This window comes from Acartia tonsa, chromosome 3, assembly GCF_053477335.1.
Source record: "Acartia tonsa isolate MP-2025a chromosome 3, ASM5347733v1, whole genome shotgun sequence".
Lineage (NCBI taxonomy): Eukaryota > Metazoa > Arthropoda > Copepoda > Calanoida > Acartiidae > Acartia > Acartia tonsa.
The window spans coordinates 42,802,253-42,946,431 of record NC_137262.1 but is presented as its reverse complement, the minus strand read 5'-3'; the positions used below and the strand labels follow the sequence as shown (position 1 = coordinate 42,946,431).

At 31.3% G+C, this 144,179-nt stretch overlaps 5 protein-coding genes and 1 long non-coding RNA gene across 7 annotated transcripts; 1 reads left to right on the top strand and 5 right to left on the bottom strand.

The window, feature by feature from the left end:
- The first annotated feature begins 76,514 nt into the window (after window positions 1-76,514).
- Window positions 76,515-78,448, top strand: LOC145314897 (gamma-aminobutyric acid receptor subunit beta-like). Its single transcript, XM_080154974.1, has one exon. It carries the CDS (start codon window positions 76,661-76,663, stop codon window positions 78,446-78,448), a length of 1,788 nt encoding a protein of 595 aa, XP_080011100.1. The 5' UTR covers window positions 76,515-76,660.
- An 88-nt stretch (window positions 78,449-78,536) lies between these two features.
- LOC145314896 (calcium-activated potassium channel slowpoke-like) lies at window positions 78,537-107,396 on the bottom strand. The gene is made up of 34 exons (XM_080154973.1): window positions 107,325-107,396; window positions 106,864-106,966; window positions 106,387-106,458; window positions 105,772-105,894; window positions 105,367-105,533; window positions 105,101-105,181; window positions 104,399-104,507; window positions 103,944-104,032; window positions 89,102-89,237; window positions 88,936-89,000; window positions 88,671-88,757; window positions 88,396-88,450; window positions 87,969-88,021; window positions 87,562-87,607; window positions 87,178-87,288; window positions 86,882-86,934; window positions 86,595-86,676; window positions 86,256-86,345; window positions 85,041-85,141; window positions 84,095-84,149; window positions 83,779-83,866; window positions 83,512-83,614; window positions 83,284-83,362; window positions 83,031-83,071; window positions 81,581-81,659; window positions 81,108-81,216; window positions 80,714-80,805; window positions 80,472-80,569; window positions 80,009-80,048; window positions 79,768-79,821; window positions 79,474-79,579; window positions 79,264-79,386; window positions 78,902-79,001; window positions 78,537-78,712 (listed from the first exon to the last, which is right to left on the bottom strand). The coding sequence occupies exons 1-34, from the start codon at window positions 107,393-107,395 to the stop codon at window positions 78,592-78,594; spliced, it is 2,982 nt and encodes a 993-aa protein (XP_080011099.1). The 5' UTR covers window position 107,396; the 3' UTR covers window positions 78,537-78,591.
- On the bottom strand, window positions 82,030-82,969 carry LOC145314263 (uncharacterized). Its single transcript, XR_013877717.1, has 3 exons — window positions 82,866-82,969; window positions 82,561-82,650; window positions 82,030-82,123 (listed from the first exon to the last, which is right to left on the bottom strand). It is a non-coding gene; the product is annotated as an uncharacterized LOC145314263 (long non-coding RNA).
- An 11,058-nt stretch (window positions 107,397-118,454) lies between the features above and the next one.
- Window positions 118,455-123,560, bottom strand: LOC145314262 (uncharacterized). Its single transcript, XM_080154111.1, has 6 exons — window positions 123,400-123,560; window positions 122,869-123,187; window positions 122,603-122,742; window positions 122,256-122,484; window positions 121,472-122,023; window positions 118,455-121,375 (listed from the first exon to the last, which is right to left on the bottom strand). The coding sequence occupies exons 1-6, from the start codon at window positions 123,523-123,525 to the stop codon at window positions 120,753-120,755; spliced, it is 1,989 nt and encodes a 662-aa protein (XP_080010237.1). The 5' UTR covers window positions 123,526-123,560; the 3' UTR covers window positions 118,455-120,752.
- A 399-nt stretch (window positions 123,561-123,959) lies between these two features.
- LOC145314260 (uncharacterized) lies at window positions 123,960-126,562 on the bottom strand. Of its 2 annotated transcripts, none has more exons than XM_080154109.1 (6): window positions 126,499-126,562; window positions 125,857-126,251; window positions 125,550-125,635; window positions 125,174-125,379; window positions 124,420-124,630; window positions 123,960-124,234 (listed from the first exon to the last, which is right to left on the bottom strand). In XM_080154109.1, exons 2-6 carry the CDS (start codon window positions 126,194-126,196, stop codon window positions 124,055-124,057), a joined length of 1,023 nt encoding a protein of 340 aa, XP_080010235.1. In that variant the 5' UTR covers window positions 126,197-126,251; window positions 126,499-126,562; the 3' UTR covers window positions 123,960-124,054. The 2 variants fall into 2 exon arrangements, with proteins under 2 accessions (XP_080010235.1, XP_080010234.1); XM_080154108.1 differs by lacking the exon at window positions 126,499-126,562 and adding an exon at window positions 126,333-126,488.
- A 281-nt stretch (window positions 126,563-126,843) lies between these two features.
- Window positions 126,844-128,896, bottom strand: LOC145314261 (uncharacterized). The gene is made up of 3 exons (XM_080154110.1): window positions 128,132-128,896; window positions 127,785-127,868; window positions 126,844-127,278 (listed from the first exon to the last, which is right to left on the bottom strand). Exons 1-3 carry the CDS (start codon window positions 128,356-128,358, stop codon window positions 127,161-127,163), a joined length of 429 nt encoding a protein of 142 aa, XP_080010236.1. The 5' UTR covers window positions 128,359-128,896; the 3' UTR covers window positions 126,844-127,160.
- Between the last annotated feature and the right edge of the window lie 15,283 nt (window positions 128,897-144,179).

The window sequence follows — 144,179 nt, the reverse complement described above, 5'->3', positions numbered from 1 at the left end:
AATTTGCCATCTGTTTTGTATGACAATCCAATTGTGTGAAGACTTTTGTCACCTGTCGTCTTCGTGACCTCACCTCATTATTTTTTCTTCTCCTTTTTTTTCTTTTTCTCCTTTTTTTGACCCTCTCCTTAACTCTCTCTCTCTCTCTCTCTCTTTCTTCTTCTATTTACTATATTTTTTTTTAAGCGAAGCTTTTCTATAATTAGGGTCGGTCCGTACGTCCGTCCGCCGTCCGTCCGTCCGAGATAGATAGCTTTTATTTGTTAATTTAGGCATGTTAGAATTGTCCTATCGATTTCAAACTTTGCATGATAATTCCTGTAGTAGTTGGGTACGATTTAGAAAGCATAGCAACTCAATAATCATTACCAGAATGTCCGTACGTCCATTTTAAACATGTTGATTTTTCTACTTTTTTATCAACAAATTTTCAAGTGTTCTAATTATCCGTTTGATCTGATTTTTGGTATATTGATTCCTGGGACACCAAAGAACATTATATGCGAATCAACTCTATAATCAAGTCCAAAAATGTAATTATTTCCATAAACATTATCCTGCTTCAAGCAGTTTTTCAACAAATTTACTTACAATTTTGCTTCGACTCTTATACTTTTAAATCCGATTATTCAGTTCAGATACTATACAAGTGTTAATGTCCGTTTGTCCTACCGTTTCAGTGCTTCGCTTTTTTGGATGTTATCATCCATGCTTTTTTAAAAACTGTGTTGCTACTACAAAATTAGCTTATTATAGTCACCATTCAATAATCCATGTAAGCCTTTAAAAAAAGAAAATAGTTCTCTACTTAGATATAAAAAAAGATATAATAGTTATGTTCCTTGTGCTGCGATTAATGGCAGTAATTCTTTAAATTAGAAACCCTTGACATTGAATAAAAAACATTTGAAAGAGTTGTTCCAATAAAAGAATGGTAACGGGATTATGTAACAACACGATAGAGAGGCTACTTATACTAAGAAAATAATGTAATATCATGTTTTTGAAAATATTTACAACTCAGATTGAATAGAACCGAAGAATAGTTGATAAAAACCGAAGCAGATGTTAAATTTATATGAATTAAAACTAAATATAAAACATTTAACACATTGATTAACGACTAAAATTCTTGGTTAATAGCTTGTTAATGGTTACAAGGTGATATAAAATTTTGAAATAGAACATTCACTAGTTCTAAAAATATGCTTATATAAAAGGAAAAGAATGTCCTTTTGTGTGTGTGTGTCTGTCTGTACCGAAGGATATCCCTAACCGCTGAACCGATATGGTTCTTCTTTACAATGTAGCTTTTCAAAGATCCTGGGAAGGTTTATAAATATTTTGGGGGAGGTTACCACCGATCTCTGGAGAGAAATCGCTCCTTGAAAAAAAAACCCACCCCCCGTTTTATTTTTCAAAAGGGCAGGAGAGATGTTTAAAAATTTGCTGCTCACCCTTCTCTTTGAAACACAGTCCTTAGAAGCTCAGGGCGAAGCCACTATAGTTTATTAAACGGAAGTCCTGTAAGAAAATAACTTTAAACCTCAAAATAGATTTACAAGATTTTATCCTATTGTAAACTGTTTGAGATTTTGATCATAAGATCCTTTTTAAAAATACTATCTTTAGATCATAAAACATACCGACTTTGTTTGCTTTTTAATAAGATTAAAGAAATATTTTTCTTGATTTTGAAATGAAGGGTGCTTTCCCTCAAAATGTTTATTAAGCACCATAATCTTCCCCTTATCTTTAAAATAATTTGGAAATAATGGGAGGAGTTTTTTTCTGTTTCTAACCTATCAATATGCTTTACTTTAAGGATAGCTTTGTTGTTAACAAGGATGGCAATGACTATAAGAGCTAATGATAAAGACATTTGCATGTTTAAAGGACCCTTTGAAAATATCTGTAGCGTTGTTGCAAAATCCACAACTAAAACTATTTATGCGGACAGACGCAGTATTAAAAAAGAAAAGTAATTCTTAAAAAAAAAAAAAAAAATATTATTTTGAATCAAGCATGTATTTCCTATCATAAACAACTATCAATATTCTAATTTTAATTCAACACAACCCTTCAATTCCTAAATTTAAAATTCTTCTATTCATTATAATTTCTATAATACAATACAATATAACCCCTTTACTATTACCCTTATGTCTAACCCTTCCCCCCACTAATACAGGATTGCTAGAAAGCACCTTCCCTTTTGAACGCTTATATATACACCTAACCTCCTAGAGGCTTGGTTAGCCCAAAACAGCTAAACGATTAAAATAGCAAAATAATACGATTTTGAAATAAATTAGATAGTTTCCTTTTCATTTAATTGGTGCAATAATGATTAATAGGACGAATAAGTGAGGCTACTTTTATAATAAATTCTAAAAAAGTAAGTATCTCAGTATCTAGCCATTTACGCCACAATTATACAGAATTTATATTTGACTTCAAAATTATATTGTTTTGTTCAGCTTCGCTTATAGATATTGTCATTCTTGTTTTGAATCTGTAATGCTTGGTAACTGTAACTTTTATCGTAAAATCATAAGACTATTAAGGTTTTTAAATATTTTAGAACTTGAAATTAGATTTATTGAAGAAACACCTTTTCAGCAAAAGGTATTCTTATTCCATCCTTCATATTATTATTATTATTGTCCAGTTTGAAACCTTGTTCCCTTTTATCCTACCATCAATATTAATGACAATAGGACAAAGGTTCGCGCTCCGCAACTCTCCAAAACTTGTTAAAAATTTGTTAGAGTTTTGAAAACATTTTATACACAGGGATTATACAAATTTACCATGAAATTTTTACATGCTTTTCATACTAGCATTATTATTATTATTATTATGTGACTAATTATGAAGAGAAAAATATTTTAAATTGTTTTAAAATCATAAAGAAATAATGGGTTAACAATGTGAAACTAAAGCAACGCTTTGATCTTTAAAAAATATTTTGCCTGTAGAAAGGTGAAACAATAGAAATAGATTAAAATTAGTCTTTACAAACTTTGTTAAAAAGATAATATATTCTAAAAATCTAACGTTTTGTTTTATAAGCATTTAAAACATTAATGCATAGAAAGGCAAAATAGTCATGTGTTAAAAAAGGTCAATATTTAGCGAATTTGTATGATAAGAATGTCCTTAAAATGTCATTCTTTTTCTTGTCTGATAGAATTGGTAATGCCAGACTCCAGTTGTGTCTCTAAGAAGCCGTTAAAATTTTTTTGTTATTCTATCGCATGGACTTATTATTAGGTATTCTTATTAAGTATTTGCGCTACTAATAATCAGTTATATTTTCAGATTGTATCTGGATGCACTGCTGTGCTAATTATAAACATTGTTTATGCTTATAAGCTTATTGATTTTATTTTGTTTTTCAACAGATTAATTATTATCTTATTTTAATTATGTATTATTTTGATCTAACCATCTGGTTTAACATATGTATGTAACTTAGTTTAATTAGTGTGGATTACATATGGTCTAACTTATAATAGTAATAATAATAATAATACAATTAACAATAAAGACAATGTTTTCCAACAGCAACCAACAGAATAATGTTTTAGAATAGATAAATTCTTAATCATAGTCATATATGCATCGTATTATAGACAGCTAACTGCGGATATTAAAATTAAAAGGGTATATGATTAAACCAGTTTTTTTTATGATTTTAAAAAAAATTCATGGGAAATTGTCTTTTATACGATGCTATGTATGATTTTTCAGTATAACTGAGAACCTGTTTTAATCCAGCGGATATTGATTAGTTTCAAAGTCATACTGGAAAACTGCTTTCTTGAGAGAAAAAAAAATTTATTTAATATATTTTGAGTTAAGACTTGTAAGTAAGATCCTTAATCCTAATTGCTACCTTAAGAAAGTTGATAAAATCGCTTATATGCCCATAAGATCACCGAAAATACCCCTCCTTTTTTAAAAGCACAATCAATGGCTACCCGAAAATAATTTAACAGAGAATAATGAGGAAATGGGAAATTGCTGTAATGAAAGTGAACTTATCAAAAAAGGAATTTTGCATAATAGTATAATAATTTCAGAAATATTGTGATTTTATTAAAAACTAACAAGACATTAGTTTCTTCATTTGTAGAAGAAGCATCTCACAATCTTTTGCTAATGTTCCAATGTAACAACGGCAATAAAAGGTATTTTGATGGAAAGTAACCAATAACCCGTTTACTGTCCAAGTAATTTCATGCACATCACTCACTTAACTAAGATTTAGTATTACATAAAAACATAAACAATATCCTTTTAGGTTGGGGTTTAGTGATTTTTTATAAACCCCTCTCTCTCTCCTTTTAATAAGATAAATAAAAAATATATAAATAATATTTATGTGAATACATATTTTAAATGTTTGTTGTAAAATATTAACTACAGACAAATAAAGGGCTCGGCAAAGGGACAAAAAAAGATTACAGAAGCCTCAAAATCAACCATTTAATAAGCTTCAGTCGCGCGGCTGTAAGAAATAATATGCCACTCGAAACCTCACTTTCCTCAGACAAATATTCAATAAAACAGCTTAGATAAACCTAAACTAGTAGCATGAAGCAAATAAATGCGCAGATATTTGGTAAAGCATGGCAGTTTTAAGGAATAAGCAGCCACCTTCAAGCACTCTCAGCCTCTGCCATAAAATTTAAATTCAGCCACTTCCAACTGCACCCAACAAAAGTAACCCTCAACCGCACCCACACAAAGCCACACTCATCATAATCCACCCTGAGTAATAAAAGGGATACAACTCAACAAAAAAGATATTATTCTTCAAAAACATGAAATGTCTAAGTTTTCCTTAAAAATGTAAAATATTCCAAAGTTGACCACTTTCTGCATATTGCACTTTCTTTTGCATATTCTTATTCTTTTTGTAAATTATACTTCATATGTATGAATTTAAGAAAAACAAGGATGACAACATCCATAAAAGCGAAGCACTGAAACGGTAGGACAAACGGACATTAACACTTGTATAGTGTTAGAACTTAATTATCATAATATAAATTTATAAGAGTCAAAACAAAATTGTAAGTAAATTTGTTGTAAAACTGCTTGATACAGGATAATTTTATTTTTAGGACTTGATTATAGAGTTGCTTCGCTTATTACATTATACTTTGTTGTCCCAGGAATCAATATACAAAAAATCAGATCAATCCGATGATTTGATCACATAAAAATTTGTTGTTAAAAAAGTAAAAAAATCAACATGTTTAAAATGGAAGTACGGACATTTTGGTAATGATTATATAGTTGCTTTCTAAATCGTACCTAACTACTAAAGGAATCACCATGCAAAATTTGAAATCGATAGGACAATTCTAACATGCCTAAATTAACGGAAAAAGCTATCCGTTACGGACGTACGGACGGACGGACGGACGTACAGACGGACAGACCCTAATTATAGAAAAGCTTCGCTTTTAAAAACTACATAAACAAATTATAAAAGTTTACTGTTTTCTGTAATGTAGAATTGTCTCCACCGATAGTTTTTATATTTCTATATTAGAGTAAAACTAAATAGGGATAGGGTTAAATAACATTATATCCCCATTTCGTGTACCCTGTGCCGACTATGAATTAGGTCTTTGAATATCACCCAATAACATTGTAAATATTAAATCAGCCAAGTCGCTACAAAAGAGCAGAAAGCAGAAAAAAAGGTCCCCAAGACAGGGGCGTGTTATTTGTCTGGGTTATACATACATATTATATTTTTTCTTTTATTCTTTCTTTTCTATATTTATGTGTTCTTATCTATCTAGCTCTGTTTGCCCTTCTCCTTTTTCTAAAGGGATAAAATCTTCTGCTTATCTGCTTATACTTGCAAAATGGATAACAAAATAGAAACACACTTAGATTTAGTTTAAAACTACTATTTTTCTTCTTTTAGAAAACTTTTCGGATCATATGAAGGAAATGAAGTCATTCCTTAAAAGGACAGAAATTTCATTGCAAAAAGGACAGAAATCATCTTCCTTTTTCTCAGATAAGTGAAATATGGACAAAAATCACTCTCCTTTTTCTCACATATCTGAAAAAGAGAATAAAAATCACCTTCCTAAATCTCACTTAATCTTCCTAATCCTAAGAAAATTAACCTAGTTCCTCCAAATTCTACCTTTTCAAAACAAAGTCTACCTTTTCCTTACACATTCTCACTTATTCTCAGATAACCTACCTTATTCTAAGAAATTCTTCCTAAATCTAAGAAAATCTACCTTACACCCCAAATTCGTCCTTGGTTTCCCAAATTCTTCCTTATTCTAGGAAATTCTACCTTATTCTAAGAAATTCTTTCTTATTCCAAGAAAATCTACCGTATTCCCCCAAATTCTTCCTTATTCTTGGAAATTCTATGTTATTCTAAGAAATTCTTCCTTATTCTAAGAAAATCTTCCTAATTCTCCCAAATTCTTCCTTATTCTAAGAAAATCTACCTTATTCTAACAAATTCTTCCTTATTCTAAGAAAATCTACCTTATTCTTCCTAATTCTTTCTTATTCCCCCAAATTCTACCTTATTCTAAGAAAATCTTACTTGTTCTAAGAAAATCTACCTTATTCTAAGAAATTCTTCCTTATTCTAAGAAAGTCTACCTTATTCTAAGAAATTCTTCCTTATTCTAAGAAATTCTTCCTTATTCTAAGAAATTCTTCCTTATTCTAAGAAATTCTACCTTATTCTAAGAAAATCTACCTTATTCTAAGAAATTCTTCCTTATTCTAAGAAAATCTACCTTATTCTAAAAAATTCTTCCTTATTCTAAGAAATTCTACCTTTTTCTAAGAAAATCTACCTTATTCTAAGAAATTCTTCCTTATTCTAAGAAAATCTACCTTATTCTGAGAAATTCTTCCTTATTCTAAGAAAATCTACCTAATTCTCCCAAATTCTTCCTTTTTCTAAGAAAATCTACCTTATTCTAAGAAATTCTTCCTTATTCTAAGAAATTCTACCTTATTCTAAGAAAATCTACCTTATTCTAAGAAATTCTTCCTTATTCTAAGAAAATCTACCTTATTCTAAGAAATTCTTCCTTATTCTAAGAAATTCTTCCTTATTCTAAAAAATTCTTCCTTATTCTAAAAAATTCTTCCTTATTCAAAGAAAATCTACCTTATTCTAAGAAATTCTTCCTTATTCTAAGAAAATCTACGTTATTCTAAGAAATTCTTCCTTAATCTTAGAAAATCTACCTTATTCTAAGAAATTCTTCCTTATTCTAAGAAAATCTACCTAATTCTCCCAAATTCTTTCTATATATAGGGGTCCCAAACGAAGTTTCAGCGCAATCCGACCACCCATTCTCGAGATACAGTGACCTGGTGTCCTTGGCACTGAGGTTGAGATTTGGGAAATGGTTCGAATCCTCAATAAAATATTTTGGCACTTAGTCAAAATTTTGAAGAAAAAATACCCTGGTGAACAAATAATTTTGATCAAATATTTGAAAATTATTTTAAGTGTCAAAATATTTTTGGACTTAAACCAAATTTACTAAGGATTCGAACCATTTCCCAAATCTTACTGTAGGTACCAAGGACACCAGGTCACCGTATCTCAAGAACAGGTGGTCGGATCGCGCTGAAACTTTGTTTTTGACTTTGGGACCCCTGTATATTGCAAGAATTTGGGAAAATTAGGTAGATTTTCTTAGAATAAGGAAGAATTTGGGGAAATAAGGTAGATTTTCTTAGAATAAGGAAGAATTTCTTAGAATAAGTTAGATTTTCTGAAAATAAGGTAGAATTTCTTAGAATAAGGAAGAATTTCTTAGAATAAGGTAGATTTTCTTAGAATAAGGAAGAATTTCTTAGAATAAGGTAGATTTTCTTAGAATAAGGAAGAATTTCTTAGAATAAGGTAGATTTTCTTAGAATAAGGAAGAATTTGGGAGAATTAGGTATTTTTAGAATAAGGAAGAATTTCTTAGAATAAGGTAGATTTTCTTAGAATAAGGTAGAATTTCTAAGAATAAGGAAGAATTTCTTAGAATAAGGTAGATTTTCTTAGAATAAGGTAGAATTTCTTAGAATAAGGAAGAATTTCTTAGAATAAGGTAGATTTTCTTAGAATAAGGAAGAATTTCTTAGAATAAGGTAGATTTTCTTAGAATAAGGAAGAATTTGGGAGAATTAGGTAGATTTTCTTAGAATAAGGAAGAATTTCTTCGATTTAAGGTAGATTTTCTTCGAATAAGGTAGAATTTCTTAGAATAAGGAAGAATTTCCTAGAATAAGGTAGATTTTCTTAGAATAAGGAAGAATTTCTTAGAATTAGGTAGATTTTCTTAGAACAAGGAAGAATTTGGGAGAATTAGGTAGATTTTCTTAGAATAAGGAAGAATTTCCCAGAATAAGGTAGATTTTCTTAGAACAAGTAAGATTTTTTTAGAATAAGGTAGAATTTGGGGGAATAAGAAAGAATTAAGAAGAATAAGGTAGATTTTCTTAGAATAAGGAAGAATTTGGGAGAATTAGGTAGATTTTCTTAGAATAAGGAAGAATTTCTTGGAATAAAGTAGATTTTCTTAGAACAAGTAAGAATTTCTTAGAATAAGGTAGATTTTCTGAGAATAAGGTAGAATTTCTTAGAACAAGGAAGAATTTGGGGGAATAAGGAATAATTAGGGAAAATAAGGTTGATTTTCTTAGAATAAGGAAGAATTTCTTAGAAGAAGGTAGATTTTCTTAGAACAAGGAAGAATTTCTTAGAATAAGGTAGATTTTCTTAGAATAAGGTAGAATTTCTTAGAACAAGGAAGAATTTGAGAGAATAAGGTAGATTTTCTTAGAATATGGAAGAATTTGGGGGAATAAGGTAGGTTTTCTTGGAATAAGGAAGAATTTCTTAGAATTAGGTAAGTTATCTGAGAATAAGGGAGAATTTGTGTAATTAAGGTAGAATTTCTGAGAATAAGGAAGAATTTGGTAAAATAAGGTAGATTGATTAAACATGGTTGTAATAGTGAGGAAAAGGAAGAATTTCTAAGAACTAGGAAGAATTTGTAAGATGGTGGACAGAGGTCACCTTCCTTTGGTGAGAATTTGTAAGATAGTGGACAGAAATCACCTTCCTTACTGAGAATTTGTAAGAAAAAGGAAAGGAAATAGCCTTCCTATACCAAAGGAAGGGAATTTCTGTCCTTTTTAGGAATGACTTCATTTCCTTCATATGATCCTTCTAAATATTTTCTGCATAAACATCTTTGAAAATTATACGAAGACAAAGGGACAAAGGTTAAAGTCATAAAAGAATTAGGTTTTATAATTACCCCTGCTGATGCATTATAAAAAATATAAAAACTCTACTTTTCTTGGGTTATTACTAAAACAAGGATAAAACGTTTTAGTATCAAATTATTTTAACTTGAATAGAAGCAAAACTACCCTATAATTAATTTGATTGACCGTCCGTCAGTCCTTAAAGTCATGAGGATGGCTGATTTTTATATAAAGCATCCAGTATGTTACGTATTGTATCCTTCGTTCTTTCAGTCATACTATAAAATAATAGAATTTATAAATATATGAATGCGTGTGAAAGGTTTCGTAATTTTCCTCCAATAAATAAATTCTTGATATAAACCTTTTCTATTTAAATCCACTTAAATGTCCTTATTCCATCCATTATTTTTTTTTTCTACTTTGCTACTGTGTTTTTGTAACACAAGTTAGTTTCACTACTGTATTTCAAATCAATTATTTTTGTTCTGCTTTATGGACAAAATATTATTTGCCAAAGCAGTTTAAAGAGTAGCTAAAATTTAAATCTCTCTCTTGCTCTCTAAACTCTTTCTCTCCTAACCTCCCCCCCCCCTACATCTCTCTCTCTCTCTCTCTCTCTCTTTATCTCTCTCTAACTTTTTTATATTTCTGTTTACAGCAAAATGTTTGTGCATGCCTCATTTTCAGAAAGAGGGTAAAATGAACGGTTGGGGAGTAAGGAGGAAAATATATAAGAAAATATTGCATCTGTAAGTAGCCTACATGTAAAAACTGTAATGTAGAAGCAAGGGCCCTTAATTTTCCCTACTCCAAATTGATTACTTCATCCTTACAGGCAAACCAATCTATTATTATTTTCAATTTTCAAGGTAAAAAGATTTTTTTTTTTGGAGAAGATGCAATTATTTCATTGCTATATATGTGAGTAAGCACAATTTTGTGGGGGGACAAAAGATGGATAATCACTCATTTTATGACGTCACATGCTGATTTTTGAGCGACTTTGTCCCCTCACCCAATTTTTCTCATGAAGGAACTAAATTCATAACTCTACCCCCCTCCCCTAAATAATTCAACAACAAGCAAAAGCTATAATTCAAACAATACTCTTATTTGTATAATACATAATTATACTTCTACTTTCCCTTATTCTATGATAATTTGAAATCTAGTATGTATGACTGTAAGTAGCTAAGTTTATAAAAACTTGATGCATCCCGAATTTTCAACTATTTTTTTTATAAAAATTTTCTGCATACTGAATGTGGGATTCAAACAGGCCGCCTTTACACTCATATCTTTATTCAATCTTAAGCTTATTTTTATATTGCACTCATTACTACAAAGGCTGTAGAAGAAAGGCAGTCGGTAAAAATATTTTTCTGTATCAGAGCTACTCTTTAACTAGACAGGCACGTCAACACCATCCAATCTGACAATCTGCCCACTTGTAAAGTACAAGTATGCTAGTGAAAAAGGCAATTGTTTATCTGTCATGGAAGGTGTCTTAATTTTTTTTTATATATAACTAGCGGTTTCTCCCCTACCATCTCGGGGCTATGCTCCAAGAGGTAATTTTAAAAAAATCAAACATTTCTGTTGCAGCCATTTATTTTAAAATAACAGCCTAAAAAAATGGTGGGGGGATTTTATTGTTTTTGGGGGGGTTGTGGGACGGTGTCCCACACCCCAAAAAAATAGCCTAAAACCACAACAGGAACAGTAGGTATATTCCCTGAAATGTAGAATCCAATCGGTCAAATGGTTACCGAGATCTTAAGGAACGGACGGACAGACATCATTCTACTTTGTATTAAAGATAAAATGACAACAATAAAAAACTATCTCTTACATTTTTTACAAAGAGAGGTTAAAAAGAGATGCTTTGATAAAGTAAAGTAATTTAACTCTTAAATAGTGAATAAATTAATCTCCTTTCGAAATTCTCTTTGATTAATTACCTTTTGCAACTATTTTTGAGACAAGAGCAACTTTTTTTCTGCATTTAGCATATTCAAAAGGCGGCACTAATATTTTTTTTCCTCGCAGATCTTGTCTATGTTAATTACAAAATTAAAGGTCACATCTATAAAACAAGGATTGAATTAACCAAAATAACAGACTTCAGAGCGACTAATACTAATAATATGTCTAATCGCTATAATCAAGAATTATTCAGTCTAATTCAATCCTGAAATCAATGCAATGAGTATATTAAGGAAAAAGTGTCAATAATCATCAAAAAAGATATATTTTTTTTTAAAAACGAAAATTTCAGATTTAAAATCTGAGAATTTTAGAATTAAAAGACCTAAAATTGTAACCCAGACACCTTGATTATAAAAACCTAGTTTGATTAACATCATTATTTCAACAAAATTTTAAAACAGTGTGTTCAGCAGATACAAAAATTAAATGAGATAATGAATTTAGATAAATCTTATAACTGTCTAATAAGAAAGGATATTTCTTTTATTTTATCCTTTTATGAAAGTAACAGGATCTCTGTTAGTCAGTCTGTCTGTACCGATGGATCTCGCTAACCGCTGACCCGATATGACTCTCCTTTACAAGGTAGTATAAATATAAGAAGGGATTGAAATATTTATTTGAAAACAGTCCTTATTTAATTTTTTGTGCTACAGAACAAACATAATAATCAAACATAATATATAATAAATACATTCTAATAACTTTTATCAAAATAAAATTAAAAGTTTCCATGACCAAATGTACTTTTTAAACATTATTTTTTGCTAAAGGCAGCCCAAAGCTCTCACGACGCGTCAATCAGAATTTTAATTCGGACTTTTTAGTATCCAAACTATTCTTTAGACTAGACATATACGTATTCCTTGTTTAAGAAAATGCATTTTTGTCAAAAATGCATATTTCTATATTTGGACCATTTGTACTTCCTAAACTTGGAGATACAAAATTGATGTAATGCTTTTTGATAGTAGTGGAAATATTAACGTTTTTGCGGGCATCAGTAGGTTTTGGCGATTCCCACGAAGATTAGGTTTTCAAAGTTTCAAGATTTTAATTTTTTTCTTAAATGTTTAAAAAGACAGTAGTATTCAGTGTAAAAATTCTAGTTGAGTCTATCATTAAAACATTTAGAATTAGATTAATTTTTCTTCTATTTTACACCAATATATATATATTTAGAAAATCTTCTCAACAATTGAGCATGATCGTACTTGTTTGATCATTTCATCTTAACTCAAAAATTCATATCAAATATTGGTGAAAGGCAACGAATATGTTTTAATCAGGTTTTTTAACCTGTAGCGAAGATACTTTATGATTAAAATGTCCATACGTCGGTAAATGGCGTCAGTAAAATGAAAGCAATTATATAAAATTTTAAACTTTTAGAATTAAAGATTATAATTATCTATTATTGACAATTTTGCATTACACCTTAACTTTGGTGCATTGAATAGTCGAAAAATATTTTCTCTCAAATATCTGTATTGTAGTTTTATACTTTTATAGCATACTTTTTATAAAACTTACAAGAAAATGATTTTGTAAGGAGTTTTGTGTTTATTCTATAACATGTGGTTTTTTTATTTATCCGGAGCATAAACGCTACTACTTAACTATGATCACATTTGACATTGTTTGAATTTAAACATCTTTTTTTTTCGGGTTGAAACTTTCAAATTAAATTCAAAGTGTCGAAAAAATATTTGATTTGTTGCTTTTGATATCTTTCCAAATTTAAAAATCAGTGATAATCTTTCGTTTTCTTTGAATTTAAATTAGGAAGAAAAATTTAAAGAAATCGTATAACTTTAAAATTAACTGGATTATGTCTGTTTGTCCATTACAATCTCTAAAATGGCTTTACCAATTGTTCCACATTTCAGAGCAAATTAGTGATAATCAAGGGCTGGTTTTAGTCTCTAGATAGGCAGTTTTACCCCCCCCCCCCCCACCCCCTAACAATTATCTAAGAGAATTGTTTAAAATAATAATTCAAATTCAAAGTGAACTTCAAAATAACTCAACTAGCCTACAACATAAACGCGTGCGTTAAAATAAGCAGAAAATTTGAGTATTTTACTTGTTTTAAAGCTGTAAAGTTGTTTGGAAAAGTGACAAAGACTGGGAAAAACTATTGTTAGAAATATCATTAAATACTTCAAGTAAGAATTTTGAAAATTTGAGTACAACCCCCCCCCCCCCCCCCCCGACAGCGAACTATGAACTCTGACCGCAGCGCTCGGCTCCCTAGCCTGCCTAGCCGCAGCAATCGGCCCTCTTGTCTGCCTAGCCGCAGCGCTCGGCCCCCTTGCCTGCCTAGCCGCAGCGCTCGGCTCCCTAGAGAACCAGTTCTAATTTAGCGGATATTAATCAGTATCGTAGAAACATGTAAATTATTCTAAATAGTGTAAATTCTCTCAAACTTTGATTTGTGTGGCAGTCCTTCTGTCTGCAAAAAGGATTTAAGAAAAATGAGGACTCAATAAGGTTCACAAATTAGCTATATCTCAAACTCAGACATTCATACATACATTATTATGTTTAAGCTAAACTACCTATGAGACTAATAGTCCTCGTTCAAAGGAAAATTAAAGTTGAAGAATAAGGAAAATAAATTTAAGAATAATATTTCGTTTCTTTTATATTTTTAGTGTTTTTGCAGCTAACTGCCCGGGGATAGAATCAAAACATTTTGGGAAAGTGTTTGTAGAATATTTTGTTAAATTACAATTTTCTCGGCCATAATTCAATATAATTTAGTTTTAGAATTGAATAAAAAGGTGCCTGGTAAGGTGCCTTGTATGACGCCTCGTCTTGTTAGCACTATGTTAAATCATGGTTCTCCAAGAGGTACTACCTAAAGTGATGCTTTTACTAGTAATACAACGAAAGATCAATCCTATCCTTAAATACAATTTAGTTATTTTTTTTGTCTGAAGCTAAGTATCTCGGAAATTGCTTGTCCTAATTGGTTGTACTTACAAGCTTTAAAAATGTCATAAGAAATATTGGCTATCCTCATAACCTTCCATCGAGGCAAGGGGCGATGCAACTATTTGTTGTATAAGGTAATTAGTTGTGTCTGTGTGTCCTGAATGATCTTGTAAATGGCAGGTGACCAATACTCATGGAATTTTTGTGATAGCAGATCGTGTTTTATAATCTTATTCAAACTTACAAACCTTTTATAGAACCTTGAAAATAGGAATAGACACTTATGGCAAAGAAAATATATGAATACACATACATTATATTGTGTCGCTTTCTTTACACCTTTATATAAAATATCATAAATAATAAAGAAATTCTAAAATATTTTCAAAATTAGGTTAACATCATTCAAAAGTAGCCCAGAGCTTTTTGATAAACATATTCATCTAAAAAACATTCATTTTTAAAGGATAAATATGAAAACTAAATAATCAATAGATTTGTATGACTGATTATTTTGTGTACATTCCCCATACCCTGGAACATTTCTCGTAAAATGGGAGTAGAGACAAACAAATGACATTATATAATTTTTTTTATTAAAGTTAAAGGGTAACTGGACAAAATGTCTCAAAAATCAGCCATGTGACGTCTTAAAAATGAGTAGTTATCCATCTCTTTTTAAGGGGTTTTCTTTCCTACTACTCCTCTCATTTCCCTCTTTTTTATGACGTCAAATGGCTGATTTTCGAGACACTTTGTCCAGTTACAATTATAAGCAAGCCTACATTTATGATATTTAGAGATTTTTAGAAATTATGAAAGCGCGAGATAGAGGAAGGGTTGAAAGTGAGAAAACTGGAGATAATAGATAGATGGATAGATAATAACATATTTCAAGTTCAGTCCAAAACCTGAAAATTTGTAACAAGTGTTTGAAACGTTAAAGCCTTATGTTCCTCATTTTAGATAGGTAGGATGTCTATATGTGTTTGTGTCAGCAAACTTAGTTATGTTATTACTTTAAAATATACATCACTTTCTCACCAAATGACCACGAAAAAAATTAAAGCTACTTTTAGGTTTTTAATTTTAAAATTTGTTGGGCGAGGATTCTATGGTTTCAAGGGACTTTGAAAAATTGGTATAAAAAGTTTAATGTCCGTTCTGCAATTTTTTGTAAAGTTGTAAAGTTGACCCTTGAATTCACTTGAAAAGAAAATTGTGTGTGCAAAGGAAGGGAAAAATCAGATTCTTAGAAACTTCGGGTTTGGGTGTTTATTCAAATAAGCAAGTTTAAATATACTTTAAATTTGATTTTTATTTAGTGGTTTCATAGATATTAAGAAGAGACTTAATTTTTTCTGTAAGGGCTAATAGATTATTGGAAAACAGATACCCTATCATATCCAACTCAAAATAAATTGAAAAATTATTGGTTATAAAATAATTTTTAGTAAATAAATGTTTTTTTTTTGCAAAAACCTCCGAACACTTTTTAAGCATGAACTTTGGGCGGGAGAAAAAAAATTGTAAGAATTTCCTGTCCCCTTATCATAGCTAAAATGTTCATACTAAACAAAATAAGTTTTTATTCAAATGTAGTTTCAATCTTTGAAACTCAGCTGAGAAAAAAAGAGGTTTGTATAATGTTTTAGGCTACTCATAATATAATTTTGATAAAATAGTTCTTAAATAAACATAATGTAATGTTTCAAAAATTCATTTCACAAACATAGTATTTACTTCAATGCAAAAACTCTTATGATCATAGGCTCACACCTTAGCTAGTGCAAAAAAATAATTTTGGTAGTTCTTAGTATTATTGAAATTATTGTCATTCATAAAAGAATACTAGATAGAATATAAAATTGTTTCATATTGCCTTTTTATTCCTGCATTAAAATATTACATTTAAAAAAAAATACAGTATTTTTTTCTTTTTTTATAAAAAAAAACTTAAATATGCGGCCCTAATCATTTATATTAATTGTAAATCTACAGTGTTCAAAAGTTAGTACTTATAAGGGAATTTAAACTAGACAATTGCCTTAATTAGATACGAAAAACCCAAGACTAGTGTAAAGCATTGATTAAAAGGAAAATCATAATGCTTTATTCATTTTTGAGATTCTAAAACATAAAAACTACAGATAATTCTTTACTAACAGTTAACTAGTTGTAATAACTAACATTTTCATCAACTTTAATTTCCTCGACAATTACATTTTTGTTCTGATTAGCTGTGTAGTTTGAAGGTTGTATTTGCTTTTATACAGGGTCTTTCTTAAAATCACAACTGGTTAGTCAGACTTGGACAATTATAGCTTTAAATCAGGATATAGGAACAAAAAATATTTTTTACTCGAGAAAACCCTGTAGAATGTAAAGTAATGATTAAATCAACTAGACTTTTTATCCTCTTACATTAAATTTTATTTAAAGCTATGCAAGATTTTGAAGTATATAAGGATTATATAAATTAGTTTTTTTTGTTAATTATAAAAAAGTTCTGTTGGATATCATGGTTTTTATTGAATATACAAATAAAACTAAGAAGTATATTTGAAGAAAGACCCTGTAGATAAAGAAACCCCCAGAAAAACTTGAAACATATTTTTATCAGTTGTAAAAATAAATCAGTTAAATTATTGAATGGTGTTTTCAAAATACCTATAAATGTTAGTTTCCCTCATATTGCATCTGGACCACAATGCAACTTTTTGAAGAAAAAAACTAATGTTTTGATACTTGTTTTATGAATGGGTGTTTTAAAAAAAAATTAAGGAAATATATAATAATTTACAAAAAAAGTCCCTGTAAATTATGAAGTAACAAGTAGAATTACATGAACTATTATTTTTCTATGCACTTGTAATTAAAAGATTAATTACATCCTTGTGTTATACTCCAATTTACAAGGTTATAAACAGATGGAGACCATCATTTTAAAATAAAAGAGAGTGGAATGACTGACAATATAATAATCTAAACAAGAGAAGCTCAACAAATAACGAATAAAATGAATAAAATCGCTAACTTAAAAAAAAGTGTAAAACTTAAAATTAATGTAATCATTTTGAGTCAAAAAAAAACTAAGGAATCATAATAAGTCAGGTTTTTCAAAAAAAAATCTTCAACTGTTGTTTTACTTTCATTATACCCCATTCTTACAGAGATCATCATGCAAGATTTTTAATCGACAATTTACGATAAAAATAATCTGTAAAAGATCTACAAATGGTCGGGCAATACCTAGATGTCCTAAAGCTTAAAAGCCTATTTACACAAACTTCTTCTAAAATGCAATATGAGTTTGATAATCTTATAATTTGTATACTCCATTACACAACCATGATAATTGGTATTTAATCCTGTAATGTGATTGTATTCTTGGAAAATGAGATCATCATCAAACATTTTTAAAAGATTAAATCCGGATCCTTAAAAAATATGAATATTGAAATGTAAAAATTTAAAATCTCTTTATTTCTTATCATTGATTAGCCTACCACAAACTTACTATAAGCCTCAATGAAGATTACTCATTTAGGAATTTAAGAATTGGGCTCATATGTGTAAGGAGCATGCAATATTAAGCTTGTTGCAATTCTTTCATAGCTTAATGAATAAAATAGAGTGGAAAATAGTTATTTTAAAGAATAAATCTAAACTATGGTTGATTCCAATTCTATGATATTAGCTAATTCAGGCATTGTTTTAGACAGCTTCACGCGGATAGTAAAATGAAAAATTTAAAACTGATTTAGATCTTATGGTTATCATATTATTATTTGGGGAAAATCGTCTTTAATACGATACGTTACATGCTTTTTCAATACCATAACCAGTTCTAATTCTGATTTTAATGTTAATTATTATTTATTGAATTTTTCTATTTTAAAATTTGAAACATGGCCGAGCTATATGTACTACTATCTTAGGAAGTTGTAATTGAAGATGTGAGATACCCAGAGATACTTACCAAGTTGAACTAAAATATTAAACAAAAACATTAAACAGAAATGCATTTATTAATCCGTATTTCAAAAGAACTATTTCCTGGTTGAGAAAAAGGAATCTTTTATACATGTGGTTTTTTTTTGTATATATGGACCATAGGAAATTGTATTTTTTGACAGCAATTTAAGCACTATTGTATTGTATTTAAAGAATGCAGGTGACCTGGAGTACCATACCTAGAAACTGAAATGAAACTTGAACATCTCTCTCATAGACGTCTAAGGGGGGGGGTAATGGGGCGATTACCCCCCCCCCCCCATTTAAAACTTACCCCTACCCTGGAGGTGCCGTAGGCACCCCCAACCATTTAGGAGGGGGTATTTACCCCCCCAAACAATTTGGGGGGGTAAATACCCCCCCCAAACAATTTTGGGGGGGTAAATACCCCCCCCAAAATAAAAAATCTCTAATAAAAAAAAATTTTGCGCGCTTCGCGCTCATTTTTAATACTATATATTTAATAAAATTTAAATTACCCCCCCCAAAAATTTTACCCCGGGGGTAAATTTTGGGGGGGGTAAACTAAATTTACCCCTGCCAACAAATTTCAGGGGGGGTAATTACCCCCCCCCCCAAGCAAATTTTACCCCCGGGGTAATAATTTTGGGGGAGGTAAATAAATTTTTACCCCCCCCAAAATAAAAAGCTTGGACGCCCCTGATCTCTCTATATTTATTTTCTTATTGTACTTCTATAGCATATTTTAGTATTTTGGTCAAATAAAATACTTTGTCAGAATATTTTTTTGGCTCCTTACCTGGCCGGTTAACCCTGCCAGGTTTGCTGGCATCCTAAACCCGCTATGATAAGGATATTTTTTTAAATTAAACTCTTATGTATGTACAATTACCGTATTTAAAAAGTCAGTTAGTTACAGCCAGCTATCTTTCACTCTGATATATAGAAAAACAGGAGGAGAGGAGCACCCCTCTCCTCTCTTTTAAAGGCTAAGTAAAACTCTTTTCAATATGAATTCAATCAAGGTAACAATGAGAGAAGTTATGTGTATATATGGATTGTTCAAATATATTAAAATTTGTTATTATCATAAGAAATTCCACTATACATATTTAGATAAAAATAATCAGGGGAAAGGGAACGTTAATATGTTAATCTGTGAGTTTGTTTGATTTTTGAAAGAAATGTGTACATTTATCCAAGGAAAAAGAGAATAATCAATAATTCACAAAATTTTTGAATGTTTGGGTAAGATTATGATTCCGATTCAAAGCCTGTAACAAAATCGTCATACTAAAGATTTTAAATACGTAATATTATAAAAGTTAGGAAAATGCCTTGACGATAAATGAATGCAAAATGAAGATATACAAATTTCATGTAATCAAATTGTTACTTATAGTAAATAGTATGGCTTTATTTATTTACTTCCTAGTAAAACATATACATAATCATTACCTATTAAAAGATTTAAATAGATTAAAATCGCCAAATATCCATCCCTATATTTCTGATTATAATACATACATAATTGTTATATGAAAATTGACTCTCTTTGACAACTAAATGGTCTAAGAGTTAAGTTGGTCGTATCAAAGTTGTTTATAACCAAGTACATCAATTTGAATTGCATCAAAATGAAAGGTGAAATCCTTATGCATAAAGTAGAAAGTTTTTGTTTGTTTGTAAATAAAAGTAGTAGGATGTTTGTATCTTAGTCTGTCTGTACAAAAAATTCTCTTAATAACTGCTGAACCTATATGGTTTCATGGTTTCATTTATTTCTAGGGACTGCAGATCAATCCTTCTAGAGAAATGGGGGGGGGGGGGTAGAAATTAAATGAAATCTATAGTCAACTTACTGTTCCTACGCTTACAATTTAATAACTTTCTTACAAAAACATTGAAAATTTGGCCATTAGAAATTGAATTTTGTCTGAAGTGTCCGCCCGACCGAATCAAGTCACATTGTTCAATATCTTAGGCTCTTTCTATGTTTATTAAGAACATTGAAATAACAATAAGGTTATGCATACAAAATCCTACTTTTGTGATGTTACAGCTGTAAATTTGTGACAATGGGAACAGCATTTATCCATTTACATTCACAGATCTATATCTGATAATTTCAGGAAAAACAGAATAAGTAGTACTTCTTAAAAAATGTACTTGATTTAAAAAAAATAGTCTATTTTTACAATTAAGGCTCCTCAAACTAATTTTGTACTAATTCTATAAACACATTCTATAATAAAGGGTTCATCATTAAACCTTTTAAATGTTTAAATATATATTTTTCTTAATTAAAAAAATAAAAATATTACAAGCTTTATCTTTTGTATTGTTATTTAAACTTATCTAAAATTTAAGCTAAAACTTTATGAACATTCATTACCAGTAAATTCATTATTTAATCTAATTTTTCTTATCCATTTGTCCCTGCATAATTTCTCTCCATTCTATTTCCCTCAACTACTTTCATAAAGAAGGGTTGTTTAAAGATACTTCTTGGTTATTCTTTGGATATCGGTGGAAGAGGGAGTTTAACCAATTACAAAACAAACTCTTCTAAAAATGAATCACTAGAGGCTTTAGCTAAACTAATATTATTCTATATATTCTAAAATTGCAGTATTCTTAAATTTAGATTTTTATTTAACTCAACGGGTTTGTATTATCACACCACCGTCTTCTAAATCTAAAATATCTTTATTCTGGTCGTCTCGGTAATATCAAATTTACACCAAACCATTGACTTAAAGGATATATTGACGACAAATACGTAGCAATAGTAAAGTTTTTAAAATAGATGCAAAATTACTATGTAACAGTGGCTTTTAGGCCAGTTCGTTCTTTAGAAGAACTAATAATATGCATTGAATTTGTTTACAGATTTAAAGTCAAAGAATAAATTAACAAGTAGTTATTGTACACGTTATTTTTTTTTGTTTATTTTGAAAATCATCAATCAATTCTTTAATCAATCACAAACTTGTTACGGCTGAGCTATCGATCAGCAAAACCACTCTACAATCTACAAACAGCAATGCCAATATCCAACAATATCCCTGAATTTTATATATATCGTAAGAGTATAATGAATTCTATACATATACGTGATAATATTTTCATTGCCAAAGAGTAACTATTCTTCCAACATTTTTAGTTATAGTTAAATCAAGGAGACCAAGGCAGTTATTTGTTACAAATGATTCAAGGATGACAACATTCATAAGTAGCCAAGCACAAAAAAATCATGGATGGGCGGACAAAAAGTAAGTTTTAGATCAAATGTTCAGTACATGTTTTCTTTTGTAGTATGACCGACACACTGACGGACCAAGATGGTTGGTTGGTTAGCCTCCAGAGGACGGTCACATGCATCTGCTAACATGTCACATGTATCATCTTCATATATTCCATTGCCAATTTAATCAGGCCAGGTAGAACCCTCGTCAAGTTTACGAAAATCTGCTGCCAATCTTGGCTTTGTCCAAGGACACAAATGATAAGAATAAGATAATGGACAAGCAGACCTTATTGATACAATTAGATACAGAGTATCAAACAGTTCAGTTTAAGCCAGATGCTTTGAGTAAAAGTAATGCCCTGAAAAAAATCAATTGATAAGTTAATGAGCTCGGATGTATAGATAAACGGACTAAGTAAGTTGTAATAGATATTTTATCAAATACAGATGGCCGGACAGACATACATAGTGAATTATAGGCAAGATTCGCTACTAACAATATTAAATTATTTTATCCATTCTTAGAATTACCAATCTATGTATCTACTCTGTTGTGTAATATAGAAGCCATGTTAGAGTTTTTCAGGGTGATTTCTCAAGTCCAACAATTAAAATAATACCACACAAAAATATAACTGGTTTCTTTCAGATAAAAAGCTACTATATAGGTACACTGTTGTTTCATAAGTGCATTGAAAGACTTTTCCATGTAGTTAAATCAATCCTTTAGCTAACATAACACAACTACTGATACCAAAGTTTACATACACGCTTTCTTATTCGTTGACTTCAAAACTTTGGTTACTTGTGTTAAATCTTGGCATAAACTTCATGTAACCAAACTTTTCTATCAAATATTTTCTCACAATGAAAAGTGTACTTTAATTTATCGTTCATTGTCTTGTCCCTTAAGATCTCTGGATAATTGTAACTGTAACACTATGAATAAAAGTAACTATGGGAACGGCTGTAAAAGTCTAAATTTAATTGCAACAGCGGGATATTAAATACTATTACATATTAATATTACATCTTACTTGGGACAGGGTTGGGTAGTCTATGATTTAAGGGGGGTGGGGATTTCAAAGTGCTTTTATTCAACATTTTGATTTTTTTTCTGGGGTAGATAAAATTTGTTTAACAATGTGAGAATCAAATTCAAAGGTTAGTACAGACTACAGATATTCCTATTTCATCTTCTAAAATAATAATCTAATTGTTTAAATGATAATTATCCCTTCCCAAGCAAATATATGAAAGTGTTAAGTTGAGGTATCTTAATATAAAGTAACTTTCACCACCTATATGAAAACCAAACAACTTCAAAATTAATTGAATTTAGCTTATCTAAAACTTTCAACATATATATCTAGGATAATTTTAAGGCTCTTTAATGTTATTTTTAAAAAATCGCAGATAAATTTTGAATTGCCTTTTCAATTAATTTACAATATTTTTCACTATTGTGGAATGATCTAGATGTAATGAAATCCTTGATAAAACTGACAAAACAAAATATCAAAAAATGATTTTTGCAGTGTTTAAAGACACCTTTGTCCTATTATATTCATTTTAATATTAGTGGAAAATTGACATGATTATTCAGTGTGACTGAGAACCGGTTCTAATCCAGTTGATATTAATCGGTTTCAAAGCCATACAAGATTCTGGGAAAGACTTACACTTGAACGCATATTGTTAAGTACTTTTGCCTCTGCAGACTAGCAAAAAATAAACAATCTTAAAAAGAAAAGAAACGGTAAGGAAGGTAATAAAAGTAGGTTAAGGATCAGTATTTAGAGAGCTCGGTAGTTGAAGCCAAACTCAGCTTTGTAAAGGAATCCACATCGGCCAAATTTTAATTCCACGAAGTTCTAGTAGACGGCTAGTTTAAAGGCAACTTGATTTTTTAAAAGAGAGTCAGACAATAAAAGCATTATTTTCTGCTAAAAGAGGATAAGATTTTAAGAAAGGTGAAAATGTGAATTTAAAAAAAAAAACATTTTGGTCCTACATCATACAGGCCTATACTATACTTTAAAAACTTATAAATACACATTGTAAATACAGGAATAAATTAATAATCAAATGTTTTTAAAAAGATCTTTTTCGGTTATTTTTCAAAAGCTGACTTAAAAAAGAAATAATCTTACATTTTCTAGCCGGTTTTAGAAATTAAGCAACAAATAATAAAGGGCAAGAACATCTAATATGGGAAAAACAATTTTTATTGCTTCTTTGATTAAATCTTTACCCCATATTTTTACACACATACAGTCCATTTATCTATCTATTGACAGGGTGAAGGGTCAACTACTTTAATTTTCTTATATAGAATATAGTATACAACCTACAAATTCCAAGGACAGGGACACAATTATGCAGTTTTTCATCCATTTTAATCATTTTGTTTGATTGTTTAATTTTGATATAAAAATGATGTTAATTTTAACTCACTTTGTGTTGGGGGAGGGGGGGGGGATTGCAAAATAAGTCGTACTCTAACTTAACATGAGTAAAATTATTTGAATTCATAAAATTTTCTTTCCCTGGATTTATTAGAAACATTTTTTTTTTATAAATTTCTCACTCTAAACTCAAGGATTGGTTACAACAAGATGTAGAATATGTGTGGATATTATGACAGGGGTAAATTTGTCGTCAATTTTGTTTGTTATTTCCCCTGTCATTTTGTTTGCTGTTTCCCCTGTCATTTATTAGTGGGGCTATTCTTCAGTAGGAGGGCAGGTAATGGGGTAAGGAGGAAGATGGAGGTTATCGTTAATCAAAGCCCGCTATAAGGTTCACCTTGTTAAAGAACATGAAAATCTGGTGTAAGATCCAGTAAATAATAATCCGTCCAAGATGTCAAGGAAAACTAAATATAAAAAAATAGACAGACACAATGGTTTGTACAGTCGCTTAATTTCTTTAAATTATGGTAGTTACGTGTAGTTTCGCACTTAATGGACAATTTCGCCCATGTTTTATCATTCAACAAAACAAACTTAAAGTAAAATTTCCTTGATTACGGACCTTCAATATATGTGTCAAATTTTAGGTGAGAAAAGAACAAGAAAATTAGGATCAAAATTGTTATTTTTTATAATTTTGCAAGACTTGTAAAGGATATAATTATACAGGTCATTTTTTAAGCAAAGCTTTTTCATCTACTGTGAATTATTTTTTTGTGTATGATATCTGTATCCGATAGCATTCTTTTTTCATTCTTTTTATGCTCATAATACATGCCAATAGATATATATTGAGATTGCTAACTAAGATCGATAGCCAAGAAACAAGAAAATGAGTAAGTTTTTTTTAACAAGAAATAACTAGGTATGACGAATAAAGCTAAATGGATGGATAAAAAATGTCCCTACTTTCCAAGAAGATAATTATCCAAAAGAAGACAATTAAAGTCGGTGGCTATTATGATTTCTCTCTGGTGCTTATAGCTACTTTACACGTCCATTACAAAACTCATTTATCTGTCCCTCTAGCAGTAGCTAACGCACCAATTTTTAGTAGCCAAGCTTCTCTGTAACTAGAGTATATCCGTATGTATGTATTTCTATATAATATTTTCGACACAAAACTCAGTTATCAGTACTTCTAGCAATGCATTATTTTTAATAGCGCGTCTGTTCTACAGACTATATCCGTCCGTCAGCACATTCAAGCTTGTTCAATAGCAAAAATAAGGCAAGTAGACTGTTTTTTATGTTGAATTTTGAAAGACAAATATTACTTTTTATTCAAGCCTTACCTATTTTAAACAGTATTGTCCTTGTTTATAGTCCAAAACATTTCATATTTTATCATTAAAAAGTAGTGAAATTTTTTGAGTCATTGAAAGATTCATGTATGGTTAGCCTGGTTCAAAATATGAAAAAATATTTGAGCTAGATAGGATACTGAGTTGAATTTTTACGAATTAATCTGCATCACAATCTCCCTTCTAATCTTCCACCCCTACTCGATATACTGAATTCAGAATAGAGTTAAGGGATCAACAATGGACAATAAAAATATATACATCTCGAATAACGATAAACAAAAATATCCCCTTCTTAGTTTAAATTATTTTAAACCTAACTAATAAAGATTTTTGTAGAACCCAAAGATTTTAGGCTAGAAACTTTTAAATGAAACATAGGTTACCACTATAATTTTTAGTAAAATGTCTTTGTTATAATTATAGCAAGTGTTGTTTAATACAGCTAAAGCCAAGCCACATTTTGTTTTATATTTGATCAGATTTTCAAGTAAATTTTTTTTTTTTATACAAAGGTCACTTTAACCGAAGCAGTCTTCTAAAATTTGCCACAGCCTTCAAATTTGACTTTAGCCGCAACCAAGATAGTTTTCTTTATAAATAGCAAAGCTTCAAATTAATATCATAGTATACAACTGATCATTTGTTTTTGTTCTAGGAAAATTCAATTTTCAGCCAGGCTATAATGATTTTTGTAGGGTATATATTAAACTCTGGGTGTTGAATGGTCAGATTTATTAAATGATGTGCTAACTTTTTATTTCTCATAACAGGAGTTAATTGACACTGTTCTCACAGGACAGTGTAGGTAGAGCTAAAGGTTTGGGTAAACTAAAATACGTAATACCCCTATACAATTTTTTCAGTGATGTCATATTCTACTCTTTGAGTAAAACTACAAATACGAAATAGGTACAGAGTAAACCCCTTCCCTTTCCCCCTTTTAAAATTTCTTTTCTTTAAGCTTTGTCTAGGTGTAATTATATATGTCTTTACTTTTATGTAATTTAGAAAGGTTTGGTGATTTTCATTTAGAACTATTTTATGATAATAGTAATCTAATGGATTTGTCTGACCGTTATGATTTAGCTAACCATTGCATTGTGCCAATTAAAGTCTCAATTTAAAAGAAGCTTTATATTGGTCCTGGTCAGGTTTTTTTGTGTGTTTTCAAATCAAAATATGTCACTAAACAACCTAACCTTAACAAAACAATTATGGAAAACAAAAATGTAATTTTTCATTTAAAGAAATTAATATCAGTGGGTAGGAAACATAATCCTTTAAGCTACGCTGCTATATCAAAGTTTACCACAAGTATATTTTTCTATTTATTAATAATTTTACGCAGTATAAATATTCGTATATTAATATGAATATATGTATACATTTATATTGTATACATAAATTTAGGAATTTTAAGAATTGGTTTGAAGGTTGATAGTGTTGTTGTATACCATAGTATAGATAGTGTTCATTCTATATTGCTAAATAGTAACTTATTGTATTAGTTTTAGCCAACAAAAATAGTGTCGTGCTTAGGGTTTCGAAAGTGAGGTCTAAACCTTGAGGAGGTCAAACAGAAATGCAGGCTTTCCCAATTTCAATCTGAAAGGGAGTATTGAAAACCCCATAAATTCCTAATGATCTTGCATAAAATGAGTGCCACAACTTACAAGAACAATAAAAATACATGGAATACGGCGTTGCTACAAAAGACCAACTCTACAAAAGACCAACGCCTACAAAAGACCAACTAGTCGGTTCTACAAAAGACCAACGCCTACAAAAGACCAACCCTACAAAAGGCCAACGCCTACAAAAGACCAACGACTACAAAAAATCGTAGAGCTGGAAGGTCTATAGCTGCAACTGGTGTAGCATCATATTTGTATTTATCAAATTAATAAATATAATGAATATAATATATGCTTTAAATAGATTTTAAGCGACACAATTACAAGAAAAAAATTGTAATTATTTTTTTGTATCAATGTAATCAAATAATGGCTTGAAAATCTTCTAAATTTTAAAGAAAAAATCTTCCAATTTTAATGATATCCAATATGGCGATTAAAACACAAGGACAAAATTCAAAACCAAAAATTTCTTTCTTTAATAACTTTGTCCACAGGCTGAATTTTAAAATTCCGTCCGACAGTTTGTCCAAAGTCTGTGTTTGCTACGTAACGGAATAGTTTCGAACCCGATACAACCTTGCTTTTAAAAAATTGACCCTTTTGTAGTTGTTGGTCTTATGTAGGTGTTGGTCTTTTGTAGGCGTTGTTCTACTGCATTTTTTTTGCTTTTGAATTTTAGGTCTAAATATCGTAACCTTAATGTCTCAATTTAAAAAGTTAAAGTTTTTGATTGGTTACATTGTGTGTACGCTATATTACAGATCCTAGCAGTTCGAGTGTCAATCAAAAATATGCATGCTTCAATTGTCAACACATATAAGTCAACTATTCTGAAAACAAAATCACATCTGAGTTATTCCAACCTATGCATGCTCCAATTGTTGTCACTTTTGTTAGGTTTTCTTGAAAATGAAAGGCAAAATTGGCATTCAAAGATATTAACAGTTTTGATGTCAAAAAAAATCAAGCTTTTAAAAAGCCATAGCATGTTGATAAAAGAAAATAGGATACACTAGCATATGTTTATTATAAGAATAAAAAACTTAAAACTAAAAATAAACGACGATTAAATTCATTACCAAAATTTATTTTTAAAATTTTATTTTTTGTTGCTCCTTTATCAAGAAGACTAGTAGAACTATATTTCTAGTATAAAAGCTAAAAATATTTTATGTCCGTCATACCTTAACTAGAGGAACTGCACACAAAGAATTATGGAATTGATGCCCATTTGTTAGAGGAATCAACACAAAAAGGATTGCCCCAATAATGCTTTTAGAAGACAAATGTTGACAAGAAGTTTTAGCGGTTTGTCTTGAGTAGGAACCGAAAAATAACCTCTTCTTACGGATAATCGGACATTTCGAATTATAGAGTTCCTTCCCTACTAAAAAGAAAACATACACTATTTTTCTATTTCTCCATTTCTCTTTTCTTTTTGTAAATGCGAAGCTATTTTACAAATATTTTGTCTGTATAGTGCTTCAAGTTGGTTTGGTTTCCATTTTTATTGTACTTTAAAGTTAGCTTCTTGGGTAAAGGGATATGACCATGAACGTTAAATGATCAACAATAAAGCTGACGAATAATGGGGGGGGGGGGGGGGGGAAGTAGGTTCCCTATCCCCAAAGAATTAATAACTTACATATGTTTCCATAAAATATTAAATATATTTTTTTAAAAATGTAATTTGCTAAAAATGGCTTCAAATATCTATATATTTTTTTTTCAAAATAAAGAGGAATTATAGCCATTTATTTCCTAAAGTAATCGTCCTTGTTTTTCCATGTCTTGCATTTAGATTAAAAAATGCTAGTCCGTCTGTCAAAATAGGCATAGAGTAATATTATGAAGAACTTTATAACTTAATTAATAATTACGTATAAGGGTAGAGGCACGAGGTGTTTTTCTCACTCCCCTCCCTCCTAAATTACCTCCCTTTTCTAAAAATTTATTCCTCAACCCCCCCCCCCAAAAAAAAAACAGCTTATAACCAATTTAATAAATCCTTCGAATAGCCTAAAACCTTCTTGGGACCAATATAAAGTAGTTGGATGTTTGTGTGTTTCAGCATCTCAAAAAATGTGTACAGGTTTTTAAAAATGCTTTGCATTAGCTATGTGCAAGTTTTAAGCTATTTAACAGTAAAGTAGTATACACATTTTTTTCATGGTTTTCATTTAAAAACATAAACAACTATTCTTCGACAAATGACTCCAAAAAGCTGCATATAGAAATTCCCTAGAGGTCATATATGTCAGAAATACATCTTGTAACATTCAAAATGGAACATCTTCAAAAATGTAATACACAAGTTTTAGCTCATTGTTTTAAATAGACGGATTTATAAGTTTCATTTTCAAATATTATTATTTTCATATATATAGTAGCACTGAATTGATGATTTTACATACTTTTACAGATAAAAAATAGCTTTCCAAAATGGCTTCGTAACCGATCAATATGAAGTAGATTAGAACCGGTTTTCAGCCGTACTGAAAAAATATGTATAGCATCGCATTTTAGACAATTTTCCACGAATATTAAGATAAAATCATCAATCAATACCAGTTTTGTTAGCCCGGGAATGTGGCACCTCAGTGCTTACAAAACTGGTTTCAATCTTATATTTATTTTATCTAAAAACCGCGCAAAGCTGTCTATAATACGGAGCGATAAATAACTATAAGAAACAGTAAACTATAATACAAAAATAACATAAAAAAAGAGTTCAGTTTGAACAATTGAAAATACTTAATGTGTAGGTGACTAAGCAAGGAATGTGGCGAAGCAGCACATCCGCTCGTTGTCAGGAATGGCGCAGGTTCGAATCTAGCCTCAACACCGCGTCATAACTAAAAACTAAAAAAATGTTGTATGGAGTAATAAAGTAAATAAAAGAAATTTTAATTTTACCAATAAAGGCTAATTTACAAGTGAATAAAGACCTTTCATACTCATTTTCATGTTTTAAAACTGGACTAACAAAACTGTTATTATTTTTAGGATTTGTATATTGATATTCTTTGAAAATTGTTTGTAACAGTTTTTAGTTTTAATGGTTTTTAGTATTGGTGAGCACCGGTTCTAATACAGCGGATATTAATCGGTTTCGAGACCATAATGAAAATTAGTTTCTTTATTGCAATGAGGAAAATTTGATTAAAAATATACAATAAAAAATGCTTATTAATTCAATCATTTATATTGTATTTACCTAATTTATAGTTGTTTGGAATTTCCCTTAAAGGGCATTGTCGAACCCCCTCCCCACCATCCCTTTATTTTGAAATAGATTATAAATAAGGAGGGGGAGCGGGGGGAGTAGTTTTTTGATTCTTTTTTTATTACTTATTACAGGTTAGGTTAGGTTATACTTGGTATGGGAAGACCAATACTGTTTGGGCCCACTGCTGGGGATTTGAAAGAAAATTATTCCTTCCCATTATTTCTAATTTATTCAAAACATGGGGGGGGGGCCCGGGGGGGGGGGGGGGTTGGTGCTCGATATGCATTTCGAGGGAAAGCATTTTTGTTTGTATAAATAAACAATTTGTAAATTATAGAGGTTTCAAATTAAGTAAGCGTTTGTTTTGTGTAAATCGTCAAATTTATATTAATTATTTACGCATAAAATTATATTTTATTTAAAATAAATAAACTTTACCTTTTTCCACATTCCAAATCTTAACACAGGTTTCTCACACGAAGGTTATTTTTTTAAGTAACAAGGATGAAAACAACAATAAAAGCGAGGCTTAAAAAAACTAGAATAGAGTGTCAGAAGCAAAATATTAATTTTAAGTCTACTTAAACAAAATTGTTTTATATAGGATACATGTTTGAAAATATACTTATATTTTTAGGACATGATTATAGTGATGCTTCGCCTTTATTCCCAGCCGTATATCTTGAAAAGCAGTGGAAGAGTTCACGTTTTCCTCTTACGGTTTCTTACAAACGTATAGACGGACGGACAGATATTTTCTATTATTAAGTAGCTTTGCTCCTAATAATTTGTTTTCGTGTATTCTGTGGACTATTTTACAAGGCCAATCAATTTTAATTACATTAAATAATAGTACTATTACTGATTAAATAGCTTAATAATTCCTATTTACATTACGACACGAAAACATAATGGAACAAAAAGTACTTTATTAAATAAAAAGTAAATGCGTATATGACCTAACTATACCCATCTGATTTTAATAAGGTGTTTTTCCATTATGTTCCATTTCCATTAAAATTTACAGTTCAATTAAACAAAAATCCTTTTTTCCTCATTTGATCAGAAAGTCATGTCACAAGCAACGCCGTTATATACCTTTCTCCTTCGTATCGCCGTTATACGCCACCGACGGCGTGATTTTGGTGATTTTCACCGTTCTTGGGGCTTGATCATTTAGAGGTGGAAGGAATCGTTCAGGAAAAAAGATGTAGAATTACTTTTATTTTGGTAATTCATTAAGCTAAATTTCATATGAAGCATTCTTCTAAAAAGTTAGATTGGGATTTTATTTTAGGTGTGAGTGAAATTACTTCTTCACCTTGATTAATTGAAATCTCAATCCCAGGGATCGAAAGGGATAAGACAATGGCCGATAAAATAATGTACATCCCGAATAATGATACACAAAATTCCCCTTATGTAGATTACAATTATTGGTTGAAACGTTTGGACACTCAACTTAATGAATCAACCAATCAAAATACATTAAAAGTTCCCAAAGTTGTTAAGTCAACGAATAAGAAAACTTTATTAAAAACTTTAGGGACACTTCCTTCTTGGCTCAATCTTCATTTCTTTAATTAAAATGAAGACAACTTCTCTAATTTTCAAATAAGAATGTGTTATAATAAGGAAAATGGTTGGACACTTTCGACTAACCAATCAACAAAACAAACTTGTAAAGTTGCTTCGCTACAGAAAAACCTAATATACTTGTGTGTGGTCAGAGAGATTTGGAGGGATTAGTGGTTTTATATTACTCGTTGTGGTTAAGATTTTATATTATTTAGGTTTTTTAAAATTATTTCCCACAGTTTGAAAATAACTTGAAAGGTGATTTTTATGTTTTTTCTTCTTTCTGTCACAGCTGCGTTCTATATTATATTAAATTTTTAAAAGCGAAGCTTTTCTATAATTAGGGTCGGTCCGTCCGTACGTCCGTCCATCCGTCACGGATAGCTTTTTTCGTTAATTTAGACATGTTAGAATTGGCCTGTCGATTTCAAATTTTGCATGGTGATTCCTTTAGTAGTTAGGTACGATTTAGAAAGCGTAGCAACTCTATAATCATTACTCTTATACATTCGCATTCTGATTATTCAGTTCTGACATTATACAAGTGTTAATGTCCGTTTGTCCTACCGTTTCAGAGCTTCACTTTTATGGATGTTGTCATCCTTGTTTTAACATAAATAAACTATCTGAAGTGGGGGACCTCCACCCCTTCTTTGAAAAAGCCATATACACTAGGTACGAAGCCAATAGTCTATTTAATATCTGTATCTGTAAATATTATTTATCTGCATTTTATCAAATATATCTGTCTTTATGAACTATCTATCGTATTTAAAGGAGGAGACAATGGACTGACCCCAATTTTTTTTTTTTGTTGGCTTATGAACTTTGGGGACTTTTGGTGAGTTTTGATTGGTTGATTCTTTAAGTTGATATTCAAAATGTTTCAACTACTAATTGTTATCTACAAAAGGGGAAATTTGGTGTATCGTTATTGGGGATGTACATCAATCTAATGGCCATTGTCTTATCCCTTTAGATCCCTGCTAGAATGACACTGTGGAATGTTAATAAGAGTCACAATAAAATTACATTCCAACAAAAGGATAATCAGAAATGACATTAAATAACCACCAGATATTGCATCATATTGTACTGTAACATGCATCACAGTAACAATAGAAACCACCCTGGGTTATGACCCTTTGTTGTTCCTTGGGAAAAAACTGCAAACAATTTTTGCATTTCACTACTTGAAAACATTTCAGAAAAAAAATATGAGAAATTTTACTAATTTGTGATGATCAGAGTTATTAAGACAATTGAGATAAATAGATATACATTCCAAAATAATGCTATTCAAAATTATCCTTTTTGTAGATATAAATATTTTGTTGAAAAGTTTGGACATTTTTAGTATAACTTTGTGTATCAGTGCGATTTACTTTACAATGTTCCTTCCCACCCTTGTTATGCTACAATAGGATTGTTTTGGCATATTATGACATACCCTCCAAATCTAATGGAAGATATGATAAATAAAAGACAAGTTTTGAGCGGACAAACAGACAGCCAAGTAACTAATGATCAGTTGAATATTCACAAAGATTTCACCATTTTACATATATAAGAGCACCGTACATTACTGATGGACGAAGGGCAGACATTTTAATTTATATAGGGTAGTTTTACTACCAAATACTTATACTTTAAAACACGAGCTTAATCATAAATTGCTGCTTAATAATACGAAATTAACTAAAATTAACATCCATTAATTACCTACTTCTTTAAGCATTAAGTATTAAAAGTATACTCTTTCAATAGTTAAGATTATGATCAATTCAAGTTCAATAAGGACTAAGAATTAAAAAAAAATAAGTATGAAGCAGTTAATCTACAACAAAGGCCTGTTCATTGTTCTTCCAAATATTTCGATGGGTTTTATTGACTTTCAAACATAGGTTACTTAAATTTGTTGAGCTATACAACGAACATATCGAATGACATATAATCCATTTAAAAAAAGGTTTAGAAAAATCATGATTTCAAATATTTTTTTTTCCAAAGAATTCTAATACCTTTATTTCTGAAGTTAATATTACAATGTATAAGGTATAAAATTAGAGCTGCTTTACATTAATAAAGTATGCAAAAATTTATACTAATTTTAAAATAAAAAAAGTGGGTTTTTGTAGTAATTTCTTGACTAAATACTAAATCTTCTGCGAAGCTTTTCTATAATTAGGGTCGGTCCGTCCGTTAAAGTTAGCTTTTTGTGTTAATTTAAAAAGGTTAGAATTGTTCTTGTCCTCTCGATTTCAAACTTTGCATGCAGATTCCTATAGCAATTAAAGGATATAATAAGCTGATTTCTTTTTACTTTTTTGACAACAATTTTTTTTATGTAACAATTCATCTGATTTTTGAACACTGATTCCTATTAAAACAAGGTACAGTGTTATAAGCGAAGCATCTCTATAATCAAGTCGTAAAAGCGTCAGTATGTCATTAAACAATATTTAATCAGTTTTGCAACAAATTTACTTAAAATTTTGTATAGATATGCGCATTAATATTCAGTTTTGACACTCTACAAGTGTTGATGTTCGTGTGTCCTTCCATTTCAGAGCTTTGCTTTTATAAATGTTGTCATCTTTGTTTTGGGATTTTTTTTTTATTTGATTTGAAAAACTTCAAACATTTGAAAAACCATGTTTACTTGGCAGCACTGGTAGTGGCGACGGTTACGGCTACGCCCATGACTACGGTTACAACTACGGCCACGACTACGGCTACGGCAACGGCTACACATTTAAAAATCCAGCTCTTACTTTGTCTTAACTGAAGAGCAATAAGGTTTTTATTGTATGAATATGATGTGATTTTAGTTTAATTTTAGTAAAGATACTCTTTATGTTGATTTTTTGTGACTTTTAGTCTTATATTATATGGAGATGTGGATGAAAAAAAAACTTTAGTCAAGAAGTAGCAACCCTACTGAAATGTACTGAAAAATATTTTAAATATTCGTGTGTTTACCTAATCCATAAAAACTTTAATGTTTTATATTGTTTTACAAGCTAGAGTGTAAAACATTTCATATCGTATGGATTCTAAAATTGAAAACTAGCGTAGTGTCATTATTTAACATTTATTTAAGTTCAAAAATTGTTAATACTTACAGGTGGCTCTGCCTTATGCAATTGATGTTTTCTAGAAAAATAAACCTTAACTATTTCGTGGTATACTATACTTTTTTCTGACTAATACAAGTTATTTGATCAACCATTTTTGTGAGTGTTGGAACTTTTAAAATCGTAATTTAGGGTACTATAATTAAAATAACATTAAAAAATGGTAAAAATTATTTAACCATCCCTTTTGTTATAAAGAGGTAGAGAATTAGGCGAGATGGGTTGTAGCTCAGAGCATAATAAGCTTATAACAGATTTTCTATAATTAGGGTCGTCACGTCTGTCTAACTGTAGGTACTTAAAGTTAGAAAATACCCGGTAAAACAAAACAAAAAAAATAATATGTAACAGTTGAAAACATAGTTGCTTAACAATCAAGGAAAAAAATATAGGTATGCTGTGTTTGAGTAGTTTTAAAGACTACTGCATTTTTATATTTTATGTATAAAGATTTTGTATAAAGATTTAAACTTTAACCCTTAGATAACTTTATTTAGAATCATAAATTAATCTAAGTATTTACAATCATATATTCAATTCTTTTGATTTAAATATCCATTCATATTTTCATATGGATTTTATAACGGTATAATTCAGAATTATGATGCAGAATTAGGTATCTACCCCTTCTTATATAGTTTTTAAAGACTTTACTTATTAACTGCAATAAGTATGTATGAATTTTATGTTTTGGTTAGGGTTCCTTTGTAAATAGTTTTCTAATAATTTAATCTAAATAAAAAGAACACTTACTTCAATAAGTGATCTGTTTAATAAGAAAATGCATAGGCTATCCAAGGCAAAAGTGTCTACTAGTCTCTGGATCTCAAGTTGTCTATGGTTTGACCTAAAAGTAACTCTTTCTTTAATTAGTAATGATAATCAAGGGTAGCATGCAAGCTTAGGCCCTAGGTCGATTTTTAAAAATTCAATCAATAATTTGATTAAAATATTTCTAAATGTAATATGACAAATATAAAAATAAACTTATTGAAAAAAGGGAAATATTTTTTTTAACATATTAAAACCCTGCATTTAATTTGTTCAGTAATTTCTAATGCCTAACTAACATTGAAATTTTGAAATTCTTGCTATAAAATAGCAGCGACACACACGAAACATGACTCTACAATTTTGTACTTTATTTTTTGTTGTTTCTATTACTTATTTATTGATTATATGTTTAAAAACTGAGCAGCACAGTAGCTTGAAGCTATGGGCATACTTACTCTTACTCCAACTTTCTTTCCTTCTTACTTTAATACACTTATAAGATATAGAGGATAGTTTGTTGTTTAAAAATTGTGAAATATAATTGAATAGATGTCTTAATTAGGCTAGGGGTATTCTTACTCTTATTGTAATTTTCTTTGTAATTGTTTTGTAACTGTCTTTCTGGATAATATTCACTTTAAAATGTAAGCTCTCCCTTTGAAAACCTGTAAAATTAGTTTAGTTAAGATTATTAGTTTTTCGCGTACTATTATTTACTATACTTTATTTTATTCACTTTTCGTTGTAGGTGATGCTTCTATATAAAAAAAGACAGACAATTTTCAAAATAATTAAGAGACATTGTTTTAAGCATGGCTTAGCTGCTGCGCGTCAGCCATCTATAAGCCTCAGGAAAGTCAATCTATTTTATTTTAAAAATCAGCTGGAAGTATTAAATTGCCTCAAATATGGCAATCCCTCTTTTCAAAAAATTTGCAAAGCATCTAAACGAGTTTAAAGTTGAGGCTTCGAGTCTTAGCTTTAAGTCAACCAGTATATTTTTTAGTTTTCAGCTTACTAAGGTTTAAAAATTCTAAATAAAAAAATACATTTTCACAAGATAACACTTTTTACAGCTATTTGCAATAATTTTATACCTACCAATATATAAGACAATGGCTTACCCCTCTATTTTCTAGTAACTTTATCATTTCAACTAGAAGTAAATAAATGAGCACAAGAAATACTCTTTTAACTTCTAATTTCAATTACTGAAAGTTTTTAAGGAATGTTTTTGTTACATACTTTTGATAATTAGTTTTCACAACAAAATAATTTAATATATTGACTAAAAAACATTATATTTCCCAATGTATATATACAGGTGAAAGGGAAATAGAATTACGCAAACCATATTAGATCATAATTTGCAAAGATTAGATACAAATTCATTTTTGCAAGAATATAAGCCTTTAAAGTTCACCAAAACTATAATTTATTTTTACAAGCATGTTTATAATTCCAAAAGTTTTAAAAAATAATTATCAATATTAAAATAACCTTCATGTATAGGCCGTGGAAAACCTGTAATCTTATTGTGATATAAAATAACTAACATGTTTCATGTCTTACAATTTGGCTTATTTTATTTACAATAATTTCAAGTCTTTCATAAATTGTTCAAATTAAAAGAATGGATTAAATATTTTTGACTATTGCACCATTAATAACTTTAACCTATACAATAGATAAATAATATAGAGAACTATAATAGTAGCTTTGACCCCTTAGCATTGTACGTACAACAAGTGGTTGGGAGGAAAGTTATTCATCACTTAACTATTTGCAGTGTGTATATGCAGGGCACTTTCTTTGGTGATCCAAATCTTAAAATTATTTGTCTATTCTTGCAACTCGACTAACTAGATTAGCCCCTATATTAAATTGGGTTCTCTTTATTTCTAGCCCCTTAAAGTTCTAAAAACAGCAAAATTATATTTTTCAAAAAAGCCTGTTTTGAATATTAAATAGATACACCGAAGTTTAAAATTGTTTCAGAAGTTTAGCTTTGAATGCTTTTAAGACTTTTCTCGATATTGATTTTGGCTACCCAAAGATTGCTATTTTAAATTTTGGTCGTTTTGTCGTAGCATTATCAAATTGACCTTAATGTTATATGATTTCTAGACTTTAATGAAAATATTGGTACAAGTTACCAAACCTAAGTTCATAGTAATTGTTTTTTGTTTTATTCTGTAATATACATTGTAAAAGCATGGACTAGTTTTATATTGTGATCAGAAAATGGGTTTTAATCAAAGACACAAGAGTATTTTCAATCTATAAAAATGATTTTTCGCAGCTTAAAATATTTATAATCTTCAAAAGTTTATAATCCACTAGTTTTTTGGGGGAAGTTTAGTTTATTTGTTTGTCCTCTTAAAACCAATATGGAGATTCTCTATAAAGAAGAAATAGATATAGGTCTTTTATTTTTTTGTAAAAAATTAAAAATATATAATATTTGGAAACATAAAATTGATTTGGCAACCTGTTTATGGTATACCCCTAAACTTTATAGCTCACACTTATTCGGGGCTGATCAATTTAATTTGATTTGGCTCATCATTCATTCCATAATTACTTTTGATCCAGAATCTAAGGATAAACTATAAAAAAATGCATTTCCCACCAATTTTACCCCATATAAAATGAGATAGAAATACTTCAGATACATAAAGACTTAATAATAATATTAATATTAGTCCAATCATTACTAAGTCAATACTTTAACTTTAAATTTTCGAATTTGGCCACTAAAATTGTTTAAATTCTACTATAATAATGGATTCTTTTTGGACAAGAAACTCTGTGATAGGTTTATTTTAGCGGCAAATAATAAATTTGACAATAAAATCCAATAAGCAATTTAATACAAGTTTACAAGATCATATTTTTAATTTTTATGTACAATGTGTCTAAAAATGTATTTTTTTTAATAATACATCTATTTTATCCCTGCTTTAATCTTAAACTAAATTTAAAGGTTAATTTATTTCCTAAAACATGATAACATTTATATAGAAAGAAAACTTTTTCTATATTTATTCTACTTCACAAGAACCATTAGCAGCTTCTCGGTAAAGAAGAACCTAATGGGTCCATTGGTGTATTATTTAACGAAATACAAACATTCTACATTTTAAAGAATTATTGTAGCTGTCTATAGTGCCCTAGCAAAATGGGGATATATTAGATATCACTGCTTTTGGCCTACCCATTCTATTGACGTCAGGTAATACCCTATACAACATCTCTTTTCTAGGGGGTTTATTTCTCCATTCTCTTTCTCTTTCCCTTTACTATGACGTCAATAGAATACTTAGGCCAAAATCGGTGACATTTATCCCCATTTTCCTAGGACACTAAACACAGCTACGAATTATTCTTACATAAAACATTCAAACCAATAAATTGACAAACAAATGTGTTGTAAAACAGGCATTGTAGCTTTGCTTGTGAATTTGATCATTTTAAGTTCATCAATTTAATTATATACATTGTTTTGAATTACTCAGGGAGGAAGGGACAATGGACTGCTCATCAAAATGTTCAAAGATTTATAAATTCGTTAGCTTAAAAACTTTAGGGAGTTCTAAACCTTAATAAGGCTGTACAAGTCTTTATAAAAACAATAATTTTCTTTCTCGTATTCATTCGAATCCGGTGGATAGGAACCGGTTCTCATCCATACGAAAAAACTATGTCTAGCATCGTATTATATCAAACTTTCTACGAATATAAAAATGTACAATTATAAGATTAAAACAAAGTTTTTTTAACCGGTGCCTCCGGCACCTCGGGGCTAAAAAATTGGTTTTAATCTTATAATTGTACACTCTTTATCCGCGGAAAGCTGTTTATAATACGATGCGAGAAATAACTATTATTATACTCAGGAGGAGAGGGGCATTAAATATTTCTTCCATTGTCCCTCCCTTAAGATCCCTGAAATAACAAATTTTTTCCCTATATTAATATACATATACTTTGAAGTGTTTTTTTAGGCTTTATTCAAAAACAATTATCAAATTATATACACGGACAACTGCTGCATATACCCTGTCACAACTATAAACAGGCCGTCATAATATTGGCATTCAATTATCAATTTGTTTCAGAGATTTTTTGTCGACTTTATATATTGCAAAAATATCTACAATTTAATATAATTATAACTACCTACTTAAAGTTGACAAAATAACGGCATAAGTATGAGTTATTTAGCCAAAACAAACTGTTTACCCATAAGGTAAAAGAATAAGAGGATGAATACTCACCCCTTTTTCATTGTAAAATACTACTTCCCCCCTACTAAAATAATTCGTCTGCTATTTATGTAAACCGCCCACGGCTTTTTGCATCGTAATCATAACCTATTCTATATATAGAAAAAAAAATACAAAAATTTTTTTTTTCTTATTATTATCATTATTCTGGCAAGTTCCCAGTTGAGGAGTGAGATTCTACCCCATCTGAAAAAATAAACCCCCCCCCCCCGCCATCTATCAAATTAAACCCCCCCCCCCCCCGGCATCATGAAATTTTTACCCCATCTTATGATTTTGTCCCCATCATGTTAATTTATCCCCATCTTCATATTTTGTACCTCTCCAAGAGAAACAAAATAATGTCAGAGAAGGGATAAATTATTGAACAGGGGACAAAAATGAAGGATGGGGTCTAAATTGGAACATGGGGCCAGGATTGTAAGGTGGGGTCTGATTGGCAGAAGGGGAAATAAAATCTGGGTAGGGGGGAGGGGAGAGTCTGGAGGGGTTTGCGAGGTGAGCCTCGCGCGAAAGAATTTATATTAGGGTAGCATAAGCTACCATACTCCACTGTAGTGAAGCTATGCCTTTCACTCTTCTATATTTTCCTATATTTTGAATAAAATTTGAAAATGCCTCTATTTATTTTTTTTATTTCTCTTTTAAGACTTTTTTTATACTAAATCACCAACATATTCTAATACTTTACTTTACCTAATATTTTAAGATAAAAATTTGGCTCCATTGAAGAAAAAAAACAATAGCTTGTTTGAAATAGGAACATCTAGTGGCAGATTATTGAACTACATAATATACATTTTTCTGGATGTCAACAAACATGATGATTGGTTGAAAAATACAGATGGGGTAGCAACCAATGCTATGATATTAAAATTGAAGCAAGGGGTTAAAACTCACACATGGTGATCAAAAAATTAATATGGGGTCATTTTTTCATGATGGGGGTAGTTTCAAGTGCTTATATCTGGAGAACCGTAAGAGATAGAGGCCTAGTTGCTTGACTGTGGTAACTCAGATTTACATAAGGAAGCCATTTATGCACATGGGGGACCAAAACATGATATGGGGTATTTTTTTCATGATGGGGGTAGTTTCAAGTGTTTATATCTGGAGAACCGTAAGAGATAGAGGCCTAGTTGCTTGACTGTGGTAACTCAGATTTACATAAGGAAGCCATTTATGCACATGGGGGACCAAAAAATGATATGGGGTATTTTTTTTCATGATGGGGGTAGTTTCAAGTGCTTATATCTGGAGAACCGTAAGAGATAGAGGCCTAGTTGCTTGACTGTGGTAACTCAGATTTACATAAGGAAGCCATTTATGCACATGGGGGACCAAAATATGATATGGGGTATTTTTTTCATGATGGGGGTAGTTTCAAGTGCTTATATCTGGAGAACCGTAAGAGATAGAGGCCTAGTTGCTTGACTGTGGTAACTCAGATTTACATAAGGAAACCATTTGTGCACATGGGGGACCAAAATATGATATGGGGTATTTTTTTCATGATGGGGGTAGTTTCAAGTGCTTATATCTTGAGAACCGTAAGAGATAGAGGCCTAGTTGCTTGACTGTGGTAACTCAGATTTACATAAGGAAGCCATTTATGAACATGGGGGACCAAAATATCATATGGGGTATTTTTTTCATGATGGGGGTAATTTCAAGTGCTTATATCTGGAGAACCGTAAGAGATAGAGGCCTAGTTGCTTGACTGCGGTAACTCAGATTTACATAAGGAAGCCATTTATGTACATGGGGGACCAAAATTTGATATGGGGTATTTTTTCATGATGGGTGTAGTTTCAAGTGCTTATATCTGGAGAACGGTAAGAGATAGAGGCCTAGTTGCTTGACTGTGGTAACTCAGATTTACATAAGGAAGCCATTTATGAACATGGGGGACCAAAATATCATATGGGGTATTTTTTTCATGATGGGGGTAATTTCAAGTGCTTATATCTGGAGAACCGTAAGAGATAGAGGCCTAGTTGCTTGACTGTGGTAACTCAGATTTACATAAGGAAGCCATTTATGTACATGGGGGACCAAAATTTGATATGGGGTATTTTTTCATGATGGGTGTAGTTTCAAGTGCTTATATCTGGAGAACGGTAAGAGATAGAGGCCTAGTTGCTTGACTGTGGTAACTCAGATTTACATAAGGAAGCCATTAATGAACATAGGGTACTAAAATTTGTTGGGGGTTTCTTTTTTCATGATGGTGGGTAAAAATTGAAAATAGGGGCCATTTGTTATGGTGGAGAGGGAATTAGGTTAAGTTAGGTTAGGTAATATTGAGGAGCCCTGCAAGGTTAGGGCCCCCTGGGGGCCCTAACCTTGCAGGGCTCCTCAATATTACCTAACCTGTGCAGGAGACCCTAACTCTGCAAGGCTACTCAATATTTCCTAATCCCTTCATGAACATAGGGTACCAAAATTTGATAGGGTTGTTTTTTTTCATGATGGTGGGTAAAAATTGAATATAGGGGCCATTTGTTATGGTGGAGAGGGAATTAGGTTAAGTTAGGTTAGGTAATATTGAGGAGCCCTGCAAGGTTAGGCCCCCCCGGGGGCCCTAACCTTGCAGGGCTCCTCAATATTACCTAACCTGTGCAGGAGACCCTAACCCTGCAGGGCTACTCAATCTTAAACTAACCTAACTTAACCAATTTTAAACTAACATGAACCAACTAAACCTAATCTAACCCATTTTAATCTAACCTAACCCATCTTAACCTAACCTAACAAACTTAACCTAACCTAACCAATTTTAACCTAACCTAACCCATCTTAACCTAACCTAACCCATATTAACCTAACCTAACCCATTTTAACCTAACCTAACCTAACCTAACTTCACCTAACCTAACCTAATTTCAACCCCCAACCCCATCATAAAAAATTGGCCCCTATATTCAATTTTTACCCACCATCATAGAAAAATGACCCCCATATTAATTTATGTACCCCCATGTGCATAAATGGCTTCCTTACTTTAATCTGAGTTACCACAGTCAAGCAACTAGGCCTCTATCTCTTACGGTTCTCCAGATATAAGCAATTGTAAGTACCCCCATCATGAAAAAAATACCCCATATCAAATTTTGGTCACCCATGTGCATAAATGGCTTCCTTATGTAAATCTGAGTTACCACAGTCAAGCAACTAGGCCTCTATCTCTTACGGTTCTCAAGATATAAGCACTTGAAACTACCCCCATCATGAAAAAAATACCCCATATCATATTTTGGTCCCCCATGTGAATAAATGGCTTCCTTATGTAAATCTGAGTTACCACAGTCAAGCAACTAGGCCTCTATCTCTTACAGTTCTCCAGATATAAGCACTTGAAACTACCCCCATCATGAAAAAAATACCCCATATCATATTTTGGTCCCCCATGTGCATAAATGGCTTTTTTATGTAAATCTGAGTTACCACAGTCAAGCAACTAGGCCTCTATCTCTTACGGTTCTCCAGATATAAGCACTTGAAACTACCCCCATCATGAAAAAAATACCCCATATCATGTTTTGGTCCCCCATGTGCACAAATGGCTTCCTTATGTAAATCTGAGTTACCACAGTCAAGCAACTAGGCCTCTATCTCTTACGGTTCTCAAGATATAAGCACTTGAAACTACCCCCATCATGAAAAAAATACCCCATATCATGTTTTGGTCCCCCATGTGCATAAATGGCTTCCTTGTGTAAATCTGAGTTACCACAGTCAAGCAACTAGGCCTCTATCTCTTACGGTTCTCAAGATATAAGCACTTGAAACTACCCCCATCATGAAAAAAATACCCCATATCATATTTTGGTCCCCCATGTGCATAAATGGCTTCCTTATTTAAATCTGAGTTACCACAGTCAAGCAACTAGGCCTCTATCTCTTACGGTTCACCAGATATAAGCACTCAAACCTACCCCATCATGAAAAAAATACCCCATATCAAATTTTGACACCCCATCATGAAAAAAATACCCCATCTCAAATTTTGACACCCCATGTGCATAAATGGCTTTCTTATGTAAATCTGAGTTACCACAGTCAAGCAACTAGGCCTCTATCTCTTACGGTTCTCAAGATACAAGCACTTGAAGCTACCCCATCATGAAAAAATGACCCCATATTAATTTTTGGACCTCCATGTGTGATTTTTGTTCCCCATATTTTATAAACTTACCCCATATGTAATATTTTACCCCTATAACTCATAGTTTATTACCACCAAGCTTTGTTTTAAACATTGAAAATTACAGGGACCAAAATTTAAGATGGGGTACAAAATCAAATGATGCCGGGGGGGGGGGGTTTATTTTGACAGATGGCGGGGGGGGGGGGTTTATTTTTTCGTATGGGGTAGAATCTCACTCCTCAACTGGGATGGTGCCCATTATTCTATAACTTATTAGGTTTTTAAAAAAAATTTAAGAAAATATTTAAAATATAATTTGATTTAGGATCTTAAATAACAAACAGCCAGGGACGGCTTTGGTCTGGTAGAAAAGTTTGTTACGCCTAGTTTAAAAATTGGAGGATTTACCTTTCATGATCAAAAATTCTTTTTTTTTCAAATTAGCTTAAATGTAATATTTAAATCTAATTAACATGATAAAACTTTTAAATGTTTACTAATAAAAAAATTAATAGTTCAGCTGTAAGCTACCAGGATCGCTAGTTGTCTACTTCAAATTCTTACTTGAAAACTAAGGATAAATATTAAATAAAATATTTCAAAACTGTGTAATAAAAATTAGTGAATAATCTGTAATGCTATCTACGTTTTTTCTAGGATAATACTCGTTTTTAGAATATTTTTAACATTTTCAAGTGATGTTATTTAGCCCTCAGGGTTTGGCCCTTTAGTGACGAAAATCCAAAACAAGAAAAATACAGACAAAATAAAATTAGATGAACTCTTTGATATTCTAGTTCTACATTCAAAGCTAGATGGCACTGAAAAACTGATTATTATAATTTACAATCAAGTTCTTATATAAACTTGTAAAAACGTTTATTTATTAAGTAATAAAAGTTAGATAGACTGCAATATGAATCTTATAAACTAATAATGTGTGTAATAATTAAAGTCAGTAGCAAAGTTAAGAGAAATTAATAATGATAATTTTATATTCTTTTATCAGGTGTTATCAGAATTGGTAATATTTCTAAATATTTCTATATCATCCTATAAAAATCAGATGTATGCTTCAAACGACAACTATAATTGTCTGGAAATTACATGTAATTTTAAAATATTCCCATTTTGAAAAGTGGTGGAATAACACTAAAAATTTAGCGCGGCAATTGCTCAATATAGGCCTCTAGGCCCACTGCCTATTTTATTCCTCCAAATACCTTGATTTCTCTCTTTTATTATTTTCTCTATGTAAAATAATAATAATTTTAAGTAAAGTATCGTTCTTGTTTAGTAATTGAATAAAGAAAACTATAATTTATATTGTTCCAATCAAATTTAATATTTGTAATCCAATATAGTTTCTAATAAACGAATTTATTTTGTGGTTAATATCATGCCAACCTGTAAAAAACAAAGATCAGGAATAAGGTATAGCTTACAAGCGAAATAAATCTAAAATTTTTTTTTTTTTTTGGGGGGGGCAGATGAAAAGGTCATCAATTCTACTATGTGTTTTCCCCCAACAACAGTTGAAAATCACGTATAGGTATCGTGATTTTTTTCGAATTAATTTCGTTGTTTGTATAAACTTAGCTAAAATCATTATTTTCCATGTGCAAATTTAAATAAAAGATAAAAGAATTTTAGAAGGACAGGGTTGACCTAAGCTATTTAGAACACATGTTATGCGGTAAAATAGGGTTTATTAATGAATACGTGGATGTATTGACAGAAGAACATTCATCGTCAATTAAGGTTGCTAATTTGGACCTTATTTATTGGTTAGTTCGTTCATCCAGTAGTAGTAACATCCAAGCAATAATATATTGTCTGGTTTATACAAGATTCTACATGTTCACAGTAAAGGAATTTACCCTTAGTTTTCCTTCATTATTTTTCAATTAATTTGATCACACAATTTTTGATTGGTTTTAAATAACCCAGTATAGGAAAAACTTTCATATAAACAACTTTAAAGTATGCTCCAAAAGAATTGAATAATATAAGGTGCATGTGTGTGTGTTCAATATGATCTCGTAATCTACTAGGCGGATTAATTTTTTCATTGGGCTCAGGGGAAAGTTAAGGTCAGGAAGCTTTTTATAGTGCCTAATGAAATTAATGTCATCTTGGCCTACCATTATTCAATTAAAACGTATACTGGCTTGCCATTGGTAATTCAGTCTGTGTATTGGCCTATCATTGGTCATTTGTATTATATGACATTTTTTATGACCTTCTGATGGAGAGAAAAAAGTTTACTTTGCCCAAAACAAAAGAATACAGTGAGCTTGATCAATTTAAACAATTTGCCATTTCAAACATGCATGTTGGGAAAAAAGAATGCTTCGGGCTACATATTTTAGCTCAAACTCAAAGCAAGGAAAAATAATCTATATCAATGAAAGTTAGAAATAATTACAATAGGTTAAGTAAGAAATTTAGGTTAATATTTCTGGTTTATATTTACTAGACTTGCTAGTGATTGACTTAATTTTCCATATTTTGTTACTTAGAATAAAATATTTTAAAATGAAGATTTTGACAGTTATAAAAGTGGTGTTACAAGTTGTGTCTGTTTGTATCTTTTTCTATCAAACTACGATGGCATTGATCAAATATTTTGAATCACCTACAGTTGTTTTAAATAAAGAAATTTCATTGCTAGAAAATTTACATTTTTATCCAAGGTAATTATTTATCTGTTTATTAGGGCTCGGCAGCCGACAATAAGCCTCAGGGAAAACAACCTTTAACAATTTCAAAAGTTAGCTGGAAATCTTAAAATAATCCAAATATGGCTCTTTACTGAAAAAATAAACCGCCCAAACGGGTTTTAATTTGAAGTTAATTCAAGGCTTTTGATAATAAAATTTTATAAACAACTTTTAGAAGTACTCATGTTGTGTGGTTATGTCTGTACTTATCTTCCATTCTTAAGGCTTTTCTATAATTAGGTTATGTCCTTCTATCCGTCCGTATTAAATAGTCCTTATAGTTATAGCATTTTTGAATTGTCCTATTGATTTTAAACTAGGCATTGTAATTCCTGAAATGGTTAAGTCCTTTTTTGACAAAACTTTTTATTCCTGTATTTAAGCAGTTTTTCTACAAATTTACTTACAATTTTGTTTTGCTTATACAAATTCTGCTACAAGTGTTATTGTTAATTTGTCCCACCGTTTTATAGCTCCACTTTTATGGATGTTGTCACCTTGTTTTTTAAGTCACATCTTGTTGATGATACATGAAGTAACTCTCTTTGTGGCCAAACTTGCTTTTGTTTTATACTATACCAGAATAACTGTTTTGATCAGCTGTTGTTTTATGTGTCCCACCCCCCAAGAAAATAGCCTAAAACCACCAGTAGGTTTATTCTCTGAAGAGTAGAATCCGATCGGTCCATTGGTTACCGAGAACTTAAGGGACAGACAGACAGAAGGACGGACGGACAAACATCATTCTACTTTGTATTATAGATAACACTTAAGAAGCTTAAGATTGTATTTGATTATCAGTGTTTGATTCTTTATTACTTATCTTTACCTGTGTAGAATATTAGCATGTCCCAAAAACCGTGATTTCAACTACACCAAAGCAAATCAGATGGACTACCTCTGGATGTTTGACGTATTTTCTGGCAACAACTCGCTTAATCCAGACGCATTTATCTGGAATGGCAATAATGAAAGCCTGACCTGGGAGGAGATGACTGATCACTTGTACGAAAACAGACAAGATTTTGGTCGAGATTTCCAATTTTGGTTGGCAGATGAAGTAAAAGAAATACGGCAGCATATGTGGCCTTATTCAACATGCGTTGAAATAGATAATTATCCAACTGCCTTTGGTACAGGCTCAGGCAAGGATGAAGTAAGGTTATGCATCTTAGTAATTGATATTTTTTAGGAAAACTTTAAGACATGAAGACAATTGTTGCGCAGTAGAAAGATTAATTTGTAGGCTTTTGTCTTCTATAAATGTTTATTTAGACGATAATTCATATCTGTATTAGTAAACCCGTCTCATGGATCATGATTCTGGCAGATAATATTTCTTGTTCTTAAATAACCTCTACAACATCCTTTCATTCAGATGAACCATTAAATTTTATACTGATGGATCCTAATAGGTTTGTGAGTCATAGAGTACTGAAGAATGCAATGGTAGCCCAGGATATCTCTGTTGATAGTGGCCCTGACAACCACTATGATTCTTATTATACAATAAGGTTAATTGTTAAAAAACTACGTGAGGATGAAGGTACATGTGTTCAATATGAAAAACCTGAAGATTTTGGTATTTGTGTACAGGTAGGTTTCTTATTTAAAACCTATATTGGTGAAACTGTGTATAAAGGAGCAATTCTATCCAGGATTTACTTTGCTATATTGACCGAATCTAAATCCAATAAAAGGTGTTAATCTTAATATCTTTCAAACAAAACCTAAATCTATACAATTCATATGAAAAACTAATCAAAATCATAGAAGGGTTATTAACATAAGAATTTATTAAATTTTTGTAGATTTTTTATGTGATTTTTGAGAATTTTTCATGAAAACAATTTTGATGAGGCAGTGACCCTTATTTTTTTTTTATAGATTGTGAGTAATCTTACACACACAAAATAAGAATTTACACACATAGCTTTATTTACAAAAAACTTATTATAGGAAAAGATGGTTGAGAAGTTGATACAGTTGATTGGGTGTGTCCCCCCATGGATCCCAGTGTTAGATGAAAATGAAGATAAAAAGTGTCCTCTTTTCTATGCATTAGAAGATAAAGAAAAGGTTAAAATTCTATGATTTGCATTATGAATTCTTTAAAATAGATCATATTAGAATAGTAATTGTACAGAATAGGAGTTAAAACCAGTTTCAAAAAATTTATTACATGTCTACAATTCATACATTCTTTTTAACAAATCTTTTTTTTCTTTGTAAAATCTCATTCCATTTCTTCTATTTCTCCTCTAATAAAAATATAATTCTGTTTACTTTTAACCTGCTCCCTGTCACATATGGGGAAAAAAGGGTAATGAAGCAATTAAAATTATTCTGAAGAAAAGTTGCAACAAGTGTAAAATAAATGATAGAAAGAAAATACAAAAAAACAATAAGAGGGAAGTCATTTTCTAGTAAATCCCGTAAAGGTGTGTGTTATAAGGCCTAAAAATAGTAGTAGAACGATAAGGTGCTCTATATATTTGTATTCCCTATTGAATAGAACAATAGGGAAATTTTTTTTTTTTTTTTTTTTGATAACCGTACCTGGAATATCTTTAAAAAATAAGAAATTTCTATCAAACGCTTTGTTTGGCTCAAACTGACAAAAATTAAAAAAAAATATAATTATAATAATAATGTTTTCTATAGGTACAAGGTAAAGGTTAAGAACAATCTATAACATTAAACAAAGGAAATGTACCTATAGAAAACATTATTATTATAATTATATTTTTTTTTTAATTTTTGTCAGTTTGAGCCAAGCAAAGCGTTTGATAGAAATTTCTTATTTTTTTAAGATATTCCAGGTACGGTTATCAAAAAAAAAAAAAAAATTCCCTATTGTTCTATTCAATAGGGAATACAAATATATAGAGCACCTTATCGTTCTACTACTATTTTTAGGCCTTATAACACACACCTTTACGGGATTTACTAGAAAATGACTTCCCTCTTTTTAGACAAAGAAAGCTAAGTCACTAATTCAAGAATTTGTGACCCAAATATTGTTCATGGATGTAGCAGATCTGGATCATGCTGGTTGTCCACGTCCTTGTACTGTTGTTGATTATGAGGCACAGTTGGTAACTAAAGCAAAGTAAGTAATTTTAGTTAATTACATCCATAATCCCAAAAAATAGACATTGTCTTTTCTGTATTTGCTAAAATTAAATTTAATTTATCATATGACCAGAGGGCATAGGGACACATTCAGTTATTTCAGTCTGACCATGAATAATGGAATAAGCTATGATTTCCCTAAATATTGCTAATCATTGTCTATGCATACAGGCTTAAAAAGATATGCTGTTCTTTATTAGTTATAGTTATCATTATTTTCACAAAAATATTAACACTTAATAATAACTTTTAAAAAATTGGGTGGGTTTCCTAACATAACTTGGATAAGATATTTTGCCTCGTGGGCTTGAGAGTACAAGAGGTAAAATTAGTATCATAAAAACAATATTTATCCCTAGGATATTTCAGGATCTAACTTATAAGAAATTATATATCATTATTTAACCTTAGTCTAGAGATCCTTTGTTTCCAATCTATACTTTAAAAAAAATATTGATTGAAGTCAAAAGATCACATGACATTCAGTTAAAGATAGGTACAGAATTTCCCATTATAAAATCTGACAAATAGATAGAATATACTATAGTTTCTGTAAAATAGCAAGATTTTTGTTTGAGGTTTGTGATTTTTGTGTGGTTTTTAAAAAAAATATACCAATTTTATAAATGAAGAAGCATTCAGAAGCTGTGAACTAGACTCTATCTTTTAAGTACTCAATTACTAATGAAAATACTTATCACATTACTTTAGTTATCCTTCTACAGAATCTTGGATTAATCTTCAGTTCTTAGACATTGTTGAAGTTCATGACTATTCCCCCAGGTGATATTTGTTACTAACATAGCTGTTCAAGAAGATTAAGTATTCATAGATGTAGAATATATTTGTATATTGCTAGATAAGTCCAAAATTGACAAATGTTTTATAGATTCATATGAAATTAGCTTTTTTATGCTATGCTTGTTTGGGTTTATTAAGTATTTAGTGTTATAGTCAAAAAATTTTATATAATTATATTTCAAATTTATTATCACAAAAATCTAATTAAATTTTTTTTCAGTTATGATGAATTCAGTTTAATAGTAGAAATTGGCTCTTCACTTGGGCTCTGGACAGGATTATACATTGTTACTCTTTTTGATTTGGGTGTTGATTCATTCAATTGGATAGAAGCAATCTTTACAGCTATTAAGACCTCTAACTTTAGTATTTCTAGCCTTTTTACAAACCAAGAAAAAATCAAGCCATCTCAGGAGTATTTACAATAGATTGCAGGATTTGATATAAAGAGATCACGAAGCAAAATATTTTCTTTTCATTTTCTGATAATAGATTTACACAAGTTATATAAAAATTTAGCTTATTTAGGTTTTGAAAGTTGAAATTAATTTAGATCCCTGGAATTATTTTGAACTCTTACACTTTTGATTGTTATTTTCAAATTTATATATATATAATTTTTTACATTTACAATATTTTAGCATTTTCTTTCTAATTCATTACCTATGAAATCTATTTCATTAATATTCTGTCAGAAATTGAAATCTACCTCACACAAAATATTGTGAAATTATATTTATCATATTGATAAACTTTGTACTATTTCCAAACATTTACCAATTATAATTTTCTTTTTCTTTCAGAAATGAAGTTAGTTTCAATAATAAGATATACATTGTTAGCTGTATCAGTGTGCATTTTTTTCTATCAAACTATAATGGCACTGATTAAATATGTTGAGTCACCAACCATTGGAATCGTGAAAGAGATACCATTAGAAGAAAATAAACACCTGCTACCAAGGTATTCTTTATTTTGTACTACTTTACACCAAAAACACTGAGTACTGATACCCTGTTAGTAAGTGAAATATAGAAAGAATAAAATATTTAAAATAAAAAAAGTTACAGACATTTTGAACTTTTTTTTATGGCATTATAGAAACTTTAAAATCATTTTAGAATACTTTTAAATATTTGATTTATTTTGCATTAAAAAACAAAGTATACTTAAAAAACCTCCAACATTATGTTTTAAAAAGTAATTTTAAGGAAGCCTGCAAGAAATACACAGCTCTAACTAGGTAGATGGAAATTTTGAAGGTTTTTGAGAACTAATGATAGAAACTTTGTGTGATTGGTTGTTGAGTGGATCCAGCAGGAAATTCTAAAAGTTGGAATTCATACACTAAAGTCTACAGTACTCTCTTATTCACATAAGTTTAAACGAATTTTTACAGAGATTTTGACTATAAAATGGGTGTTTCTATTGTAAAAATGTTATTGGTTACTGGCATCCTATGTTTATGCCCAGAATAAGCTTATGTATCTAGCTTTTAGCTGGCGTAATGCAATATTGAAATTACTACATATCATAAATGCTGCAAAACTTACAAAATTTTTATTTACCTAAAAAGTCTCTCGTTTTTTTGCAAAGGCTTCAAATTTGGGGCATTTGGACTTCTTGCTGCAGTCTTTCAACAGTTAGAGCAGTGTATTTGTTGCAGGCTTCCTTTGATATTACTGGGTAAATTACATTAATTAGTATTACATCCAATTAAGCAATTGTTTAGTTTTATTTTAAACTAATAAGCCATTTCTGTAATTTAGATTGTTAGTGTGTCCCCACAACAGGGGATATAATTACACAAAAGCACGTGAATTAAAATACAGATATTTTTCTGATTTTATGCTTGGCCTTGTTTCAACTCAACCTGAAGCCTTTACATGGGATGGAAATAGAAATTTTACTTATGCAGAGCTTTATGATTACCTTTTTGACGGCAAACAGGAAGTAGTTGAGGGTCTTACTTATTGGGATGCTGACAATAATGAGCCACAAAGAATAGAAAGAAAAATATGGCCTTATGATAAATGTGTTGAATTTCCTAACTACTCTACAACACCTAGTTTTGGTGTAAACGAAGATGTTGATGTATACCTGGTCGATCCAAATCGATATATAACTCATAGAGTAATGAAAAATGCAATGAAAAAAGAGACAATCTACCTATATGCCAATGAAAAGCAACAGTTTGATGCATTCTATACAGTGAAAATATCTGTAGAAAAGCTGAGATCTGAAACAGGAATTTGTAGAGTTTATTCTCATGAGGATGGTTTTAACAACTGCGCTCAGGTATAAATATTTGTGTTTTTAAAAGGTAAAATTAATTTTGAAAATACCTCAAAATTTGTATAGGAAAAAATGAAGGAAAAGTTTATGGATGTGTTGGGTTGCATACCTCCTGTTATACCTGTTACAGATGTTGGCCCTAATCAAAAAAAGTGTCCTCTATATTATTTGATTGAGGATGAAGATAAGGTGAGAACACAACACATAATAGTTACCTTAAATTCGATTTACTATTACCTCTATGGGCGTGGTGACACTTCGGGTACAAGTCCTCTCCATGTCACCTTTGAACATACTCTACATTTTAAATTGCCAGCTTAATTGCCCAGGGTATCAACACCCATCAGACAACCAACCCTTTGATTGCACGACCTTTGTTCAAGAAGTCCTAACTGTGCATGGTAGTGAGTTGTGCCTTTTTTGGACCAAGGCATTCCCCCTTCTCTAACTATTTATGTCGCGCATAAGACATAGCAGCAGTACCAGTAGGAACCATTTTTAACGTCTTTAGTAATGACGCGGTTTTGGACCGAGATTCAATTATATCACCTTCCCGACGACGTGTTGAGCCATGGTCGCGGTTCCTTTCACTTATTATTTGTGTAGAGAAAACATGCTAAAACAAGGATGAGACAATTTGTTATCAAGTGGCGGTTTATGAATGTAGCAGATTTTGATCACGGAGATTGTCCACGTCCCTGTACCAACATCAACTATGAAATTCTTCTCTCTTCAAGAACAAAGTAAGAATTACATATTTTTAAATTAACTTTGTTTTCTAATCTACTCATGGCTAACTGATGGTTGAATTAGAAAACCCAACATTTTAGTTTAGATTAAACAAAAAAATTGGGGGGGGGGGGGAGGTTGAGTCGACCATCCCCCATTTAAATTTTTTGAGGTGGGATACATTTTTGGGAGGCAATAACTCTCAGAATAGTTGTGAACATTCTTAGGACCTGTAAAGGAGAACAATTTCAGTTCAGCTGTTGGTGAGATCCTTCAGAACAGACAAAAAGAGAACCAGTTACTTTTATATAAGGATTGCTTTATTCACCTGAATAAATTAGTTTTTTTAAAATATATTTTTACAGATATATATCATCAATTTCTTGGATAAACCTCAAATTTGTGGATATGATTACAGTTACAGATTACTCACCAAGGTATACATCCTTTTTTAAATGCGAAGCTTTTCTATAATTAGGGTTGGTCCGTCCGTACGTCCGTCCGTCCGCAACGGATATTTTTTTTCGTTAATTTAGGCATGTTTGAATTGTCCTATCAATTTCAAACTTTGCATGGTGATTCCTGCAGTAGTTAGGTACGATTTAGAAAGCGTAGCAACTCTATAATCATTACCAAAATGTCAGTACGTCAATTTAAACATGTTGATTTTTTTACTTTTTTAACAACAAATTTTTATATGATCTAATTATCCGATTTATCTGATTTTTTGTACACTGATTCCTGGGACAACAAATTACAATATTGTAAGCGAAGCAACTCTATAATTAAGTCCTAAAAATGTAAGTATGTCCATAAACATTATTCTGTATCAAGCAGTTTTTCAACAAATTTACTTACAATTTTGCATCGACTCGTATACATTTATATTCTGATTATTTAGTTCTGACACTATACAAGTGTTAAAGTCCATTTGTCCTACCGTTTCAGCGCTTTGCTTTTATGGATGTTGTCATCCTTGTTTTATCCATAATCCAAAAAGTATGAATAGAACTCTAAAACGGTTAGTAGTAGTCTTTTTTTTTATTTGCACAATTTTCAAACCAGAATTGAAAGATCTAATAGAATATTCATTAACAAATTAATGAAAAGGCCAATGTGAGCTGGGACAATGGACTGTTTATTTTTCTCGTCCCCAAAGTTTTATGATAAAGTTTTCTTATACGTTGACTTAAAAATTTTGAGGAATTTTAATGGATATTGATTGGTTGGTTTATTAAGTCGAGTGTCCAATCGTTTCAACTAATACTTGTATTCTACAGAAGGGATACTTTTGTTTATCATCATTGGAAATGTTCATCAATTTATCGGCCATTGTCTTATGCCTTTAGATCCCTGAAAAAAGCACAGAAAGTGCATAGTACACAATATTATGTGAAAAATTTAAAAAGTTTTGCACGATTTTTCATTGTTGTGAATTTTAAGTAATGAACTATTTCTTGCTAATTAGACCTTTTAATTCTTTCCAATTCTATTGTACAATTGTATGGATGTTAAAACTTTTTCTAAACATATTTTCCCTTTAGTGCAATTTAAAAATAATAAATTGAATTTTCTTTGATTTAGCTATGATGGATTTAGTCTCCTGGTGGAAGTTGGAAGCTGCCTTGGATTATGGACAGGATTATACATTGTATCTCTGTATCAACTCAGTATAGATACAGTTAATTGGTTTGCTAGAAAAGCTGGGAATAGTGATCAGAATAATTGATGTCCTAAAACAAAGCTGTTCTACATTTAGTAGACTGTCTATAAAACGAATTGTATTACTGTAACTTTGAAATGTAATTAAACCTGTAAGCTTGCCATTGAGGACGTCCAAGCTCTTTTTTTTAGGGGGGGGGGAATGATGCTTAAAGCACATTGAAATTTGGTTTACTTTTTTTGGCACCGAAGGGCCGAAGGCTCTTCGAGGCAAACTGCACTTTAATATAGCACGCACTTTTCCAATTAACTTTACTTTGAATATCCTAGTGTCTAAAGTATTAAGCTATTTTGTCTGTAGTGAAAGATCTCGCCCACCGCTGAACCGATAAGGTTCTCCTTCACAGTGAAACTTCTTATAGGTCCAGGGAAGAGTTTTAACTGTTTTGATGGAGGATAGCTCTACCTTCCAAACAAAAAATGACTCCCCTTTTCTTAAAAACTCAAATTTAAAATGGGAGGGCCGGATCCCCCTCCCACCTTAAGTGCCTATAGAGATTTTTAGGGGGCGTAGCAGCTAGTAGTCAATAACACAATGTAATTGATAATTAACAATTAAATTTCTTGTTGGAAATTTAAAATTTTTTATTGTAAATACAGCATACTTCCACAACTATCTATGTACTTGGTTTTTCGTTTGTTTGTTTATTTCTAGGTTAGGTTATATTGGGTACTGGGTAGTCCCGCAGTGTCAGGGAATGTGTGGAAAATGCAATTTACTTGGCCGTTATCAGAGATAAACTTTTTTTGCTGACATAAAAAGTATCTACTCTTTAACTTTCTTAATAAATGGGTAATTTTATGCCTTGGGTTGTTGTCCGTGGTCATGTTAATATTAATGCTAATATAAAGTTTGAATTAAATTTAACCGTGTGCTTAAATCTAATTATAAATATGATATGACTGGCTGGTCATAACAAGTAGTCCCGTGTTAGGAATAAGGGATAAACAAATATTTTAGAAAAATATCTGATATTATAATAAGGTTCAAATAAAATAAGCCTCGTGTCTAGCCGTGATCGAGTTGACAAGTTTGCTGTTCGGTCCACCAGCAACTCTGCAACCTAACGACACAGTCATATGTCGATATTTTGTCAGTAATGACAATTTAACTACATTCAGTAGCGTAGTCTACTTAAACCTAGAGTTTCATGCTAAATAAATGTGTTTAGTTTTTACAGGGATATTCAGTTTTTAGTTTCAAAGTTTAGTATTTAGTTTCAACTAATCAAAACTCTGTTTCAATTTCAATATATATTTACTAGAGGTTGCATCCCTAGCATCTAGGGGATCTGTTTGAAAAGGTGTGTATTATAGAAAACTAGCACAAAACCATAAAACCAAGACAAAAATGTAAAAATAGGATAGTCTAAAACCATCCCGAGACCTTTATAGAGCTTCCCTAAAATGGAGAACACAATCGGTTCAGTAGTTATTGAAATTTTAAGCTACAAGCAAAAAAGGCTTACCATATAATTGGATATTTGCTTACAGATCTATCCTTTTGTTCCTGGTGTTGATTAGAATTCAATATTCTGATATCAAGGACTTGGATGTGCCCAGAGCAAACAGTTAACCAGACAACATGCTACAAATATTATTAGTAGCGAAGCAAGCTACTCTATATGTCAATTGTTTGTCCGTCAGTTTATCGGTTGGTTTGTATTCTCAAATCACATTTAGCATAAAGTTACAATAGCCTATAGAAAAGAACCTTCCCTGAACATATAAGAAGCTTCAGTGTAAAGTCCACACGGACAGATAGACATCATATAAATTTTAAATATGAACAAATAGTAGAAATATACACTGCAGTGTTACACTGACACCCACTGAAATTGGGTAAAATTAAAATTTTATTTTAACCTTTTTTTCTAAATGACATAATTTTCACCCTTTTGGTTAGAAAATATAGAAATTAATTATTCCATATTATTATTCGAAACCGATTAATATCCGCTAGATAAGAACCGGTTTTAAGCCATACCAAAAATTCATGTATCGTACCGTATTATATCCAGTTTTCTACGAATATAGAAATGTATGTACATTCATAATATTAAAGCCAGTTTTGTAGCCCGCGCCTTCAACATCTAGGAAAGCTGTTTATAATACAATGTAATAAATAACTATTAAATTTTTTTTGGTTTTTAGAGGAAAAGGCTTCTGCTGTTAATGTGTAAGTAAGTGTCCTAAGTAAATAAAAAATATAAATTTAGGTCAAATAAATAATATAAATTTTACATAAAAAGTGCACATAAACCCTAAACAAGAACAGTTTATGCTTACAATGCAATGGCGAAGAATTTTTAGTCAAAAACAATTTAGGCATTAAGAAAATTATAAACATATAACAAATTTTTAAAGATCTTCTTTTAATTCCTTCTTTCCTTTCTTTTTTTATCTTTATTTTCTTTTATTTACTAGTGAATGCGCCCCTAACATCTAGAGGGCTCTGTATTCAAAGGAAAATAGCCTAAAACCTAAAATGAAGATTCCTGTAAAGGAGAACTTGATCAGTTTAGAAGTCGTTAAATTCCTAAACTTCCAACAATAAAAACCCTTAGTTCTTTATAAGATTACTAGATCAGGCTGTGCTCCTAGAATCTAGGAGATCTGTATTTAAAGTGGGTCAAAAATGGCCTAAAACCATCATATGGCTTTAATCTAAAAAAAATAATAGCCTAAAAACCTTCCCAGTTCCTATATGAGTCTTATCCTTGAAAGGGGAACTCAATCAGTTCAGTAGTTTTAGAAATCTTTAGTTTCAGACAAGAAAAGAAACCTTACTACTTTATATAATAGGATAAATTATTAGCTGACCGACGAACACTTGAGCATGTTATAAAATAGCTATGCTTCAAAAAGTTAATGCTAATTTAGTCCTAGCCACAAGAAAACTGAACTAGAAAAGGTGTATTTAACTAATAGCATCTTCTTTTGTGCGATTACCCATTTTTTTCTCGTATCTGGTTAAAATATTTGGATGCTCCGGGCTATAGTCTTCTTTCTAATGTTATATTAGATGTTTGGAATAGATTTGTAATTTTTTATGGTAGGGGTATTGCAACAAAAGTATGATGTTTCTAAAACTGTTCAGTTCAGTTTGAAGCAAGATATATATGATATTTAGAAAGTCTGTCAAACATACAGACCGACTGACAAAAGAATAAATGGTTGACAAAAGGATTTCTAGACAAAATCGAAAGACAATCATTTGAATTTAAAACTACTACTAACTGTAAACCGAGAGACAGGTCAGTTGAATTTGAGTTACCGAATGTGTACACAGTTTCCTCGGTGTAAAAATTAAAAAAATTAAAATTTAGCTGATCTTGTAACAGTTATTTATCGCATCGTATTATCGACAGCTTTCCGCGGGCATTGAACTAAAAATCATAATATAATCAAACTAACAAAACTGGTATTAATTTTATGATTTTTACTTTAATATTCGTGGAAAAGTGTCTGTAGTACAATAAACGTATATTATAATGTATAAAGGGGGCATTACAATGCTTGCAAAAAAATAACACTCTATTCCAGAAGCTCTGATAAACTAGGCACTAAACCCTTCACTAATTACCATTTCTAGGTTTCATGTGGATTTTACATGACCTGAAATTACCAACAAGTTTTTCCGCGGCCAAGTCGTAAAATTTTGCGTTGATGCAATTTAACAAATTTTTGGCTTGCAAATTAACCATATTAGAATAGAAATTAGAAATAAGGATTGCACATTCCATAAGTATCGAAACACAAACGAACAAATAAAGTTAAAGAGCAGATTTTCAGTGATCATAAAGCAAAGAAAAACAGAGAGTATAATTATCAAACTGTATAAAATCACGAAACATTTCTAGAGATCAAATAAATTTGTCTTTTGTAGCGTGACCGACGGACTGACGGACCAATAAAGTTGTATAATGGATGTTCTTTAGTAAGAGTTATCTTTACCAATAAATCAACAGTCTATTATAAATAGCAGCATTACCACACTAACAGACGGACAGCCATAGTAAAGTGAAGAGTAGTTAAACCAATGAAGTAGAAAATAAAGTGAAAACTTCATTTGTTCCTCATTATTGGAGAAACGCCCATAAAGAATAATAATAAGTCTGCTAGGATAGTTGGGAGTAATTTTGGATGAAATTATTATTTGAAGACGATCAAAGTCCCAAATAAAAACGAGGGCTTATCCATCTTTATCTTTTTTAGGGTTTTTCTTTCCCACTCCTCCTCTCCTCATCCCTTATTTTTATGACATCATTGAGAGATTTTATTCGTCTTCTTATTATTTTCATAATATTCTAGTAAATTTTTAAATTGTTGTATCACAAGGCTTAAAATTAGGTGAGATTAATTGGAAAGTGTATGTTAACACTTTTCGACATAAAATATTAAAATTACAAAATCAACAAAATTCGATTATTATTTTATAGTATAGACAGGGGGGGGGGTGGCATGAATGTTTAACCCCCTCAAACCTTTAAAATCCTTCATTTTATCGTCCCTCAAAAAAACCTTTGAATTAATGTATTTTAGGATCTAAGTATCTAATTACAAAGAATTGCACCAATACACCCCATGGCGTTTATAAGTAAGTGTGTAAAAAAGTCATGTTTCAATAAAAAAAAGTTTAAGTTCATTATTTTTATTAGGTAAACAAACTTTGGGCTATATCAAGTCATAAACTAAATTTGGACTTTTAGCGTTTGTAAATTTGTATTCTTTTCTAGAATCAAAAATAATTTGGTAAAGTATAAAAAAAAGAACAAATTAAGTAAGATATTATGCTATTAATAGCTTTAAAAGCATTGCCGATAGACAGAAAGGCGAAAGGGAAACTTTGTATTAACTAGATGTCATAGGAATTTTCAAGAACAACTAGCTCTCTATAATAAAAATCAGCAGAGAAAATCACATTTATCTCAAAGGAGAGAATGGGAAAGAAAGAAATGGGAAAGACAGAAAAGGGAAACAAAAAAATAAAAGAAAGACAGAGAGAGAAAGAAATTATAAAGACAAAAAAGGCAGATCGCAACATAGAAGGACCAGGGATAAGGGATGGGAAACATAGGAAAATATTATTTCAGGCCTATTTCAAGCCTAGGCCTAAAAAACCTGTTATGGAATGGTGCATTAGTTCGTTATCAATTCTAATAATATAGGTTATAGCTAAATAAGCGTTAAGAATATAAAGTATAGAATAAAATTCAGGTAGCTAGTATAAAGTAAAAATAGAACTTTTTATAGAACCAATATGTCAGGCTTTTATTTCAATTATGTTATTATTTCCTCAAAAAATTCATTTTGTTTACTGTATCAATTTAAATTTTTCAGACGGTTTAATGTTAATTGGGTTGTCCTGAAACAGATTTGTTTGCATTTTATTTATAAGTATAATGTTTAAAAATATTTTGTTATCATAGCTTACTAAAATTCAAAGTCGAAATTAAATAAATCAAGTATAAGTGAATAAGTACACCTGTTACATTCTATCAATTAACTGTTCCATGCCAAGATTTTATTATTTTTATTTTAGAAGCAGAAATTTGTTTGTGTTTTTTTATTTTGGCATCCGCCAGTTGTCTAGTGGTTGTTACAAAACAAGCCCAAATTACCAAACACTATTGGTTTAGGGCAGTAGCCAATAGGAGCCGTCTGCCAATGACTTCATTTAATTAGGAAATGGTAAAAGTTGCATTATCCCTTTCAAAACTAAGCCGGGACCTAATTTATGGCCCTTATCCCTGAGAAGGACATAATGATATTAAGCTAGCCGTTGACAGATAGGGACACCATTAAGTTAAAAAAAAACATTTCATAAATTTTTTTTTTAAAGTTAAAGTGAGAGAAACAAAGCTTTATAGAACACAATTTGCCAGTTAAAAAATATGAAATGAAACATCCCTCCCTTTAATGATTGTGTAATTTTAACCTGGTTTACTTTTCTGCAAATATTGTTTGGAATAAACGGAAGGGTAACTGGAAAAAAAAATATTTTTCTGCTTTTAACCCTTAACGGTCGGGGGGGGGGGGCGTTGAATGCCCCCCCATCCGGTTTTTTTCTATATCATTTTCTGTGTGTGAAAGATAAAGAGCCCAAACTGCGTGACTTTTTAAGTATGGGTATAACACATAACTGAGAGTTGGAATTTTTTGAATATTTCCATCCAGGCGGGCACAGGATGCCAGCAAACCTGGCAGGGTCATCCAGGTAAAGAGCAAAAACATTTTTTGACTTAAACAAAGCATTTTATCTTACTAAATTACTAAAATATCCTCTAGTAGTACATTCTCATATTAAATACAGGTGTTCAAGTCAATTTCAGGTTCCAGGTATGATCCTGCAGGTCCTGATCCTCCAGGTCTCGAGAAACCTTTAAAAGGCTCCTGTGACCGCAATTTTTGACTTAGAGACTTCAAATTTTAAACTTAATCTTTTCTTACATATCTACATAACGTATTAAAATTTCATAAAGATCCGCCGCCGTTTTCCCGCCGACTGCGGCAGCTGGCAGCTGCCAAGTACAGCTGCGGCCGCTGAAATTTATGTTTTGATATTTCTAATATAAAATTTACATAAAGATAAACATTTTCTGTGAAAACATTGTTCTCCTATCTTCAAAAATAAGAAAACTACAGCCGTTTGAAATGTTTAAGTGAAAAAGGACCTAAAAACAAAGGTTGTTAAATAAAAGGGTGAAATTGTCTTCGTTTCACTTAAGGTCGGAAATTCATTATCAAATAGGGGACTTGCACAAAATTTTTTAGCCCTCTAGCTCTAAAAGGAACTCAGCCCTTCTGTAGATTACAATTAGTTGTTGAAACGTTTGAACACTTGATGAACCAATCAATCAAACTTTATTAAAAGTCCCAAAAGTTGTTAGGCCAGTGAATAAGAAAACATTATTTTAAAACTTTGGGGACTAGTGTAATAATCAACCTATTGTTCCCTTTCTCTTTCTGCCCTTCTGTAGATATTTAGTAATGAAACGTTTGGACACTCAACTTCATGAACCAACCAATCAAATTTCAATAAAAGTCCTCAAAGTTGTTAAGCGAAATTAGACTTAACCCCCCTTAAAAATCATCCAGCCTAAATTATCGATAAGAGCTATCCTTAACAGATGTACGAACCGACCCTAATTATAGAAAAGCTTCGCTTTACAAAATAAAAAAATACAACCTTTAAAGATATTGAAGAATCGCCATTTAAATCAGCCTTCAATCTAAAAAAAAATAATAAATACAAAGATGACAGCATCCATAAGTAGCAAATCTCTTGAAGGTAATAAAAAGAACAACAGAACTAATAAAAAGAAATAGGGTGCATAACAGACAGACAAACTTACAGACCTTGTTTGTAATGATGCTCAATGGTCATTCGAATGACCCGAAATTTGAGTTTTTTCTTTAACAGCAGAGAAAAATATATTTTACATCATAGCTGAAGGACAATATAAACATTGTTTGGGGGGTAAGAATATAGTTTTCTCGTATTCATTCGAATCCGGTGGATAAGAACCGGTTCTCATTCACATGAAAAAACTATGTCTAGCATCGTATTATATCCAGCTTTCTACGAATATAAAAATGTACAATAATAAGATTAAAATCGAAATTTTTACGTTTACACTCCCTTTAAGAAAAACTATAAACCTAAAAAAGGTGGTTAATGCTCTAAATGAATACTAGTGGCTGCACCTCTAGCAACCAACGGCTTAGTAATCGAGGGGGAGAGAGGTATTGACAGAAAAATAGCAAGAACTTAAGAAAAAAAACTAAATGTAACGTTAGACAATGAGATAAAATGTCATTTTGATATTTCTTTTTCCGTGAATTTTTATGCTTTCCCTTCATCCCCATGCCAATTTGATATTTGAAAACACTTTCATTATTTTCAATGAAAAATCCATTTTCTTTGCAAAAATGAAATTGTGAGTGCATGGTTACTTGTGTGTAGTTTTTATTGTAATGGAAAGTTAATGTAAAATTGGCGAATTATCATGTTTATTTTGCTACGAAGACCTTTTCTAAATTGCCTTGTGGGTCCGGAATCCGGATAAATTAAAACTCGTTAAATGATACTTTTAAAAGCGAAGCATTTAATAATTAGGTTTCGTCAGTCCATCCGTAACGAATAGCTTTTTTGTTAATTTATACATGTTAAAATTGTCAAATTAATTTAAAACTTTGCATGATGATTCCTATAACAGTTAGATATGATTTTTGTATGTTATAAATACCCTATTCATCTGATTTTTGGAAATATGATTCCTTAGACAGCGAGGTAATATTATAAGCGAGGCATTAAGAATTCAAATCCACTGCGAATGTACAGCACAAGCCTCTGATTATAAAAATCACAGATGAACTTTGTAATTTGTATAAAAAGCTTTATTGATGAAAATAATAACAAAATGGTCTTTTAAAAGATTTTAAGTAAGAAACACAAACTGGAAATTATGGTGGTGAGCCGCATGCAACAACCTGTACATGATCTTTATATTCCCGCGTGAGAAAATTGACCATCAATAGATATCAAATTATTACCACCATTAATACCCAATATTACTACCCATCTGTCGGCTTAGAAAAAACAAGAACAATTATATATATGCTACATAGGTAGCGAAAATGGGTATAAAATATACATGGATATAGTGACACGAAAAATTTGTCGTCAATTTAGGTTGCTAACATGGAACTCATTTATTGGTCATGACGATCATCACCTGGAGGGGAGTGTGGGTATCGATATTTTAGCCCACTGCGAGTTTCACTTTATTAGAGAACATTAAAATCTGGATTTTTTAGCAATAAAACTTGTTTGAAAAAAAATATGAAGGGAATGTATAGGATAGAAATAGACAGACAGATGCGTGTTACTTTTATATAGTAGCTGCGTTCCTAAAAAATACCTAAACTCGATAAATTTCTCTGGTAAAAACCATTAAAATTTTGTAAAAAAAAATCGTGTTTTTGTCATTACATAGAGCCCTATCATCATATTAGGTCAGTTGTTTATTATTGGGGTAAGGAATAAGTAAATAATCATTTAGAATTTTTGAATGATTTTAAAAAATTACTATCCTCTTAAAATTCCTATTAAAAAAAGATGTTGACTAATATGTAAAAAGTATATTTTAATGAAACAATAATTTTAAATCACTGTCAAATGTGAAAAAGAATTTGAAAAGGTTTGGAACGAATAGCTCTTAACATTAATTTTAAGCATGTTCGTTTTAGTATGATTTGTTGAGCTTCGCCTTTATGGATGTTGTCATCCTTGTTCGAATAAATATATTATCTATAGATGACTAATTCTGTATCCTTCATTAATTTTACAAAATAATGATGACAAGTAGATAAATAGATATACTAAATATTTCAAATACAGGTTAATGGTCTTTTTAATTCTAGAGAAGAAAGAAGATTTTCAAAGTCCAGCAAACAATTACAGTTAATATGATTAATATTTTTTTTCTGCCAAAAAATATCAACATACAAATTATTGTTTATGTATTTAGTCAAAATATCTTAAAAGTTACATGAATATTTTTATTGTATAAATATGAAGTGTGATATTTGAAATTGTCACAAAACAAGAAAATGTAATAAATATTACCATTTAATCTACAGGAACAAAAACGATCTGTTTATCAAAGATAAGCATTGAAAATTAAAACATATGCTGATAAAAAAATTTGTAACTTTGTTAGAAATGCCTACTTAAATCTGTAAATTATAACCGTGTTTTGTTCCACCAAATTATACTTTCTTTAGGTCAGTGCAAGGGACAGGCATTCACTTATTTAATTTACTACCGCACGCCACGGATTATAAATTATTCTTCAGTCAACGATAGGGAGAGCAATTGTCCGAATTTATATTTGAATAAATCAGTTATTTCGAATGTCTATGACTCTGTAGCCACCAGAAAACCATAACTTTTTAGTGCAGCTTTTGTATTAGGGTCATAAAAAGACAAGCAATTGAGTTGTTCGATTCATTAGCCGTTGAAAATTTCTAATTCTTTATTAAGACATCATGCACCTAATATGGCAGCAGTATGTGCCATTTTTCTAATTCAGTCAGCATGTCTAGTATAAGACTCACTCAATCTTGATACTTAACTGTCCTTTCAGTAGAATAAAATAAAAGGACAAAATATAAAAATTAAATGAATGCATAATAACGTTAAAAATTGATTCAATTACTGTAAAACTATCCATGTTCCAAATTATCCTTTGCAGTGGTCAAAAACCATTTTACAATTAGCCACTAGAGAAAAAGACACCTCTCTTTATATTTTGGAGAAGTAGCAACTCTATAATAGTATTAGTTTTTTATCGCTTCGTATTATTTTAATATTTGTTGAAAATTCATATTTTCTGTAATACAATGCTATATATATTTTATTATCATGGCTGAAAACCGGGTTTATTCCAGCGGATATCAATCGGATTCGAAGCCACATTGGCAAAATAATTATTGTCATTTATTATAGCAGCTGTCTAATTTCGATAATATTGAGACTTTTTAATATCAAGCATATAGCATTGTATCTAACAGTTAGGGAGTTGAATCCATTTTTATAGAAGCAGAAATATAATCTATGATTATGGTTTCGACCCTCTAAAACTGTAATCTACCCTTCCACTTTCCCCTCTCTTGGTGAAGATATCTTCAACGCCGATACGATTTTTGAAATATAAGATTCCACTTTTGTCTCTCTTGTTGAAGATATCTTCACCAAGAGAGGCAAAAGTGGAATCTTAAATTTCAAAAATTGTATCGGCGTTGAAGATATCTTCACCAAGAGAGGGGAAAGTGGAATCTTAAATTTCAAAAATCGTATCGGCGTTGAAGATATCTTCACCAAGAGAGGCAAAAGTGGAATCTTAAATTTCAAAAATCGTATCGGCGTTGAAGATATCTTCACCAAGAGAGGGGAGAGTGGAAAGGTAGATTACAGTTTTAGAGGGTCCAAACCATAATCATAGATTATATTTCTGCTTTTATAAAAATGGATTCAACTCCCTAACTGTCTAACAAAATAAAATGTTTTATATTTCTGAACTGAGGTTATTTATTTTCGGATTTATAGCTTAGAATCAATTATAATGAATTGTTATAAGATTTTCATGCGAAGATTGCAATATATACGACAATTTAATCATGTTCCTTTCTTTCATAAGATTCTTTTGTATCTTATTCAAAAAGGAAAATAATATTTAGATATTTCTTTAGCTTTATTCTTTGCTACATAACAATCCTTGTTTGTTTTTCTGTTTACATTCAAATGGTTAAGATCTCATCTTATTTGACTTTTTCTCTCTCTCTCTTAACTCAAATTGGACTCCATTAATGTAATGATGCACAAAAAGTGGCGATTTAAAAGCGAAGCTACTATACTACAGTCTTTTTTTTGTCTGTCTTGAACGCTTGAAAGGTCAGTTTTCTTTCTGTGTATATTCTTCTACTTTTGTTAGTGTTCGCTAATGCAATTGAAATATCTTACCCTAATCTTATAAATAGTTTGAATTTCTTTCTTTGACAAAATCTTACTTAAACATGATATTCCTGTGTTTAAAAGTAATTCTCATATTGTATCTAAACTTAATTTTTGTAAGTTAATTCGCTATCAATAGACAAAATTATCCTTGTTAAAGTGTCGATTTACTGAACAATTACAGCTACCATTACAAATTCTTAAAAGTAGTTTAAATGCAAATTTAGCAGTTTAAAAAGTTGAATGATTATTGTTATTACACCTTTCTTTTTAGTTGACTCTGTTTTTGGTCAGCATTTAACAGAGCTAGACGTCCGCAATCTAATACAGGAAAACTAGAACAACAGTCGCCTGCCAATATTTTGACCATTTACCGAGGAAACTACAGCTGGTAGGAAGTTAAAAAAAACCACATCTGCAGCAGAACTGCAAAATTTGGTATTAATTTCATGATTTTTATTTTATTATTCGTAGAAAATTGTCTAGAACATAATGCTATGCATGAGTTTTTTTTATGGCTGATAATTATCGGGTTTGAAGCCATGCTAGAAAAGGTCTTCTAATACAGACAAACCAAAATATAACTATTGTAGAGTAGATTTGCTTAACACAAAAAGAGAGATTTAAAGATGCAAATCAAATATAAAAATTGAAATCATATGGGTGAGTGGAGAAAGGCAGAGCGGTGTAAAATATCTTCTGCAATGTGAAAAAAAAAAGATAGCAATCCTTACTTAAAAGTTTCATGATGTCTGTCTGTCCTTAACTTTTATGATTTTTTCTCTACAGTAAAGCATGTTATTGTTACAGCGAAGCATAATAACTATTTCAGGGGAGGTAACCTCCAACCTCACAAGATAAATCGCCCCTGAAAAATTACACTACAAATTTTTTTTTAAATTTTTTCTTTGTAAAACTAAAAAGTAGGGTCCTAGCGTAATTGAATATATTATTCTAGCGGCTGCGCCCCTAGAATCTAGGGGCTCTGTATTTCAAGAGCTAGGAAATGGAAAAAATGGCCTAAAACCATCCCAAGACATAGATCCGGAAACAAAATAGCTTAACACCATCCTATGACATATTTGAAGATCCCTTGAAAAGAAGAACTAAATCGGTTCAGCTGTTAGTGAGATCCTTCAGAAAAAAAGCTTATTACTTTATATAATAGGATAGATCGTGTTGTAATTATATTTCACAGTTTTGTTGTGGTGGTAAAGTAAAAAGGCCAGCGGAAATGGTTGAACACTGCTATACACTGATATGAATCTGATACAAGTTGACATTTTAAAATTGAAATTAAAAAGGCATGGTGGACATGCGATCCAGCTAAGTATAAATATTAATTATTTACTTCCAACTCTGTTGCTTAAAGTTGTAGTTTTAGTTTTTTTTTATATCTGATCGGTATAATTTCACTAACAAATGCAATCATTGAGTTCTACATTGTTCTTCAAATAGTTCTCGGTACGTTTTTAGGCTATTTTTTTCTAGTTTATGTCAGGTTTTTTTTCTGTACAGCAGTCTCGTCTCGTCCAATTATAGTTTCTTTGGCTATTAGAAATTTCTTTAATTTTGTACGACAATAATAAGGAAGAATATATATTGCATGAGTCCAGTGATGCCAAATTGATTTTTAAAAGCGAAGCTTTTCTATAATTAGGGTCGTTCCGTCCGTCCGTCCGTCCGTCCGTCTGTACGTCCGTCCGTCCGTCCGTAACGGATAGCTTTTTTCGTTAATTTAGGCATGTTAGAAATGTCCTATCGATTTCAAATTTTGCATGGTGATTCCTTTAGCAGTTAGGTACGATTTAGAAAGCGTAGCAACTCTATAATCATTACCAAAATGTCCGTACGTCCATTTAAAACATTATGATTTTTTTACTTTTTTAACATCAAATTTTTATGTGATCTAATTATCCGATTGATCTGATTTTTGGTATATTGATTCCTGGGACAACAAAGTATAATGTAATAAACGAAGCAACTCTATAATCAAGTCCTAAAAATGTAAGTATGTCCATAAACATTATCCTGTATCAAGCAGTTTTTTTAACAAATTTACTCACAATTTTGCTTTGACTTTTATACATTTATATTAGGATTATTCAGTTCTGAAACTATACAAGTGTTAACGTCCGTTTGTCCTACCGTTTCAGTGCTTCGCTTTTATGGATGTTGTCATCCTTGTTTTATTGAAAAGATATTTTCATTATTTATATTTTATTCTACATTCCATAGGCGTCTTAATTTAAGTTTTCATCTTGCGACAAATATTGTTATTCAAACTGTTATTTTTTCGTAGGAAGGTCAAAGTAGTTATTACGCTACCTTAGACCTATAAGAATCTTTACTGTATGTAAAGAAGGATACTATCAGTTCAGCTGTTTACGAGATCCTTAGATATATACACACACATCCGATAGAAAATAAGACATCTGTTATTTCTTATATGAGGAAAACACAGCATCGCCATAATAAAATAATTTGGAAACCCTGGTTTCAAAAAAGATTTGTTCATCTTGACCACATAAAAATGAAATGGAATAGAAAATTACCAATTATATATTTGGTATAATCCCTAGAACCGAACAGTGGACCAAAGTTAACCCCAACACTATCCTGTAAACTATCTTATAAAAATTTCAATAATAAAGTCTTTAACCTCTAATGGGAGCTTTAACACCTTGGCGTCCCTACAAAAAGCTTTGCATTACCTCTGCAAGGGCTCTTTAAGCTTACCTTAAAAATTAAAAGTTTGTGTGTAGTTCAACTTCATTTTACATTTAAATTGCTATCAAAAAATGTTTTTTTTTATCTATTTTAATAATAAATAAAGATAATGATAAAGAAGAAACTATAATAAAATTAATACATAACAAACGAAAAAACTAGGAGACACCATCCATAAAACCGAATCTCAGTTATATGGTCAGAAAAAAACGAAGTTAAAGAAATAAAAATTCAACACAATTTAGAAGTGTGAAAAAAATTACAAAATTACTTAAATACGTGATGCTTAATATGGAGATAATTATATTTTAAAAGTTAATCAAAGATGTCTTACTCGTAGTTTTATGTGTTATCGTTAAAGGAAACAATATTCCAAAATACAGTAAAGAGGACAATCTTATGATATATAATGACAGACGGACAGACAAAACCCAAATGTAGGGAAGAGCTTCGCTTAAAAATTGTAATATTACGATAATTTTAAAAAAATGCGTAGTATTTTTATCAATACATTAATTAAAATGGGTAAAGAATTTTTTCATTAATTCAATGTAAATATATTTTCTATAGGAAACACATACAAAAAAAACTTTATTTGCATATAATTAAAAATTTATAATATAGAAACTTTAATTTTGATGAACTGAAATTAGTTTCCGAATGTGAACACATTTTCCGAGGTGTTTCCCAATCCTATCTCAATATTTGCTACTAGCTAAAAAAACCTTCAAACTTCAAAAAAAATCAAAATTTGAATGTATTAACGATTTATACATTATACATTCAAAGTTTTAATTTTTCAAATTTTGATTTTTTTGTGGAAGTTTGAAGGTTTTTTTGCTAGTAGCAAATATTGAGATAGGATTGGGAAACACCTAGGAAAATGTGTTCACATTCGGAAACTAATTTCAGTTCACCTTAATTTTCCCACAGGCGGATCCTTAAAAACTTTAAGAGTTGCGATGGGAAAACATTTTTTTGAAATAAATCTACAAATCTAAATTGTTATAATTAAACCTTTTTAAAGTTTAAAAAAGTAATAGCTGAAAATTATTCAGATTATTTTTGAAAAAAAAACAACTGCAAAGGTATCGGCTGTCAAGGCTTTTGAAAATGTAGTAAGATATCTTTTTCGGAGTTAGAAAAAAAAAACTTATTAAAAGAACCAGTTACTAAATAATTTTTTAGAAAAGCTTTACATTGATTCTAAAAGTTTGAAGGTTTAGACTATCATTTATGAAATTTATTATAATATGCTTATATTAAAATCATTAAACCTCTAATAATCATATATTAAAAGTGTCAATTCTATAGAATAAATTTGATACCTGACAATTTTATGTCCATTAAATTAATTTAGTTATATTCAAATAAAAATTATTATTTTCTTTTGCTAGTAATTGCCAAGGGATGTAGCGAAAAATCAAACATTGGTTCTAAAAAAAATTTAAAAATGTAATCACAAATTGTTAAAGCTTTGTTTACAAGCACAAAATACCCCTACCCTTAATTAAAAGCAAAGCTTTTCTATAATTAGATCGGTCCGTCCGTACGTCTGTCCGTACGTCCGTCCGTCCGTCCGTCCGTCCGTAACGGATAGCTTTTTTAGTTAATTTAGACATGTTAGAATTGTCCTATAGATTTCAAATTTTGCATGATGATTCCTTTAGTAGTTACGATTTAGAAAGCGTAGCAACTCTATAATCATTACCAAAATGTCCGTACGTCCATTTTAAACATGTTGTTTTTTTACTTTTTTAAATAGCTTTTTTCGTTAATTTAGGCATGTTATAATTATCCTATCGATTTCAAATTTTGCATGGTGATTCCTGTAATAGTTACATACGAGTTAAAAAGCGTAGCAACTCTATAATCGTTAACAGAATGTCCGTACGTCCATTTTAAAAATGTTGATTTTTCTAACATTTTTAACAACAAATTTGTATGTGACCTAATTATCCGATTGGTCTGATTTTTGGTATACTGATTCCTGGGACAACAAAGTACAATATTATAAGCGAAGCAACTCTATAATCAAGTCCTAAAAATGTAAGTATGTCCATAATCATTATCCTGTATCAAGCAGTTTTTCAACACATTTACTTACAATTTTGCTTTGACTCTTATACATTCGCATTCTGATTATTCAGTTCTGACATTATACAAGTGTTAATGTCCGTTTGTCCTACCGTTTCAGAGCTTCGCTTTTATGGATGTTGTCATCCTTGTTTTTAGTATATATAGAACTAAGGGGAGCGTGGGTAGTTTTTCTAATGTTTAATGTTCCCTATATTGGGTACAGGGTAGTCCCGCAGTGTTAGGGAACGGCAGGCCCTGCGGGGTTAGGGCTCCGCAGGAGTAAGGCATATAAAAGTACCACCTACCCTTGTTTTCCGTCTAATTAAAAAATAAAGTAGGTATTGGGTGTGGGGGGGGGGTTGTGTTTCTGTACTCGACAGTACTTTAAGAGGGTAAGCAACCAAGAATTTTGTCTTTTTAAACTATTCTTTAATTCGAGACACCTACATTCAATGAAAGGTTTGGCATTTTAATAAAACTTAATTGACAAAATATTATATAATGTCTACTTTTTCTGGTTAATACCAAATAACTAGGGTTATAATATGCAAAGTAAAAAAAGGCACAAAGTGGGCAATTCAGCTGCCTTACAGAATATTTCAATTTCTAAATGTCTAAATATTCTTTAAAAAATTCTCAGTGATTAATAGCTATTTTTTGACCTAAGAATATGTCTACTAAAACAAGCAGTCGTGTTTTTCAGTTATTTATCACATCGTATAATAGGCAACTTTCCGCGAATATTAGAATTAACAATTAACATGAAGATTAAAACTAGTTTTAATTTTATGATTCATATGTTAATATTCGTGGAAAATTGTCAGTTACACGATGCTATAAATGACTTTTCAGTAATAATCGGTTTCGAAGCCATGTTGGAAATTTAGTTACAGAGCAGCTAAAGAGTGTAAAGGTACACAAAAAGGTTTCTCAATTATGAAAATTTGTCAGTCGTAATTCAGCTAACATGAATTGAATACACAGTATTCACAGATTCAAGTAAGTAATTATAATTTTGGTTTTTTTCTATGCAAAATATATTATCTGTACTATGTAATGCGTTATTCATAATTAAAAATTACCTTAAAAACAACACCGGTATTACAAAGACAAAAAAGACTTGATTTGAATTTTAACTTTACAATATATTTAAATTTTTGGATCATGGAAAGAAAACGAAGTTGCCGGTTTCGTCGTTTTTTCACAGTAGCCTTTCTCCTATTTCTAGCCCCTGCGGGGGGCTCTAGCCCTGCGGGGCATATTTTCTAACCTTGCGGGGCAATCATTAACATTTACTTAACCTAACCTAACCTAAAATAACCCTTCAAAAGCTACTGTGAAAATACGATGAAACCGGCAACTTCGTTTTCTTTCCATGATCCAAATTTTTAAAGGGACTGTGAACGTAAAATTTCTCATCTTAATATCAAATCTTAACATTATCTCATTCATAATATCTCACAGATAGAGCAAAACGCGCTTTTGTTTGCTTAAAAAACGGCTTTTTCCGACGATTTTTATAAGGTACGGGGAAAGGAAGAAATTTTCCGTATTATATAAAATGTGCATTAAATTGCTTTTTTCTCCCATTATAGCTAAAATTAAACTTTTTCACATAGTTCTAGATTTTTCCTAACAGTTAAGCTGGCTTTTAACATAATCCTTGCTTTAATCCAATGTATAGTTACTTAGAAATTGATAAAATAAGCAATATTTTTTTATTGAAAACCAAATACAATAACAAAGCCAGAAACAGGTTTTTTATTAGTATCCAATTAACTTTAAATGGCCCATCTCTCGCCCACCTTTAATTACAAATTTGTAAATAATAAAGACGCAATATTTCTTTATAAACAGTCTGATAAAAGTGTAAACTAATTCTCCAAAGTGGGTTATTTATTGTTCAACACAATAAAAAAGGATATTATTATTTTATATAACCTATGAGATTCAACCCTTTGTAGACAGTGAGGTATTTTTTTTGTCAATAATACGAATTTAAAATATGTCTTTATTACCTAATTACTACGTTATAAAAAAAACGAATTGGCAATTTTATAGCATAAAATAAATCCTTAACAGTAAGTAAATTGTTTCAACTATATATGACAAGTTAAATATCCCTACAAACATTATAAGAAACAAAAACGTTCAGTTTTTCCCTGTTTTTTCCTTTTTCCCTCTCAAAATACCATAAAATCAAGGCATTATTTCTGGATATTTTTGTGAATAGGACATTTTTGGTTGATCAGTGTAGTGAAATGTGCTTAGTAAATGTTAAGATTTGATAATCAGATGAGAAATTTTTACGTTCACACTCCCTTTAAGTCCTTTTCAAGCTGATTTTTTAGAAATATGAACATGTTTCTAATAAGGCTAAGCCAATTAAAACAAATTCTTAATTGTAAAACAAATAAATGCAAATTCATATCAGGATTTGAAAATTTGATAAACCTAGAGCAAAGAAATATTTTGAACAATGTAACCTTTAAATTGTTGTAAATCCGATTGTTAACAATTATATTAAGGAGTGGACATTGGGCTGTTTATTACACTAGTTCCCAAAGTCTTGTAATCATCCTTAGAACGTTTGTTGAATTTTGATTGGTTGGTTCATTTAGTTGAGTTTCCAAACGTTTCAACCACGAATTGTAATCTACAGAAGAGGTTATTTTGTATTACATCATTGGGGGTGTACATCAATGTGTTCCTTTGGATCCCTGTACATCAAGAATCACAATAAACCAGTGATATGGCTATCTACAATTCTTTAACTTTTTAGAACCATGAGGAAACTGGTTTACTTGCTGGGTATTATTACCCAGCTATCTGTGCAAGCTAATTCATTGAAATATTTGAATCTTGGTGAGGGTGGTCTGTCTCCCTTTCCCAGTATCATTATTCAGAACCAATTTTATCTGGCGGATTTTACTTTTTGCTTCAGGAAGAATATTTTTATACAGATGAAATATACTATTACAAATCAGTTCTTTTTGGAGCGCAAAATAGTCATATTCAAAAAACTTATATAAACTTTTAAGGTTGCATTAAAAGTGTCTCCTATTATATAAAGTAGTAAGATTTTCTTTTGTCTGAAGCCTAAGATGTTATAAACTACTGAACTGATTAAGTTCTCCTTTTTAGGGAAGCTTCACATAGGTCCTGAAATTATTTAAGTTTATTATGTTTATAGATTTACTGGGTAAATGGAGAAAGTCACTCAAAAACCAGACATGTGACGTCTTAAAAATTAGTAATTATCCATTTATTTTTTAGGGGATTTCTTTCCCACTTCTCCTCTCAACTCACTGATTTTTTTGTGACTTTCTGGATTTAGGCCTTGGAATGGGGCGAAGTTACTAGTATTTAATAGATTGATATACAATCATACATTAGACTGTAACAATCTTTATTTTTGTGTGGAGCTCATTTAACTGTTCGAAACTTTTCAGTTAGAATCAACTAAAATATTTCATAATATCCCAGATTTCACACTGAATACTACCAAAAGGAAATAATAGGGTAAGTATTAACTTTGTATGGTAATGAGCTGCTCCTATTAATCAACCAAGGCATTCCTCATACTTTCACTATTAGTGTCACGTGCGAGACATATAGTGCAGATAGTAATTTAATTTCTTATCTATCTTAGTTATTTCAAACACCATTGATTAGTATTTGTGGAAAATAGCAATTTGAAACCAAAAATGTATATTTTTCATTTCTTTTAGGGTTAAAAATTCTAATGGTAGCTATTTGGTGAGCCTGATCAAAGCAGAATCCGTGGATCTTGTTAACTTCAGAGTTATAATCAGAGATCAGGCATGTTGAAAATTTTGAATTTAAAGCTAATCTAGGTCACAATAAAAATGAGAAACTGAATATCATGCAATTTATCTCAATACTCTTATTAACCTATAATATGTCCTATTATTAAAATGTTTATCTCCTTATTCTTTTTTTTGTCTGTGAATTATTAGTTTATTTATGATTTAAAAGCAAATTTAGTGTATTTGTGTCAAAACACATAACAAAAACTAGTTTATGTTTGTCACTCAGAGGTATACAACTAGTAACCAAACTCATGTATTGAATAAAACAATTTGTATTTATTTTTTTAATGAAGAAAATTAATTAGATATTCTGGATGCAAACTGAGTTACAGCCCCATATCTGGCACAGCCTATGCTTTACTTTTGGTAGGTATTTTAAGATTAGAGTAACATTTTTTAATTCTTAAAAATTAAAAAAAAAATATAACAAATCAAACTTTTTAGAATTCAACACACAGAGAGTCAAAGTTATCAGGAAATATTACATTTATCTAATTCTACATAGTCAAATCATTGCTTAAAAAATACTCTATTGTTAGTTTAGAAAAATTAAATCTTTAGTTTAAAAGCAAAGAAAGTGATAAAAAATTACCTTATTTATAGTTTATACTTCAATGTTTTATGTTTCATTAAAACCATATAAATCTTCAAAGAAAATTAATACAATACACAATGTTATGTTTTATTTAATAACTAGAGATGGGATATTGGTCATTGATAAGACAATTTCAGCCTTGAGTAATGCAACCATCTATGATACTAAAGATAGCAAGGTTAACCTCCCCATCATGGAAAAAGAAATTGGCAGAATATCTGATGCTAATATTTGGAACTTCAAAAAATCTGGTAAGTAAACAAATAAGAAATATTAATAGTCTATATTTTTTTTCTTCTTCACATTTTACCTAAAATAGATGACTTCTGCTTGAATTGGACTAAATGTGTTGATGACAACACTGAAAGCTTTGGCAATGTCTTGAGTGGTCTTGACATTAATACTACTGATGAAGTTGTACTAAAAGACATATCAAGGGAAATATTTTGCAAATCAATTGCTGAAGGAATAAGAATGATGCCAGCAAAGAGTACTTACCATGATGCTGATACTATCTGTCATCAATTTAAGTCAGATCTTTATGTCTATAGAGATTCTGTTGCAAATACTGAAATCGCACATGAAACTGATTTTATTGAAGATACAGATTTTATTTGGGCTGGTTATTCTGATGAAAACAAAGAAGGGACTTATATTCCTCACATTGGAAATTTTTCATTGAGTGAAACAAATCTGAAATGGAGCTGGGGAGAACCAAACGGTGACAAGATAGAGCAATGTGCTGTTCTTCAAGGTTCCCAATCTAACTTGCTAAATGACCAATCTTGTCATGATATTACTGCCTGGGTAACATGTTACTTTGATGAATCAGTTACTTTTACAGCGCATGACTTATCAAACATTCTACCAGAAGTAAGAATAGATAACCATTTTCTGTTTGATCTTGATGATGTTGTTGACCCAAGGAAATATTCCTTGAACAATTTTGATGGAGGTAGTATCCAGAATCTAAATGGTACTTGGACTTTGTTGACAAAGGATAATCAGAAATTAATGGAAATTGAAATGGAGGGCTTTCCTATTGGAAGAAGAGAGTGGAAATCTATCATTGGAGACTATGAAACTAAAGTTCTCAATCTCAATGCTTGTAGAAGAGATGAGTTTGGTTGTGATAATGGAATATGTATTCCAAAATGGTTAAGATGCAATCAGATAACTGACTGTCCAGGATTTGAAGATGAGCAAAACTGTTCAATGTTGCACCTTTCACCTGGATATAGCAAAGATGTCCCAACTGCAAATGAAACTGAGATTTTAAACATTGATCTTCAAGTTGCTATTAAAAAGATCATAGCTATGAATTTTGATGATGGAAACTTTATTGCCCAGTTTAAAATGATAAATTTGTGGCAAGACAAAAGATTGAAGTTTAAAAATCTGCAAGAGGACATGTCTGATAATCTTCTTAAGATAGATGAGTGGACAACTATTTGGATTCCGGACTATATAATATTCAACACAAAGCATCTTGATCATACAAAATCTCTACCTGAAGATAAGCATAGTAGTCTTCATATAGAACTCTTAGACATTGCAAGTTCTGAACAAGCTAACAATGATTTTTATTATGATGGTTCTCTGGTTAAGGTACAGAAATTAACTCATTATACAGTTGAAATGTTATGTAACTATGATTGGAGGTTTTACCCCTTTGATTCTCAGTATTGCCCAATTCAAATTTTCCTCTCTACTGAAAAACAAGATAACCTAAGCATAAATGTCTCTGTATCTACTTTAAATCTTGAATATTCAACATTTTCAATTAAGTTGATGAATACCACAGTTGGTACTGGAAAGAGGAAAATGGTTCAAGTTTTACTAAAATTTACAAGGAATCTGACTCCAATTCTTCTGAATACCTACTTACCCACTTTGATATTGACAATTATCAACCAGTTAACAAACTACTACATTGGCCAGGATATGTTTGAGGGAATCATCATGATCAATGCCACCATTCTCATGACCCTGACCTCTATCTTCATCTCTGTGTTCAACTCCCTGCCTAAAACAACTTACATAAAATTGATGGATATCTGGATCATTGCAACCTTTGTGTACCCCTTTCTGATCATTATAACTCACTCAGAACTGCATGTGCTTTACAGAAGACAAAAAAAAAGAAGCGCTGGAACAATTAGGATACTCAAGAGAATTTGTAGAATGTTACTCCCTTCTCTTTTTACACTGTTTACTTTTGTGTATTTCTTCATTGGGTATTATCACTATTTTAACAATTGAATGATATACAAATATTTTCACAAATGATGATTAAAAAAGAAAAAATATAATGCACTTTTTTCATGTTTAATTGTTTACATATGTATTCATTATCTTACCAAGCTTTATTTTTAATAAATAATCTCTGTGTGCACAAATATATATTATGAATATGGCATGAATACATAAATTTTATCTATAACATGAAGCTGGAAGTCACCAGGAGGGTTTGTTATTACATATCTTGCTGTGCTAGCATTAGCATTATCTGCCAGTTCTAGGTACCTAAATTTAAAAGACTATATAAATTGCAATTTTCATTTGCATAGAAAAACAAGAAAGTAATATTAACTTTTAAGGGTTAAAAAACACAGAATATACAAAATCAATTTTATGTGATACAGGGTATTGAAAAACACTATGCTACAGTAATTACTTACAAAGTTGCTTTGTGCTAAATACAAAAAAAAACACCTGTAGAGACCAATGCATAACATCCCATGATTCTTCAAAGCTGCCACAAACAGGTCTTCATACTTGCCACCTTCCAAAACTAATTTTTCCAAAGGTGATCCTATAAAAAAGTATGTACTTTGTGGCGATATCCCTCATATTATTGCAAGAGCCAGTTTACTAATGTAGATATTATTCTAGATTATTATTATTATTAAAAATGCCATAGCAATAGTAAATATTTTAATGATTTAGGCTAGGTTAGTTGTGTAAAGGTTAGATACAAAGGTTAAGTTTCTTGAAGGAAAAGGCACCCCATGGGTTTGTCATCATAAAGTGTAATATTATCAACCAATGAAAATTCTAAAAATGTATCTTTGTACCTGCAATTGAAACTTGTCCTAATTTACAGCGTCTGCATTTCTCTCTAACTTTCTGAGTTGTATATCCAGGTTGCATGCCAGCTCCTTCTGCCAATATCAACTCCAATTCTGGAGTCATGCCACCTAGTGTTAATATTTTTAACTAATTTCTAATTCAAAGATTTATTATAAACTAAGGTTGTAGTCATGGAGTAAAATGGATATATTGACCTGAAATTAATGATTTGATGAGAGTCAATGCTTGGTGATTGTAGTAAGCAGTTGATACTATAGAATCAAGCACTGATACAGCTAAAGCTGTTCCTGTCGCAAAAGCCTGTAACAAAATTGTTAGAAAACTTAAACATAGGATACTTAAGACTTTTCTTAATGGTGTAATTTTCATACAGAATTATATTTATGTTGCAAAATTTTTTTTAAAAATCTTAAACTATTAGGTTATATCTATCTCGTTGACAAAAAATACTTTTAGATCCCAGATCAGTCTTAAAAACTATTCTATACCTGTGTTACATAAAGTTGTACTCCTGGTTCATCATCATCATCAGGATTAAGATACTAAAATAGTGTGTTATAATTTCATTTTAAATCTCTTTAGTACAAGTTACAGATATAGATTCTAATAAACGTTTTCCACACAAGCACTTGATACTGCTTAGATACTAATAGTAATTCAACATTTATAGGAGATCATTGCAATGAAGTGTCATTAGTTAAAATTTTTGTATTTATCTTGCTTTGTTACCTGTATATTTGAATCATTTACAACCTCTGTGATCATAACCCTAAAATCAAGTAACAAGTAGGTCAGCTAATTTTTTTCCAAAATGCTCTTAAATTTTCAAAATAATTGTTAGGTACATGTACCGAATAAAATGAGTTTTAAAATTTAAAGATAGTTCTATTTCCTAGAAAGAATAATTGAATCATTAGTTTCAATAGGAAGCTTTCCAGAAAAGTAGTACTAATTCAACCCAAGATTTATAGAGTTTTCTACTTTAATCTGTTAAATAGCAATAAAAAAATTTAATTAAATCTATCTTTGTAAAACATATTAGCAAAGAATATTGGGCTAATTCCTATAAGCTAGCCAATGAGATAGAGCTCTTAGGTCCTGAATAGATATAAAGGAATATGAAAGACTTAGGAAACCTTAGCTTTGGCTAACTCAAGACTTTTTATAGGATTTGGCTCAGTATGTTACAAACCTGACTTTATTACCCAGTATTTCTCCTTTTCTAAATTTTCCAGCCATGCTTGGTCCAAAATCTACAGGCATCTCATCATACTTGTTAAATGTCATGGCCTAAAATCATATTCTATTGATTTGTATTGTATGCAATTTTTTTTATTTCTTTCAGAACAATAAGACTGACATATCATTCTTCTTGTAACCAGGGCTCAGCAACAGAGGTAGACTAATACTGTCACATAATATAGGTAAATTTACCTTGATATTCAAGCTGGCAAGGACTGCCTCTTTATCAGCTAGGGAAGGATCCTCCACATTGGAAATTTTAGCTGACAGTATGACACACATGTCTTAAATCAGCATTTTCTTCTCAATTCATTATTTATCAAATGCATTTGTAGATCATTAGTAATGTTGCTTGTTTTTTTATTTGAGCTTTAATATCAATCATGATTTTCTCTGCTGCTGTTGAAGATGGGCAGAAGAAATTTTTGTTAACATTACTCTTATTATTTATTCTTATTACTCTTAATTATTTATTCTGTTACTATGATATATTGCTAAATCAGTATAATATCTTTGCAATTTTAAATGTAGAATCTGCAAAAAGTCAAACTTGTTGATATCTCTGATAAAATGAATGAAAAGCTGCCTGAAAGATTGATATTGACTGATCTCAGATCTGCTCTGCTCATTGGAGTTCCATTTAAAACAGATATTTTAGGCAAAGTTTTCAATGACTCCCACTCTCGCTCCACATACTAAAATATTGTTCAGTACATCCTATTATTTTTTTGTCTGTAGCAAAATATCTCACTAACCGATGAAAACAATATGATTCTCCTTTACAGTGTAGCTTCTTATAGGCCCTGGGAAGATTTATAACAATTCTGGGGGAGGGTAACACCACTCTCCCAAGAGAAATCACCCTTAGGAATAGAAGGCAATCAACCCCTCCAAAAAAAATATTTCTAAAAATTTTGGACTTTTTCTATTTAAAGCTAAAAGTGTAGAGAGTCAAATTTACACCCTTCCACCCCCCCCCCCCCCCTCCACTTCTCCCTAGGTCCCTAGAGGGAATGGATCGCAAGTAGAAAATAAAATAAGAGTATCTGAGAACTTTACCTGTGCACATCCAACTATAACAACATGTTTGAGTTCATGATACTTTAGGTTTGAGGCTCTCAGTGGCATAATTAAATTTCTGATATATTTCATAATTCAAGATATTAAATATGTGTTGTGGAATAAATTAAGGTATAAAAAATAGATAGTCAAAAAGGAAAATACAAATATCTTTTGTTACTTTTCTTTATTATATTTTTGCAAACTAAATTGAACCTAGTAAAAGTGTCTGACTCTGATTATGACGTAAAAAAAAATTGCCAATGAGAGGCCAGTATACACTGTAATTGACCACTGGTAAAATTTATAGTGGCCTCTCATTGGCTAATTTTTTTACGTCATAATCAGTCACACACTTTTACTAGATTCACTATATTTTTTTTCTGTAAAATCTAATTTTTCAAATTTTTCTTATATAAGTAAAAATCAATTTATCAAACAAAATTATGAATATAATTCCTAAGACCAATGAGAGGACCTTCAGGTTCAGCAAACAGACAAACAACCACATGTGAGTTTAGAACTGTTCGCGATATCTGTTCTCTAAAGACAATTTTTTTAAAAATTTGAATAATGAACCAAAAGAAAGTTTACAACAGCTATTATACATTGCGTTTATTAGAATATTCATCATATGCAATATTCATCTACAAGATTTCCTTACTATTTAAAGTTTAAAGCAAATTAATAGAGGGTTAGGAGCTATATGTAACTCTGCCCACGGGGTTGGGACCCTGTGCGGACTTTTAATTGGGTCTTTGAATATCAGCCCGTAGTGTCGGAAATGTAAACACAGCCAAGTCACAAAAAGAACGGAAATCAATTTGCAAGCAGACAAAAAAAGGTCCCTACCACTTGGCCCTGGTATTCAACTATATTATATATCTATACTGATACATTTATTTTCTTAATCAATAGGAGCAGGAAAGTGTCATTTATGATATACATTGCATGACGTTGTTAAAAAGTATATAATTTACCTGGTGACCAGAACTTGACTGAAGGGTCTGTAAGGACACCAGTGAAAGGTTCCAGTAGAATCATATTCATAATTAATATCATCATTTTTCCTTCAAATTTAATAATAATATTATTGTTTTTAAATGGATGAGTATAACTATGATAGATTATTATGCCCACATGAAATTAATTCACTTTTAGTTGTTGTTTTTTTTTTTGTTCATCTTGGAGTAAATATAATTTGATTACAGACAGGCATATAGAAGAGTTAAACAATATGAAGATGTTTTTCTTAATTAGGAAGAATAAGAATAAATATTTTTACCTTTTGAATCCAAAGTCAGCTTCAAGTTGAGTTTGGAGGGATGTTGGTAGTCTTGGAGTAAATGGGAGCAAATCAATGGTGTGATGGGATTGATAGATACTGCTAACAATTTAACATTTGTAACAATTAAGTTATTAAATGATATTGTAACACTTTTATAATTACCTTTTATTAGCGGCGTTATTACAATATTCTGCAAAGGATCTCTACAAGTACCAGTTTTATTAAGACATATACAAGCTTTTCTATGCCAATCATATCACATAGAAGGAAACAAAGCAATGATACGAATTAGGTAAATATGTAGGCCAAAATTCGCTTTTTTAGAAAGTCCGTAATTAATTATAGATATAGCAAACAAAAAGTAGCACGCTCTAATTTTCCAAATCTGCTTAGTTATGAATATTTCAACCATTACTTTAAAGTCAAAATATAAATTCCTTGAAGTTTCAGTAGTGTCTACTAATGCAGGTAGTGGAGGTGGAACCGGAGCAAGCCTGTATTTTGAACATAAAATTAAAACCTGTAGGAACATTCTATCATAATAGTTTTGATAAATAAATTCATTTTTAGCAACTTTCTTTACAATTTCAATGACTTATATATTATGAGCAGAAAAAAATATGAACATTCTATCAGTTGTAACCTGTTCTGAGCTGAATAGGCTGGGTTAGGTGAGGGTAGCCTAGCCCCTGGTCCAACAACACAACCATTCCCTTCGGATTTAGGCATTCGTGGACTTTCTGCAGCTGAAAAAAAATCTTTTGTGGAATACAGTTTTTGTCTAACTTTTTGGACTAAGTATTGATATTGTTTTTATCTTCTTTACTCTACATTTTTATTTTTTTTTACTTAAACTAATTACTGTTCTAGGTGACAAAGTATTACCGTTTGTTAATCTTTTCTTAGTTACCTTTTTTCTCAATCTCTTGTTGTTCTTTTAGGATTGCACATTTACACTTTACTATCTTATCCACATTTCTCACTCTTTCATGACAAGCCTATAATATTCAATAGTGCAAGTGATACAATTATATTTGTTTTTGGATGGCAGATTTGTACTTTATAGACCTCTGAACATTTTCATCCTAATTATGAAATTATTTTAATATTGAATAGAATGATTTATGGAAAGTATTTCATAATGCAGCTTTGTCCCTAGATTTTTTTTTATTTAAAATATGATCTTTTTAAAATTCCATTTTAATTGTTATGTTCAAAAAAACTACCTTACAAAAATGAACAACTCTTTTTACTTCTTCTGCATCTTGTGCTATGAAATACCTAAAAAGTATAAAATTTCAATAGAACGTAGTTTAGCACATAAAATTATATAATAAGCATTTAATTCTTTAAATGTCATGTTGGAAAGTTACATAAAACCTTAATCATTTCATGAATAATTAATTCAGTTTCCTAGATACAAATGAAAATTATTATTATCAATTTATAACATTGTATACATTTCTGTATGCATTATACAGAAATAGAGATAATTTAGAGATGTATTCTCCAAATCAGCCAATAGTATAATAGTTAAAGAACAACCCAGATTAAGATTGTGTACAGATTTGGGAAAAGACATATTTTTTTCATTCGTTCGCCAAATGAATCAGCTATAAATAGTCGCCTGTTTTTTTTATAGTGTGAAGCAAATGAAAAAAAATTATAAGTTAGCTGTGAATAGTTGAGTTACTTAGGATAAAGTTAGAGTTCTAGAAGTCATATCCTTAAAAATTTCGTTGCCCTATTACTTGAATGCAAATATTAACAAAGGTATTTGTCTGCTAGAGGAATCTACTGGTTTTTTTTAAATTTTGCGGTCAGATAGACCAGGTGGATATATTATGACTATCCTATTATATAAAGTAGTAAGGTTTTTTTGTCTGTACCGAAGGATCTCACTAACCACTGAACTGATCGGGTTCTCCTTAACAGGCTAGCTTCTCATAGGTACTGGGAAGGTTTATAACTATTTTAGGGGAGGGTACCCCCACCCTCCCAAGAGAAATCGCCCCTAGAAAAAATTACCCCCCCCAAAAAAAAAAAATTGTAAACTTTTTATTTAAAAATTCCAAATAAAAAAAATGGGTTTTCTGATTCAATTTCTCCGTCCTCAAGTGCCCCTAGAGGCCTATAGGGGCGTAGCCGCTAGTTTTTACATATAATACTTACCCAACAGTAGATTGTCTAATCTTAACAGATTGTGGATTTATAGCAATCTCAGATTTACCATCATCATTCTCTACCTCTATGGCTATTATTAACAATTTCAACTGAAAAAAGTATTAAATTCATTGGCTAAAAAAATATAAAATGTTCCATCATAAACACAGTGGTATAATTTTATAACCCTTAACGGTCGGGGGGGGGGGGGCGTTCAACGCCCCCCCATCCGGTTTTTTCTATCTCATTTTCTGTGTGTGAAAGATAAAGAGCCCAAACTGCTTGACTTTTTAAGTATGGGTATGACACACAACTGAGAGTTGGAATTTTTTGAATATCTCCACCCTGGCGGACACAGGATGCCAGCAAACCTGGCAGGGTCATCCAGGTAATGAGCAAAAATATTTTTTTGACTAAAACAAAGCATTTTATCATACCAAAATACTAAAAAATCCTCTAGTAGTACATCCTTATATGAAATACAGGTGTTCAAGTCACTTTCAGGTTCCAGGTATGATCCTGCAGGTCCTGATCCTCCAAGTCTCCAGAAATCTTTAAAAGGCTCCTGTGGCCGCAATTTTTGACTTAGAGACTTCAAATTTTAAACTTAAGCTTTTCTTACATGTATACATAACGTATTAAAATTTCATGAAGATCCGCCGCCGTTTTCCCGCCGACCGCCGACTGCGGCGGCTGGCAGCTGCCAAGTACAGCTGCGGCCTCTGAAATTTATATTTTGATATTTCTAATGTAAAATTTACATAAAAATAAACATTTTTTGGGAAAAAATTTTTCTTCTAGCTTCAAAAATAAGAAAATTACAGCCGTTTGAAATTTTTAAATAAAAAAAGACCTAAAAACAAAGGTTGTTAAATAAAAGGGTGAAGGAAGCGAAAATTGACTTAGACTTATAAAAGGTCGGAAATTCATTATCAAACAGGGGACTTGCACAAATTTAGCCCTCTAGCTCTAATAGGAACTGAGATAATTAGGGGGGGCGTTGAACGCCCCCCCCCCCCCCGATCGATTAAGGTGCGGCAAGGGGCCCGACTGTAAAGGGATAATGTTACTATATTAGAATTGACATACAAATGAATATTTTGAACATACAAGAAAACGTTGGCAACTTGGCTGATTTGATAGAACTTAAAAAAACATTGTTTAAAACAATGTATCCATTAAAGTAATCTTGTTCTAATCTAAATTAAATATATAAATATTTACCCTGACAAAGCAAGTTTCTGCAGCCTGAACAAAAGTCATTCCAATGAATGATGGAGATAAAGTTTCTGTATACATTTCACAACCAGTACCCTAGATATAGACATTGTAAGCTTCTTTGCAAAGCTTCAAGAAGTGACAAAACCATTAACATCTTGATGAAATGTATAGAGGCATCTGACATTTTTAGTTTAATTCACTTAAATGGTATTTAAGCTAATAATATGTAAACTTTTAAAACTTCTATAAAAAAAGCAAGAAAACTATAGCTACAATATTTCATGGCCTTAAAGTTTAGGTCTTTGCATTGCACTAGTATATAGCTGCAATTTAATTTTATACCTGTAAATATTCATTTTGCCATCTTTTCATGTCAGGGCTGGATAGATCAGCTCTCATAGCAAATAGATTTGACATCATTGTACTAAAATACCATTTGCATAATTAGGAGAGTTTTTACTTTAGGTTACGTTGAGAGTTAATATATATAAATAAAAATCATCTGTCAGATTTTTTAAAAGTTGGATTGAATATTTAGTCTCATTGATCATCTAGGGTAATATATCTAGTTACTTTACTGATGACTATACTGTCCTGACTTGATTCAAATAATTTGTAAAAATCTTTACCTAAATCCAGGAGCCAAACAGGATTGAGCTATAAAGCCAAGTTTAAACTCTGCCTGTAAGTCAAAGTTTAAATTGAAATATATTTCAGTTAAATACCAATTTCTTACAGAATTGTTTTTTTTCAAAGGTTTTAAATATAAAGTTATTAAATCATGATTCTAATTATTATTTTAAATCAAGGAACATGACAATAAAGTAAGTCATCCTAAGACATGTATGAGGCTTTTCTATTTTATATTATAAATTTGATATTGAAATAATTATTTTAATATTGACATTAAAAAATCTGAACTTACCAAGCAAACCACAGCATCCCTGGACTCATCCCAAGAAGGAACATTCAGCAAGTAGGATTTGTTATGATATAATAATAACTGAATAATTACTCTTGATTCCTCATTATAATCCTGTAAAAAATAGAAATTAGTGTGTTAAGTGATTCTTATAGCACATTTCATCCATATGAGATTCAAATATAATAAATTCAACTATTAATGAGTAAATGATACCCTGTTTGCTTTCTGTGGGTGAAGTGACGGGTTCCTGGATAACACCATATCATACTAGAGACTATAAATCTGGTACCTATTTCCTATGTCTTGCGCATGATAGCCAGGATACAGGCACAACTCATTACAAACAAAGGCCTGCTACAAAGGGTTAGTTGAAAGAATTATTACCTTGACAGATATTACTCTCATAATATTTGCTGCATCTTCTTCATCTAAAAATCAACAGTTAAATCTATTTTTATAATTTGAATATAATTGAGTCATCAAGGATAAGTATAACCTAATGATAAGACATAACTTTAAAAAGGAATTTCAAGCAGAAAAGATTGATTTTGGTCTAATATGATACAATCTCAAAAAAACAGCAATGAATTTTTTGGATGATGAAATTTCCCAAGCAAAGATTTATTTTAAGAAACTTAATTATTATAAATGAAATAACTCCCCTTTTATACTAAAATGTGTAATCAAACCAACTACGTTCTTATACTGTGGTCAATTGGTTCTATTAGGTTACTAGTGATCTAGACTTTTTTGTTAATTCTAAATTATAAATATTTTAATTGTTGATTCCTGGATCTTGACAGTACTTGTTAGTTAGAATAACAATTGCATCTGCTTCCTCTGCCTATAATTTAAAATATACCTACAGTATCATAACTACTCTGTAACTATTACCTGTCTGTACATCATAGTAACTTAACATTTACTCAAACATAATGATTTATGATGGATTACTCCTTACTGATTCTGATTTATAGGGTCAATCAATTTCTAAGGGAGGAAAAGTGACATTGGACTGTAAATATGTACTGGTCCCTATAAATTTACTTTGGGTACTTTTATTGCATATTCATTGAGTTGTTATACAAACAAAGAGTATCCAAACATATTTACCTATAATCTAAATCTACAGAAGGGGTAATTTTGGGTTTACATCAAATTATATTCCATTGACTCATCCCTGAGCTTTAATCTTAATGAAGAAATTGCAGCTTATACCTGTACTCTTTCCAAGTCAATAGCCTCCATCAGAGATCCTTGAAAGTATCTGACTCTAGGATTGACAAACAATAGATTAAAATACATTTATTTCAGATTTCACAGATTTCAAATAATGAATAGAAAGAAAATAAAAGATTAATCCTTTTATACAATTATTAGGATGTCTGTCTGTAGCTTTAGAGCTCGCTTACCATTTGACCGATATAATTTTCCTTAACAATGAAGCTTCTTATAGGTCCAGCCAAAAAGATATTTGAATGAATGTCACATACCTAGGATATCTTTTCTTTAGAAATCCTTCAAATTCCAGCTCTGGTTCATCAGGATGCAGGAATACTGCTTCTATATCTACATCAGCTCTGAAGTTTTTGGATAACAAAATATTATCATTCCATTTTTTCTTATATAAATATATTTTAGATGTTCGTATGAGGTGGTCTAACAATAATAAATTAGTGCCATTGCGAAATATCATACAAAAAAGAATATATATTTTTTTTCACAATTTCACCTAACTTGATTAGTTTAATTGTTTACCTATCCTCATGATGAAAATCAGATAGAAAACTGGTCACTGTCCCAAAAGTGATATGTCCAGATACCTATAACCAGTTCAACATGGTTTTACATGAAGGCATTACAAAATCAAAAAAAAAGTACATAAAGTAAAAAATTTTAACACATGCAAAAACTAAAAGGTTACCACAATGAAAGTTTTGCCTCTCTCATTCTTATAGGCTCCACCAAATTTTCTTCTGTTACCAAGCAGCATAATTGCCTCAGGTATGACTGTTGTAAACATGGCCAATCCAACCATCAAGAACAGGATCTGGAATGTTCTGAAATGCAATGATAGTTTTCTCTAAAAGTAAGTCAAACTTTTTATTAATATCATCTATTTGTAGGAAAGTTTGGGTATAGTCCTTTCCATGACATCGCTCCATATGGGGCGATGATTTTCTATAGCTCCTTCAAGGAGCTATAGCATAGCCTCTTATCATATGGAGCGATGTGATAGCCCCTTTTAAGGAGCGTTCATATCGCCTCTTATGATAAGAGGCTATGCTATAGCTCCTTCATGGCCTCTTAATAGCTCCTTTGAAGGGGCGTTAATATCGCCTCTTATGATAAGAGGCTATGCTATAGCCCCATGATGGCTCCTTCATAGCCTCTCCATCGCCCCTCCGTAGTCCCTTACCTTAATTTATATAACAACCCACTTGATGGCCCCTACATCGCTCCTCCATCGCCCCTTCTCCAAATTTATATTACATTGTACTTTGATGGCCCCTACATCGCTCCTACATCGCCCCTACATCGCTCCTACATCGCTCCTTCATCGCTCCTTCTCCAAATTTATATTAAATTGTACTGTGATGGCCCCTACATCGCTCCTACATCGCTCCTTCTCCAAATTTATATTAAATTGTACTGTGATGGCCCCTACATCGCTCCTACATCGCTCCTTCATCGCTCCTACATCGCCCCTTCATCGCTCCTTCTCCAAATTTATATTACATTGCAACTTGATGGCCCCTACATCGCTGCTACATCGCTCCTTCATCGCTCCTACATCGCCCCTCCATCGCTCCTACATCGCTCCTTCTCCAAATTTATATTAAATTGTACTGTGATGGCCCCTACATCGCTCCTACATCGCTCCTTCATCGCTCCTACATCGCCCCTTCATCGCTCCTTCTCCAAATTTATATTACATTGTACTTTGATGGCCCCTACATCGCCCCTCCATTGCCCCTCCATCGCTCCTACATCGCCCCTACATCGCCCCTTCATCGCTCCTTCTCCAAATTTATATTACATTGTACTTTGATGGCCCCTACATCGCCCCTCCATCGCTCCTACATCGCCCCTCCATCGCTCCTTCTCCAAATTTATATTAAATTGTACTGTGATGGCCCCTACATCGCTCCTACATCGCTCCTTCATTGCTCCTACATCGCCCCTTCATTGCTCCTTCTCCAAATTTATATTACATTGCAACTTGATGGCCCCTACATCGCTCCTACATAGCTCCTCCATCGCTCCTCCATCGCTCCTTCATCGCTCCTACATCGCCCCTTCATCGCTCCTTCTCCAAATTTATATTACATTGCAACTTGATGGCCCCTACATCGCTCCTCCATCGCCCCTTAATAGCCCCTTACCTTAATTTATATAACAAAGCTCCTATATGGCCTCTCTATCGCCCCTTAATAGCCACTTAATTTAATTATATAACATTGCCCCTACATAGCCTCTCCATCGCCCCTTAATAGCCCCTTACCTAAATTTATATAACAAAGCTCCTATATAGCCTCTCCTTAATTATGTAACATAGCCCCTACATATCCTCTCCATCGCCCCATAATAGCCTCTTACCTTAATTATGTAACATAGCCCCTACATAGCCTCTCCATCGCCCCTAAATAGCCCCTTACCCTAATTTATATAACATAGCCCCTACATAGCCTCTCCATCGCCCCTTAATAGCTCCTTACCTTAATTTATATAACATAGCCCCTACATAGCCTCTCCATCGCCCCTTAATAGCCCCTTACCTTAATTTATATAACATAGCCCTACATAGCCTCTCCATCGCCCCTTAATAGCCCCTTACCTTAATTTATATAGCATAGCCCCTACATAGCCTCTCCATCGCCCCTTAATAGCCTCTTACCTTAATTTATATAATCCTTACCTTAATATATATAACATAGCCCCTACATAGCCTCTCCATCGCCCCTAAATAGCCCCTTACCCTAATTTATATAACATAGCCCCTACATAGCCTCTCCATCGCCCCTTAATAGCCCCTTACCTTAATTTATATAACATAGCCTCTACATAGCCTCTCCATCGCCCCTTAATAGCCCCTTACCTTAATTTATATAACATAGCCCTACATAGCCTCTCCATCGCCCCTTAATAGCCCCTTACCTTAATTTATATAGCATAGCCCCTACATAGCCTCTCCATCGCCCCTTAATAGCCTCTTACCTTAATTTATATAATCCTTACCTTAATATATATAACATAGCCCCTACATAGCCTCTCCATCGCCCCTGAATAGCCCCTTACCCTAATTTATATAACATAGCCCCTAAATAGCCCCTTACCCTAATTTATATAACATAGCCCCTACATAGCCTCTCCATCGCCCCTTAATAGCTCCTTACCTTAATTTATATAACATAGCCCCTACATAGCCTCTCCATCGCCCCTTAATAGCCCCTTACCTTAATTTATATAACATAGCCCTACATAGCCTCTCCATCGCCCCTTAATAGCCCCTTACCTTAATTTATATAGCATAGCCCCTACATAGCCTCTCCATCGCCCCTTAATAGCCTCTTACCTTAATTTATATAATCCTTACCTTAATATATATAACATAGCCCCTACATAGCCTCTCCATCGCCCCTAAATAGCCCCTTACCCTAATTTATATAACATAGCCCCTACATAGCCTCTCCATCGCCCCTTAATAGCCCCTTACCTTAATTTATATAACATAGCCTCTACATAGCCTCTCCATCGCCCCTTAATAGCCCCTTACCTTAATTTATATAACATAGCCCTACATAGCCTCTCCATTGCCCCTTAATAGTCCCTTACCTTAATTTATATAACATAGCTCCTACATAGCCTCTCCATCGCCCCTTAAAAGCCCATTACCTTAATTTATATAACATAGCCCCTACATAGCCTCTCCATCGCCCCTTAATAGTCCTTTACCTTAATTTATATAAAATAGCCCCTATATAGCCTCTCTATCGCCCCTTAATAGCCAATTTATATAACATAGCCGCTACATAGCCTCTCCATCGCCCCTTAATAGCTCCTTACCTTAATTTATATAACATAGCCTCTCCATCGCCCCTTAATAGCCCTCCATCGCCACTTAAAAGCCCCTTACCTTAATTTATATAACATAGCCTCTACATAGCCTCTCCATCGCCCCTTAATAGCCCTTATATCCTCCTTCAAAACAGTTATACACCTTCCCAGGATCTATTGGAAGCTACCCTATAAAGGAGAACCATATTGGTTCTGCAGTTAGCGATCTTCTTTGATACATACAGACAATGATCCTGTTACTTTTTATAAGGATTAAAAATAAAATGGCCTAAAGCCATCTCATTACCCATAGGAAGCTTCACTGTAAAGGAGAACCATGTCGGTTTAGTGGTTAGCAAGGTACAGACAGACATACATACAGACAAAGATCCTGTTACTTTATTATAAGGATTAAAATAAAATAGTTATTAACCTCCCCAGGACCTATGAGAAGCTACCCTATTAAGGAGAACGATCTCAGGAGAACCATATTGGTTCATCGGTTAGCAAGATCCTTCGGTACAGACAGACATTCATACATACAGACAAAGATTCTGTTAATTTATTTTAAGAAATACAGATAAAATTGTTATAAACCTTTCCAGGCCTAAAACCATCTCAGGACCTAATTTCTGCCGTTGACAACTCGAGTTAAGTTACTATATTATTTTTACAATGTTTAACTTATCTGTTATTATTGGCTGACGAAAAGTTTGGGCAAAAAAAAAATTTATTCTTCAATGAAATATCTCTCCAGTATAATTTTGCCAAGTGCTAATTTATTAAGAATAAAGTTTGCCACAAATTTACCAAAAAATCTCATTGTCATTTCGCCAGGGAGGATTAGGATAGTTCCCAAAGTGTTATAAGTTGGCTTATCCAAGAGTGCTGTCTAGTCTCCAAAGTTTTATAATACCGTTTTCTTATTCGTTAGATTAACAACCTTGGGGACTTTTTATTGTTTTGTGATTGTTTAGTTCATTAAGTTGAGTGTCTAAATGTTTCAACCACTAATTCTAAACTAAAGAAGGGGTAATTTTGTGAATCATCAATGGGAATAATTAATATATAAACATACATATATATACAGTGTTTTTTTTTATGAGAGCATTTTTGAAAGCAATTTTACCCTACTTATAGTTATCAGAATTTAATGATTAATGGCTTATTCTCTTCGTTTTTTATAACCATTAACAGAAAAGCAAAAAAATATTTCAGTTTTTATTTAAAAAGTACAGTAAATTCAAAATTTCAAAACATGGGTGTCAACATCTAAAATAGTTATTTCTCGCATCGTATTATAAACGGCTTTCCGCGGATATAGAAAGTACAATTATGAGATTAAAACTAGTTTTTTTAGCCCCGAGGTGCAGAAGGCACCGGCTAAAAAAACTGGGTTTAATCTTATGATTGTACATATCTATATTCGTAGAAAGCTGGATATAATACGATGCTAGACATAGTTTTTTCGTATGGATGAGAACCGGTTCCTATCCACCGGATTCAAATGAATACGAGAAATGGTTTTAGCGCATTTTTCTTATGCTCAAATCTTCTACCCTTTCCAAGAATGGAGGGAGTACATTGGGGGGCCAGTATTCCCTCCCTGGTTGAGATATGGCCTTCAAATTTCAAAATGTTCTAGTACATGTCACAAGTAGTATCTATATAAATTTTTAGCTCAATATCTCAACTTTGAAGCGTTTTGCAGCCATTCTTGCAAAGGTAGATTATAAGAAAAATGCACTAAAACCATTTTTAGATGTTGACACCTAAGTTTTAAATTTTTTAATTTACTGTACTTTTTGAATAAAAACTGAAATATTTTTTGCTTTTCTATTAAAGGTTATAAAAAAGAAGAGAATAAGCCATTAATCATTAAATTCTAATAACTATAAGTAAGGTAAAATTGCTTTCAAAAAAGTTCTCATAAAAAAACACACTGTATATATGTATATATATCATTTTATCGACAATCGTCTTATCCCTGTAGATCTCTGATTATCAGAGCATTTTTGAAATATTTGCTGCTTATTTTTTGGCTGCCTTTGGCAAAATAATTTTTTTTCATAAAAAATGTATACAAAATTATCGTATTAATTTGGTAAATATATCATTGCACTTGAATTATTTTTAAGTCACTAACGGCTAATCCCATAGATGACCCTAGGAGTACTTTAATGAATAGATGTGGTGGAGAGGGGGGGGAGGGGGAAGGTTAAGAATTTAAGGGAAGTGATACCTTCCGGGGGCTGAAAGTGTTAGTCCCCTCCCCAAAATGAAAACTTTTCCTGCGAGTAAAATAAGCTTCAATGTAAAGGAGAAGCATATCGGTTCAGTTGATACTGATAAACATCCTGTTACTTTAATGTAAATATTAGTTTAAGGATAGTCTGTATAATCTCAGGGATAAAGGAAACATTAGGCAATTTTTACAATAGTCTCCAAAGTTTTATAATGAAGTTTTCTTATTCGTTGGCTCAAAACTTTGGAGACTTTTGTCATATTTTGGTTGTAGTGTTGCAATTTTGTGTATCGTTATTAGGGATGGATAAAAATTTATCGGCCATTGTCTTATTCCTTTAGATCCTTGGTATAATCAACTGAATAACAGTTCCAACAACAAAAATTAAGATATTGCTTCGCTTTTTATGGACAAATATCCTGTTATTTTATTATAAGGAAAAAAAATAAACTATCTTAAAATCATCTCAGTACTCAGCGGTTAGCAAGATCCTACGGTATAGACAGACAGACATACATCATATCGGTTTAGCAGCAAACGAGATCCTTTGCTACAGACAAAAAAAAACTTTGTATATCGACTAGCGGCTACGCCCCCAGCATCTATTGGCTCTGTATTCAAAGGGGAATGAATAAAAGCCTAAAGCCTTCCCAGGACTTAAAATAGAATAGCCTAAAACCATCCCTCGACTTAAAATAAAATAGCCTAAAGCCATTACAAGACAAATATTAAGCTTACCTGAAATAGAAAGCCCAATCTGTTTAGTAGTTATTGAGATCTTAAGTTTCAGAACAGAAAGCCTTACTAACGTGGACAAACACAGGATATTTCGGACAAATGTCGGAGTGGACATTATATAAGTAAAACGCAGAAGTGTCTATAATATCTTAAAAATTAGGTTTCAACAACATTTGTTTAGTTATTTCTACACAGGTTAGGTTAGGTTAAGATATAAATATACAAATAAGCCCCCTGCAGGGGTTAGGCATATAAAAAAACCTATTTGACAGTTGTAAACAATGTGAGAAAAAAATATGTTTTAGTTTAATGAAATGTTCTATCTGTTTCAAACCTTTGCCTTTCGATAGAACTTACCTACTTTGGAAAACTGTTAGACTGATTTTAAAATTTCAGTCTGTGAGAAAAGATATTCAAGATTTTTTTTTGTTTTGAAAGATTTTTATCTTATAAATAAAATAAAAGACACTCCTGCGTTTTACATAAGCAATGTCCACTCCGACGATTGTCCCATTCCTAGGTTTGTCCACTCCAACGTTTGTTTATGTTTTACTACTTTATATAATAGGATAATATGTATTCTTCTTTTATATTTCTCTTTTCTTATTCACTTGCAGCTGCGCTCTTTTTAATGTAAGGAGGCAGAAAAATAGCCTAAACCAATTAGGGGCTTAAATCTGAAAATGAAAAAGCAAAAAACCATCCCATGACCTATGTGAAGCTTCCCTTAAATGGAGAATTTAGTCAGTTTATGAAATTTTTAAGCTTCAGACCAAAAAAAATACTTTTTTTGTTAAAAGAGAGACTTTTCTACAATTAGGGCTAGTCCTTTCGTCATTGCTCTTCTCATTAAGTTAAGCATGTGGTTTTCTCTGCTATTGTTAAAGATAGACTGTTGAGATTTTTAGTGAATATTCCCATGACATATGTATATCCAGTCTATAAATTATTTTGTCTGTCTCTCAATTATGCTTCAAAAGACTTAGGTTTCGTGATAATCTTTGAGTAATAGCATATTCTCTTAAAGTCTGCTCTATAACTTACTTTGTCTGTTTGTCCATTATATGATCCTTATTCAATATTCTATTTAACTAAAAAATTTCATTCTCTTAGTTTATTTTTTTTCTTTATTTCATTATGTTATTATATTATTTATATTTATTTTATTAATTCATTATATTTTCATTATAATTTTCCTTTTTAAATGCGAAACTTTTCTATAGTAAGGATTGGTTTGTCCGTACGTCCAAACGGTTAGACGACATTTTCTTTAATTTAGACATGTTATAAATATCCTATCGATTTCAAACTTTGCAGAATGATTTCTATAACAGTTGGGTACAATACTATATTCATTACTAGAAAGTATGTACGTCCATTTTTTTGTATAATATCATTGTCCCATTCATCTGGGTTTTGGAGTAATGTTTCTTAGGACAACAAGGTTTAGTATTATAATCAAATACTAAAAATAAAATTATGCCCTTTTACTATATTCTATACTAGCAGATTCGCCCCTAGCCTCAGGGGCTTTGCCCCAAGAGGTGATAAAATTTTTTTTTGGCGAAATTCGTAATAGGACCAAGAAAATCTTCAGCAAAAAAAAAAATGGGGGGGGATTTTTTTGTTTTTGGGGGGGTTGGGGGTATCCCACCCCCCAAGAAAATAGCCTAAAACCACCACAGGACCAGTAGGTATATTCCCTGAATAGTAGAATATAATCGGTCCAGTGGTTACCGAGATCTTAAGGGACTGACAGACGGACAGACAGACGGACAGACAGACGGACAGACAGACGGACAGACAGACAGACGGATGGACAGACATCATTCTACTTTGTATTATAGATTTACGCTAATTTTAACAAAATTTATGTTTGACCTCCTGATTTTAGAGCTTTGCTTTTGTGAATGTTGTTATCCTTGTTATCTTGCTTTTTTTTCCTTTTTCATAACCTATTATATAAAGTAGTAATCTTTTTTTTGTCTGTAGAAAAGCTAACCGCTGAACCTATATGGTTCTCCTTTACAGTGAAGCTTCTTTTAAGTTCATAGAGGGTTTATAATTATTTCGAGGGAGGGTATCTCCACCCTCCCAGAAAATTCACCCCAAGAAAAATATTACCCCATCCCCTCAAAAAATCTTTTTAACTTTTTAAAAGCAAAGCTTTTCTATATTAAGGATCAGTCCGTACGTCCGTAACGGTTAGCTATTTTCGTTAATTTAGGCATGTGATTCCTGTAGTAGAAAGGTACGATTTAGAAAGTCTATAATCATTATCAGAATATCCATACGTCCATTTTAAGCATACTAATTATTAACTTACAACAAATTTTTATGTATCAAAATTATCCGATTAATCTGATTTCTGGGATACTGATTCCTAGGACAACAAAATAGAATGTTATAAGCGAATCATATCTATAATCAAGTCCAAAAAATGTGAGTACGTCCTTAAGCATTTTCCTGCATGTTAGCAATTTCTCAATAAATTTACTTACAATTTTGTTTCGAATTTTAAATTTATGTTCTGACTATTCAGTTCTGACACTCTACATTATTAATGTTCATTAAAGGACGCCTGCAAGAAATAACACGCTTTAACTGCTAAAAGACTGCCACAAGAAGACCCAATACCCCAAATTATAAGCCTTCAGCTTCAATAACAAAAAAGTTCTAGGCATTTCAAAATAGCATTTTATGTACAATGGAATTTTTGAAAGATTTCCAATGCTCATAAAAGAAAAAACAATATTAAATTACGTTGCCTAGACATAAAATTATAACCTTATCTTTGTCAGAAACTTAGATTGCCTGTAACTGATTACATTTTTACAATAAAAACACCACATTTAATAGTCAAAATCTATGAAAAAAAATCGATTTAAATTGCATTTTTAAACGAAAATCATAGCGGAAACAAAGGGGTAAACTAATACAAGCTTAGCTGTGATTGGTTGTTAAGCTGATTCAGCCTTCTGATTGGCTACAGTACATTCGGTACAACGCAAGTAAAACTTATTTTTTTTTTATGATTTTGACTATAAAAATGGGTATTTTTATTGTAAAAATATAATTAGTTACTGGAAACCTAAATTTATGACAAAAATAAGCTTATAATTTTGTTTCTAGGCCACGTAGTTTAATTTTAAAGTTTTCAACATGAGCATTGCAATTCTTTCAAAATTTCCATTGTACATAAAATGTCATTTTAAAATGCCTAGAACTTTTTTGTTATAGAAGCTGAAGGCTTCAAATTTGGGGTATTTGGTCTACTTGTGGCAGTCTTTCAGCAGTTAAAGCGTGGTATTTCTTGCAGGCTTCCTTTAAACTTTTTTCTACCGTTTCAGAGCTTTGCTTTTATAAATGTTGTCATCCTTGTCATCCTTTTAAAACTTAAATTTAAAACTGTAGAGGGTCACATTCCTTCCTTACCTTAATGCCCTACCTTCTATAATGAAGGGGCAATACAATTACAGAGGCTGTACAGGAGCCATAAAGGGCCTATGTTATATAAATTAAGGTAAGGGGCGATGAAGAGGCTATGAAGGGGCTATGTTATATAAATTAAGGTAAGAGGCTATTAAGGGGCGATGGAGAGGCTATGTAGGAGCTTTGTTATATAGATTAAGGTAAGGGGCTATTAAGGGGCGATGGAGATGCTTTGTAGGGCCTATGTTATATAAATTAAGGTAAGAGGCTATTAAGGGGCGATGGAGAGGCTATGTAGGGGCTATGTTATATAAATTAGGGTAAGGGGCTATTTAGGGGCGATGGAGAGGCTATGTAGGGGCTATGTTATATATATTAAGGTAAGGATTATATAAATTAAGGTAAGAGGCTATTAAGGGGCGATGGAGAGGCTATGTAGGGGCTATGCTATATAAATTAAGGTAAGGGGCTATTAAGGGGCGATTGAGAGGCTATGTAGGGGCTATGTTACATAATTAAGGTAAGGGGCTATTAAGGGGCGATGGAGAGGCTATGTAGAGGCTATGTTATATAAATTAAGGTAAGGGGCTATTAAGGGGCGATGGAGAGGCTATGTAGGGGCTATGTTATATAAATTAAGGTAAGGAGCTATTAAGGGGCGATGGAGAGGCTATGTAGGGGCTATGTTATATAAATTAGGGTAAGGGGCTATTCAGGGGCGATGGAGAGGCTATGTAGGGGCTATGTTATATATATTAAGGTAAGGATTATATAAATTAAGGTAAGAGGCTATTAAGGGGCGATGGAGAGGCTATGTAGGGGCTATGTTATATAAATTAGGGTAAGGGGCTATTTAGGGGCGATGGAGAGGCTATGTAGGGGCTATGTTATATATATTAAGGTAAGGATTATATAAATTAAGGTAAGAGGCTATTAAGGGGCGATGGAGAGGCTATGTAGGGGCTATGCTATATAAATTAAGGTAAGGGGCTATTAAGGGGCGATTGAGAGGCTATGTAGGGGCTATGTTACATAATTAAGGTAAGGGGCTATTAAGGGGCGATGGAGAGGCTATGTAGAGGCTATGTTATATAAATTAAGGTAAGGGGCTATTAAGGGGCGATGGAGAGGCTATGTAGGGGCTATGTTATATAAATTAAGGTAAGGAGCTATTAAGGGGCGATGGAGAGGCTATGTAGGGGCTATGTTATATAAATTAGGGTAAGGGGCTATTCAGGGGCGATGGAGAGGCTATGTAGGGGCTATGTTATATATATTAAGGTAAGGATTATATAAATTAAGGTAAGAGGCTATTAAGGGGCGATGGAGAGGCTATGTAGGGGCTATGCTATATAAATTAAGGTAAGGGGCTATTAAGGGGCGATGGAGAGGCTATGTAGGGCTATGTTATATAAATTAAGGTAAGGGGCTATTAAGGGGCGATGGAGAGGCTATGTAGAGGCTATGTTATATAAATTAAGGTAAGGGGCTATTAAGGGGCGATGGAGAGGCTATGTAGGGGCTATGTTATATAAATTAGGGTAAGGGGCTATTTAGGGGCGATGGAGAGGCTATGTAGGGGCTATGTTATATATATTAAGGTAAGGATTATATAAATTAAGGTAAGAGGCTATTAAGGGGCGATGGAGAGGCTATGTAGGGGCTATGCTATATAAATTAAGGTAAGGGGCTATTAAGGGGCGATGGAGAGGCTATGTAGGGCTATGTTATATAAATTAAGGTAAGGGGCTATTAAGGGGCGATGGAGAGGCTATGTAGGGGCTATGTTATATAAATTAAGGTAAGGAGCTATTAAGGGGCGATGGAGAGGCTATGTAGGGGCTATGTTATATAAATTAGGGTAAGGGGCTATTTAGGGGCGATGGAGAGGCTATGTAGGGGCTATGTTACATAATTAAGGTAAGAGGCTATTATGGGGCGATGGAGAGGCTATGTAGGAGCTTTGTTATATAGATTAAGGTAAGGGGCTATTAAGGGGCGATGGAGAGGCTTTGTAGGGGCTATGTTATATAGATTAGGGTAAGGGGCTATTAAGGGGCGATGGAGAGGCTATATAGGGGCTATGTTATATAAATTAAGGTAAGAGGCTATTAAGGGGCGATTGAGAGGCTATGTAGGGGCTATGTTACATAATTAAGGTAAGGGGCTATTAAGGGGCGATGGAGAGGCTATATAGGAGCTTTGTTATATAGATTTAGGTAAGGGGCTATTAAGGGGCGATGGAGAGGCTATGTAGGGGCAATGTTATATAATTAAATTAAGTGGCTATTAAGGGGCGATAGAGAGGCCATATAGGAGCTTTGTTATATAAATTAAGGTAAGGGGCTATTAAGGGGCGATGGAGGAGCGATGTAGGGGCCATCAAGTTGCAATGTAATATAAATTTGGAGAAGGAGCGATGAAGGGGCGATGTAGGAGCAATGAAGGAGCGATGTAGGAGCGATGTAGGGGCCATCACAGTACAATTTAATATAAATTTGAAGAAGGAGCGATGAAGGGGCGATGTAGGAGCGATGGAGGGGCGATGTAGGGGCTATGTTATATAAATTAAGGTAAGGGGCGATGGAGAGGCTATGTAGGGGCTATGTTATATAAATTAGGGTAAGGGGCTATTCAGGGGCGATGGAGAGGCTATGTAGGGGCTATGTTATATATATTAAGGTAAGGATTATATAAATTAAGGTAAGAGGCTATTAAGGGGCGATGGAGAGGCTATGTAGGGGCTATGCTATATAAATTAAGGTAAGGGGCTATTAAGGGGCGATGGAGAGGCTATGTAGGGCTATGTTATATAAATTAAGGTAAGGGGCTATTAAGGGGCGATGGAGAGGCTATGTAGGGGCTATGTTATATAAATTAAGGTAAGGAGCTATTAAGGGGCGATGGAGAGGCTATGTAGGGGCTATGTTATATAAATTAGGGTAAGGGGCTATTTAGGGGCGATGGAGAGGCTATGTAGGGGCTATGTTACATAATTAAGGTAAGAGGCTATTATGGGGCGATGGAGAGGCTATGTAGGAGCTTTGTTATATAGATTAAGGTAAGGGGCTATTAAGGGGCGATGGAGAGGCTTTGTAGGGGCTATGTTATATAGATTAGGGTAAGGGGCTATTAAGGGGCGATGGAGAGGCTATATAGGGGCTATGTTATATAAATTAAGGTAAGAGGCTATTAAGGGGCGATTGAGAGGCTATGTAGGGGCTATGTTACATAATTAAGGTAAGGGGCTATTAAGGGGCGATGGAGAGGCTATATAGGAGCTTTGTTATATAAATTTAGGTAAGGGGCTATTAAGGGGCGATGGAGAGGCTATGTAGGGGCAATGTTATATAATTAAATTAAGTGGCTATTAAGGGGCGATAGAGAGGCCATATAGGAGCTTTGTTATATAAATTAAGGTAAGGGGCTATTAAGGGGCGATGGAGGAGCGATGTAGGGGCCATCAAGTTGCAATGTAATATAAATTTGGAGAAGGAGCGATGAAGGGGCGATGTAGGAGCGATGAAGGAGCGATGGAGGAGCGATGGAGGAGCTATGTAGGAGCGATGTAGGGGCCATCAAGTTGCAATGTAATATAAATTTGGAGAAGGAGCGATGAAGGGGCGATGTAGGAGCAATGAAGGAGCGATGTAGGAGCGATGTAGGGGCCATCACAGTACAATTTAATATAAATTTGAAGAAGGAGCGATGAAGGGGCGATGTAGGAGCGATGGAGGGGCGATGTAGGGGCTATGTTATATAAATTAAGGTAAGGGGCGATGGAGAGGCTATGTAGGGGCTATGTTATATAAATTAAGGTAAGGGGCGATGGAGAGGCTATGTAGGGGCTATGTTATATAAATTAAGGTAATGGGCTTTTAAGGGGCGATGGAGAGGCTATGTAGGAGCTATGTTATATAAATTAAGGTAAGGGACTATTAAGGGGCAATGGAGAGGCTATGTAGGAGCTTTGTTATATAAATAAAGGTAAGGGGCTATTAGGGGCGATGGAGAGGCTATGTAGGGGCTTTGTTATATAAATTAAGATAAGGGGCTATTAAGGGGCGATGGAGAGGCTATGTAGGGGCTATGTTATAAAAATTAAGGTAAGGAGCTATTAAGGGGCGATGGAGAGGCTATGTAGGGGCTTTTTTATATAAATTAAGGTAAGGGGCTATTAAGGGGCGATGGGGCGATGGAGGAGCGATGGAGGAGAGATGTAGGGGCCATCAAAGTACAATGTAATATAAATTTGTGGAAGGAGCGATGAAGGGGCGATGTAGGAGCGATGGAGGAGCGATGGAGGAGCGATGTAGCAGCGATGTAGGGGCCATCAAGTTGCAATGTTATATAAATTTGGAGAAGGAGCGATGAAGGGGCGATGGAGGAGCGATGTAGGAGCGATGTAGGGGCCATCAAGTTGCAATGTAATATAAATTTGGAGAAGGGGCGATGTAGGAGCGATGAAGGAGCGATGTAGGAGCGATGTAGGGGCCATCACAGTACAATGTAATATAAATTTGAAGAAGGAGCGATGAAGGGGCGATGTAGGAGCGATGGAGGGGCGATGTAGGGGCCATCAAAGTACAATGTAATATAAATTTGAAGAAGGAGCGATGAAGGGGTGATGTAGGAGCGATGGAGGGGCGATGTAGGGGCCATCAAAGTACAATGTAATATAAATTTGGAGAAGGAGCGATGGAGGAGCGATGAAGGGGCGATGTAGGAGCGATGTAGGGGCCATCAAGGGACTAAGATATATATAATAGTGAAGGGGCCATGAAGAGGCGATATTTAATTAAATAGCCCCTTGGGATAAGAGGACATATCATCTCCTCTTTAGAAGGGGCGATAAAGGAGCGATAAAGGATCATTTAATCGCCTCTTAGGGCAAGGGGCTATTAAATCGCTCCTTTCAAGGAGTCATAACATCGCCTCTTGTTATAAGGGGCTATTAAATCGCTCCTTTCAAGGAGCCATTACATCGCCCCATGTCATAAGAGGCGATCAATTAAAATCATCGCCCCATATGGAGCGATGTCATGGAAAGGACTATACCCGAAAGTTTTTTTCTTTTTCATTCTTATCTTTTAAAGAATGTTGAACTTAATAAAGTTATATCCATAGCAACTCGTTTTATTGATGTTCTAAAATTTATTTATCTTTTAATCCTTTATTTTTTCAAAACTTCCATGTGTTAAATATTTCTATTGTAGCATCCCCTACTCTTATCATAGATCAAACACTGACTGACTAATAATTAAAAATACTGAAAAATAACAAGTACAAGTACCTGCCAATGAGGGTGGCTGGATAAATATCTCCATATCCAACAGTTGACATGGTCACAATCATACAGTAAACACATTCGAAATATGTCAAACTCTAAATTTACATCTTTCAAGATTTTTTTGGCATAAATGGTTTCAATTTTTAACAAATGACAAATAGTGTGATCTCAAATAGGGAGAGAGAGGACAATGGGTTATTTATTACACTAGTCTTCAAAGTTTTAGAATATTTTTTTCTTATTTGTTGGCTTAACAACTTCAGGTACTTTTATTGAATTTTAATTGGTCGTTTCTTTAAGTCAAGTATCCACACGTTTTAGCCTCTAAATGTAATCAACAGAAGTGGTTTTTGTGTGGCATCATTGGTGATGTACATCAATTTATTGGACATTGTCTTATCCCTAATGATTCCCTAGATCTTAAATGCCCCACTGCTTTTTTATTCTTAAATCTTAGATTCCTGATTATTATTAAAAAGAGGGGGGTCTCCATAATTCTCAATGAGATGAACAAAACCAGCCGCAGTCAGCCACATTGACATAAACATGGCCACCAATTGAAGTAATCTAAACAAAACAAATCTATAGGTTTTTCATAAAAAAAATGAAATCAAAGGAAACAATTTATAAACATCGTTTTAAAAGCGAACCTTTTCTATAATTAGGGTCGATCCGTACGTCCGTCCGTCCTTTGTAACGCTTAGCTTTTGCCGTTATTTAGGCAGTTTAGAATTGTCCTATCGATTTCAAACTTTGCATGATGATTCCTATAGTAGATAGGTATGATTTAGAAAGAGTAACAACTCTATAATCATAACCAGAATGTCCGTACGTTCATCTTAAACATGTTGATTTTTAAAAGCAATTGTTTATGTGATATAATCATCCCATTGATCTGATTTTTGGAGTACTGATTCCTATTACAATAAGGCACAATATTATAAGCGAAGCATCTCTATAATCAAGTCCTAAAAATTCAGTATGTCCTTAAACAGATTCTGTATTTAAGAAGTTTTACAACAAATTTACGTATAATTTTGTCAAAACTTATATATTTATATTTTGTATATTCAGTTCTGACACTCTACATCTGTCATACCATTTCAGAACTTCGCTTTTATGGATGTTGTCATCCTTGTTTTAATATTATTGTTACTAACCTAATTGATCTTGCTGTTTCCAAGATGTTCAGGTATTGCAGGATTTCTGGAAAACTGTTCAATCTCAAAATTCTTAAACATCTAGAAAAGACAATCCATATTAAAAAATTCTTAATAAGAATAACAATTCATTGTTTCTATCATTAATCTTACTTAGAAGCACATCATAGTGAATTATATTTAAAATATTTTAGTTTAAAAGTTTGTAAAACCAGGTACTGATTCAAAAATATCTTAATGATTGAATTAAACAAAATATAAAGTACCTTAAACCTATCCAGACCCTACCAAGGATGATAGAAACAAATGAGGGCGGCACAGTGAAGAAATCAATCAGTGAATTCAGTTGGAACATGAAGACAAGCTTGTCGTTGGCAGCTATAAATCTCATGAAGAAATAGGCCATAAACAGCACGTTCAGACTCATATCCAACTAGAAAAATGATAATTCTCATCGGCTAAGCCACTCTACAATTTACACATGTCGAGATAAGTTCAGTATTTTAGCTTGTTTCAGTCTATCTTACAATTTTTATTAACCTCAAATGAATTTAAAGGCAATATTATTATTATTTAATTTTTTTTCTATATTTTTTCAGAAAATAAATCACCATAGTCCTTGTTTTGATTTTAAAAAAACGCCTTTCAAATAGTTGTTCCTTGTCCCTTACCTTCATTGATAGGGGAAAATCTAGGAGACATTTTTCAACAAGTCCACTTTGAGCATCAAAAAAGTATACAAGTTGTGATAGGATACTTATTATGAAAACTATTACATTTAACAGCTTTCCTGCCTAAAAATAAAAAAAAATTATAACATTTTATTCCTTATATTATATTCCATTTTCAATTTATGTATTTTAAATTTTGTTTTTCATTAAAATTGATTAATATTTTGATTATAAAAATAATTTAAAAACTTGTTTTATTTGTTTAAAAGAAGTTGTATCAACTTTTTTTTTTATAGCTAGCCGGTTCTTTTAGTAAGTAGTAGATGTAAATGAATTCTATGAAAAAATTTACATCTACTACTTACTAAAAGAACCGGCTAGCTATAAAAAAAAGTTGATACACCTTCTTTACAATAAAAGAAGAACAAAAGTCAGATAATTTTTTACTTGAGCGAAATAAACAAAAGTAATGAAAAATATTAAGTTTTATTAAAAAGAAACAAATATAATTATTTAATTTCTTTCCAAATCTGAAAAATTATCCCTTAGAATACCTAGTTCATCCAGTGATATACTATTAAGAGATAATACCTGCCAAAATAATCATTAATTTACCTTTGTTTGTCCACTGAGCAGTTCTCCTGCCCATTCTTTTGCTTCATTTATAAACCCGCTATGAGAATCTTCCTGAATATATTATTAGAGGTAAATTGATTCAGAGATAAGGGATGATTCATATGAAGAAAAACTATTTTACCCCAACTTTCACCAGTCAAATTTAACAGTTTTTCTTGAATATTGCGAAAAGGTAGCATAAAGTTTAGGCAAAAGTATATTCAATAGAGTAAACCCATAGAGGGGACAGAGGTTAAATAACTGTATGTTCCCACCCTGTGGACCCTGTGCCGTCTTTCCATTGGGTCCTGAATATAAGAATAGCATCGGGAATATTAACACGTCCAAGTTGCTACTAAAGAGCAGAAAACAATTTGTTAACAGACGAAAATGGTCCACTCTGAATGTTGGAAATTGTCTGGGTTATACATCAATAATTATAGATCTATTCTTACTACGATGAATTTAACATTATACCTTATTCCCTGGTATCATACATTGTATTAATCTGACCAGGATGACCGTAACAATTCCGGATAAACATGTCACAAGGCTTGATAGCAGAAAGCACCAGTATTTTCTGAAAAAAAAACTGACGATAGTACAATTCTTTGTTTTGATGGTTGTACTTCGTTTGCTTATTGTAACTTTGTAATACCTATGGGGATGGTTGACAACAAAGTTAGAAATGACCTTTATCATAGGTTCAACTTCCAAACTATTGCAGACAAACAACTTTGTGTTGTCTGTAAAGTCCTTGCTGTTTATGTAAATGCTTTGCGCCTTTGGTGGGCTAAGACATTCCTCCTAATTTTACTTTAAATGTTTGACATAGGTAGAATTTTAACGTGTTTAATGATGACACAGGGCGAGATATAAAACCATCAACTTTCCGACGACAATGCTATAGTCGGGGATTGCTAGCTCTTCATGTATACCTGTCTTCTGGTGCAAACTCTCCGATGGTGCAGTCAAGACCAGGAGGAGTGTCAGAGAAATTCAAAGACATTTCATCTGGAATATCAAGATTGATTTGTAAAGACTTTTATACAAATTAACTTAAATAATTTAAACCCTTTTAAATATTGTTGAGAACCATTAAACATAACATAGAAGCAATTATTAAGCAAGCTATGACGAACCTTAAATCATAATTCTATTTCTTTTATTTTTTAAGTTTATAAGTTAATATCTTATTTATTTGATCATAGATCATTGGAAGAATTTACTTTATTGATAAAACAGAAACATACTAAAGGACATAAATTGAATTATATAGTTTTACACTGTGGTTATCAACTTTATTCAGAAAAGGTAGTAAAAGTTTCCAAACGGTATTAAAATTTCTAGGCTAACTTTCTTTATTTCCAACAAGAAATGTATGTATATTTACATACATGATTTAAAACCAAAATATTACGTGACTTTTAAAGTCTCACTTAGTTGGGCATATAATAAATATCTATTTTCCTTCAAATCAACTAATCTAAAGTAACAAGAATGTTTGTATCTGTTATAAAAATAAAATTATTATTTGCCTGATATGGTTCTCCTTTACAGTGAACATATTAAACGTGCAGAAAAAAAACTAAAAAGAGAAATCACCACTATTTTTAATTTAAAAATAAAATGTTAAGTTGAGGCTCGAGTATCCCCATTCCAAATGTCATTCAAGGCCTAAATGAGCATAGCTTCTATTTTATTACAATAGTAGACCCTTATTCTAAGGACCTAAATTAACAAGACTGTACCTATCTGCCTATTGCTAACAAAATTGCTAGTAAGCCATTTACGAAAGGATTTAGGATAACGAGATAGTTTATATCTGCCTAACTGTTTTCAAAGTTGGTAGTAGGCCATTATTCAAAGGGTCATTTAGAAGAAACTATTTCTCACAAATACAGTAAAGATGAAATAATAAGGTGTTCCTTTAATACAACCGTAAGTATTAACTATACTGTATATTCAATGTTTAAATTTTCAGTAAGTTGATTAGTAATATGGTAGAAACTAGTTGAGTTTATTTAAAAACAAACTAAAAAAAAATCTTATTTAGAAATATTGTATAATTTTATTTACAATGAATTGAATTAAAATATAAAATCTTATTAAAAAGTTATGCATTATGTAATTTTTTTTTTTTTTAAAAGGCTAAAATATAAGCAATTGAAAAAAAAACAGGGGAAAATTAAATAAAAGGTAAAAGTAGGAGGAATATATACACAAAACATCCAAGTTACTTTTTATACAACAGTTTTGATAATTATGCATTATTAAAATGATAATAAGAGTTTTGTGTGGCAGGCATGCTTTTATTTTATTTTTCTAAAGGGTGGTAATTAGGTTTTATGTTTAGAAAAAAAAGGCCTTCAAATACAGTCCGGCTGTTTCGGATATAACTAGAAATACACAAACACAGACAACGTAGCCCTTTTTTAACAAAGTGTTATGTAGTTTTAAGCTTTACAAATACTTAAGAGAAAAAGAATATTACAACTAAATCTTTTATTGCACTTTTATAATGTTTTTATTATGATAAATTGTGGGCGACCACTGACAAACAAATTAAGGTCACAGTTCCAGGCTTTAACATAAATATATAAAAAAAAATATTTTTATAACATTGTGGCCACACTTGTAGATGGTATGCTTTTACTTCCTCATAAATATTTCATGTACAAAGCTAAAAACACTTCATTTTATTACAACAGCACAAACTGCTATACTTTCATTTACACCCGGATATATATACATATATATATGTATATAAATAGCTTCTTTTTGTTTGTATAAACACTTCAATAATGTATAAATATGCGTAATTGTATTCACACTCAGAGAAATAAACATATAGAGAGATTATGTGTTGAACAGAGTTGTGAGAACTTACTGAAATATCGTGACAAAAATGAAATGGTAAAATATCAAAATATCGATATCTCTCTCTTTATCTATCTATCTATCTATCCTCCATAGCCTCTCTCTATTTTTCTCTTTAATAGTGTGTCGGTGTCTCTTTATTTCTACCTTAGGAGATAAGCAATTCTATAAATTGATTTGACCGTTAGTATTTTTTTAATAATGTACAAAAAAATGAGATTTTCATACAGCATGGATAATTAGGTAAAGGATATAGAATATACGTGGATATTAGGACAAGAGAAAAATTGTCATCGATTTAGGTTGCTAACATGGACATCCTGTATTGGTCAGTTCGTTCATTCAGAAAGAGAGGAGGGGAGAAGATTAGTTAAAGGGGTTGGATAGTGGAGGTAATTATCTTAGCCAGCTACAAGTTTTACTCTACAAGAGCACATTATAATAATGGTCTAAGATCCAAGTGACAATAAATCCTTTGATTTTGTGAAAGTCCGAGCTTATTGATAAAACATCAACTTTTAAATTGATAGATTTGTTGAACATACATGTTTATCGATTATTGTGTGTCAATATCGATCAATACACAACATAAACAATTATCATCTTCTTAAAAAGTATCTTCAATGTCATTGTTCCCATGTAATAAAAACTATTTCATCTTTAAAAAAGTAAATTTTCACAAACTTTTGGATTTTATTTACTTTGTTCTCTAACATTTAAGTAGAACATTTCTCTGTTCCGTATTTTTTTCTCCGTCCGTCAACTAAAGTTTTAAATTTAGCTTATTCTCTTTTTTATAGCTTAAAATATTTTTAAACTTACCAAAATTGAGGTATAATTTCTTTTCCATTGAGTATTCGTCAAACTTAAGATTGTACATATTATGCAAAATGAATGATTATTTATGTCAAATTAAGCTTCAAACCAACCTGTAATATCAGGAAGGGGAGGGAATTTGGACTGTAAATATATTTTACTAAAGTTTTAAACATAATATAGCTTTAGCTTGCTAAGTTTCGAAAAATTTGAACATCAATTCATCGTTTAATGTCCCATGCAGTGATATTTTATTTTTTTCGACAAAAAACTTTCAATTAAGGGGGTCTTAGAGAGTTTTTTGTAAAATGCAATTGATAAGGCCAAGTTTCGTCAGTTATTTGTTACTTTTTTCTATATCTTTTTTAAAAACATTAAAAGAATTGTATCTTTAGTAAAATTACACTAATATTAATTGAAACTCTAAATCCAATTGTTTCCTGATTGGTCTAAGGTGTCAAATATATACAATGTAGAAGATTAGAAATAAGATTACAGACAGATCTTAGTATCCAATAACATGCCTAATCATACCAATTATCAACTTCAATATTCTCAAATATATTCAAATACATTCATAAAAATACTAAACATTGGTTTCGTATTATATTAAGAAGTAAAAGAAATGATTGAAGCTTAAGATTAAAAAAAATATTTACCTGATTAAGGTCTCTTTTTAAGAGAAGATTCACATAGGTCCCAGGTTGGTTTTAGGTTATTCTATTTTTAGATTTAATCATATTGGTAGGGTTTTAGGCTGATTTACTCTTCCCTCCTTAATACAGAGCCCCTAGATGCTAGGTGAGGATCCGTTAGCTTTTTAATAACTAAGTCCCCTTATCAATTCAATTAAGATATAATAATGCATAAGAAATAAATCAATTCTTTAAGTTATCAAATTCTTTGATAGTAATATAAGAAAAAATACACGAGACAGATATTTACATACATTTATTTGAGTAACATCTTTTAAGTCTTCTTAATTCTTAATTATTGATTTTTTTCTTTAAATAGTTGCACCTTTATATATCACAACCTTGTTAAATCCTTCCTTCTGAAATCATATATGAAATCTGAATTCTATATACTTATTTCTGGATTAGACATTTGGTTTATGAAAAACTTGACCCGAGGCAAAGAAACTTATATGAAATAAGCATTCAATATTTATTCTAAATCAAATTATGAATACTTACATTATAAGATTTTTTTTTAATTTTAAGAAGTTTTACGGCTTTTTTAGTAAAATAAAAACACTAAGATTTAAAATCACACAATAGGATAAACGAACATTCACAATTTAAAGTGTCAGCACTTAATAAGCAAAATATCAAATAAAATTCTAAATAAAATCATATGTAAATTTCTTGCAAAATTGACTGTTTAAGAATATACTTACGTATTATGATTTGATTATAGAGAAACTTTCTTGTATTATTGTACCTTATTGTACAAGGAACCATTATTTAAAAAATCAGATAAATAGCATATGTGTATCCTATAAAAAAAATTACCAAAAAAGATTATAAACTACCCTTCCCCAATCGCTAATCATTGAATGTAAACTTAACATTCAATATTTTTAGCGGTTATTATAAATTATAATGAATGCTCTAAAAAGATAAATTAAAGATTAATAATATATACTTCATTCCGTTATTTATTTGTTCAAAACCCTTTTACAAAGAAAATATATAAAGATAGATAGGGTATAAAGCATGTAATCATAACTGGTCTACATTATATTTTAACCCATTAATTTGATTCAAATCTCTGTAGCTTCTTGCTAAGTTCAGTTCAGACTTTTTTCTCCCATCTCTTTGAGAGTAAGAGATAGTTAGTAGGCCAAATCTTGAATTCATAATTGCTTAAACTTACATTCAAATATGTAATAATAAATAGCCTTTGATTATAAAACTATGTTTTATTGTACTTGTAATCACTAAAGCATTAGTTAAGATAATAGAACAACTCTATTAAAAGAAAATTGTGTGTCATAAGAGCTAAATCAACTTGTTTAATAAATTGACATATAGACTTTTTTATAAGAGTTGCTTTGCTTTTATTATCATTACTTAATATGAGATGATTGATAAATTAACTATACATTTACCTATATAAGTGCATAAAATTAACTAATACGAGAGGTCCCTTCAAAGGTACAAATGATATTAAAAGGAAAATGTTTGGTATTTTGTTTTAAAGGGTTGGGGAAATAGTAATTTTGATGCTTGATAAAATCTTCAACAAGTAGAGACAAGTACAGGGGGTAAAAGACGGGTGTGGATACAATCTTACAAGGATTTTTTACTAAATAATTTTGTGGAGAAATGAATGACCAATAAACGACCATTAAACATCTTAGATACAATTTTTTAATATGTTAGCCAATACCAAAACTAGAATAATTTAAAATTTGTAATAGATTGTAAGAAACTATAATTGTTTATATTAGATGAGACCCTTTATGTCAACTAGTTTAAATTTGTTTAAGGGTAAGGAGAATCCAAGTTTTGCCAATATTTGAACAGGGAAAAAAATATTTTGCGTTATTTAAGCCACACATGTGTATTAAAGTGTTTATCTGCAAAGACTTAAGATCTATGTAATTGGTTGTGTGGAAATTCAAGAATATAAAGGATTGTTCCCTATTAAAATTGAATATTTGCTTTACATCAATGTTTCTTGGATAGAATGAGGGGGGAGTGTTTTTCTTGGTAATCTGTAAAAAAAACCTCAAAAAACTCAAAAAATTTGTAGTTTAACGTGGGAGGGTTACTTTCCAAAACCTGTAAAACTCATCAAACAAAAGCATGAGGGTAATCCATCCCACCCTCACCTAGAAATTTTTCACCTATTTTTTTTTGCTAGCCATTCCCTACCCCATTAAGATTTGTTTCCTATATTTTTGATTCATCTATATTATTCCTGGTTTAAAAATCCTTTATATATCCTAAGGTGCTCTGATTGTAATCTATCTCTATTTTAGGTGTTGAATATTTTATACGTCTGAGATTTTTAGTAGATCAGCTAATCTACAAGTAGAGGTTTGTCCGTCATTCCGAACTACTGAGATTGAAAGTGAAGAAGAATTTAAGATTTTAATCCAAGACACACATAAGCACAAACGCTTTCTACAGAAATAATGAAATATTTTATACAATGAGTTTTACTATTGCTTATTGACTAATTATTAATTGAGCTATTATATGAATTAGTTAAATGCTATACTACTCCATAACAATTACAAGGAATCTCTGCGCTATTTTTAGAAAATGAAATCATTATCCTTGTTAGAACAAGGATAACAACATTAATCATTAGAGTAGTTATATCTCTTGATAATGTTTCTTTTAGAATGATTGAGACATTTCAAGCATATAGAAAAGAAATTTATAAATATAATTTATTTGATAGTTTTATAGTTTCTTAAAATTGGATTAATAATAAAAATCTAAGTACAAATATTTTTTCAGACAGGCTAACATGATGTAAACTTATAGAGCAGCTACCCTCCTAATAATCCCATGCAATTTTAGCTGTCAGAATTCATTTTCATTTATAATGTTGCCTTAAACTCAAGCAATGCCTTATACACTTTTGATGCTAAAGTTTGGAAAATGATTATTTAAAATTGTGTAAAAAAAACTAGAACTATTATATCACATTATTAGAGCAAAAATTTTGTTTGAAAGCAGCATCTAAATGTTTAATTTTAATTCACAATATATATAGATATTAGCGGCTAGGTCCCTAGATGCCTATTGACAATATTATGAATAGTAACACCCAACTGACAACCAATTCTTTAATGTACGACCATTGTCTTGTGGTCCTACATGGTATTACATTGCATCTGTTTAATGGCCAAGGCCCTCTTACTATTATCATCAGGATTCGAACCCGAAACCACAATTACAATTAAAAGCGCAGTTTAAGATTAAAACTTTTTAGTGATTTGTGTGATCCTGTAGATAACTAACTATAATATATAGTAAAAACTAAATCTAAAAACACAAATTCTTATTATAAAACAATAAGCCATTTTTAAAAGTATTAGTTGCTTCGCCCTTACCCTCTAAGTAAGAAAAGGAAAATAGTTGAAAACCAACCAAAGACATTTATGAAGCTTCCTAGAGATTACAACCAATTCTGACCACCCTATCCCAAGATCTTTCACTTCAGTCAAAAAACACCACTTTATATATAGGATATATTAGTTAGAATAACTTAAAGAACATACCATGCGTGTTAAATTATTTAGTAGAGAAACAACCAAAAGGATTTTAAAGTACCATTAAATAGAAGACGATATACTAGAATATATGTATTGACAGCTAAAATCATTAATTCAACATTCATATTTAACTTTAGATACATTTTAATTTAATTATGATCATTGACTTGCTATGCTTACGTACTTCGGAAGTGTTAAGTGTAACAAAATATTAGGAGCTCATTTCGAGAGAGATTGTTCATTCCTTTGACAATAGAGAATTTAAAGATTGACAACCTTATATAGATAAATATCTTAATGAATATACAAATGATATTTAAAACTAATTTGATATCAATATATTTAAAAATCTGTCCCATAGTAATTTTTGCACAGTTCTTTATGAAACAAATAATAAACGGTAAAAATAAATAACAAAAGACTAATTTAAAATAAACTTTTTATGAAATGGTCAACAAAAGTTTAACATACCTATTCATCTTTTTATACCCTTACTAAGATAACGTTTACACAAACCCACAGTTTCATCATCAAATTGTAAGGCATATTGTCATCTGCTATCATGCACTATTATCTGATTTACATATTAAACTTTGCATCATATTTTTTATACTTTTTAAAGCAAAATAATTACTTACTGAAGTGTAAGATTACGCGGCCAAGTGTCATTCAGCTAACTTTACAAAGTGCGCATTGTAATGATTTGCACCTGCTTTGGGCCAAGGATTTCTCTAACTCTAATCATTAGTGTCATTCATCTGACATAGCAGCAGAACAATTTTCGTTATGACTTGGTTTAAATCCTATATTCGAACCCATCACTTACAAGACAATGACGTGTTACATTACAGTGCGTTTAAATTACTCATCGACTGCTTTGAGTACTAAAAAATGAAAAAAATCTAAAAAGATTCTTAGTTTTGAACAAACGTTTATATAATTTTTTACAGATATCCATATTCCCCCCTATGGCTGGTAAACAATAAAAGTTAATTAGTCCCTGAACACTTTCTATGCTCATATTTGAACATTAATAACCATATAATTTCATTATGCAAAGAATCCCCTTAAGTTTAAGTTAGACCACCCTCTTCCCTTTTCTATTAAATTATCTTATTTTTTTTCTATATTTCTATCTGTCTGTCTCACAATAAAAATTGTATAGAGTGGAACCTATAGGTAAAGATAGAGGTCTTAATTTTTTTTTCTCGAAGATTCCTAATACCTTTTGGCATTCAGTAACTTATTTACTTTACTTATTGCAATATCATGCTTTAAAAACGGGAAATCTGAACTGTTATTCATGACAAATTTCTGTACTTTCTTGTGAAGATTTTTAAAACAACGTACTTGTCTGTATAACTAATCTTGAATTAGTAATTTTTACGTATTAACTAAATATGGAAGGTGTCATTCTTGTTATAGAATATGATGTTCTAGTTTTGTTAGATTGACATGCATGGAAACTATAGGGGTTCTTTAGAGTCAGAGTCCTGCAGGGCTTAGATAGAAGATAGGTAAACGAGACTAGGTTAACAAAGGAAATTGTAATGCTCAAATTCATATTTTGACATTTTTTATTTGAAGGGGTTGAATGCTTTGGACGTGTAACCAAGAAAGGGATTTTTCTGAATATGCGTTTTTGTTCTTAGCACTTTTGTTTAGAGATGCATGTTAATTTAGGAATAAACAAAAAGTTATTTAGATTAAAGTCATATAAATACAAAAGCAAAGATGATATAAAAATATTACCCGTAAAATGATGTTCATTTCAGTGTTTCAAATCTAAGGTTTTCAGGGGGATGGGAAATTGTACTTGTTCCCAAAGATATATAGACAAGTTCTCTTATTTGTTAAAAAAAATCTTGATTTGTTAGTTTTAACGTCTCCAAACTGATTAACCAATTATTTTTATTTTCAGAAAGAGAGTTTTGTTTATCATCAGTGGGTATTTGTTTACAAGTGAATGTTACATTTATCTAATTCTATTTTAAAAAAAGAGACTCTATTAAATCACAAATAATAAGTATTTAAAGAATATTATAATCTACATATAGCTATAAGATAATACTTTGTTGTCAAAGGAATCAACATACCAAAAATCAGATCAATCGGATGATTTAAATACATAAAAATTAGTTGTTAAAAAAGTAATTAAATTAACATGTTTAAAATGGACGTACGGACATTCTGGTAATGATAATAGAGTTGCTACGCTTTCTAAATCGAACCTAATTACTACAGGAATCACCATGCAAAGTTTGAAATCGATAGGACAATTCTAACATGCCCAAATTAATGAAAAAAACTATCCGTTACGGACGGACCGACCCTAATTATAGAAATACTTCGCTTTTAATAAGTATTACAAATCTATAGCTATGATTATATGACACTATGTTAAGTCTATAGCTGCGCTACTCATCAACAAAAGTAGCCCTGCCTATAACTCAATTAGTATGCTGTCAACTAACTATTTTATAATTTGTCTTAATTTAAAATTTTGAAGGGCAACACACTTATATACATATAGTATACACACGTCTTTATGAATGAATAACTATTTCAGTATGGCAACTATTAAATCGTTCAGCACTGGTCAGTTTATGCAAGAAATTATCAAAAATAATTATGATGAAAAATGTTATTTACTAAGTATATTTGCGATAACTTTTATTTAATGAATTCTTCCAATTTTTAACCTGTACAAAACGGCCTACTTATTTGCTTCAAGATCCATGTCAGATCTATATAGGAAATAAATGTCTATAAACGAGCTCAAGTTTTCCAAGGACTATTCGTTGAAAACTCATAGTGCTCCAATAATCCATAATAAACTCTCATTGCCCAGAACGATAAGACCCATTATTTTACTTTATTAAAAACAAATTCATTTTTTTCATTTCATGTTGCTATTTACATTAAAATGAAGTATTTAATTTCTAATCATAAAAAAGAAAATTTATGATATAATAAATTTAAGAAAACTCTGTTTTAAAAGAATTCGATTGTGGCGACACTTTGTGTGTTCAAATATTGAACTAAAATTGTAATCATATAATAAACCCTTTGGTGATGGTAATGTAAAGAAAAAAATATAATTTAAAAGATCTTTTTAAGATCATTTAAATTATTAAATATTTACTTCCGTTTAAATAGTAATGCCGGGTGAGGAAAATAGATTTATTGAGAAATATATATGCATATAGAAAACTAGCCAATAGGGAGATAGTTATATCGAGCCAACTCTAGTTGATTTTATAAAAGATAACTTTGATATATAAGTAACTTTCTTTTGGTGGTTTTTCCTTTATACTTTCCTTTTATGTATTATATTTCATTTTTAAAGTCTATCATTTTATTCATAGTGCAATATTTAAGTACTGATAGATTCCTTGTTCATTATTAACTAGCTTATATAATCGCCATACTAGTAACCATCACATAATGAAATGAATTAGCTAATATCCTTGGTTTTAATAAGAATTATAATCAAGAGTTGATTTGATTAAATAGCCCCTAACCTAACCTATACCAATATTTCATAGATTTATTATAATTTGTTTAATAGGTGCCTCTATCAATATATTTATAATTTTAAAGGTCAAAATAAATAAAATATCTTTCTATCAAGTCATTTATACATCTGAAGTTTAAAGAGCATACCATTTAATGCAAAGGCAAGATTTTATTATATTTCATCTTGCATTGTATCATTAGGACAAAGAAGCAGATTCTTATTTAAACGCAAATGTAAAAAAAAATGCAATAGAAAAAGCCTAAAATGTCTCAAAAGATTTTAAAATTCCTTTTTATAGTACAATAAATTATTGAATAGTTAACTGTAGCTTTTTTATAAAGGATATGCTGTAAATTTAAAACGCTTATTTAAAAGAGTATTCAGTCCAACTTTGTTTACCCTATAGAAATTATCCGCTAAATATTGAGTTAACTTGTCGTTGCGCGCATCCACTTGCTTTGTTTAATTGAAGAACAACACAGGAACACACACAAATATTTTTTAAAAATATAATATTCAAATCTATTATTTGAATTAAGAGAAACTTGTATAGAAAAAAAATCAATGCAAATAAAAATGCCAAAATCAGGGAGAAGGAACCAATGATGTGTCTACTAGATATTTTAAATATTAACTATTCTAAACCCTAAACGTATCGTATTTCGAGTAAATTTGGAAGGGAATTTAGACATATGAAAATATTGAAATTGGGGAATATTTATATACGTGTGCAAGAATTCTATTTCAAAAATAGGATATTAATTCCCCTCTCCCTTCGTTCAAAAATACATCCCTATTTCTATTTTTCTAAATATTCAAATTTCTTAATATTTATATACGAAGTACTTGGTAAATAAATAGAAGATTTTGAAAAATAATAAATTTTTACGTTTTATATTTCTATTTCGAAATAAATCACGCAATCTTAAATTAAGTATGTTCGTTAAACAATTCCGAAATAAAATTTACTAGATATATTAGACTTTTAGGTTCTTTCTATGAAATTAATGTGATGACATAATTTCCTTACTCCAAAAAGTCTACCTGTTAAGAATACGACATTTTAGACGTCTTACTTTTTTCATTGCTTTTTTTACAGGGTAAAATAAAAATTCTTCCTAATATTAAAAAAGGATAATTTTGCATTACGTAAAAAAAGTATATAACGATAATGAAATATATTAAAGTTAACTTATAATAGTTTGTAATTGTATTTGTAACAATATATTTATAGATTCCCTGTTATTTGATATCATCCGTTTCCGGTGTATGCTGTTATATCAGGGATAAATATATACACAAAAATTCCTCCAACAAATTTTTATTATTTACCGTGGTCAAAACATATTAAAAAATCTTATTTTAAAAAATGTAAATATAACGAAATAAATTATATTGAAGTTTCTAATTACCCATGTACATTTCTACCTCGTGCACCTCGTGCACACACACACAGTTCTTCAGTCATTATTTGAATTTCAGAGTGTATTGACACGTCATACTACGCGTTAGTTAGATACAAAGAAAAGTGAAAAATAATAAAAAATTTAATATTCAATGTGAAAACTTCAAATGGAATTATATTAATACAATAAAATAAAGTGATAAATATTATTTGCATAGTTATAAAAAAAAAGAAGAAAGAAACAAAGTCTTAGTCAAGTGTCAACACAAGAAGATCTAATTCTGTTCTGTACTGTCGTCCGAAAAAAATTATTGTAGTCTATTGTTTTGAGTGAATGTCATAAGAGTACATACACGTCAAAATAATAGGCTATGTTTTCTATTTCGGAAGGCAGTACACATAATCATTTACTGTATATTAAGGTAAGGATTTTGTAATAATTTGTAAATATAAAGTGATAAGTCTGTTCGTTATAACTTAATTATTCTTATTTTGCCTTTTGGTAATTTCAATTTTAAACGCACAGATTTTATACTGTGAATAATTCGGCAAGCTCCATACTTTGTTTTTAATTATGTTTATTTTTTATTTTTTTATATCGTTCCAAAATTACAAAGTATCGGGTGTGTTTTATCGATAAGTCTTACCTAAAAATATTGAATCCCTGTGTTCGAAAAGAATTTCCGTGCATTTTTTTACGTCGTTCAGAACGGCTCGGCTCCACATTAGTTAAAAGTGAGTTTTTACAGTAATAATATGATTTAACGGTCTATTTCCTTAAATTAAACTTAAAAACCATATGTTACCAAATATACACACATCCGCAGCCGTATTTCTAGATTCGGCTCCGCGTTTTTTTTGCGTTGAAACTCGGTTTTAAATGTACGCTCATATTAAACCTGATTATCAAGCTGTTTTTAAACAAATTTACTTACAATTTTGCTTAGACTCTTATATATTCGCATTCTGATAATTCAGTTCTGACATTAATGTCCGTATTTTTTTTACATTTTAACAACAAATTTTTATGTGACCTAATTATCCGATTGGTCTGATTTTTGGTTTACTGATGTTTGAATGTACAATAATATAAGCGAAGCGGCAAGTACGCATTTTTATTTTTTTCCATCACCCTTTAATTGAAATTCAAATTTATTTTTGGATATTTAGTATTTACTTTCATTTGATGTCCAACTTATTTACTCTAGAACCTCGAGCAAGAGACCATCCACGCATAAAGACACAAGACAAGTATGATTTGAGTAATGTTTTTGGCTTCGCTACTTATTGATTATTCATCCTTGTTAAATTAAATAACAATACTGCAAAAAAAAAAATATATCAATAAACAGTTTTTTGGGTTTTATTACAACATTTATTTTATAATGGTAATGATACAGATATTTAAAAAACACAAAATTATTTCATTAAATTATTTGTTTTACTTTACTTCTACTTTATTTCTTTCCAACATAATTAATATGATAAACATATTTACAAAAATTATTTCACTTTTCCAGTTCCTTGGTTGCTGTCTTCTTGGTAACTTTTACCTGCCTATCCCAAAATGCTTGGGACTTCTTGGGGACTAGCTTGTTCATCTTCAAGAACATGATGGCGTGGATGGTTTCTTTCTCTAGGTTATACCGCCTCGATGAGTAAACTAATTTGAGGTGTGAGAAAATTCTCTCACACCTCGCATTAGAAACAGGTAAGTTGTTGAAGTTGGTCATCAAACTGACAAGTCCAGGTGGATAACATATCTTCTCTGCAACATGTTCATACCTGGCAGTAAGCATCCTGTGGGTTGCGGTCATTGCTCCTTGTTTGTACAGTTTCTGGCGTTCTTCAACATCGAAATCCTTGGACTTAGATTTTTTGACTTTCGCAATTTCCTCCTTTATCTTAGCGACTTCACGTTGGTAACCGTATGTCAAGGCATGCAACTTGGATTCTTCTATGTTACTCCAATCCTTCAGCCCAGCTTTCAGGTGTTTCTTCATGACGTCCAGGGGATCCTTCTGTTTGTCACGTTGTTCTTTCTTTTTCTTCTTGGCTGCTGCTTGAGCCTGAATTTCTTTGAACTCTTGTTGTTTGTTCCAAAACATCTTTTGGATGGGTGTCATCATGCCTGTAATACATAAATATAATTAATAAAAATGATAATTGAATTATTTAACTAATGTTATTATTATTATCTATTTTAATTAATATTGTATATCTTTACCTGTGGGAGGTGCAGTTTCTGGAGATTCGTACTCGTCAGCTTCGGAATCCTCATTGTCGGCATCCGCATTAGCTCTACGCAGGTCGGCCTCTTCATCTGCCTTTTCTTCAGGACTTAGGTTGGCTCTCAGTGAGATTCGGTGTAGCCGTTCACCCAACAACCTACAATTTTTGGGTGCTTGTTGTAAAATTGTTTTTGCTTCATCCTGTGTCACCGTAAAGCTTTGTGTGCCACTCGCAATCATTTCCAAATGACTGCGTGACAGGGGGTGTAGGTAGAGACAGACTTGCCATCCTGCATTAGTACGGACAATCTTGTTAACTCTCAGGTGAAGGAACTTGAATACACGTCTAGCGAATAAGTTGCCAGGCATACTTGTCCGTAGGGTAAAGAACACCGTATCCAGCATGGTGAACATCTGGACGATTGTGGCCTCATGGGCTTGTGCAGGAATTGTCAGCATGGTATCCACACACTCCAACACTTCCAGGACTTCTCTGAGGGCAAGAACCTGGTCAGGTGTTGGCCACAGATTGTCAAACTTCTTGTTGACTAAAATAAAAATTAAAAATTAAAAATTAAAAATTAATTCTATTGATATATACAGTTCTAATTTTTAATTAAGGGAACGAGAGAAGAAATAATTTATTTAGTTTAAATTTTAATAAACTTCTATTTGTTACCTTTCTCTTTTGTTTAATTAAGGGACAGAGAGAAATTTAAATTGGTAATTTTGTTAGTTTTAAATTGTTGTTTAAATTATAATTAACTTTTTTGGGTTTACCTTTCTGATCCTGCACGGATTTTTTCACCTTCTGAAGTAGTGGTTTGTTGTCAAACAACTCTAAGAACTGCTTTATCATGTTCATTCTGGAGCTCCATCTCGTCTCCACGTATCTGGTAAGCATACGTTGTCCACTCTCTACCAAAATGCGACGCAGCTTCTTGTTATTCATAATTTTACTGACCAGCTTTGCCAGGTTAATTATGGTTCTGTTGTACCCCTTCCCTTTCTAAAAAAATATAATATTTGTTAATTTTCACGTTTTTGTATAATTTATTATTTAACTTTTTAAGTTACTGTATAAGTTATTTAGTTGGTTCTATTAATCATTTAATTAATTTACTTACAACTTTGGCAGCCTGCTTCAACGCCAACTCCACTTGGTGGTTGAGGCAAACACCTCCCACTATAAGTCCACATTTCTGCTCATCACATTTCATTGTTCTTTGGATGTTCTCTTCTATTAGTTTCCCGAAATTTGTGATTGCTGAAAAGAAATAATTTAATAAATTAATATAATTTAGTTAAATGCATTTCGTGAAACTACCCCTGTAAATCATTAAATGTAATTCATTGAATTTTTTGGGAATGAATTTAATTTAACTTTACTTACCCTCTCTTTGTTGTGGATCTTTGATGGCGATGGACCTGTAGAAAATCGCACTTGATATGCCGCCATCGCCGCCATCGCCTTGTCTTGTTCCTGCCAGGGTTTCTTCATCTCCATCCTGACCCTCACCTTCGGCTTCTACAACACCATCCTCAACCTCATCTAAATCTTCTATAAACAAATCCAACGGGATTTCATCTTCACTATCAGCCTCAGGTGTGTCTTCCTTATCACTATCATCATCACTGACTCCCTCATGGTTCATGAAACTTGTATACTCTGTGGGGGTTTTCCCGTGCTCTTCATTGAGTATCTTGACGGACTAAAGAATGAAAAATAAATTAATGATTTACTTTCTAATGGTATTGTTTTATAATATTAATTCTCGTATTCATTCAAATATTCATCTAAAAAAACTGGTTTTATCTTACAATTGTACATTTTACATCCGCGGAAAGCCATTTAAAATACGATGCGAGAAAAAACTATTAAATAGTTATGATTTTATAATTATAATTTATAATTTTTCATTACCTTTACACAGTTGGCAGCCGAGTCGGATGTGGAGCTGAGAAGTTGATAATGCTCAAGCCCAAACCTTTTCAACAGTTCTTCGAAATATTCGTAGATGCTGCGGCCGGAAGCATCGGGTTTAGGCATCTAAACATAAGTAATTAATCAAATTATCATTTAGGTATTTGTGGTCATTCTAAATTTCTAAGAATTAATTTTAAACTTATACCTGTTCACAGGCGAGCAACAATTCTTTGGGACCGTCTGCATCGGTATAGTTTGCAGTTACTGAAAAATTAGTAATTCTTTTATATTATTCATTCATAATAGTTTACTTTACTTTATTTAATTCAGGTTATGTAGCTGCTGCAGTTGTAATTGCATTAATAAATAATAATAGTTTATTTATTTTATTTAGGTTACCTGCAATGAAGTCGGTGTGGTGAACATTGCCGAAGTCGAAGGAAAGGTGCAAACCTGCGGAAACAAAGATAATATTGATTATTTAAAATAATTAAATATTAACATTTTTTCCGCAGGTGTGCACCTTTCCTTCGATTTCGGCAATGTACACACCCGCGGAAGTGAAGATAATTTAAATTAATTATTTGTTATTTCTTTCAGATTTTGAAATTATTTAGTAATGTTTTAGTTTATAAATTATAATACTTAATAGTTAATAGTTATTAATACCTTTATTTTCTAAAATCTTCTTGAAGGATTCCATGTAATACTTGTGCTGCCCCTGCAGCCAGTTATGAAGCTGTTTGCTGGTGGGTGCATCCTGCTTCTTGCCTTTCTCAAGTAAACCGACCTGCTTGGCGACGATATGGTCAAAGGCATTGGCATCCGTATCCTTAAAGCGAATTTTTTAAAGTTAGTATGTTTTTCAACCTATTTTTAAAAAATACACTATTCTAACTGACATGAAGATATATTTCAATTTTAGCAATCATTTTCAATTAATTTTGTTTAAAAAAATATAGGTATGAGACATTAGATAACAGCAAATATGATCAAAAATATTAAACATACATTTACCTTAAAGCGAAGGAAACTTTCATTATTAACCAGTTTTCCTGTTATGTGGCGCAGCGCTTCTAGGGCAGTGACGTATATTTTGACTTCATGGATAACTTCAGCATCTGCCTGGGCCTGTTGAAACTTCCTCTGAAAGCTGGCCAGGTTCACTCCCTTCCTATACTCTCGGTAAACATCTCTGTGGTCAATGATCCAGTGACGGCTAAACCTCCTAAACAGGTAAGCAATTAATATTATTTTTTTTAGCAAAGCTACTCTATAATTCACCTTGTCTGTCAGTATATATTTTTAATCAATGTTTATGAATACTTAATACCAGTGTTCTGGAGCCGGGAGCAGCAACATTTTTTGTGGAGCCGGATCCGGAGCCGTATTTTTTGTTAAAAACGGCTCCGGCTCCGGACTAGGTAAAAATGATTTTTTAAAGTAATATTATAATTTGGCAACGGTCTATTTCCATATAATAAACTGAAAAACTATTGTTACTTAACAAATAGACACACATCCTTCTACTTTTATATAGCTTTAATCAAATAAAAGCAAAATATTTTATATTATTTATCTTATTTTATCAAATTCAATAATGGAAAAAAATTGATATATTAATTTTAAGGTAGGAGCCGGAGCTGGAGCCGGAGCCGGGAGCCGTATTTCCAAATACGGCTCCCCGGAGCCGGAGCCGCATCAAAATTATACGGCTCCGGCACGTTGCGTTAATACATCATGTTATTTTATGTCAACTTAATATTATTACCTAAGAAGGTTAGTTTCTTGCAGTATAAATCTCTCTAATGGTTTTCCCTCTTTGGGGTATTCTTTCACGTGGTATGTGCCATCCCAGGTATGGAAGTTACAGTATTTGCACCCCCGCCCCCACGGGGTCTTATTCTGACCCTTTCCAGGGTAGTTGGGGATCATGTAAGCATGATCTTCAAGCACTTTAACCAAGTAGACATAAACCTGAAGTAATTTTAATTTTATTAAACATTTTATTTAATAATCTCACACCTGTAACTCTTTTTTTAGTTGTGTTCCTTTCTTGACTTTTAGTTTTGCTTTCAAAAAGTGTCACTTTTGCCCCCCCCCCCCCCTCTACATTTTATTATTATTTTTAGTATTTATGTTTGTACCTTATCACCATTACTATATGTTATCCTCTTCCCATCAAGGCGGTCATAGAGCGAGTGTGTGTCCCCTTGTACTGTACCCACGCAGTCTAGGTAATCAATAGAACAGTTAATTTAATATATTATAGGTAAAGTAAAACAAACTAGTATTCTAGAAATTTATGTATTTACGGTTGAGATTGTATGGTTATTAATTATAAATATAATATAATGTATTTTATTTAAGTACAGACAAATAGACATCCTGTCAATTAAATTTTTAATGTTACTACCTATGTTATTGATATTAATTATACTAATTTAAGCTTACCTCTGATGAACATATGTTCCGTACTGTCACTGTTCATCTTGGGTTTATTCTTGGATCCTTTTGTACGGCCACCTCTCCCTTTTGGCTTTTCTCCAGCTGGGGATGACTGTGCTGAAGAAGGTGTGTCTCCAGCTGGTGTTGTAGGTGTGGCTGCGGCTTTAGGTTTGGCTGCGGCTTTAGGTGTGGCTGTTGTACTTGTACGGCCACCTCTCCCTTTTGGCTTTTCTCCAGCTGGGGATGACTGTGCTGAAGAAGGTGTGTCTCCAGCTGCGGCTTTAGGTGTGGCTGTTGTACTTGTAGGTGATGGAGACGGCGGCGGCGTTACGTTGAGTGGGCGCATTGGTGATGTATCTGGTGTTGTTTGTGAAGCTGGTTGTGGGCTTGCTGGTTTTGACCTTAAAATAATTAATTAATATTATTTTTCCCTTGCCCTCTGGACAAAATATAAAAATTATTTGGCTACTTGTTTTTTTTACCTCGATTGGGGAGAAGGTTTTGGGGGTGAAGTTGGATTTTCAGGTTCTGGGCTGTCAGGTTTTGACCTTAAAAAAATAGCCTATTATTTTAATTATTAATTAATATTATTTTTCCCTTGCCCTCTGGACAAAATATAAAAATTATTTGGCTACTTGTTTTTTTTACCTCGATTGGGGAGAAGGTTTGGGGGGTGAAGTTGGATTTTCAGGTTCTGGGCTGTCAGGTTTTGACCTTAAAAAAATAGCCTATTATTTTAATTATTAATTAATATTATTTTTCCCTTGCCCTCTGGACAAAATATAAAAATTATTTGGCTACTTGTTTTTTTTACCTCGATTGGGGAGAAGGTTTGGGGGGTGAAGTTGGATTTTCAGGTTCTGGGCTGTCAGGTTTTGACCTTAAAAAAATAGCCTATTATTTTAATTATTAATTAATATTATTTTTCCCTTGCCCTCTGGACAAAATATAAAAATTATTTGGCTACTTGTTTTTTTTACCTCGATTGGGGAGAAGGTTTGGGGGGTGAAGTTGGATTTTCAGGTTCTGGGCTGTCAGGTTTTGACCTTAAAAAAATAGCCTATTATTTTAATTATTAATTAATATTATTTTTCCCTTGCCCTCTGGACAAAATATAAAAATTATTTGGCTACTTGTTTTTTTTACCTCGATTGGGGAGAAGGTTTGGGGGGTGAAGTTGGATTTTCAGGTTCTGGGCTGTCAGGTTTTGACCTTAAAAAAATAGCCTATTATTTTAATTATTAATTAATATTATTTTTACCTTGCCCTCTGGACAAAATAAAAAAAAATTATTTGGCTACTTGTTTTTTTTACCTCGATTGGGGAGAAGACTCTGTTCTTCTTTTCTTGACCCTTGGAGGTGAACACAACTTTGTTATTATTCGCTTGCGTTGTGGATCAGCTATTTTTGAAGTGACTGGAGTGCAACTGAAATTAAATAAATAAATAAATTTTCAATTTCTCTGGTTCTTTTTAGAACCCACCAAATTTACCAAATTTGGGATTATATTCTAAAAAAAAATGGCCTCTCTTGGTGTGTAGAGCACCGAGAGTTGCTGAACATGGAAGGAATGCGCCCCGGAGGATGGATGGAGGACCCAACCTAACCTGACCAAAAGTAAGTAAGGATATTTTTTTAACATTTACCTACCCTAAGATAAAGGAACCCACTACTTTTCATAATCCCATTTATTATAATTTTATTAGGGGTATGCATTTGAGCTTAATAGTAAATAAAAAGTAAAAATACGACGAAACCCACTAATTTTATAAGGGGTAGTTTCACGAAATGCATTTGAGCTTAATAAATAAAAAGTTACTGTAAAAATCCCATTTCTATACTTTTTTTAGCATGGGTAGATGCACTTCGTGAAACTACCCCTTTTAGTTTTTTTATAACATTATTAAATATAAAATGAAAATATTATTATTACCTAATGTTATCACTGGGGGTTATTTTTTTTGTGGGGGTCCCCAACCCCTCCTTCTCCTCCAACATTACCGACCCTGGAGTGCAACTGAAAATTAAATAAATAAATAACATTTACCTACCCTAAGATAAAAAGTTACTACTTTTCATAATCCCATTTATTATAATTTTATTAGGGGTATGCATTTGAGCTTAATAGTAAATAAAAAGTAAAAATACGACGAAACCCACTAATTTTATAAGGGGTAGTTTCACGAAATGCATTTGAGCTTAATAAATAAACTTCGTGAAACTACCCCTTTTAGTTTTTTTATAACATTATTAAATATAAAATGAAAATATTATTATTACCTAATGTTATCACTGGGGGTTATTTTTTTGGGGGGGGACCCCAAACCCTCCTTTTCCTCCAACATATCAAGGTCAACCTCATCCAAAATATCGGGTATTCTTGCATCGGGGATCGTCTTACGTTCACGCAAACTACGAGTACGCGTAACTGAAGAGTCAGGCATAGCTTGGACAACCTCACTGTCATCATCGTCACCTATAACTTTATTAGAGTCAGGCTCAGCCATTCTCTAACGATGTTGTAACTGAACTAAAACTAAAAAAAAAGATTAATATTAATTATGACTTTATGACTTTAAGCCTAAGGTGGTGAGAATGGCCAGGTTACCGCTTACATTGGATGATTGGGGGAAGAAAAGGGTTAACAACTTAACAGTAACTCCACCCATAATTTTATTTTTTGGAATAGTAAGGGATAAAATAAACACACATAAAAGAAAGTGTGGGGGGGGGGGGGGGGGGTATAACTATAATCCGTATCCAATTACTACGAAGTACGAGGGAAATCATGGGATGTGTTGGAAAATATTTATATGACATGTAAGACTAAGAATTCTCCTAATTTCCCCTTGAGGAGGGGGGAGGATTTGATGCTTAATCTGCAGAAGGGGTAATTTAACACTTAATTTACCCTCCGTAAAAGATTAAAGATTAAAAGATTAAAGATTATTTGAAACCTGCCCCACCCCCCTTTTTCAACACTTCTTATTTGAATATAATTATATGTAATCTTTTTTTCTCCACCCATCATAACGTAATGGTTAGGAGGAGGGGGGGGGGGGGGGAACCAACAAGATTTAATTTGGATTTAATACGATGAAATTTTAGTAAATAAATTAGCCGTTAGAGGCTGGATATTTCAAATTGTTTTTCAATTTATACTTAAGTTTCATCATTCATTGTTAAGAAAAGTTAAAAATTATATTTCAAGTTTTAGAAACCTATTTTTAAGAAAAGTTACATTTGAGATGAATAGAATTAAAAAAGTATTCGGTAATGTAGACAAACAAAATTGCTTCATAGTTACATATTGGAAGTTACATAACATTCAAGGATTACCATTGACATTGTCAGCTTTGAGGTCACTTTATGAAGGCTTTTTGGCCAATTATAGAATAGATTGATGATAATGATATGATGAATATCTGTATCATTTCATATCTTTTAAAAACAAAGTTTTATACCAACGTTTTCTTTTTGGTTTGCTCAACAATTTTGGGGAATTTTGGGACTTGGTTGCTTCATTAAGTTGAGTGTAAAAACGTTTCAACTATGAATTGTTATTTACAAAAGGGGTAATTTTGTGCATCATCATTGGGAGTGTACATCAATTTATCGGCCATTATAATATAAGGTTATAATTTATAAAGGTGTCATATATATAAACCTTTCTTAAAAGTTAAAAAAAAAACTCTCTCCCGTCACCCAGCATTAGTGGAAAATTTTTATAAAGGAAAATTTAAATAAATAAAGGGGGGTTATAATAAAGGTGTCATCATATATATATTATGGAAAATTTTTATAAAGGAAAATTTAAATAAATAAAGGGATTATTCTTTGTATTTTTTTTTGGGGGGGGGGGGGTTATATTCAAAATCAAGTTCAACCCTTTCTTTTCATATATTCTATGTATAATAAAGGTGTCGTCATATATATATTATGGAAAATTTTTATAAAGGAAAATTTAAATAAATAAAGGGATTATTCTTTGTATTTTTTTTTGGGGGGGGGGGGGTTATATTCAAAATCAAGTTCAACCCTTTCTTTTCATATATTCTATGTATAATAAAGGTGTCGTCATATATATATTATGGAAAATTTTTATAAAGGAAAATTTAAATAAATAAAGGGATTATTCTTTGTATTTTTTTTGGGGGGGGGGGGGGGGGTTATATTCAAAATCAAGTTCAACCCTTTCTTTTCATATAGCAACCCTCCTTAAAAGGGGAGGGGGGGGAGACTAGAGTAAAATAAACAGCCCATTGCCCTTCCCTTTATTTTGGGGGGGGGGACTATAAAGGTGTTAACTGTTACTTACATGTAAAACCCTTTTCCCCCACCCATATATGTTTGGATATTGACCTCTAGGCTCTAAATGCGGATGCCACTTATTTTAAAGGGTATGTAAAGATAAAATTTTTTCATGCTATTAGACTATTAGTATTAACAAATTAAAAATCTTAACATTTTCTAAATAATAAATATCGAAGATTGATTTTACGGCATTAGGTTGGTTTATTCGAAGATTGATTTTACGGCATTAGGTTGGTTTATAAAGATAATTTACATTTTACAAATTTGTAATTTAAAGTTAAATAGTAGGTTGGCGACGAACGAGAGATGGGCCAGCCAACTTCAAGTTACTTGGATACTAAGGGGAGAAGAAACGGCGGCGCAACCGCCGAAAACTGCCGAGAAAAGGCAAAATAAATTTCAGCGGCTTATCGGAAGGTAATGAGGAAATTACATTTTTGCATACAACCCCTTTATTTTAATGGCTTTCTCTACCTTTTGACCGCCTTTCTCTTTGTTTTAATGCGTAATTAGTTTTTATATACGCATAAAATAAACTTATAAAGTTAATTATTTTTTAATATTTGATTTTGCAGTGTTTTTATACGTATATTGTGAACGTTTTGATGAAATTGAATTGAAATTGAAATTAATTATATCTGCATTTGCATTATGAAAAATAAAATACTAATTATTAAATTATTATTTCAGTATAAATATCCGAACGAATAATGAAATCTAGAGTACCCAGCAGCACGAAACGAAGGAGCCAGCGAATACTTGAACGACGTCAACAACTTGACCCAGGTATAATATATATTGAATTCTATTTATTTTTAGTTATTTATTTATTATGATGTAGTTACGTACGATTTAGAAAGCGAAGCAACTCTATAATCATTACCAGAATGTCCGTAAATCCATAACCATAACCATAAACAATTATAAACATGACATTATACAAGTGTTAATGTCCGTTTGTCCTACCTTTTCAGAGCTTCGCTTTTATGGATGTTGTCATCCTTGTTTTTATAGTTATAACTTATTCCACCAAGTGTAATATAATGAATAAATAATCCTTATACTAAAGGATCTCGCTAACCGATGAACCGATCGGGTTCTCCTTTTTACCTTTTTAAAAGCGAAGCTTTTCTATAATTATGGTCGGTCCGTCCGATTTAGAAAGCGTAGCAACTCTATAATCATTACCAGAATGTCCGTACGTCCATTTTAAACATGTTGATTTTTCGTCCGAGATAGTTAGCTTTTATTCGTTAATTTAGGCATGTTAGAATTGTCCTATCGATTTCAAACTTTGCATGATGTAGTTACGTACGATTTAGAAAGCGAAGCAACTCTATAAGCATTACCAGAATGTCCGTACGTCCCTTTTAAACATGTTGATTTTTCTACTTTTATAACAACAAAATTTTATGTGATCTAATTATCCGTTTGATCTGGTTTTTGGTATATTGATTCCTTGGACAACAAAGAATAATATTATAAGCGAAGCAACTCTATAATTAAGTCCTAGAAATGTAAGTATGACCATAAACATTATCCTGTATGAAGCAGTTTTCCAACAAATTTACTTAAAATTTTGCTTCGACTCTATACATTTATAATTTATTAAGGTGTCGCTGTTCCTCTTCCTGTTCCTGTTGAGGCCCCCCTCCGAGATGATCCGGTTGTGGCTGCTATTGCACCCCAGCCTGATGACCAGCGTCGAGTTCGACGACAACGACGCCGTAATGCTGCAAGACAATTAGGTAGGTATTATATATAATACGTTTGTCCAGTAACCTTACTCTAAAATAATAAATTCACCTTTTGGAATTAATTTAATTAATTAATTGCGTTGAGATATTTTATGGTTTGGAAAAAATAACCATTTATTTTAAATTAATAGTAAATATCATACAGAATTGCTTACATGATTATTATAAAACAAGGATGAAAACATCCATAAAAGAGAAGCTCCAAAAAATGCGTCAAAAAATCTAAGCTGGATCTTTAATTAAAATGTATTTTTTTTGGCTTTTATGGAACTAATTGTAATCTACAGAAGGGAAAATCACTGGGGATGTACATCGATCTATCGACCACCCTCCTGAGAGATTTTAATTTTAATTTTGATTTAATTTATTAAGGTCAACAGGTTATCCAACAGATGGGGAACAACAATAATGTCAATGTTCCCCATCAACCACCACAACCGGACCATCCTCAAGAGCCGGACCACCCTCAACAGCAGGACGACCCTCCAGAGCCCCTTCCCGACAACAATCCACCTCCCCCACCCCCGCCACAGCAAGAACGTCAACCTCAACGTGGTCGTGTTGCACCTATTTTCAATTTGACAATAGGTGCGCACGCCACAGTAAATATCAACAATAATACATTTCAATTCTATTGATTATTGTTGATATTTACTGTTAATTTATTGTTATTTTGTGTTGTTATCCCCACCCCCCCCCCCCCCCCCGACTAAATGACTGGATTAGGTTAGGCTAGGTTAGGTTATATGGCTAGGGGGCCGAGCGCCCGCGGTTATTTTTATTGGTGGGGGGGGGGGGATAAAAATTGTAAAAATCTATTTTGTATTTTGTATATACTATTTTTGATATATTTACTTTATTTACTAGAATTCCAATTATCCCCCCCCCCCCCCGACTAAATGACTGGATTAGGTTAGGCTAGGTTAGGTTATATGGCTAGGGGGCCGAGCGCCCGCGGTTATTTTTATTGGTGGGGGGGATATTTTCAAATTTTGTATATACTATTTTTGATATATTTATACTTTATTTACTAAATTTGCAGATTTTTTAAAGGGGTAGTTTCACGAAATGCATTTAAACTTAATTTAGTGAACCGCATATTTTATCCTGGTTAAATGGTTAAACTACATTTATATGGCATATATTTGAAAAAATTTCAATTTTCTACCACATAGTTTTTAAAATGTCAAGACTTGAAAATCGTCTTTTTAAATTGCATATATCACAAAAAAGACAATTTTAAGGTCTTGATATTTTAAAAACTACGTGGTAGAAAATTGAATTCATTTCAAATATATGCCATATAAATGTAGTTTACCCATTTAACCAGGATAAAATATGCGGTTCACTAAATTAAGTTCAAATGCATTTCGTGAAACTACCCCTTTTCTTTAGTTTTAATATTTTCATTTAATTTTTTTTTCAATTTCATTGTTTCATTTTTTAGTAGCAAATCTACTTTATATTTCTAAATGTAAATATGTCTGTCTGTCTGTCTGTTTTTTTTTCGTTTTTCAATTTCATTGTTTCATTTTCATTTTGTATTTCATAAATTCATTTCATATTCATATTCGTGATAAAAATAAATGTGATAAGAAACTCGAAATAATACACTTTTTTATTCATTCTTATGGTCGGTCTGTCCGATTTAGAAAGCGTAGCAACTCTATAATCATTACCAGAATGTCCGTACGTCCATTTTAAACATGTTGATTTTTCGTCCGAGATAGTTAGCTTTTATTCGTTAACGATGCAAGAAATAGCTATTGATAATTTTAAATACGTGGAACGCTTACCTAACCTACCTAAGTTTTATCAAATAACTATATCAAACGTCTCTCTTCCTTCCTTGGATACAAACGGCTGCGCCCCTAGCATTTAGAGGCTCTATATTCGAACCTACCTACCTACCTACCTAAGTATATCAAATAACTATATCAAACGTCTCTCGAGTCTCTTCCTTGGATACAAACGGCTGCGCCCCTAGCATTTAGAGGCTCTATATTCGAAGGGATATGAAAGGGCAGAAAAATAGCCTAAAACCATCTAAGGACCTATACGAAGCTGTACTGTAAAGGAGAACCATATAGGTTCAGTGGTTAGCGAGATCCTTAGCTACAGACAAACAGAGCTTACTTCTTTATAAGTTTACTAGCGGCCTCTAGTGGCACTTTAAATGTTTTTGTTTGTTAAAGTTAATACTATAGCTATTGATAATTTTAAATTTATGTCTTCAATTCAAAGTTAAAATAAGTACACAAATAAAACCATCTAAGGACCTATACGAAGCTGTACTGTAAAGGAGAACCATATAGGTTCAGTGGTTAGCGAGATCCTTAGCTACAGACAAACAGAGCTTACTTCTTTATAAGTTTACTAGCGGCTACGCCCCTAGAGGCCTCTAGTGGCACTTTAAATGTTTTTGTTTGTTAAAGTTAATACTATAGCTATTGATAATTTTAAATTTATGTCTTCAATTCAAAGTTAAAATAAGTACACAAATAAAACCATCTAAGGACCTATACGAAGCTGTACTGTAAAGGAGAACCATATAGGTTCAGTGGTTAGCGAGATCCTTAGCTACAGACAAACAGAGCTTACTTCTTCAATTATAATTCAAATTATAGAGCAGCATCGCAATTACAAATTAAATTAAATAAAAATAAGAAAATTATTTTTCATAGTTTTATTATTATAGCATATATATGTCAAGTTATGTTATTTATGTGGAATCTAACTAAATATTCACAGGAATGCGATCTCAACTCAATCGATAATGATCACTGACTCATCAGAGTCATCACCTTCACCAAGAAAAAATTTGGATTTAATACGATGAAATTATAGTAAATAAATTAGCCGTTAGAGGGTAAATATTTCAAATTGTTCTTAAATTTATACTTTCATCATTCATTGGTGAGAAAAGTTAAAAATTATATTTCAAGTTTTAGAAACCTATTTTTAAGAAAAGTTACATTTGAGACGAATTGATTTCACAAAGTATTCGGTAATGTAGAAAACAAACAAAATTGCTTCAAAGTTACATATTGAAAGTTGGAATATAGATAACTTCTCTATATGCTTTATAACACTTTATGAAGGCTTTTTGGCCAATTATATTATAGATTGATGATAATATCTGTGATAATATCATTTCATATGTTTTAAGTTTTAAAAACATTCTTTCGCAAGGAAGGGAAATTTAAATTTTTTTAAAAAGGGTCAACTAAATAACATGACACGGATATGAAGCAAAATTGTAAGTGAATTAGTTGGAAGACTCTAATTGCAATAAAACCTACTCTTTTTGAATAAAACAAATATACAAAGTTTTTACTTTTTAATTCGTTCGTTCTTTAAGACAGATAGCTATTTCTTTCATAGTTAAACGGCTCCTCGGGGCTAAAAAAACTGGTTTTAATAATCAAACGATTGTACATTTCTGTTCTGTCTATATATCATAGTTATCATTGAAAACCAAAGAATAAAATAATAGGATGTCTGTTAATCTCCACGGATAAAAAACTTTCCTAGGAGTTTTATGAAGGCTTTTTGATCAATTATACAAACTACAAAGATATGATGATAGTAACCAAATTTAGATAATCACTTTAATAATTTTAGTTCTTTCTTTTTGTCTGTCTATCTTTTATTAAATACAAATCGTAAAATTCGGAATAACTATATACGGTTTTTTTGGACTTCAGTTGAAAGAAATCGTTTTTACTTTCCGGTCATACGCTTATAATACGATGTGATAATTTGATAAATATCTATTTTTTGAATTAAATTTATCGCCTGGACAGACATACTTACAAAGCTATGTTCATATATATTTAAGATTTGAGATTAGTTTGTTTCCCTTCAGTATTTTATTTTTTTTGGAGCGAAGCTATTTCATAATTAAGTTTTTTAAAATTTTTATAGACATTTTTCCGTGCATTTTAAATTTGTTTCAATTTTCCCATAATTACTAAAATAAAAGAATAATGTCAGTTTGATAATAAAAGTACTCGTTTTTATGGTAAATAAAATTAACATATCTTCGCGCCTTAATCGCTGTACAATATTTATTTTTGGGGGGGGGGGCGGGGAGGAAAAATTTATGTCACCTGATTAAGGAAGGGAAACTGGAAGGGTCAACTTAACTGAACTCACATGAGAAATATGAGATCTTCAAGTTCATACAGAACAATAATTTTCTATAATTAGGGTCAGTTTGTCCGTCGACTATTTGTCGACTATTCTGAACTATTTAAGTGTTTGTGTTATTATCCGTTTGTTATACAGTTTCAGAAATCGTTTTAATCTTACAGAACAATAGCTTTTTTATAATTAGGGCTGGTCAATCTCCGTAAGAAAGCGGATAGCTTTTTTCATTTCTGGTAATGTAGGCATTTGCTTCCTGTATCCGTTTGTCATAAAGTTTCAGTACTAGTTTTTATGGATGTTTTAATCCTTGTTAATATTCCCCAATATACAAGGTATATTGATAAAAGCGTTTTTTTTTTGGGGGGGGGGGGAACATTTATGACCGCATAAAGCTAAGGGTCAACTCATGATACAGGAAATATGAGACCTTAGAGAACAAGGACAAATCGTTACAATTTACAAAACTAACTCCAATCCAAATAAAATAAAAATATTTATTTTCATTTTATTTAAGTCAACATAGTTTATTTATTTATTTAGATTATTTATTTCATTAAAGTAAAAAAAGTTATGATTATTGTTTTGTTAGTATGTTAGGTTAAATAATAAATTAGTACATATTACTTGAGTTAGAATGATTAATACATTATTTAATGGTTATTGGTGGTTTATTTTTTAACTTTTCTTTCACTTTATGATATTAGCAAGTTTGATATATGGTTGAGTTGAAATGTAGAAGACAGTAAGCAGGGTGGAGGGTTGGATAATGTAGGGTGTTGGATCTTTGGAAGGTGGATTATTATAGAGTAGATACGCTGAAAGCCTGAAACAAAAAATCTTAAGTCTTAACAGCTATGTGAGGGAGAGGGGGGGGGGTGGTAATTTATCTATCCTTTACAACCCTCTCACATACTCACACGACAATACAAATACACATAATAAATACTAGGATATGACAATGAAAGAAAAATCGAGATTTTTGGAATAAAGAAAGGGGAGAATAAATTATTTAAAAGTCTTATCTATTATACAAATTTTATATCTAAGTTTTCATATTTATTGAATTGTTTACAAGTAAAACTGATATGGTTCTGATATCGCAAAAACCAATCAACCAATATTATTTTTTTATAATTCATTCTAAAAAAATAAAAAAAACTCATCAATATTTAATTTTTAAAGTTTTCATATTTATTGAATTGTTTAAAAGTAAAACTGATATGGTTCTGAGTTCTGATATCGCAAAAACCAATCAACCAATATTATTTTTTTTATAATTCATTCTATAAAAATAAAAAACTCATCAATATTTAATTTTTAAAAAAAATTGTATAAAAAGTAAAAAAAACACTGAGAAAATATTAGGTGTAGAGGTTTCGTGTTTTTTCTAGACAGCCATATTGGCTATTTTTCCAAATTTTGACGAAACGAAAAAATTTATTGGAAAATATCAGTAAATATTAACTTTCAGGATCGTATAAATTTAGAAAAGATTTTAATATTTAGGTTTCCTGTCCAAATTCAACCCTTTCCCTAATTGTTATAAACGTCTTTGGACAGTTAGAAACTAGGGGGAATATTAAAGAAATATTGACCCGACAGTTTCAAATTTCCATCGTCTAAGATCTATTGAATAGATTTCTAGTAGACATATGTCTGGAAGGAACACTTTAAATCAGCTATAAACAATTAAGGTTAATTTTCTTTAATTTCTTTGGTAAATTGTTTATTCTTTTATATATAGCTTATTCTTCAAATTAGTTTCAGAGTATAAAACCCTGTTATTGTAGGCATGTTGCTTCTAGCAGGCAGATTTGGACACATTGTCTACCCCGAGGCGGTCACTAGAACCCTTCAACAGTATAAATATTCATTTCAGATGCTCCATTGATGGTTTATATGTATAGATCAACATTCATACTAATAAGGAAGATTACAACCAAAATATATAAATATTTTAATAAAAATACAAGCATGATAACGTTCATGAATATTCTTCTTTTCCTTTAAAAATATTTATTGATGAAGTACCATTAATGTACCATACGTTGAGTTTTACGTTTCAGTTGGTATTCTTATAAAAAAGTAACAGGGTGTATGTCTGTGTGTAACTCAAGTTCACGCTAACCGCTGAACCGATATTATTCTCTTTAATAGTGTACCTTCTCATAGGTCCTGGAAAGGTTTATCACTATTTGGGGGAAAAGTAAAACCACCCTCCCAAAAGAAATCGCCCCTTCAAAATGTTCCCTCTTAAAGGTCTCTAAGGTCGTAGACAATAGTATTATATAAAGTCATTTTACAATAGAAATGAATCAGATTCGGATCCAAGATTATTTCTGAGACTTACATTTCTTAAAATCCAATTAGATAACTTTCATATAGATTTTCTGCTCAGTTAGCCGATAGACATACCAAAAAGTCAACCACTAAAGAGTAATAAACGTCTGTATATTAAAATCTATATCTGAAAATTCTTTGTTTGACTTGTGCCGAAAGGACTTTTGCCATAAGCATATCAATATCAAATAATGGGTTTGTACCTACCAAAAAAAAAAAATTTCATTTATATAAACCCAAATTAAACTTAGAAATCCACCATATTTAATACAAAGAGAACTTAAAAATCCAACATATGTACTACAAATCAAATTTTAAAGTGCAGCAATTGCACAAATAGCTGTTAGATTTGTACAGATGGGTAATTTAGAGTTTTATGTAGGAGGGTTAGCTAGCCCCAATGAGTTATTAGGCTACTGGCTCTGCCCTCCTTTAGAAGCTAGGTTTTTTTAGCCTGTTGTAGAATCTTAAGTTTTAAAAAGTAAATATTAAATATGTTTTTAAAATATGCATTTTTGCTGAAAAGGAACCCTACAAATGTTAAAAACACTAAAATCTAAGCACATTTTTATGACAGAAACTTGTCATCAAAAAGATGCTGACCTTTATACTTTAGTTCTAATCAAAGAAACAAAAAAGTATTTAATGACAAAATTTAGCTGAAATATACCCACGTAAAGATAACTGCAACGCATATCAAAAATCAACATACCAACAATTTTAAGGTCTCATTTGGTTTGTAACAGGTGTTTCTTCATTGACGGAAAAAAATAAAGCAAAATTTTAGAATTTTAGTAACCCTTAACTTCACTTCATAACAAAGACGTTAAAAATGGTACCTACCTGTTTTGTTCGGCACTAGACATAAAAAGATTTGGAAAATTGTATTAGCACCAAAAACAGGCACAACTCATAACCATGCACAGTGAGGTTTTCAAAACAAAGATCGTGCTTTCAAAAATGGAAGTCTGGTGTGTACTATACCACGGGTATGAGGTGAGGAACAAGAGTCTAACCTCTGAGATGACAAGTTGACTTTTCAGTCCAGGAGCAACTCATCCATACGACATAAGCATGAGCATTCCTGAACAATCCAAATAATTTGGAATTATACTACTAAAAAGTGTCCTGACTAATATTCTAATCCTTGAAAATTAAGTCCACTAATAAAAGAATCATTGAGTTAATTTTTTATAAAACATTTGCTGTTAAACACAATTTGAAAAAATGAGGAAACACTAGTATAATATATTTACAAGAATTGCTGCAGGCATAAACCCATATACATAATATTTATTTATAATCTTCGACACATTTTCATAACAAAGAAGGTGTATCAACTTTTTTTTTTATGGCTAGCCGGTTCTTTTAGTAAGTAGTAGATGTAAAATTTTTCATAGAATTCAGATATGCAATCGGTTTTTTTGTAGACCTCTTATTTTTTAAGTAATTTAAGTTTTTTAAAAAAATAATTAAGTCGGTTTTAAGGTACTAAAACGCAACAAAATAAAAGAAGAAAATGGCCAGTAAGAACAAAAATAGTAAGATCTTTAATTTGACACCTTACTTTTAAAATTCTGTTGGGTAATTATTGAAAAAATCTATTTTTTTAAACTGTTTTTAACCTATTTTTGAATGGGGGGTCAAAAATATACTAGGACACCTATAGAATCAGACTGCAGAGCCCAAATTTGAATTAAGTCCCCAGTAAACTTTTTTGGGGGGATTTAAAAATTAATTTTTAGTGTTGCTGTAATCATTTTGACCGAAGCAAAAGCTTTTTTTTTACTTCGGGTAATATTGTGGCTTACAGAACATTTTTATATAATTCACTTTATATTGATACAATAAAAAAACATTACTCTGTTCATTGGAAATAATTTTTTTTCCAAAACAATTAATTTCATTGAAAAATCTAACATTTACAATAAAACAAATAATTCTGAAATCTAACCAATAAGAAGTTTTGTTTTATATAATTCTTTACAATTCAAAAAAACAGTGTTTTCACAAAGTGACTTATTTCCAATGTAGTTACATATTTTTTATTTAATTAAAATGAAAAGAATGAAAACCGTACACATAAAAGATACATACTTTTTAAAATTATTTTAAAAGATAAGTTTGAATAATCTTATTTTATAACACATTTGTATATGTGACAAAAATAAATTTGTTGTATTGCATAAACATTTGTTGTCATTTAACCCTTTACAGCCATTTTTTATGTTTTTAAAATAAGTGAGAGAACACAAACATGTTAATGTTAATTCGTTGATATATTATAAAGAATTAACTTTTTAGTGAATTTTTATAGTAAAATCATAAGGCCTAATTTTACTCTATACCAGAATACAATATTTATGAAGCAAAACACTCTAAAAGCTACGAATTTTACCCAAATAAAAAAAAAAGACCTTTTGCTCGGATCAAAATGATCACGGCAACAGTAAAAATTAATATTTAAATCCCCCCAAAAAAGTTTATTGGGGACTTAATTCAAATTTAGGCTCTGCAGTCTCATTCTACTGGTGTCATAGTATATTTTTTATATACGTTTTAAAAATAGGTTAAAAACAGTTTAACCTCGGTTTAATAAAAACTTTAGACCTAAATATTTTCTCAAACAGACATATAAAACATGGGTTCATATATACCTTTAGAATCAGAAAAATATTACGAATCCATTGTAAGCAAAATTGAAAAAAAGTAAAAAAATAAAAAAATTTAAAAATGGCCAATTGTATTTTTTGTTCTGGCAACACTATCGTCTTCCCTTTTTTACCCCCTCTTTACCCCCTCTATACCCCCTTCCCATTTTTATACCCAATTCAAAAGTTAAGACGTTGCCTGTACAATATAATATGATATTTTCATATAATTCCTTTTATTGTAGTTTATATACTATATTGTAAACTTTTTTTTTCAATTTTGCTTACAATGGATTCGTAATATTTTTCTGATTCTAAAGGTATATATGAACCCATATTTTTTTACTTGTGAAATGATAAAATTGAGTTCAAAGTTTTTATTCTCGTGGGTTTAAAAAAATCGATTTTTTCAATAATTACCTGACAGAATTGAAAAAGTAAGGTGTCAAATTAAAGATCTTACTATTTTTGTTCATAATAGCCATTTTCTTTCTTTTTTTTGTTGCATTTTAGTACATTAAAATTGACTTAATTTTTTTTTTTTTAAACTTAAATTACTTAAAAAATAAGAGGTCTACAAAAAAACCGATTGCATATCTGAATTCTAGGAAAAATTTTACATCTACTACTTACTAAAAGGACCGGCTAGCTATAAAAAAAAAAGTTGATACAACTTCTTTGAAAGGATTTCAAATTATTGGTTTGACTTTTAGGAAGTTGTATTAAAAAAAATTGAAAGCAAGATTTTTTTAAAATTTATCAGTAGATTATAGTTGTAGTTGTGACCACTATATTTTGAGTGCAGCTACTCTACAATAAAAAATATGTCCTGATGCAAACTCCTCATGTAAACTCATTGGTTTATTGATATGAGAACCTTACTTTGGTTATTGTGAACTTAATCATTTGAATAAAAAAAATGAATTATTTTGCTGTCTTATTAAAATTTACATTGCTTGGATCAGTACAAAATTAGGGGGAGACAGAGTTGTGTTCAGCTGCTAGCTGTACCTACCTGTATCCAAGTTACAAAAGTTCAATCCGAGCTGCTACCAGGAACCAACAATCAGATATTTACACCCAATAATATAAATAGTAAGTTTTTGGTTTGAAACTAAAGATTAATGAAATAATTGGATTGGTTGGTTTATAGATTTCTGGAAAGTTTTATATACAAATTAGCAGGAATACGGTATAACCAACAAGCGAAATAAATCTAAGTGATATTTGGGGGACAGAAAAAAGGTCGTCAATTCTACTGAGCGGTGCCTTCCCCTCCCCCCCCCCTCCCCCCCCAAAAAAGATAGCCGAAATTCACGTAAAGGTTTCGTGAATTTTTTAGGTTAATTTCGTTGTTGGTATATGCTGACAAATTAGGGTGGTTTAAGACTTCATTTCTGAAACTGTTACCCCGTTCTTAGAGGTTATGGGTGAAGCTGCCTTTGTTATCACATAGTACAATAAATAATAAATAAATACATTTAGCACGGTTGGACCCTCAGAGGTCAAAACTTTATTTTAGTGTTTGGCCAAAATGACTTAGCAATTGTATCTGTAAGTACGTCTAATAACACCCTTTGCTATTTTTAAAATCCTAGAAAATTTTTTTTGCAAGAAAATTGCATAAATTCGCAACCTTTTTTAGAACCACTACATAACTCGAGTTTTAAAACTTTTTACATAAAATCCTTTTTACAAAAAATATCAATAATTACTTAAAATTAAACCTGAAAGAAAAAAATTCTCATTACACGTGTTAATTTTCATGTTTTAGGTCTTTTTTTGAGGAAAACATAACTTCTCCTTTTTTGACAATAATATATTTTTTTAACAATTCAAAGTAAAATATAATAAAACTTAAACGATTTTTCTTGAATTATCAGTTGAAAATTTCATCAAACATGCAATTTAAGTGATGAAAATTTAATAAAATCATTTTTTGAATGTTTAGAATTACCAATTTTCTACATTTAAAACAAAATGTTAACAAAATTTAAAAACATTCTAACATATAACTTCAAAAATCAATAACATTTTATAAAAAGATGTTTCAAAAAATAAATCATTAAAAGGTATTAAAATGCATTTGAAATTACTTAAAATTAAAATGAGAACATCTTTTTACACTGTATTCTGTGAAATAGAGTTTAAACGACATGATTAGTGAATGAAATATTTCCTAAACTCATTAAGCCTTTTTGTGACTATATTAAAAATAATTTATTTTGTTTTATATTGTTTTTTTATTCAAATATTTGACAAAATTTTCCCTATGTCAATAAAATAAAGTCAGTTTTTTACTGTTTCCAGGTTTTTCTTTATAATTTTAACAATTAAATGTAATATAAATCTTCATTATCTTTTATTTGAATTATCATACACATTAAAATGTGAAGTATAAGCTAGAATAGCACTTTTTTCAACGAATATTTTAATGACATTATATCAAAATAATTCCTCTTAAATATCACACAACATATGATTGGAAAGTATAGCCATTTCTTGGAGGTATAATATTTACAAAAATACCATTAATTCTGTTTTTATCAGAAGTTAAAAAAATTGAACAATTCTAAAACAATGGTTGGCTGTCTAGATATTGAGAACACTAAGACTACGGCTCTGTTCTATTGAAATAACGTTGCAAAAAGAGGGGTTCTGAAAGTAATCTACCTAATTTTATTAAAAGAACCAACAAGTACTGTCAGTATCTTTTTTCTTGTAATCTAGCAGACAATCAAATCATAACACAATTTTCATGATAAAATATTCAGGTTTCTACTTCACATTTTAAAAAATATACTGATCAATAAAATGTTCAAAATTTTATGTTGTACAAAAATATGTTGTAATTCTTATTTTAAAGTTACATTTTTATCCCTGACAAAATCATAGACGACTTTTAAAGGCATCTTATCTAAACTTTTTGAAGAAAAACTTAAAAACGTTAATTAAGTATGAAAACCATTTTTTTCGATTTTTCTGAAGTTATTATCGCATTCTATGGGTTTTTTATTATCATTTACTTATATCGAAAGTGCCAAACATTGTACCCCAACTTATTCATTTAATAAAAAACGAAGCGTGTTAGGTAAACAATTAATAATATTAATA

Excerpts from the sequence above, each read along its gene's own strand:
- LOC145314897 (XM_080154974.1), top strand. The coding sequence starts at position 76,661 with ATGATGCCAGCAAAGAGTACTTACCATGATGCTGATACTATCTGTCAT.
- LOC145314896 (XM_080154973.1), bottom strand. The coding sequence starts at position 107,395 with ATGTCTTTGAATTTCTCTGACACTCCTCCTGGTCTTGACTGCACCATC. Across the intron at positions 106,967-107,324 it reads GAGTTTGCACCAGAAGACAG|AAAATACTGGTGCTTTCTGC; the intron begins GTATACATGAAG and ends TTTTTTTTTCAG. Across the intron at positions 83,615-83,778 it reads ACAAGAGATTGAGAAAAAAG|CTGCAGAAAGTCCACGAATG; the intron begins GTAACTAAGAAA and ends ATTTTTTTTCAG.
- LOC145314262 (XM_080154111.1), bottom strand. The coding sequence starts at position 123,525 with ATGCCTAAACCCGATGCTTCCGGCCGCAGCATCTACGAATATTTCGAA. Across the intron at positions 123,188-123,399 it reads CGGCTGCCAACTGTGTAAAG|TCCGTCAAGATACTCAATGA; the intron begins GTAATGAAAAAT and ends TTCATTCTTTAG. Across the intron at positions 122,743-122,868 it reads AGATCCACAACAAAGAGAGG|CAATCACAAATTTCGGGAAA; the intron begins GTAAGTAAAGTT and ends ATTTCTTTTCAG.
- LOC145314260 (XM_080154109.1), bottom strand. The coding sequence starts at position 126,196 with ATGCGCCCACTCAACGTAACGCCGCCGCCGTCTCCATCACCTACAAGT. Across the intron at positions 124,631-125,173 it reads CAAGAAACTAACCTTCTTAG|GAGGTTTAGCCGTCACTGGA; the intron begins GTAATAATATTA and ends TTACCTGTTTAG. Across the intron at positions 124,235-124,419 it reads AAAGTTTCCTTCGCTTTAAG|GATACGGATGCCAATGCCTT; the intron begins GTAAATGTATGT and ends ATTCGCTTTAAG.
- LOC145314261 (XM_080154110.1), bottom strand. The coding sequence starts at position 128,358 with ATGGCTGAGCCTGACTCTAATAAAGTTATAGGTGACGATGATGACAGT. Across the intron at positions 127,869-128,131 it reads ACCCCCAGTGATAACATTAG|TTGCACTCCAGGGTCGGTAA; the intron begins GTAATAATAATA and ends TTTAATTTTCAG. Across the intron at positions 127,279-127,784 it reads ACCCCCAGTGATAACATTAG|TTGCACTCCAGTCACTTCAA; the intron begins GTAATAATAATA and ends ATTTAATTTCAG.